The 144179-nt window shown below is 46.6% G+C and overlaps 5 protein-coding genes, 1 long non-coding RNA gene and 1 pseudogene across 8 annotated transcripts; 2 read left to right on the plus strand and 5 right to left on the minus strand.

Moving 5' to 3' along the window:
• Positions 1-5545: 5545 nt before the first annotated feature.
• On the minus strand, positions 5546-13601 carry LOC542085 (uncharacterized). Its single transcript, NM_001111719.1, has 3 exons — positions 13502-13601; positions 6548-8657; positions 5546-5822 (listed from the first exon to the last, which is right to left on the minus strand). The coding sequence occupies exon 2, from the start codon at positions 8635-8637 to the stop codon at positions 6601-6603; it is 2037 nt and encodes a 678-aa protein (NP_001105189.1). The 5' UTR covers positions 8638-8657; positions 13502-13601; the 3' UTR covers positions 5546-5822; positions 6548-6600.
• An 8895-nt stretch (positions 13602-22496) lies between these two features.
• On the plus strand, positions 22497-23603 carry LOC103635806 (uncharacterized). Of its 2 annotated transcripts, XM_020543353.1 has the most exons (4): positions 22497-22715; positions 22788-23047; positions 23126-23198; positions 23295-23603. In XM_020543353.1, exons 1-4 carry the CDS (start codon positions 22686-22688, stop codon positions 23409-23411), a joined length of 480 nt encoding a protein of 159 aa, XP_020398942.1. In that variant the 5' UTR covers positions 22497-22685; the 3' UTR covers positions 23412-23603. The 2 variants fall into 2 exon arrangements, with proteins under 2 accessions (XP_020398942.1, XP_020398941.1); XM_020543352.1 differs by having other exon boundaries at positions 22497-23047.
• Positions 23604-27842: 4239 nt separating this feature from the next.
• LOC103637231 (uncharacterized) lies at positions 27843-59570 on the minus strand (annotated as a pseudogene).
• Positions 59571-76364: 16794 nt separating this feature from the next.
• LOC103635808 (probable calcium-binding protein CML9) lies at positions 76365-77368 on the minus strand. Its single transcript, XM_008658190.4, has 2 exons — positions 77141-77368; positions 76365-77018 (listed from the first exon to the last, which is right to left on the minus strand). The coding sequence occupies exons 1-2, from the start codon at positions 77214-77216 to the stop codon at positions 76636-76638; spliced, it is 459 nt and encodes a 152-aa protein (XP_008656412.1). The 5' UTR covers positions 77217-77368; the 3' UTR covers positions 76365-76635.
• A 2125-nt stretch (positions 77369-79493) lies between these two features.
• On the minus strand, positions 79494-81866 carry LOC541661 (calmodulin). The gene is made up of 2 exons (NM_001111414.2): positions 81685-81866; positions 79494-80105 (listed from the first exon to the last, which is right to left on the minus strand). The coding sequence occupies exons 1-2, from the start codon at positions 81758-81760 to the stop codon at positions 79732-79734; spliced, it is 450 nt and encodes a 149-aa protein (NP_001104884.2). The 5' UTR covers positions 81761-81866; the 3' UTR covers positions 79494-79731.
• Positions 81867-110272: 28406 nt separating this feature from the next.
• LOC100381774 (EID1-like F-box protein 3) lies at positions 110273-111450 on the plus strand. Its single transcript, NM_001174574.1, has one exon. It carries the CDS (start codon positions 110408-110410, stop codon positions 111284-111286), a length of 879 nt encoding a protein of 292 aa, NP_001168045.1. The 5' UTR covers positions 110273-110407; the 3' UTR covers positions 111287-111450.
• A 661-nt stretch (positions 111451-112111) lies between these two features.
• Positions 112112-114429, minus strand: LOC100194189 (uncharacterized). 2 transcript variants are annotated; one of them, XR_557635.4, is made up of 3 exons: positions 113570-114429; positions 112671-112813; positions 112112-112559 (listed from the first exon to the last, which is right to left on the minus strand). It is a non-coding gene; the product is annotated as an uncharacterized lncRNA (long non-coding RNA). The 2 variants fall into 2 exon arrangements; XR_557634.4 differs by having other exon boundaries at positions 112273-112813; positions 113570-114408.
• Positions 114430-144179: the final 29750 nt, after the last annotated feature.

The raw sequence follows: 144179 nt of genomic DNA on the forward strand, positions 1-144179 counted from the left end.
TCATTCTGAATACCAAAACAAACAATCATCATTGTAAGCACATTTGGTAAATTCAGTAGTGTGGAGGCTAATGTGCTCAAGCTTGAGACATTATTACTTAATGGTCATGTGTTGTCCGAAGGACATACTTGAGGTCATCATATAGATGAACCAAAGAACCATATAAAGCCTTCAATGTCCATACCATCTTTGTAATGGACCACACTCGTTCTTTTGAAGCAATTCAAAGAACTTAACCAATTCGGATCAGATTTTAAGATAAGATGGACTTAAATCTCAATTTCGATGATACTCATCAAGTATCCATCGTATGGGAAAAATGACCAATAGAATTGTCCATAACTTTTCATTTCATCCCAATAATGGAATTACCAATTCAGTCTTACCCAGCATGGTAAGGATCATCACATGAAAAGTTATAAGAAATGCAACACATTGTATGGGAGGATGTATGTAGAATACAATCCATAAGAAATGTTTCCGAGAAACACATGCAATATCCATCACTATCACTTTGTGTTTCCATATGATAGAAATTTTATGGATATCTCTATAATTTGGTAAGATAAAATTAGGATATATCAACACATCCTTGATACTTCCATTACCAAAAGGGGACTAGATATTAACATATCATGATATCGCACGAAGCGATGGCTAAAATATTCTTTTCTCTTTCCAAAGGAATATGAGAATATTTTGTTTCCCCAGTTATAGAGTTTGTGGCTCAATTCTCCACATTGCATGTTTCTTCCTCAATTGGAAGAATCCCTGTACAAGTTTGCACAACTCAAATCAATGAGTATTCAACTCCCTTGAAGAGTTCGTTCAACTCTAATCGATGAGTTCGTTCAACTCAAATCACATGAGTGATCAACTACAATCGATGAGTTTGTTTAACTCAAATTCATATGAGTTTTTACACTCAAATCACATGAGTGTGTTCAACTCACATTGCATGAGTCGAACCTATCACAACATCAATTATGAGATTATACCAAATCTCATGCATCATTTATATAGTACTCAAAAGAAAATCATCTAACAAAGTGGTCTTCTCTTAGAAAAAAGAAGTGTTGTTACATGATTAGTCCAAATCACGATTTACACAACTAACCACTGATATCATGTCAGATGGAAGATTGAAGTACACTTCATATCTTAGCTTTCATGAGTAGTATGCATCTATTGGGATTTCATATACAAGATTAGATGCCTGGGCATACAACACTATATCACATATAGTGTAATGACAAAAGAGTTTGTAATACTCATTGTCCTTCTCTTTTTAATGTGCTTATATATTTGCTTTCAAGCAAAATATATGAATACAAAGTGTTAGGCTACAACATAATGTAGACACATACTCATAAGTCCACAAGTCTTATGATTTTCTTTGCTATTCATTTTGCGCTTGCATATCAAGCCGCAAAAGCACATAAGTTCTTTTCATAAGAACCGTAAGAGAAAGAGAGCATCTCATTTCCTCCAAAATGAAGAGGTGAATTCCCATATCATGCAAAAATGAAATGAACATATCCAATGAACATTAAGGATAATTAAGCCCATTAGGCGAGTTCATCAAACTCTATTAAATAATTATCCTCCAAATGGCTTAACCATTTTCGTTTGTTGTTGCAACTTTGCCGCAAAATATATCATATCTTTATATGTTGGAGAATTCCAGGTATCACATAAAGTGTACCAAAGATTTTTGAAAATTGGTGTACACAACGTAAATAATCTCCATGTAATGAAACAATAGAGTAGATCTCCCAGTAGTGGGCAAAACTTTTGCTGCCTGAAAGCATAGTCTCTGGGCTGATATATTCAAGGAACATACCGCAACCAATGCTTAGGACTCCACTACCCTGTGCTTGACCAAAATTTCAAAAATAAAATGGAAGTCACCATAAAGGTGAATAACCAACATCACATCTCCAACATATCTACTTGGAAGAACACATAGGTAATCATCATAACCATATGATGTAGACCTCTTACTGATGGGCAAATAACATTTTGCTGTCTAAAAGCTTGGTCTTAGGGCAAATAAATTCCAAGAACTTATTGCAGCCAAAGCCTAGATCTCCATCATGTGTTGAATAATCCCAAGTTGAATATATGCATCATATTTTGCAAGAATTCATCATTTAATTAAGTAGAACTTAATTAAAAGAACTCTTTGAGTTGCCAGCATGACCGCAACGTACAACCTGGCTTGCCTGAAGGTTCCAAACCTTCCAATTGAATAAATACTTTGAATATTAGTGAGCATTGTATAGATAATCCTCAAATTAATGAGGTAGATCTCCTAGTAGTGGGCAAGAAACTTGCTGCCTAAAAGCACGGTCTCTGGGCTGATAAGTTCATGGATGAACAAACCATAGCCCCAATGCTTAGGTCTCCACTACCCATACTCGACTAACTATCAAAGTAAAATTCAAGAACTCTTACATGTGATATGAGTTGCCTGAAGGTTCCAAACCTTCCAATCGAATAAATACTTTGAATATTAGTGAGCATTGTATAAATAATCCTCAAATTAATGAGGTAGATCTCCTAGTAGTGGGCAAGAAACTTGCTGCCTAAAAGCACGGTCTCTGGGCTGATAAGTTCATGGATGAACAAACCGCAGCCAATGCTTAGGTCTTCACTACCCATACTCGACTAACTATCAAAGTAAAATTCAAGAACTCCATATCCTGTTATTTTGGATAGCACATATAGGTAATCATCCAAAGAGATGTAGACCTCATAGAGATAGGCATTTCAAATGCTGCCTCAAGCACGGTCTCTGGGCTACTAAACTCTATAAAAGAATTTAGCGCAACCAATGTTTAGGACTCTATCTCCCTATGCTCTTAATCCAAAATAATGTAATTTTATTTTGCATGTAGACCATTCAGTTTTGACTTATTAATGTGCTATGTTTTCCATGCAAACATAAAAGAATGCAAAAACAAAAGTAAGTCGAAAATATGTGAATTATAAATGTAAGTAAAATATAATTCACTAACAAGTCTACATTTTTTATAATAAAAACAGACAAGTATGTACAATTACATATATCATAAGCAATCTAAATATTTAAATTTAGATACTCAACACTGTTGAAAAACAGTAATTTAAATGAGCACAATGTTCGTCTGATTATAATTGTAGAAAATCAGAGACAAAAAATAATAAATTTTGGAGTTCTAAATGGCCTATGTGGTCCAACCAAGCCAAGACAGCCCATTAGGGCCATCTTAGCAAAGCCATAAGGGGTGGCGGCTAGGGTTAGAAACCCTAACCGGCCACCCAAACCAACCGGCGGCCAGAGCACGGCCCCTGGCGGTGCAACCCCACGCGGACGCGGCCTCCGGCGGCTCTGAGCCAGGCGGCCATCGGCTCCGACGGCGCACGGCCTCGTGCGGCCTCCGGTGGTGCGTGGGCGGCCTGGGCGCGGCCAGCCCTAGCCACGGCATGGCGGTCGCGGCCTCAGGCGTAGATGTGGCGGCGTGCGGCCCTCGGCCTAGAAGCGGCGGCGCGGGGCACGACACCCTGGCGGCCCGGGCGCGCGGCTCCCCCGGCGGCACGAGCGCACAGGCCCTGGCGGCGCCGGCCCCGACGCGGTTGCAGCGCGGGGGTCCAGACCCGGCGGCACCTGCACCGGCGCGTGGGCGGGCACGGCAGCCCGGCCTCGTGCGGCTCCGTCCCCGACGCAGGCGCGGGTGTGGTGGCCCGGCAGCGCGGGCGCGATGGCCTCTTATCAGGTTGGGCCCCGGTGCGGGCTCAGCCTCCGGCGCGATGCCTCAGCACCGGCGTGTGTGGGCCCCGCGGTCCCGTCGAGGACGCAGACTTGGCAGCCCCATCGGCGGTGCTGGTAGCCCCAGCGTGGGGCGCGACGATCAGCCACGACACAGGATTCGGGTGTGGGTGCCCGATCCCAGCGGACTCCCGCGATCCTGGCCGCGCGCTGGTCAGGTGCCGCGGACGCGATTGACGTCTGTGCAGCGCCACGGCCACCAGCGCCTTGACTTCCAACTGCCCCGGTGCATCAATCGAGCACAAGAAATTTTAAGAAGCAGCAGAGTATCCTCCTACAAGCATGCAAGCAGACAGCAAAGCCTAGTGCGTCTACTCCTACGGAACTTACACTTTTAGTGCATCCAAAGCAGCAGAGTATCCTACTACAAGCATGCAGCGGCGTGAGGATCTCCGATTCCCTGGCCTCGTCTTGCTGTTCGTCGATGGAGAGCATGTGTCTTCCTGTTGATTCTAGAGGCCCAGCCCTCCAATTTTCTTCAACAGCGAGCGTTTCGTTTTCTCCATTCTCGCGTGAGCAGTGCTGATAACGTGCCGTAACTCAGTGAAAACAAGATTCGAGAGAATAGTGTAAATGACAGTTGTAGATCTTTATTGCAGAGATTCTGGTTTATATACATGTAGATACAGTGTCTCCTAAAGGGTGTGTCCTTTGGGAGAAAATTGTGTGTCCTTTGGAAGAAAATTGTCAGGGAAGAGATCGTCGGGGAAGAGGGTTGATCACATGACAATATATGACAATATTTTGTAACAGAATCAACCATGGCGTGAACAGACCTGGCGGGGCCCAGCTGACGGGCCGAGACATGGGCATAGGCCCACTTGCACGCTCAGTCGGCATGGGCGACCATGCCCCTCACCGATCGCGGTGGCAAGGGCCATAGCGCAGCCTTGTGTGTCCCCGTCGGATCAATAATGAACAACGCTACACACAAACCATCCAGCCGCAAACAGATCTGTAGGATTTGGAGAAAACTGTTAAGTAACCCTAGATAGCTAGATAGTGTTATGTAGACAAATACTAACTCTACTCCGTCTTAAGTCTCTATATAAAGAAATATGTACCTCTCATAATAAAAAAATGGAAAGAGGTCACAGGCACAACCCTACATATTATGCCTCATGTGTTCTATGAGTAGGTAGATTGCTAGGAAAGGGAACGGGCTTCTACAACTTCTCACGTCTCTACTGCTGATGGGAGTGAAAGGAGCGGATCTGATGATCCATGGTAACGTAGTTCTCAACACGTTATTAGCACGCTATAGGTATCAGATCTATACTTAGCAGAAAATGTGGTTTTAAAAAACAGCGAACAGGCGATAGGGTGTAGAGGACCAGGAGACGAGCCGACCAGGCTAGTCGGCGGGTCCGGGACTCGTGTACGTAGTTACGCTCGCGCCCAAGTGCTGGGACCGCGGTTCTAAGGAGTAACATCTCTACCCGACCTATCCACCCCGTAAAGTCTACACTGCAAAACAATGTTCACATGTACACACACGGCTGCTAGAGAGAGATGGCCTTATGGTGTGCCAGCCACATTGCATCTCACCTGTACCTCTCGCAGCAAATTCCCTTGGCCGGCGCCCACAAGAAAACCTGGTTCCAAATTGCATCAACTGCATCCTTTGGTCCCTACCTGAGCACTCAGCATACACCTGAACATTGCTGAACATAAGGGCAAGGGAGGACGAAAATTCGAGTCGAAAGCAACATGATCCTTAACCAGGATAATTTACAAGACCATATCCTAACAACCAGGCGTCCAACGCAAGCGGGGCTGATAACAAGTCTACAAAAGCCGGTGCAATTGGTGGACAAGTTTAGCGGAAGCAATGCAGCAATCCACGCCCACATAAACATCCGAGGAAATGGTGGGAAAGCGACCACCATGCAGTTCAGAGCAACAGAAATTCTACAGCTCGCTCGACAACTTACTGTCTTCACAGTACACATGGCAAATGACATCATCTGTCATATTATCCGGAGACTAAATTTGGTTTCATAGAAAGGATCTGTAAAAGAAATAACAGCGCAACACGAGTAAGAGGTCAGACAAATTTCACCCTCCAACGAATTATACAAGTTAAAACTTAAACATGGTAGCGTAATGCTGGGCAAAGAACAGGCAACATGCGCAGCATTTTCCACTCTAGAGTTTAAGCAACCCTAAACCAACTTATTCGATATAAATATAAAAGAAAATTGGTGAAGGTAAATGCATGATTCTGTGCTAAATGGCTTCATTTTATGAATGACAACTGTAATGAGTCAGAAAACTAGGAATTTACGGTGTACCATGCAGGGTGCCTTTGTTTCAGAAACTAAATGTGCCACATGGAAACTTGTTCTTCTCAGCTTACTCAACATCAGACCTACAGAAATATTCTAACGTACTCCCTCCATCCCAAGTAAATCAAAAGGGTTAAGATACTAGAAAATAATTATAAAAAAATCATGTTTTTTTTGTTTCTTCTAACATGCTTTGAGTTTCATGCTGATTTTTTTCATAAAAAAGAAAGAGGTGCTACAAGCCTACAACACTCCATAAACTACAAAATCATATGTTTATTTCTAAACATTTCCATGTCTAGTTGGTGTCTAGACTGAAGACAGCCAGATTGCATGATTATACCATATATAAAGGCAGGTTGCAATTCATATGTTGCCCATTTCGTCCATAAAAAGGATGAAACACGTCGGTGGTGAAAGAAATAAACCCATTGAGAAAAGAACCTACCTAGCAGAAAGTGGTTTGCATGATTAACCACCAAGAGCACGTCTCTCAACCCATCAAAATAATCCCCTGCAGTTTTGTGATCCACACACGCAGTTCTTCGTTCTACGAGAACCTGAACCACTAGATTCAGCTCCAGCAACACCATAGTCATAAGTCAGTTCTGTCATGGGTGGAATATGCTTCAGTGCAAAGAACATTATATGCGGGTGTCCATCATCTCCGTGATCATATTGAACTGGTTGCCAAAAGACATTGGGTGAGCAACTGTGGTTCATGAAACGGGAGACATTTCCCATGTTTTTTGCACTTATCTTGACAGGCAGTGGTTCAAATTCATCAGGCGATACATATGTGCTTACTTCACCTATCAGTTCAGGTCCATAATTCCATTTTAATGTCTTCTCGCCAGGGCATACAGTTTGAAAAATGTAATCATCTTCACTATCATTCAAATTAAATTTGAGCTCATCAATAACCTCACCGGCATACTCACATATAAATGAACCAGCACGAATAGGTTCCCAGCAGCGAAGACCCCAGCCTCGATTTGTGGTCCTGAAGACCTCGAAATGTAGCCTGGACCCTTTTTGGGTCACTCTGTTCCTGCAATTTGTAGAACAGTTGCAAGATTCACCACATTCGTAGACTATTGGTTTGCGGCATGACAACAATCCTGATGAACTGAAGGGTAAATCGCCTCCATTATGTTGTCCACAAGCACAACTGGCGTCGCCAGGCAAGCAAACGCTCTGGCATCCACAGCCCTGCAACTTTTTCATAGAACTGAGAGGCCTCAAGTATTTGACCTGATTAGTATAAGTGAAATGTACAGGTCCTTTCTCATGGTCTACCTCATTGACGAGACAAACAGGCAAAATTTCAGCCTTAGATGACAGATCAGCTAGTAGGACCCTGCCTCTGGTAGCAGGATTATCTATCCATCTCTGAGTCATCTTCCATAATGCAGCTCCATCACGCTGTCCAGGTTCCCGCAGCAGCTTGTACTTGAAGCAATTGACACCGTACTTTGTTCTCTCCTTCCAGGACTCGTGAATCTTGTAGAGACCATCATATATGTAAATTTTCCCAGTTAGGCAAAATGGATCCTTGAAGCCGCGTACAACCCTTATCTCATTCTTCCTATGCAAACTCCTCTCAAGAGCTAGGTTACCCCTCTCAAGCTTCTGATCATGCCTCTCCTCAGTATTCCTATTATTTCCACCTTGACCACTGTACACGAGCACATCTGTGTCATCATCCTCATTCTCATAACCTCCTGCAGAGACAATACATATGGCTACAGAATCCTCATCTTTTCCAAATTTAGTAGTCATGTAATCAATGCCTCCCATACTAGGTGCATGCAACCCAATGACACACAGCTCCATCCTAAAATAGAAAATATCTCCTATTTCAACTCCAGGTACAGTTCCTACCCTCTTGCCTGAATTCGCCCTGATGTTACTGGCCATCATGATGGCACCAGCCTTCAGGTCTGCACGTCTGCTAGCATCCTGTGTTTCATCCATCTGCAGATGTCTTCGCCTGAGGGCCTCAAAAGTCATGTGAACTGATTCCACAAACTCCCTGGGATCGGATGTAGAAGACAGAAAGACAAGCTCTTTGCCAGCAACAAAATTCTTGTATGTAGGCTTAGGGCGCTTTAACTTACCATTTGATCCATCACGACCAGAACCAGGAGGACGGCCTCTCCTAGCCTTCCGTTCAGATGCCAAACCTTGGTTGCCCGAGTAAGGCTCATCATCATCATCATCAAGTGATATGCTTGATCTTGTCTTGTATGCAGAGATAGGAGTGGCATCAATGGCACCATTACCACTGGTGCCCGTATAAGAAACACCGTTTGTAGTGGCGCTGAAAGTAGTGAACGATCCAAAGGCAGGAAGGTTCCCTGCACCAAACCCAATTGGAAATTGACCAACCGGAGTGACACAAACCAATGGTGGTGTACTTGACTGATTAACATTGACTCCCATGGGGGCAGGGAACATTGGAGCTAAAGACCTTAATGGATTGGCATCTAGAAGCACCTGATTAGGATCAGGTATGAAATTTGAGGCCCTGTACATCTTAAATGTATAGAAAATTTCTGCCAAAGAAAGTAAAATCTTAGTGGACATAAGACAAACGAAAATTCTTAGTGAGTAAGCACAGACTCAAATTTGGGTAAATCCTCAAGAGCGTTGCTGTAAGCAAAATTAATCCTTGAGCTGCATCCCAAGGAAAAAATAAATGTGTGCTGCAGTAATCAGCACATGATAAGCCCTATTTTACAGTCCGGTATACTTTTGTAAACCTACTGCTTTGCATAGTTTCTCAGTGCATGATGTGTTGGCAAAGTACTTCTAAACCAAAGATTCACCAAACAAAGAACTCGAAAATTCCAATATAATTGTTGGATTCTTTTTAGCCCCTTACTCCAGTAGTTGTTTTCTACCATAAGTTGTTTTCTACAACACATGAGAATCAGAAGATACAACAAGTTAGTGCAATCGAGAAAACTTGGCACCCATACAACAAAGAGACCCTGCTACTACAGAAGATCGTCCGAAAGGCAGATTTTCGTACTAATTTCCAACGTAGAGGATCAAGAGGAACGCCACTTGGATGTGAAGCACTAGTTGTGAGAGCAAGATTAGGATGCTCTCGCAACTTGGCACTACTCAGTGCATGCACCAATGGACAAGAACCATTAGGTTTTTCTCACAACTCTGACGCGCTATTTCCAATCAGAGGTCTCACCAAAGCTATCCTTGGTAAAGCACGCATCATTGACACTCTATTGAGCAAAGGCATTTTGCTCTAGTGAAGAAGAATGTCAGGTCCAAAAGGATTTATATAGACAATCAATCATGCATGGGGGCTGAAAGCAATAATGGAGACAAATCAGATCCATCAAAAAATAGGAAAAGGCAGAGTCGCGGGTACAAGGTACATATTGCATGGAAAAACAATAATGGAAGGCATATCAGAGAGAGAATCAGATGACAGATTTCATATCAACAAAGTAATGAGACAGACACATCCGATACAACAATAAAAGTCCAAAAAACATTGATAAGTGTTGCAGAACATCAACACTAACCTCGACGACAATGCATCAAGGTTCGTCGAAGAGGTTAATCGAAGGAGGGCAATGTGTCATCTTTGGAGAAGAGCGCACAAGAGAGTGAGCAAGACTCCGATTAGATGTGGGATTGGAAGAGCTTCCGGAGGCTTAAGACAAATATACCACCTCCGACGGCCTACCAAGATATATTCTAGTCCCACTAATGATCACCTAACCTCCAATACTGGAACAACCCGAATAACGGATAGATGAACAAGAGTGACCGACTGAACAGGCATATTCACCCATTAGAAGGATTCTCCTAGCTACAGCTGATAACTATTCGACTTTGGGTTGAACCCTATCAGAAGAATTCTTCTAGCTACAATGCTACTGCAACTACTTCAACTGAGCCTAGGGGCTCAAGCCTCTCGGATATTATAATATTCATTATGGGAACACTAAAGTGTGTGCCAACAACGAGTTGACTATACAACTGGTATATGTTTCAAAAAACTCGACCGGGGAGGAAAAGACCGTCCTCCCGGTATTATATTAAGAAGAGACCAAAACATGGTCCCAGCCAAGAAAATTCCTGAACCCTGGCCCCCATCACTAGCGGGTCATCACCGCCCACTCTGCACCTGCCCAGCCGGAGGGTGGCGCGCAGGACGTAACCCGGGAGCGGGCGGGGCACAACAGGGGGGGGGCTTAACCAATCCCGAAATCAACCCCCGAGGAGGATCGAACTCGGGGCCTGGAGGTGCTACTCGGAAGCCTTAACCATTACACTAGAGGCCCTTTTCGCACCGGTAGATGTTTCAAACCATCAAAGTACATTTATAGCCAGGAACCGCCACAAGCAAACAACAACATCAATCTTGTGACAAGCCGATACATTTATTCGTCGGCAACCTTTTCAAAGTTGCATTTATGAGACGACAACACCTTTTTTATTTTGGACAGATACAAGGACAAAACTTGGTGCTCCCCTGACCTCGCAAAACAACAAAGTACCTCAATGATGAATGGTACTTCAGAATCAGAACAATAAATGGGAAACATTTCATCCGGTACAGATACACTTCCACAAACAACATATATATCTTACAACTCGTCAATGACATGCAACACTATAATCCACTTGGACTACGTTCCCTAAGGACTAAAAGGACATATACACAATCTCGGAGATGATTTTTTTCCAAAATACACCTCCAAGCTTGGGGCTACAAGGGGTAACACCTAAACGGTTTTTTTTTCTTTTTAGATTCTGTAGAAGATCTTTGATCTAATTGCTACTCAATACAACTCGAAGTTCAAGGGGTACACCATATGGTGTGCATCTAGTGATGTGCCCCATATTTTTCAACTTGGCTCCCCTTCAAGATGATTCTACAAATCCTCATGAAGCTCAAGGGTTTCTAGAAAGTATGTACCACAGGATCCCGTGAGTATAGGAAATAACACATCTAGTTGGTGGACCAATTAGCGTGTTGAAGGGGATACAGTACAAGACGGTGTATTCTATGCAACAGAAGGATGAAGTTCTAACCGGTTACGATTTCCGGTATGATTAGTACTCAAATTGTAAGTTGGTTAGGTCTATAGCTCATAACCGACTCATAACTCTAGCCAATGCATATACAAAGGGAGATAGAGATCTTCCATAGAGGCAACGGGAATTGATTTTATCGCATAGAACTAGAGTCGATTGCATCTATAGATAGAGTACCAGACCGGAGTTGAACACATCCAACTGAACACACTCTAATCAAGCATACAAACTCATATATACATATCATAGCATCAACCACCCCATCCAGGACGTAGGGTACAACGATTTGGTTGTCTAAAACTATCTAAATCATGTGTCATTTGTCCTATACCCCATCACAACTCTTCATTTCCATCCTCTATGAACTAAACCCACCACATGAACCATCCTATGGTGTACTGTGTAGTACTAAACACCAACACCATTGATTATCACAAACTCTATGTAACACAAAATTATTAGCCATTATGAACACATAACCCACAAACATGCCAAAAGCATACACATACAAGCAAACCCCGTGCCCTTGTGGCCTTGCGTTATTCAACGTGAATAGTCTTGAATCCTACCATCCACACCAACCAAACCATCCAAACCAACAAGTGGGAGCGGCAAGAAGTTTTGAAATATAGAATCATTAGTGAATTCAATGTTGTTATGGATTATGCTCTTGTGAAAGGGCATCTATGAGTTTGTTAGGTGGTCTGAGTAGCACTCCTCAGGTCCTGAATTTGATTCTCCGTGAGAGCGAATTCAGGTTGTGGTTAAAAAAAATCCCCTTGTATGTCCCATGTCAAAGCACAGGTCTAAGGCCCGGCCCCGGTCGCGGTCGTTCTCATATGGCTACGATGTAGATGTGTATGGGTGGGATAGGGGTTCGAGGGTTTTCTCGACCTGTGTGAGGTCTTCTTCTTGATATAATGCCCGGAGGCTGTCTTACCACACCCCACTCCCCCACCCCCGCAGATCAAGTTTTGGATTGCGCTCTTGCACTGGTAGACCTGTTCATGGTTTCGTTCCAAACTGTTCAACTGCCAAACCAACCTGTACCAAACTGCAATACAGGATTCAAATGGGTTGGATTAACCGGTCTGGAAAACCATTGAACCCATCAACATCACACGCTGCACCAAGGGCACGCTAGTGCTGGCTATGGACACGCCAACCAAATTGCTCGTATGCCACCCATCCATCGGCCACATGACACCACTCATCAACAACACCATGTGGCACAACCTCACCGCCTTCTAGATCAGTGTCCTTCTGGGCACTACAGTACCGTGGGCTCGACATCTTTGGCATCAATGAGAAGGCCAACAGCACCATGATCTTCAATGCATTGCTCTACCGCCACATCTTCTGGTCAAGCACTGACAGTGTGCAGCATGTGGGCTGCAACAACAATTACAGAGGCAGCGGCAGACAGGAAGAGCATGACATGGCGCTTGAAGATGGATCACGCGTTCCTAGACAGAGAATGGTACCGCAAGGGAGTGAATCAACAAAGGGCAGTCAATAGCTCCATGAAAAAGATCGAGGATTTTGCAATCAGTGGTGATGGCGGCAGCACTAGCATTATTGGACTACCTGATCATAGATATGGCCCACATGCATTTGCTCCTAGTTCAGCCCAATGAATAATTTTCTGATGGTTGAACCAGTCTAACCCACCAAAAAACAAACCATGAAACTGTGAGTTCAGTAGGTTGGGCTGGTCTCAATAGCAACAGCTCTGGAAGCAGTGGGTGAACAGGACTACACACTGGAACCAGGGTGTCGATGACGATAAAGTCAAAGAAGTTAGCAGGTGATCAACTGGGAAATTGGAAATGAGTTCATTGAGTGGGGAATAAAATAGGGTGTACTGGAAGAAAAGTTTACTCAATGAAATGGTCATTTGTATGGTTTCACTGCAATGTTTCCATTATAGTCCAAATGAGACGTGATTTTCAACGAGAGCCATGAGGTTATGAAATTTGAAGGGCAGAAGGTTGGATGAAGATGTAAATCATGGGTTTACAATTTCAAGGTAGAGATCAAACAGATGCCAGATTCTCGCTGGCGTGGTTCCACCTGGGATTCTAGCTCAGGAGCAGTTATGATGACCCAAAAAAAAACCAAGTGGACTGGCCATAGCCACTTAGCCAGGACGGACCCAGTAAAGAACACACACCTAATTGTGTTTGCAAAAATGTGATCAAAAAAAGTTGCATGCATAAAACATGTATACACTTGTAACAGGATCGGATCAGATCCGAATACAAATAGCTAGGGTTTGGGGGCTCGGTTTCGCACAGCGAGAGCGGAAGGGAAGGGGTGCGCCTACCTGGTGGTGGGTGCTCGTCTCCAGCGAAGGTCCGGAAGATGGAGACCTGCGCACGTAGGTCGGCGGCAGCGGCCGCCGCCCAGTCGTCGTCACTACAGAGCGCAGGCACGCACAAGAGAACAGAGAGAGAATGCAGGGGGGGAATGGGTTGCAGAGAGTGAAGAAAAAAGCTGGGCCGCAGGGTCCGGTCAAGACTCGAGACTAGCAAATCTGTCCGTCCATTACATGTAACCTAATATATCTAGAAAATCATATTTCATATGAATATAAATTATTGTAGCTTATTATATAAACAATGGTCATAGATAGCGGATATAGGGGGTGCAGGATATTAGAGCATCTCCAACAACCTCCAACAAGAAATAATCTATAAAAATGATCTATAATTTAAAAATAAGGATATTTTATAGAATTTAGGGCACTAATAAAACACCCCGCTTCAACAGTAAAGCTTCAATCTAGCAGCCCACTACGGTATAGTATATTTGAGGCACTTGAGAGGGTGCCCTATAGTTTTTTGACAAAATTTTATAAAATGAGACACTGTTGGAGTGTTTTTTCTGTATAGAGCCTCATATTTTAATTTGAGACACTAGTTTGAGGCATTGTTGGAGATGTTCTTATCGAAAATAAAAAAACAGAGGAAAATAATTTGAGAAGTAAAAAGATTTAAAAATATTTTGCTCTTTAACGTTACTAGTAAAAGTGTACGTGCACGCACGTGGTAAAATAATATTATACGTCGCATAGATATTGTTCATTGACCACTTTAGTTATTTGCCATGGTTTTTTTTAATTAACCTTGTTAAAAATTAAGGAAAACAAGAGTCAGGAAAAAAGGAGATTTAATAGTCACATTAGTAAATGCATGTGCATGAAGAAATGGGTATTGATGCACCTTTATAAATCACAAGATTACTCATAAGCCAGGCCACACAAAGAATTATCCTTTGATCCAATGCAAAAAAAAACTAAGCATACAAGATATGGAAATTCACCGGTTGGAAACAACAAATCAATAATAGGCCTTACCTATAGATGTCCAAACAGCATGGGCCACCCGTTTGGCCCGTGGCACGGCACGAATTTAGCCCGGTCGAAACACGGCTCGGCACGGTCGGTTACGGGCCCGGGCCGGCACGGCCCGTTTAGCGGGTCAGGTATGGGCAAATACGGCGGCCCGCGTGCTTTAGCCCGGCCCGGCACGATAAATGGGTCGGCCCGACGCCGGCCCGCATATTTGAACACAATATAAATGCATGAGAACAGCCCGGTCAAACATAATATAAATGCATTGATAAATACATACATTTAATTCTCTCATAATATGTAAATACTAAATACGCGACCAAACATATATAAAATGGATACATAAATATTGATACACTTAATTCTAAGCAGAATAAATGCACACATAAATACAGACGCAGGCTGAGTGATCATTTCATATTTGTATTAATATGATATTATCTTGTGAATTGATAAATGAATTTTGTTGTCTTAATATATATAAATAATATGTTATTATATATGATTAATTCTGTTAAATGTATGTATTTATATACTGCTACTGTTGGTTCGGGCCAGTGGCCGGCCCGGTACGTTGAGGCCCATCGGGCCAACGGGCCGGCCCGACACGATTTTTCCCTGTGCGTGCCAGGTTTGGGCATGTCTCTAGGCACGTGGGCCAGCCTGGCCCGGCCCTATTCGTACTGGGCCGAAACGGGTTTGAGCCAGGTCCATGTCGGGTGGCCCGTTTGGACATCTATAGCCTTACCCCATTATCGATTCACAAGGGACACTAAATTTAAAAGGGAGCAGACATATATTTCCGAGATTGGAAGGTCAAAGTGTTATTTGATAATGACCCGGTAGAATCACAATTAACCCCTATCTATACTATATCTAAAGCACCAGTTTCAACGGTCGTCGTGCGTCATTTTTTTACAAAAAAAACCCTATTCTTATTCCATCCAACCTGTCGCACGTATGTGTCACCATTTTACAAAAAAAACCCTCCATCCCTGCAGACCCACGTTCCCGCAGCCACCGACCTCGCAACATCCGCCGACTCCGCGCGCAGCTCCATCCCTGCAGACCCACGTTCCCGCATCCGCCGACCTCACAAGACCCACCGATCCCGCAGCATCCGCCGATCCACCGATCCGCTGACCCCGCGGCCGCCATCCCCGTTCTCGCAGCCACCGACCTCACAACATCCGCCGACTCCACGCGCAGCCGCCATCCCGCCGACTCCGCGCGCTATTCCCGTAACATCCGTCGAATCCGCCGATCCCCGCTGACCCCGCAGCCGCAGCCGCCATCCCCGCCGACTCCGCGCGCTGTTCCCGGAAACCATCGCGAACCCGCGCGTGCCGTCCCCGGAACCATCCCCGAACCCAGCCATCCGGGTCTGAGATGCAACCCTTGTGCCGCCGGACTCCCAACAACCTCCGTGCATGCCGCTGGTCACCCCAACCCAACCGCCCCCGGATCTGCCCCTCTCCTATATCAATGGTTTCATCCCCACCCATCCTCTTCCAATTTGGCTGCTGGCTGCTCGCGGCGATTCCCTGCGGCTTTGCGACGGAACTGCTCGAGATAAAGTCCAAAGAGTCGTCCCTCCACGTGCTGCTTCTTGCTGGGAACCCAGGTCCGTGTGTTACATGTTCTTCCATGCATGTGTATAGATTATTCTAGCATGATTTGTATGGAATCAAGAATATAAAACTGCTGTTGCTTGTTGTTATCTGGAAGGAAGACTTCAATATATAGAATAACTCAAACATGGCCTCTGAACTCATCTTACAAGACTACATGCTGATTTTGAACAAAGGTGGACAGGCTGCAAACATGTAAATATGTGCAATCGGCCCCTCACAGGATGACAACATAGAATCCATACATCTATATTACATGACAACAGAACTTTCAAATTAAAGAATATCTAATTTTACCTATCACCAGTTGGTAGGTAAAAAATTATCCAACATACTACTACCAAGAAATAACAACTAAGCTGGTAGCTTTGCTTGAAAAACACACTAATAGGTGATTTAGTATTGCAGTTATTCACAACTTTCAGCAAGCCTTGACAGGAAGGTGCAGGTTAGCATTTTGCACCACATATATGTGAGAATATTGTCTAAAAATCTAAAATATTATACAGAGTTTGGTATTGATACAAGCCAGAACCATTAACAGGTTAAAACACAAGCGGGGAAATAAAGTGAAGGGTTCTCCAATTCAGAGTAAAGGAATAGTTAAAGTGGAAAACTGAAAAACAAAAACATTGTCATACCTCCAGATCAGCAGCATTTTCTTGAGCAAGTTCAAGTGACTATGGGTCAATATCAATACCAAGAACATGTCTGTGAATCACAACCATAGCAATTCACATTATTAATGGATGATAAGGAAACTAGCCACCAAACTGGTGATACCCATTAATTTATGGTTACATATATCAATGAGCATTTAAAATTATTACACACTATCTAAAATCATTTTATGACATGGAATTCTACTCTTTATTTTAGCTTCACCTGCAAGACATGTGTACAATTACTATGTTTGTTACCTTTTTTGTTTCCTAAAACTCATTTGGAGCTTTTTCTGTTCTTTATATAAATTTATAATAGGGGTCAGCCCCTCCTGATTCCCTCAAAAAAATACTAACAAAAAAGAATAGACACAATCTACCAGGACAATTGCAGAGGAAGCCACTTTTTGTTAGATCAATCAGCAAACAAACTGTGCAAAATTACAAACATAAGCACTAAACAGGAAGTTTTTTTGTTTTCAAATATTGAAGTAGACATTACTCAATAGAGGGATTGTCACAGGAAAGAACATGGTTACCTAAAACTACCAAGTTAAACATACTCACTCAGCATCCAGTAAAGCACTCGCCACAGCCAGAGTGCCACAGCCATAGCCGAAGTCAGCTACCACTTTGCCGGTTATGTCATTGAAACTATTCTCTGCCTTGTATCAATACCAAACTCTGTATAATATTTTAGATTTTTAGACAATATTCTCACATATATGTGGTGCAAAATGCTAACCTGCACCTTCCTGTCAAGGCTTGCTGAAAGTTGTGAATAACTGCAACACTAAATCACCTATTAGTGTGTCAATATCAATACCAAGAACATGTCTGTGAATCACAACCATAGCAATTCACATTATTAATGGATGATAAGGAAACTAGCCACCAAACTGGTGATACCCATTAATTTATGGTTACATATATCAATGAGCATTTAAAAGTATTACACACTATCTAAAATCATTTTATGACATGGAATTCTACTCTTTATTTTAGCTTCACCTGCAAGACATGTGTACAATTACTATGTTTGTTACCTTTTTTGTTTCCTAAAACTCATTTGGAGCTTTTTCTGTTCTTTATATAAATTTATAATAGGGGTCAGCCCCTCCTGATTCCCTCAAAAAAATACTAACAAAAAAGAATAGACACAATCTACCAGGACAATTGCAGAGGAAGCCACTTTTTGTTAGATCAATCAGCAAACAAACTGTGCAAAATTACAAACATAAGCACTAAACAGTAAGTTTTTTGTTTTCAAATATTGAAGTAGACATTACGCAATAGAGGGATTGTCACATGAAAGAACATGGTTACCTAAAACTACCAAGTTAAACATACTCACTCAGCATCCAGTAAAGCGCTCGCCACAGCCAGAGTGCCACAGCCACAGCCGAAGTCAGCTACCACTTTGCCGGTTATGTCATTGAAACTATTCTCTGCCTGATTATTTATCAAATCAACATGAATACGATAAAGCTAAGTGAATAGCAAATTGTAATAGTAGAGTTTTAATATCTGATTGCCACTTGCACCAGACCGACACCACCATCAAGATGGAATAATCTACTCAAACTGGCTATCCACTCAAAGCTTCTGTATACACTTTTACGAGACTAACAGCCAGGCAAAACATGACCATGTTGAATTATAGGTTGAAACAGGCCAATAAGAATTGGAATATTCCCAACCCAAGTTTAGGCTTCAATGGGAGTCTCAAAATGTTCCATTGATGAACCTTTCAAGCCACGGTGAAAATTATAGGTGCTCTATTTTGCCAAAACTGAGATCAAAAGGGACAAATACATGCATAGACAAGGTCACAAGGTTCATTTTTTTCTATGCGACAGGGCACTGAAGCAGTTAATTTCTTGGAACAAAACCACCCAACTCCAGCGGTTATACTACTGTTTAATCAGCTAGAATCAAAGCTGCATTTTGCGGCACCCAATTCCATAGCCCCACTACTCACGAGAAAGCCCGGCGCCGCTTCCCAAGACTATCCCAACAAAAGAAAGATACTCATACATAGGCATAGCATCCTGAAACAAAGCGGGAAAGGAAGTATCCAGGGATAATATCATAACAGGGATGGGCAACAAGGGTACCATTCTTTTAACAAGCAGGGGAGCTATGTATTATTATATTAGAACAAAGAGGTTTACAACCCTTAAAAACATCACACGCACTGACACCATTGCAAAAGTATTTTTCTGAATATTTGTAACACGTGGACCATGAAATTGTACTTGTTAGGAACATTCAGAAGATGGAAGTATTTTCTGTGACAAACTTCTGGAGTTTTTGCTCTAATTATTCTATAATGACATAAAGAAAACCACATGAAACATCAATAAAATATGAAGATATTCAAGACAGGAAACTGAAATATATGCATCAGCTGTTTTTTTTAAAAAAATATACAGCAACTGTGGGAAATCAGGAAACAAAGGCATTGAATGCCCAAAATTGGTCACGAAATTTCACCATCAAGACTACAAACTCTGGGCAAAGCCTATTCAATACTAAACGCTGCATGCTAAATTTGAGACAGGCCCAAACGAAAAGATTATTTAACAGCCAGTGTTAAAGTAGTATATGATAAAAAACAGTAACTAAACCAATGTTTAGCTAAAACCATGCAGTATCTAAAATGTGATCCGCACTAAACATACTATCATAGGCCAAGCATCAGTTTTAAAAAGCTCGCTTTTAGAGACTTCAATGATGTAATATCTCAGCAAGCTGATTGGACTGCATTTCGACAATGTACGACGAGTTATATTTGTTGATATTGGAAGCGCTGAAACTACTGATAGCTGATACTCCCTCCGTTTGTTTTTATTTGTTGTTATTGACCCATAATGTGCTTACTTTGTCTGATGTGATTTAATTATTGGCAGAAGGTATATTCTTAGATGTTAGATGTGCACAGTGTTTCCCTGGAAATTTGCCGTAATTCTGAATTGTTGCATTCCCTACTGGTCTATCATGGCACGAACTGAATAAACGATGCCTTATGGTTTGAAAATATGTAAATTAATCATGTAAATATGATATTAATTTAAAGGACCAACCAAACATAAATACTGAAGCAAAAGAGTGTTATACTATACTATTATAATTGATCACTAGGAAAGTTCACTCTGTGATGTACTTATTTACTAAATGCTTCATTAGAAGGTCAACCTTTGAGTATATGAAACTGTTCTTTTTAAAAGCTTGCACCGTGATCCTGGTGTGGAGATTCGATTGGTTTTGGACATCGTCGACGAGATCAACCTCATTGACACCTTCTTCTGATATCTCGGTGGCAACGCACGGTACGTCGAGGTCAAATGTAATTATTATTCTATACTTTAAAATTCTTTGGTGTATTTTGCTTTTTTGTGTGCCTACAAAATGTTGTTTTCTGTCTACTTATCTATATTTTTGTTGACTTATCATGCTTCAATCCCTCCTTTTGTTTGATTTACTCTTGTTTAATTTACTAAAGCATTTGGAGCTGCATTTTTTAGAACAACATTTTGTGTTTCGATCACTGAGGACAATCATCCTCTATTGTTATATATTATTGCATGTGGTTTATTGATCCATCATAGTTAAATATATTTGACTAGACTGTTTTGCTAATAAAGATTTAGCATGCCTTGTTATATTGAATTGGAATAAACATTTATATATGCAACAGATTAAGTAATATATAATAATGCCAAACTGATGTGTGGTGGGGGTATTGATTGGGGTATAAAGTTTATACGCATGCGACCGGTATATAGAGGTCGATGCTTTTTTAGATAAAATGGTAGATAGAAGGCTGCTTTTCTGTACGGAACCCCTGCATCCGTACAGAATCCTCTCTCACCCCCTTCTCTTCATCCTTCTATTCTGGATCTACCAATCATGATAAAGCTATTTATTCAAATGAGTAATACAATGAACTGAATGCCTCTTTTACTAAACTGAATTAAAAATGCAAGTTTATCTAACATATTTTCCATAAAAAAGGTTTCGATGGAACCGACTGTACTGAACCGTGAAAGAAATGCAGCGGACCGCCAAAAAAGGATGCCTATGTAAGTTATATACGAATAGTTACACAGAATGAAACCTATCAAAGTTGTGACGATTATTCATTTGCGTGTTTAATATAGTTTTAGGTTGTTCGACGACTATCGCGATGAAGATTATTATGTGCTACCACGGAAGTTCAGTATTGTCGCTCGAGTAGAAGTTAAATTCCCCATTGAACCACGTTATCGTGACAGAAAACATTTCATTTTGTCTGACATCAATGTAAGTTAACATTCACATAAGTTCCATTTCAAAATTTCAAAAAAATTATATAATCTCCATACCACTGCCTTTTTCTGCTGGAATAATATTAGGGAGCCAAGATCGAGGCAATGACAAGTTCGTACGAGACAGTCAAGCACTTCAACAATTTGCTACATGAAAAGCATGTTTTCAAGATGCACAATGTAGATTTCAGTATTAGTATGGGTGCACATCAGTTTCGACATATAAGTGGTCCAATGGAATTATATCTCACCAGACAAACTGTCGTGGAGCCGTACACAGTTCCATTTCAAATGCCGCCATTCCCAAAACATATATTCTTGAGTCTTGCAGATATTGCCGAACTACCAAATAGGACTTTAGTTGGTAAGAACGTGAAAATCTTCTGGGTAGCTTACGATACCTTCTACACAAAAAAGTAGTAATCCATTTTTCGTCGTGCTTTTGTAGACATTATGGCTATTGTAGTCCACTTAGATATAATTCATCGCACAATGTGGGGTCCATTCAGGAAGATTGTTGTCATGGATGCCAGGTATATCACGTTAATTATCGATAATATGTAAAACATGAAATATTCAAAATAGTACTAATTTATTACTCTCAACATCGATATCCTAGGTGGTCTCTACATGCCATTAAAGTTTGGGGTGACTTGCTAAACAAAAATGCACTTCGCTGGGTGTTGGCTAAGGAGAATTGTAGCATAATAATTGGGACTATGTTTCGACGATTTAGAAGGCAAGGTAATAACAATTTATGTACCAACCGTCTTTCAAACACATCTGTCATTATTTTCTTCTTACAATGATTGTAACGAATATTTAAATATGTAATTCTAGAGTGCCTCGAGTCATCTGATTATACAACAATACACTTCAATCCTTTCAATCACAATAACCATCACTTTGAACGTAAGTATTTCAAAAATTACCTGCATTGAAATTGTTGTTCACATCATATAGTGGATTACATATATAGATGTAATCAAATGTAGCATTCATTGCAGCAATTCAGAAAGCTTTGATGGCGTGGAATGATCAACAAACACACAAGAACTGATGAGTGCATTATGCACATACATCATGGAGATAGACGACGCCGAATATTTGGAGTAAGTTAATGTTTTTTATAGATATGATAAATATTCAACATCTATGATCTTTCTTTAACTCTGAAAACAAATATTTATTTAATAGGAAACATTGGATTCAGAGCACCAAGCCTTATCCAATTTCTTTAAGTCTTCAACAGCTTAAAAATATATTTGATGTAAATAAACCGATGGATAAGGATTGCTTCAACATAGCTGTTCGGATGATCGCATGTAGTGATGCCTTGTTCTTGTTGGAAAACAAATACCACTACATGGATCTACAGTTCTGTGTATATTGATTAGTGATTAAACTGTTTTCATATAAATATGATCATTATATTACTATATTTTACTAACATGGCAATAAACAGTCCATAACTAATTATGGTCAAGACCCTCGCCTTCGTGCAAAGCTAGATACCAATGTATTGGCGAATTTATTTGAATGTTGGCCTGACATGGAGTATACTATTTCAGATTGCAGCCAAGTAAGCTATTACTCCTTTATATTTTTTGTAATCTTTAATTTTGTTCTCTTAAGATGTTTGTTTAACTTGCAGATTCTATTGCCCTTTTGTTTCTTGGGTCACTTCAGTTTATATGTATTTAACATGAACACCAGAAGCATCTATATAATGGACTCCATGCCTCTACCATCATGGTTTAAGGGTAACGATCCAAGCATGCATTATATTCACAAAATACATAATATTGCCAATAATATGAATGTTGCCATGGAATTGGCTAATCCTACATGGAAGGACGATATTTATAAGTGGCGTCGTATAGTACCATCATGGGTTCCAAAAACATTAAACTGGTAATTTCTTATACCTTGAAGACAACTAAATAATTTTGGCTATATATACACGTAAGAACGAGTTATTTTAATTTGTAGGGATTTATCAGGCTTTCTTGTTATCAACTTTATGCACTCGTGGAATGGTAAAAGGTTACCCTGCATTTCCACTGTGAGTAACTGTGTAGTTCTAATTCTTGGTCAATATCATTTTTTTATAACTAATTGTCTTTATTGAATTTAATGTTGTCTTATATCGAATGTACAGACTTCAAGTGTACTGAGGACCAAATTCTTGGTAGAGTTGATGAAGTACCAGGAGAATGAATGTAATGACAATATTCCAGAAGAAATACAAAAGATTATTAAGCGCATCAGTGTTTAGTTGGCTTTAGATATACGTGATTTTATTTGTAAATACTCGAGTTTCTGATAAAAACAAAGGTTTAGAATTTTTGCTCACTTGTTATTCCTGTCCTTTTAGTATGAATTTTAATGTATATTCACGTTTGATTGTAAATTGATTTGTATATTTTATAAGATTGTGGTCCATAATATGTTACTTGTTTTTATGTAATCATTGTGCATGAATAATTTGTGTGCCGTCGCAACGCACGGGCACTTGACTAGTAACTATATATATACCAGGCACACAACAAATCTTCTCAATGTATATGGACATGAGTGTATAGCAACCATACTATTTTTAATAAATAGTGAAATCCATCTGATGATATTTAAAAAACACCTAATTTTCTAATAAGGGTAAACACCTCTCACTACTGTCATTTCTAAAGATTTACCAGCACAAATTTAGAACTAAATTTACCAATACCTGTAATCCATACATGTCATTGCCCCAGCAAAACAACAGATATACTCATGTCCACTATTCTTTAGCACATTATTGAAACCACACGTGAACCCTATTCTCAGTTTCTCACACGTCCCAGCATTAGCCTGAGCTGGTTTTGGCTTCAGCAATGGTTGGCATTGGTGGCACAGATCCTTCAGTATCAGTGGCTAGCTGGCTTCTGCATCTGTGCCACAGGTGATGCCTTAGCAAAAGTGCTAAACTTGTGTTTGCACCATAGTTACTGCCTCGAAAACATAGGATGGATGCGGTAAAACTGCATATGCAGATGCATCGCCATCAACAGTGCCTACACCTAAGACTGTCTACAACGGTTACCCCTAAATTTTTCTCCCTATATCACTTTTTTGCGTCACATCATCAACATTTCGTCCCCTACTTTTTTATCTCCCGCAGCGGTTCTCCCTATATTCTCCCCCTATACCCCACTACAACTATAAAATATCATTTCCTATACCTACTTTTCATTTACTATCAATTTTTCTCTATCTAATAAATACTCACGTGTTGACAAAACCATGCAAGAGGAGCAGTTGGCGTTACCCTACATCTGGCGGGTCACTGTGCCTCGCGCTTGTACTGTAGCAGTTGTAGCGGTGAGCGCTGCAGCATGTAGCGTTGCTCTGCACACGCTAAACGAAGGGGAGAGGGCGTGCGGCGGGATGCGCTGCGCATAGCCTAACGGGGAGACCTCGTCAATAGCTGCGGCAGCGACTGCCTTCTTCGTACGGTTGGCCTTGACCTCCTTTCGCCTTTTAAACTTCGAGGCCTTGACCAACCTAGGGTGGAATGGATGGGCTGCCGCATCGGCAGGGATCGCCATGGCCTTGACGAGCCGAGAGGGTAGGCGGCGAGGTTCTCTAGGGTGAGCACGAGGGAAACTATGAAGGCCATGTTCGTTTGATTCTAAAACCATAAGGATTAAGGTGGATTAGAAGAGATTAAAGAGGATTTTAACTTGTAGGGGATTTAACCCCCCTCAATCCCTATGGATCAGTACAAAGCGAACATAGTAGAACTTGGCATGCTGCCGCATGATGTCTACGGTGACTGGGAGTTCAAGGCCTGCGAGTTCGTCCGGCCGGTCGGGTCGACGCGAAGGGAGGTGGCAGGTGAGGAAGGCGTCCACATCGACGTGCCTGGTGGCACGCTCGCGCTCCATGTCAAGGAGGTTGGGCGCGTTAGAGGGACTGGAGGATGAAAGGGAAATGTGTCATTGGACCATTTCTAAGTATTTTGGTGATCTAGTGCCAACACAAATGATTTAAGTGTGAAACTATGCCAAATGGTGGAAGAAGTGCAAAGTCAACACAAAGGTATGATTCTAGACTTAGTACATTGGTTTGTGTACTAACATATTTGTCTAAGTGTTAGAATCAAGGAAAATACAATTGAAAATGACTTGGCTCGAGCAGCCAAGACTTTGCTCAGTCTGGATGCACCGGACTATCCGGTGGTGCACCGGACAGTGTCCGGTGCGCCAGGCTGGCGTCTGATCAAATGGCTGCTCTCGGGTCTCGACGGCGGCGTACGGCTATAAATCACGGGACTGTCCGGTGGTGCACCGGACAGTGTCCGGTGAGTCGGCTGCGGTGAAGTCGCCGCTCTCGGGAACCAAGTCAACAGCGTACGGCTATAATTCATCGGACTGTCCGGTGAGGCACCGGACTGTCCGGTGAGTCAACGGTCGGGCACGCCAACGGTCGGCCGCGCAATCTGCGCGTGACGCGTGGCCGAGCCAACGGTCGGATGGGGGCACCGGACTGTCCGATGCGCCAACGGCTCCAAGTCTCCAACGGTCGGCTGCGCCAGAATAGGAAAGAAATCCGCACCGGACAGTGTCCGGTGGTACACCGGACTGTCCGGTGCGCCAGTCGACAGAAGGCAAGAATTGCCTTCCTGGATTGCTCTCAACGGCTCCTAGCTGCCTTGGGCTTTAAAAGGGACCCCTAGGCGCATGGAGGAGAAAACTAAGCACACTTTGAGCATCCTTGATCATTCACACTCCATCTTTGTGCACTTGTTTGACATTCTTAGTGGTTCGAGCTCCATTCTAGTGAGAACTTTGTGATATTCATTTGAGCTCGAGTTTTGGCCGTGTGTGTGCGTATTTGCTGTGGATTTGTGTGTGTTGCTTCCCTCCCTTACTCTAGTGCTTTCACTTTGATTCTCATTGTAAGGACGAGAGACTCCAAGTTGTGGAGATTCCTCGCAAACGGGAAAGAGTAAAGAAAAGAAGAACACCGTGGTATTCAAGTTGATCATTGGATCACTTGAGAGGAGTTGAGTGCAACTCTCGTCCATTGGGACGCCACAACGTGGAGTAGGCAAGTGTTGTACTTGGCCGAACCACGGGATAAATCCTCATGTCTCTTGTGCTTGTTCTTACTGTGTCTATTGTGCTTCACAAGAGCTCTCCTTAACCACTTGATTTTATTGTGCTAACTCCTAATCAAGTTTTGTGGCTTTAAGTTTCAAGTTTTTACAGGATCACCTATTCACCCCCCCTCTAGGTGCTCTCAGAGGAGCGGCGTCCGACTCGGGGCGACGTGAAGGCTAGACATGGCCAAATGGCCCGCCCAGCCCGGCCCGGCCCAGGCCTGGTGAAGCCCAACCCGTTTTGGTCCCAGCCCGCCAGGCACGGTTAGAAAATCGGGCCGGGTCGTCTAAGCCCACGAGCTCGATTTTCTGTCCGAGCCCGGCCCGCAGCGGGCCTTTAGCAGAAAAAAGCGGGCTAAGCGGGCCGGTAAGCACGTTTTAGTGCAAAAAAGCGGGCTTAACGGGCTTAGAGGTAAAAAACGGGTCGTGCCGGGCTAACCCACCATACCTAGTTTCCTGTCCGAGCTCGGTCCGCTTATTCGTGTCGGACCGGCCCGGGCCCGCATAGAACTCGGTCGTGCCGGGCTCGGACCAGACCAAAACAGCAGGCTTCATGCCGGGCTCGCGGGCCTCGTGCTTATTGGCCATCTATAGTGAAGGCAGAGGAGGTGGCGAAGCCCTGGGAAGGCGGGGAACAAGGAGGAGCGGCGACGTCGTTGGGTAGTCGAGGAGGAGGGCCTGAGGGATGGGGTTTCTGCGTTCCTGCAAGTATCTATGAGTATGACCATACGATTTCAATAGAGATCTGAATCTAACGGTTGCCACACACAAAAGAAAACAATAGAGATCTATGTTTGGTTGCATGCCTAATGTGCCACACTGCCACGACTAAGGTTAGCACCTTTGCCACATCTGTGGTGTGCCTTAGACGCCTAAGATTAGACCTTTGTTTGGTTTATCTCCACGTCTAAGGTTAGGCACACCTATAAATGTGTGGCAGTTGTTTGGATTACTACCACACCTAAGGTTAGGCACACCATTAAATGTGTGGCTACTATTTGGTTTATCGCTTAACTCAATTTGTGCCACGCTTTTTTAATAGAACTGACAATTCATAAACAGTGTGAGACGTTCTCCTTGTGGGTGCAGGTCATGCCAGAAAGTGGCCAGAGGTGTTGTTGTGTTACATGAGCAATCACATGAGCACTATACTATCACAACCATAAGCACTATGCTATCACATGTACTCTGTTAGAAAGGCAGCGAAAAGAGTACCAGTCATAGAAGCACCGAGCTTATGAAACAACACACAAAATTTAGGCTAACAGCACACAAAATTTAAAAACTGTCTCCAAAGGGTCTCATTTTTCACTAGAAGCATTATAGAAAAATCTGACACTACTAGAACATTTGCAATGCAGAATTGGAGCAAAAATTATTACAGTCCAATGCCTTCCTTGCTTTGCAGAGATTCCATAATTGTAAAAGGTACTGGTGCTATGCACTATGCTCATTGGTACCCTCAAAGTTAAAAATCAACAAAAAGAGCAATGTAATAGCAGACACAACCACCAACCATATCCATCAGTTGCCACCCATCAACCTAGAAGAAATGCAAAAAATCAACTATCACACCATTCATCTCCTACATGGATCATCCTGCTACAATTGCAAAATTATCTCAAATTATTATAAGCATAAACAATAGAGCTATAATGATAGAAAGTACAACAAAAAATTACCTAGTCGATTCACAGGTCCAAATCACTCAGATGCTTTAGTACCCACGACTCAAATGTTATGTCTGATGCAGCAGATAAGAAACCACGCATACCCTTTTGATCTTTGTGTGCTAGATACGTTCCTACCATTAACTTTTGATCAGTAGTAATTGTCATATTCTCAAGCCTTTGCCACAATATTGCATCAGGGTTAACAAAAGGCATAGGCACTGGAGGTGATGGCTTCTTGAGATCATTTCGAAGTTCTACCAAAGTAGCACTGAGTTCATCTACTATCTTTGTTGTGCGACTCTTTGGTTTCACATTCCTCTTCGCTGGTACTCCCTCTCATTGTGGGCGCTTCAGTCCAGAGCTTGATGAGCTATGATCAACACTTTGAGATGGATGATGATTGGGAGATGGTAAAGTGTCAGAATCATCACCTAGATCATGCACATGCTGAGGATAGTTGGAGAAGTCACTGCACACATCAATGAAGTCACCGTCATCTCCAGGATGAGTTTCATTCATGCAAGTTGTAGCTTCCATGGCTAGAGAGCCATCAGCACTGTTGTTAATAAACAACTCTTGCATTTCATTGAAAAACTTAATAGGCTTAGAAAGGAGCCTCCTTGCCCTATCCTGCATACAGAAACATAGAGCATAAATAGAAGATTTTAGGTACATGTAGGAACAAATACATATGATAAACAGAGAAAGCACCTAGAATGCATAGTGTTGGGGCGAAGGTGAACATGCCACCCTTCGCTCAACGACATCTACTTCGCGCGTTGCACGGATGAAGACCGCATCCACAGGACCCACCGGATAGACCAAGGACGCTGTCCATACGGAGGCCTGTTCGGCCCCCTTTGCTCCAGCGAGACAAAACGAAGGCCCCGCGAAGACCACGGATCTACTCCCGCCTCAGAGCAGGGAGAGGCCCATGTAGCAGGGCCCCGTGTCTAGACGCCTGTAGGATCTAGGACACCGGCTAGAGGGGGGGTGAATAGACGGTTTTGACTAAAAACAACAATACTAAGTAAATTTAATCAATACAACAGGAGGAATAAATTTACTAGTGTCAATAAGTAAACAATGTATGAAAGACAACTACGGAGATTGAATACTTGAAGAACAATATGCAAATCACTAATCAATTGCGAGGCAATAAGTAAATGCGAGAAGGAATAGACACCGAAATTTATCCCGTGGTATCGATGATTTGCCGATCACCCCTAATCCACGTTGAGGTGGACTTCAAGCTCTCACTTGCTCCTCTATCAAGACACGACTTGATCTTTGAGCCAAGTGGACAAGAAATCACTCAATACCTCGATTCCACTAATGTCACCTTTGCCGCTCCGGCGAGGTAGGCGCGAACCCCTCACAATCAACACCGCGGCTTCTCCACAATCTTCTTGGAGAGCTCGACGGAGACAATCACCCGAGCCGTCTAGGAGGCGGCAACCTCCAAGAGTAACAAGCCAACGACGCTTGCTCGGTGTATCACCTAGTGCCTCAAGAATCACCAAATGATGCAAATGCACTAGAAACCCTCAATCTCTCACTAGAATGCAATCTCAAGCAAAGAGTGTGAGAGAGTGAGTTGGAGGATCACAAGTGAGCTCAATGTATGCAAGGAATGGCCAAGAGAGGTCTCACACACGAGCTACCCTTCTATTTATAGTCCCCCATCTAATACCAACCGTTATGCACAAAAGGGGGCAGTTCTGCGCACACGCGGACCGTCCGCGCCCTAGGGCCGGACGGTCCGCCGTACACCATAACGGCTATAATGACCGTTGAAACATGTCAGAGCAGACTCAAAAAGGTGGGTCCGGACAGTCCGCCCATCAAGGCCGGACCGTCCGCGACCTGGCAATTTCAAACACCCGAGCCTCGGATCAAACGGAGTTAACACACGCGGACCGTCCGGCTATAAATCCCGGACCGTCCGCGACTTGAGACAGTACTGTCCGGACTGGTCCCCCGGACCGTCCGTAGTACAAATCAATAAAAACACACAGTCCCTGTCCAAAAACGAGTTAGACACATGCGGACCGTCCGCGCCTCACAGGCGGACCGTCCGGCTATAATTCAGGGACTGACCCGAAGCCACCTTCCTCTGGTCAGGACTGCGGACGGTCCGGCCCTAAGGCCCGGACGGTCCGCAGTGCAAAAGAGCATAGAGTCAATACAAATGGTCAAACCTCGGACCCTCTGAAGGATCGCGGACGGTCCGCCCCCAAGGGCCGGACAGTCCGCGCGACCAAGACTTCTCAAGTTTCAAACACGCTTTTGAATGAACTTTTTAACTTACGAAATGAGAAGCGCTGTTAGTTCTCATGCAAATGCAACTACTTGATGCTCTATGAGGCACTAAGTTTTACACAGGTCTAAGTCATTGACCCCTCTTAATAGTACGGCTATCTAGCCTACTAATCCGGTCAGGTATCTTTTCTAAACTCCTCAAGACCGGCAAAAGTAAAACCTATATTATACCTTTGCCTTCATCTGATCCACAACCAATGCGTATGACTCTTCAACATTTCATTTCTATGTGGTCCAACCCTGCATTCTTATTACTCCAAGAATCGTTAGTCCACAAGTAGTTGTCATTAATTACCAAAACATTATCAAAGGGGCCTAGATGATTCACAATCTCCCCCTTTTTGGTAATTGATGACAACACCACATAGTATATTAAAGAGAAGTTTAGTTTCTCCAAATCTCTCTCATACCAAAGGTATATGATAGATTTTGGAGATGAGTTTCATAGGACTTATCTTGATTTGAAGTTCTGTCCAAAAGATAGATAAATCCCAATAAAAAAAAAACTCAGTATGCAAGAAGGGCTCCCCCTAAGTGTGTGCAGGATTATTTGAAGTTGAAGATATAACACACATAATATATTTGAACTTGATGGAGACTTTCCTACAATCATGGTTATCGAGGCATACAAGAGATGATTCGTAGAATGAGCGCAGTAATTATAATCACATCTCGATTAACCACACACAGAGTAATTTGAACTAAAACATAGTTCATCCCACAGAATATTACAGATAATAGTCCACAGACATACGACATAGAGTTAATAGATCAAACCAAGTTCCAAATGCATAAGACATAAACTAAAGCGGCATGAAAAAGTAAAATGCATATGCATGATCTTAATGTCCACATAGAACCACCAACTCCCCCTGAAGGAGACGCCTGACAACTTCTCATCACTTCTTCTCTCCCCCTTTGGCATCAATTGCCACAAAGGAGAGGCCTTACTGATCACTCGGCGGAGGATGCATGTTGTAATAATGAGTGCTGAAGGTATCAAACAGGGAGGAGAACTGGCCAAAGTCCTGCTGGAGCTGCTGCTGCCTCTGACTTATATCATGCAGGTTGTCAGTTGTAGAAAGATTGTCAAACTGACTGGAGAGAGCACCCATGTTATCTTGAAAACTTTGTTGCATATTATTCAGCCTTGACATGATGGGATCAGTGACATTAGTGTGAATTTGATCACGAAAGTCAGAAAATTCAGAGTTGAGCGCATCCCAGTTGCTGTCAAAGCGAGACTGCATGTCATCAAGGCGGTGATCCACATGTGACATCAGGCCATCAAAGCGAGCATCAATATGAGTCTCCAGCCCTTGCTGCATATTGTGAAAATAAGGATCAAAGTATCCTGGAGCAGGCTCCCAATAGTGCTGAGGCTGAGGAGGAGGTGGAGGAGGAGGCATCTGCTGTTCCTCAACATTAGGAGCTGCTCCACCCGCATAGCCAGGGTCTTCCTCATCATCTGGGAATGGAGTGAGTGGCCTGGTGAGGAACCCTATCTCATTCTTAAAAGGCCTGAATGGAGTGTGAACAATCTCACATGGGCCCTCAAATCTTGTCTTGGATTTTATGAGAGCCATAATGTAGGGAGCATAAGCCAAGTTTTGATTCTTGTCCATCTTTAAATCATTAAGTTGCCTCATCATGAAAAGAACAATGTTCATGACTTCACCATTCATGATGTGCTGGATTATGTTTCAGAACTTATCTCGAATTTTGCTCTTATCACCACTCTTGGGAAGAATGGTGACTCTGGCAATCTTGTTGATGACAGCAGGATGATGTCTGAGTCCTGCTGTTTCTCCAAACCTCCTGGGTATACCGAGCCTGGCTGGCTCATAAAACTGCACAAAATCCTCAAAATTATCTTCAGTATAAAGATCCACCCCAGCAGAAATGGTGCCATAGTTCAGACTGTTGGCAGCGGCAAAGTCAGCAAAAGAAGCAGAATACCGCTTGAAGCCAGTCATCCATGTGATAGATTCTTCTGCAATATCAATCTCTGAGGTAGCCAAGAATTGCTTAACTGCCATTTCATTGAAATCAGTGCGCTGCCCCATAAACTGATATAACCCACATGTTTCAAATTTGGGAATGAGACCCTCCATGACTGATTGACTGAGCAAGAAGGACCAATCAATCACCTGATGCTTATGAAAGTTGGTATCCACCAGGGTGCCCCAAAAGACATCAAACTGCAGCTGAGTGTGGAAAAACTGAATATTTGTATCTGATGGCAGAGCATACTGGTTCACAGTCCGTCTGGAACAGTACTCAGCCATAGAAAATCGCCGCTTGGGATAAGTCCATCCTTGGATATCAATGGGATAATCTGGATGAACATGAAGAAAATCTTCAGCATCCATGGATTCAGTGCCCCCAGCTGAGGATTGGGCCTCTGAATCAGTGGTCGGTGTATAATCATCATCATTGCCACGAGGGCGCTTTGATTTAAAGCGACCTGCAAGTTTCTTGCGGAGACCACCAAAACCACTGCAACAAGGTGACAGACATCTAGAGATAAATAATTGATATCAATCGCCACTTATAAAAAGGAATGGAATGGTAAGACTCTGCCAGGGTCCGGACGGTCCGCGCTAGGGGGCCGGACGGTCCGCGCTAGGGGGCCGGACGGTCCGCGCCAGAGGCCCGGACGGTCCGCGTCCACCAGGCGGACGGTCCGCGACCGACCAGGGGCGACTCCAAGAACCCTAGCCGCCACAGGTGTTCAATTTGATGTTTTTGAAGATAATACCCAGCCAAATAAGTTGAAAATTTTGCATAGCATGGATATTGAGAAGAACTAACAATCCCACCAATCAGATTTTGAAACCCACTGCTCAATTTCAGATCAGAGAAGAAACCCAAATAATCTCAAAGTTGATGAAATTTGATTAAATCCACAAGATTTGAAGATACCGTGATGAAGACATGTTGAGGGAATGTTGCTGCAAGCTGACGGACTGTCCGCACGCAACTTCACTTCACGGTCCGCGCACACTCGACACAAGAGAGTATATTGCGAGTGGAGAGCAAAAGAGAACAACCGAATGGGCACAACTGGCAAGTCTGCGGGCTCTGTCCCTTTTTCTGCCCTGTCGCGGACGGTCCGCGCGGGGGCGGCGGACGGTCCGCGCCCTGATGATCTCAGACGGTCTGCGAGGCTGCTCGGACTGTCCATTTCCTGATGCTGCGGACGGTCCGCGGTCCATGGGCGGACGGTCCGCGGCCTGATACTCATTTTTCCAATTTCTGTCCACTTTCTGATTTTGAATTCCGAATCCGAATTGGTGCTCATATATGGACATTTTGACCAATCCAAAAGTTGGTATGCATGCATATACTTATGATGTAATTGAGAAATGCAAGATTTTTGAATTAAACTATTTAGAGCAATTAGAAATGAAAAATACACAAATAATACCAAATAAATAGCATAAAAAGCATACTCAGACCCAAGATGCAAGGCGACACATGTGTGATCAACTTCAAGTCACATTAGAGATATCGATCACATTCATTTCACTTCTTAGAGAACAAAATCTTGTTTCATCCAAAGGTTTTGTAAAAATGTCTGCTAATTGATCATCGGTGCCAATGGAATAAATAGAGATATCTTCCTTGCCAACATGATCTCTTAAGAAGTGATGCCGTATATCAATATGCTTGGTTCTTGAGTGTTGGACCGGATTGGTAGCCAATTTCACCGCACTCTCATTATCACACATGAGAGGCACATTTTTGAAAATAATTCCATAGTCCAATAAGGTTTGTTTCATCCATAATAGTTGAGCACAACAATTTCCGGCCGATATATATTCCGCCTCGGCGGTAGATAGAGCAACCGAATTTTGTTTCTTAGAAGACCATGAAACAAGAGATCTACCAAGAAATTGACAACAACCGGAGGTGCTTTTTCTATCAACTTTGCACCCCGCATAGTCCGAATCCGAATATCCAATTAATTCAAATTGAGCACCTTTGGGATACCATAGACCAATATTGGGAGTATACTTCAAATATCTTAGAATTCTTTTAGCGGCCTTCAAGTGAATCTCTCTAGGAGAAGCTTGAAATCGAGCACACATGCATACACTAAACATAACATCGGGCCTAGATGCGGTAATATAAAGCAAACTACCAATTATTGAACGATAAAGTTTTTGATCAACTATAGTACCTCCTTCATCTAAGTCTAGATGACCATTTGTTGCCATTGGAGTCTTGATAGGCTTAGCATTTTCTAAACCAAACTTCTTGAGCATGTCCCTCAAATATTTTGATTGACTTATAAAAATTCCATCTTTTAATTGTTTGATTTGAAGCCCAAGAAAGAAGCTCAATTCTCCTATCATAGACATTTCAAATTCCTTTGACATCATTTTTCCGAACTCCTCACAAAATAATTCATTAGTAGATCCAAAAATAATATCATCAACGTAGATTTGACAAACAAATAAATCTTTGCCAATTCTTTTAGTGAATAGGGTAGTGTCAACCTTCCCAATTTTGAAGTCTTTGGAAAGCAAGAAATCCCTAAGCCTTTCATACCAAGCGCGTGGAGCTTGCTTAAGCCCATAGAGAGCTTTAGAAAGCTTGAACACATGGTTAGGTCTTTTGGGGTCCTCAAAACCGGGAGGTTGTTCAACATACACTAGTTCACTAATCTTACCATTTAGAAAGGCACTCTTTACATCCATTTGGTAGAGCTTGATATTGTGTGCACAAGCATAAGCAAGTAGAATCCGGATTGCTTCTAATCTTGCTACGGGAGCAAATGTCTCCCCAAAATCCAATCCTTCAATTTGAGTATATCCTTGTGCAACTAATCTTGCCTTGTTTCTTACTACCACACCATCTTCATTGTGCTTGTTGCGAAACACCCATTTTGTACCAATAACATTGTGGTTCTTTGGTCTCTCAACAAGCTCCCAAACTTCATTTCGAGCGAAGTTATTTAATTCTTCATGCATTGCATTCACCCAATCAACATCAAGTAGAGCTTCATCTACACGGTTAGGTTCCATACAAGATACAAAAGAGAAATGTTCACAAAATGAAGCTATGCGAGAGCGAGTTTGAACACCCTTACTAATATCACCCACAATTTGATCAACCGGGTGATCCTTCACAATGGAATGATGAATTCTTGATACCGTTTGATAGTTGCTTGTTGAAGCATTAGGAGGAACCGTAGGTCTTGAAGTACCTTGATCATGAGTATCCAAGGTTTCATCGAGTTGTTGGCTTTGGTGATCTTCCTCATTTATAGTTGAGGATGAAGGAATAGCAACTACACTATCTTCATCATCATCTTCCTTAGGTTTTATTTCACCAATGGCCATTGTTTTCATTGCATTTATCAATTGAGTTCCCCCAACATCATCGAGATTATCACTCTCATCTTGAGACCCATTTGTTTCATCAAATTCAACATCATATGCTTCCTCAATAATACCATGAGATTTGTTGAAGACTCTATAAGCCTTACTATTTGATGAATATCCAAGAAGAAAACCCTCATCACATTTCTTCTCAAATTTAGAAAGCCGGCTTCCCTTTCTCAAAATGTAACATTTGCAACCAAATACCCTAAAATATGAGATATTTGGCTTTCTACCAATGAGCAATTCATATGGAGTTTTCTTCAAGAGTTTGTGACAATATAGTCTATTTGATGAATGACAAGCGGTATTTATTGCCTCGGCCCAATAAGAATCCGATATATTATATTCCGCTAACATAGACCTTGCCATATCAATAAGAGTTCTATTCTTTCTCTCAACAATACCGTTTTGTTCCGGGGTATATTTGGAAGAGAATTCATGTTTGATACCCTTGTCATCACAATATTGATCAATCCTTGCATTTTTGAATTCCGACCCATTATCACTTCTAACCTTTTTGATGTCGAAATCAAATTGATTTTGAGCCAATATAGCAAATGACTTGAATGTTTCAAACACATTGGATTTGTCTCGTAGAAAATAAACCCAAGTAAATCTTGAATAGTCATCCACAATCACAAGACAATAAGAATTACCACCAATACTTACAAAAGATGTGGGCCCAAATAAATCCATGTGAAGTAATTCCAAAGGTCGATGAGTGGACATTTGACTTTTATTTGGATGAGTATTTGCCACTTGCTTACCGGCTTGACAAGAGCTACACAATTTGTTCTTTTCAAACTTCACATCTTTCAAGCCTCGAACTAAGTCATGCTTGGTTAACCGATTGAGTTGCTTCATCCCAACATGACCAAGTCTTCTATGCCATAACCAACCTAGTGAAGCTTTTGAAAATAAGCAAGTTGTGAGCTTTGCCTCATTAGATGAGAAATCAACAAGATAAAGATTTTCATGTCTAAAACCTTTAAATTTAAGATTGCTACCATCAACACTAGAGATAATAACATCTTCAACCGTGAAATTGCAACAAAATCCTAAATCACATAATTGAGCTACGGAAAGTAAATTAAAATTCAAAGACTCAACCAATAGCACATTTGATATAGAATGATCATTTGAAATAGCAATTTTACCCAAACCTTTAACCTTTCCTTTACGATTATCTCCAAATGTGATACTATCATAATTTGAGCAATCTTCATCACTCATTTGGGTAAACATCTTCATATCCCCGGTCATGTGTTGAGTACATCCACTATCCAACACCCAATGATTCCCTCCCGCCTTGTAGTTTACCTACAAAAGGAAATCAATCTCTTTTAGGTACCCAAACTTGCTTGGGTCCTTGGATGTTAGTGACCAAGGTCTTTGGCACCCAAATAGCTTTCTTTTTGTTTCCAACAATTGAAGTACCAACAAATTTAGCATGAACACCTTTTGCATTATGAGAAAGAACATAACAATGCTCAAAACAAGTGGAGGATACATGTTTGAACTTGGGACAATTTTTCTTAACATGTCCCTTTTTGTGACACTTGTGACACACTTTGTCACATTCTTTCACAAACAATGTCTTTTGCTTTACAAAAGCATTCTTTCCTTTCTTGGGAACATATCCAAGACCTTCACGGTTAAGAGAGCATCGTTGACTTCCCAATATGAAATCCAAATTCTTCTTACCACCATATGCCTTTTCTAGGTCATGAGTTAGAGTACTTATTCTATCCACTAACACTTCATTCTCAACAATAATTTTTGATTCATCAAGAGCAATATTATCATTGAGAGAAATTTTGCATTTATCACAAATAGAGTTAGTAGGTAGTGGTTCACTTGTAAGACTATCAAGTAAGTCACAAGTGACTCCAACATCCTTAGTGACCACCTCAACTTCATGCACAATAGATGATTTTTGAGCATCCGCAAGCTTCTCACAATTTTCTTTGAGGTCATTGTGAGAGGTCTTGAGCTCCTCAAAAGACACTTGGAGGTTTTTATACAATTCCTTCAAGGCCTTAAATTTTTCTTTTTCTTTGTGCATGTAGTCATCGGCCTCACCTAACATTCTAACAAGATCATCATATGAATAGCCATCATCATCAACATCATCGATATCATCATCATCATTTATATCATTTAAATCGGTGATGATTTTTACCTTAGCATCTCCCTTTGCCATGAGACAATGGGGGGATGAGAAGAGTGAGGGAGCTTCCTTGATGGCAATTCCGGCATTAAGCTTGGATGAGGTGTCATCATCATCATCATCCGAGCTATCATCCGAGTCCCATTCAACTAAGTAGGCTTTGCCATCTTTCTTCTTGTTATAGTATTTCTTTTTCTTCTTGTCACTTTCATCTTTGCCCTTCTTCTTCTTGCTTGGACAATTCATGGCAATGTGACCGGGTTCCCCACACTCAAAACATTTTCTATCATTGAAAGCATTTCTTCTAGATGTTTGACCTCTTCTAGGTTGACCTCTTTTCATCTTCATGAATTTATTGAATTTCCTTACAAATAAAGCCATGTCACCATCACTCTCGCTTTCATTTTCTTCATCATTGCTATCTTCCTTTTCAATTGCCTTTGAGGCCTTGGCTTTGAGAGCAATAGATTCATTTTTCACCTTCTTTGCCAAACTTAAAGCATCGGCTTGTGACTTCTTAAATATATCTTGAGTGAGAATTTCTCCCAATACTTCGGTTGGAGAGGTTGTAGATAGATCACTCCTTACTAGCATTGTCACAATAGTCTCATATTTCTCCGGAAGTGATCTAAGGAACTTGTGTGTGAAATCCACATCCGGTACATTAAAACCAAGTCCTTTGAGTTCATTTACAATCTCATTCAATCGATTGAACATATCGGATACACTCTCATCTTCTTTCATAATAAATTGCTCAAACTTCCCTTTGCACACATATAGTTTGGCACTCTTCACAATTGTAGTTCCTTCATGAATTTCCATTAGTTTTACCCAAATCTCATGAGCGGTTGTGAGATTCTTGATACGATTGAACTCATTTATATCAAGAGCATCATAAAAGACATTCATGGCTTGATCATTTGTGAGGATATTCTCATTATCACTAACGGATGGTTCATCTTCCTTCAATACAACGAATCCATCTCTAACAATTGGCCAAATTTTTCCACCCATTGCTCTAAGATGCATTGACATTCTTATTTTCCAATAATCATAATTGTTTCCATCAAAGTGCGGTGGCTTCCCAATGTGCACATTGTTGTTACTAGCCATTTTGTCCCACTCCGGGATGATTAGATCCACAAACAATGGAGTCCTCGGCTCTGATACCACTTGTAGGATCTAGGACACCGGCTAGAGGGGGGGTGAATAGACGGTTTTGACTAAAAACAACAATACTAAGTAAATTTAATCAATACAACAGGAGGAATAAATTTACTAGTGTCAATAAGTAAACAATGTATGAAAGACAACTACGGAGATTGAATACTTGAAGAACAATATGCAAATCACTAATCAATTGCGAGGCAATAAGTAAATGCGAGAAGGAATAGACACCGAAATTTATCCCGTGGTATCGGTGATTTGCCGATCACCCCTAATCCACGTTGAGGTGGACTTCAAGCTCTCACTTGCTCCTCTATCAAGACACGACTTGATCTTTGAGCCAAGTGGACAAGAAATCACTCAATACCTCGATTCCACTAATGTCACCTTTGCCGCTCCGGCGAGGTAGGCGCGAACCCCTCACAATCAACACCGCGGCTTCTCCACAATCTTCTTGGAGAGCTCGACGGAGACAATCACCCGAGCCGTCTAGGAGGCGGCAACCTCCAAGAGTAACAAGCCAACGACGCTTGCTCGGTGTATCACCTAGTGCCTCAAGAATCACCAAATGATGCAAATGCACTAGAAACCCTCAATCTCTCACTAGAATGCAATCTCAAGCAAAGAGTGTGAGAGAGTGAGTTGGAGGATCACAAGTGAGCTCAATGTATGCAAGGAATGGCCAAGAGAGGTCTCACACACGAGCTACCCTTCTATTTATAGTCCCCCATCTAATACCAACCGTTATGCACAAAAGGGGGCAGTTCTGCGCACACGCGGACCGTCCGCGCCCTAGGGCCGGACGGTCCGCCGTACACCATAACGGCTATAATGACCGTTGAAACATGTCAGAGCAGACTCAAAAAGGTGGGTCCGGACAGTCCGCCCATCAAGGCCGGACCGTCCGCGACCTGGCAATTTCAAACACCCGAGCCTCGGATCAAACGGAGTTAACACACGCGGACCGTCCGGCTATAAATCCCGGACCGTCCGCGACTTGAGACAGTACTGTCCGGACTGGTCCCCCGGACCGTCCGTAGTACAAATCAATAAAAACACACAGTCCCTGTCCAAAAACGAGTTAGACACATGCGGACCGTCCGCGCCTCACAGGCGGACCGTCCGGCTATAATTCAGGGACTGACCCGAAGCCACCTTCCTCTGGTCAGGACTGCGGACGGTCCGGCCCTAAGGCCCGGACGGTCCGCAGTGCAAAAGAGCATAGAGTCAATACAAATGGTCAAACCTCGGACCCTCTGAAGGATCGCGGACGGTCCGCCCCCAAGGGCCGGACAGTCCGCGCGACCAAGACTTCTCAAGTTTCAAACACGCTTTTGAATGAACTTTTTAACTTACGAAATGAGAAGCGTTGTTAGTCCTCATGCAAATGCAACTACTTGATGCTCTATGAGGCACTAAGTTTTACACAGGTCTAAGTCATTGACCCCTCTTAATAGTACGGCTATCTAGCCTACTAATCCGGTCAGGTATCTTTTCTAAACTCCTCAAGACCGGCAAAAGTAAAACCTATATTATACCTTTGCCTTCATCTGATCCACAACCAATGCGTATGACTCTTCAACATTTCATTTCTATGTGGTCCAACCCTGCATTCTTATTACTCCAAGAATCGTTAGTCCACAAGTAGTTGTCATTAATTACCAAAACATTATCAAAGGGGCCTAGATGATTCACAACGCCGCGTGAGCAGTGTGGGTTGGGTCGTGTCTGTAATAAAGTACGTCATAATGACTCGCTATAACCTCCCCTAGTGGGAATATTCTAGGGATATACTAGGTAATCGAGGGTCTATATGTCCTTGACCGGGTCGGGCAGTCCCTCGAGTACCTATAAATACCCCCGTACTATGCCAAAGCGCAAGAGAGAAAATATTGTGGCTTCAACACCCCGTGCTAGCATTACAAATCCCTTCCCATGTTTTCCGTTGGATCTACCTATCCTGAAAGGCAGGTACCAACACATAGCAAATTGAAAGTCGCCTAGAGGGGGGGGGGGTGAATAGGCGGAATCTGAAAATTATAAACTTAAGCACAACTACAAGCCGGGGTTAGCGTTAGAAATATAAACGAGTCCGAAAGAGAGGGCGAAAAACAAATCACAAGCAAATAAGAATGGATGACACGGTGATTTGTTTTACCGAGGTTCGGTTCTTGCAAACCTACTCCCCGTTGAGGTGGTCACAAAGACCGGGTCTCTTTCAACCCTTTCCCTCTCTCAAACGGTCACTTAGACCGAGTGAGCTTCTCTTATCAATCAAATGGGACACTAAGTCCACTACAAGGACCACCACACAATTAGTGTCTCTTGTTTTGATTACAAGTGTTATGGAAACAAGAATGAGCAAGAAGAAAAGCAATCCAAGCGCAAGAGCTCAAAAGAACACAAAAGTCTCTCTCTCTCTCTCTAGTCACTAATTTGTTTGGAGTGATTCCGGACTTGGGAGAGGATTTGATCTCTTTGTGTGTGTCTTGTATTGAATGCTATAGCTCTTGTATGAGGTTTGAAGGCTGAAAACTTGGATGCATTGAAGTGTGGTGGTTGGGGGTATTTATAGCCCCAACCACCAAAAGAACCGTTGGTGAGGGCTTCTGTCGAATGGCGCACCGGACAGTCCGGTGTGCCAGCCACGTCACCAGGTCGTTGGGTTCCGACCATTGGAGCTCTGACAATTGGGGCCACCAGACAATCCGGTGGTGCACCGGACAGGTCCTGTAGACTGTCCGGTGTGCCTTCTAGCGCCTGCTCTGACTTCTGCGCGTGCAGGCGCGCACTGTAGCGCATTTAATGCCTTCTGCAGACGACCGTTGGCGCGAAGTAACTGTTGCTCCGCTGGCACACCGGATAGTCCGGTGTTGCACCGGACAGTCCAGTGAATTATAGCGGAGCGGCCTCCCAAATTCCCGAAGCTGGCAAGTTCGAGAGAATCCTCCCTGGTGTACCGGACGCTGTCCGGTGGCACATCGGACAGTCTGGTGCACCAGACCAGGGCTGCCTTCGGTTTAACTTTGCTCCTTTTATTTGAACCCTTTCTTGGACTTTATATTGGTTTGTGTTGAACCTTTGGCACCTGTAGAACTCATAATCTAGAGCAAACTAGTTAGTCCAATACTTTGTGTTGGGCAATTCAACCACCAAAATTCATATTGGAAAATGTTTGACCCTATTTCCCTTTCAATCTCCCCCTTTTTGGTGATTGATGCCAACACAAACCAAAGCAAATATAAAAGTGCAGAATTGAACTAGTTTGCATAATGTAAGTGCAAAGGTTACTTAGAATTGAAACCAATATACTTTTTTCAATAGATGTGCATGGATGGTTTTTCTTCTTATTTAAAATTTTGGACCACATTTGCACCATGGGTTTTGTTTTTGCAAATCTTTTGGAAAATCTTTTCAAAACATTTTGCAAATAGTCAAAGGTATATGAATAAGATTGAAAGAAGCATTTTCAAGATTTGAAATTTTCTCCCCCGTTTCAAATGCTTTTCCTTTGACTTAAACAAATACTCCCCCTAGATAAAATTCTCCTCTTAGTGTTCAAGAGGGTTTTGCAAGTTTTGAAGATACTACTTTCTCCCCCTTTTGAACACAATAAGGTATCAATTTGAAAACTTTATTTTTAAATTCGATGGTGGTGCAGTCCTTTTTGCTTTGGGCTAATACTTTCTCCCCCTTTGGCATGAATCGCCAAAAACGGATACTTGAGTGAAATATAAGCCCTTTTTCAAACTTTCTCCCCCTTTGGCAAACACAAAAATATGCGTGAAGATTATACCAAAGTGGAGAGTGATGCGGAGTACCGGCAAATTCGATGGAGTTGAGTGGAAGCGCCTTCTTTGCCGAATACTCCATTTCCCATTCAATATCTTATGACTAAGCATAATAATACACTTGAAGACACATTAGTCATAGACATAAAAGAGATGTGATCAAAGGTATATAAATGAGCTATGTGTGCAAAGAATCAATCAAAATTCCTAGAATCAAGAATATTTAGCTCATTCCTAAGTTTGGTAAAGGTTTTCTCATCTAAAGGTTTGGTAAAGATATCGACCAATTGACCTTTGGTGTTTATATAGGCTATCTTGATATCCCCTTTTTGTTGGTGATCTCTCAGAAAGTGATACCGAATGGCTATGTGCTTAGTGCGGCTGTGTTCAACGAGATTATCTGCCATGCGGATTGCACTCTCATTATCACATAGGAGAGGGACTTTGCTAAATTTGTAGCCATAGTCCCTAAGGGTTTGCCTCATCCAAAGCAATTGCGCGCAATAATGGCCTGTGGCAATGTACTCGGCTTCGGCGGTAGAAAGAGCGACTGAGTTTTGTTTCTTTGAAGCCCAAGACACTAGGGATCTCTCCAGAAACTGACAAGTCCCTGATGTGCTCTTCCTATCAATCTTACACCCTACCCAATCGGCATCGGAATATCCTAATAAATCAAATGAGGATCCCTTGGGGTACCAAAGACCAAGGTGTTGAGAGCACCTAGAGGGGGGGGGGGGTGAATAGGTGATCCTGTAAAACTTCAAAACTTAAGCCACAAAAACTTGTTAAGTGTTAGCACAATTATGGCCAAGTGGCTAGAGAGGAGTCAAAACACAATAACCACAAGAAATCAATCACAGAGATGACACGGTGGTTATCCCGTGGTTCGGCCAAGTACAAAACTTGCCTACTCCACGTTGTGGCGTCCCAACGGACGAGAGTTGCACTCAACTCCTCTCAAGTGATCCAATGATCAACTTGAATACCACGGTGTTCTTGCTTTTCTTTTCTCAATCCCGTTTGCAAGGAATCTCCACAACTTGGAGCCTCTCGCCCTTACAAAAGATGTTCACAGAGAATCACAGAGCAAGGGAGGGATTAGCAACTCACACACGACACAAAGATCACAGCCAATACGCACACACAAGACCCAGACTTGAGCTCAAGAGACTAGCACACTAGAACGGAGCTCAAATCACTAGAATGTCGAACAAGTGCGCGAGATTGATGTGTGAGTGATCAAGAGTGCTCAAGGAATGCTTGGTTATCTCCTCCATGCGCCTAGGGGTCCCTTTTATAGCCCCAAGGCAGCTAGGAGCCGTTGAGAGCACATCTAGAAGGCTATCCTTGCCTTCTGTCGTCGGGCGCACCGGACAGTCCGGTGCACACCGGACAGTGTCCGGTGCCCGATTTCTTTCCTTAACAGGCGCAGCCGACCGTTGCCGACCACTGCAGATCTGGCGCACCGGACAGTCCGGTGCACACCGGACAATCCGGTGCTTCCTTCCGACCGTTGGCTCGGCCACGTGTCGCGCGGCGATCGTGCGGCCGACCGTTGGCCTGGCCGACCGTTGGCTCACCGGACAGTCCGGTGCACACCGGACAGTCCGGTGAATTTTAGCCGAAGTCGCCGGAGAAAAACCCGAGAGCGGCCTCTTCGGCCGAGGCAGCCTGGTGCACCGGACACTGTCCGGTGCACCACCGGACACTGTCCGGTGCACCACCGGACAGTCTGGTGCCCCAGACCGAAACAGCCCCTTGGCTGCACACAGCCAAGTCTTCTCTTCTCTTCTTCTTTCTGTTTCTAACACTTAGACAAATATATTAGTACACAAAACCAATGTACTAAGACTTAGAAACATACCTTTGTTGAAGATTTGCACTTTGTTCATCCATGGGCATTGATTTACATTTAAGCACTTGTGTTGACACTCAATCACCAAAATACTTAGAAATGGTCCAAGGGCACATTTCCCTTTCAATCTCCCCCTTTTTGGTGATTTATGCCAACACAACATAAAGCAAGTGGAACAAGTGCAAAACTACTTCAAATAAAAACTTAACTTTGAGTTTTATTCAATTTTGGCATATATGGATCATTCTTTGCCACCACTTGGTTTGTTTTTGCAAATCAAACTCAAATCTCTATCTCTAAGTCAAACACACATGTTGAAGCATGAAGAGAGTCATTCCAAAAGAGATTGATCAAGGATTTCAAAAACTCCCCCTATTTCCCATAATCAATACTTCTCCCCACAAGAAGCCAACTTTTGACAAGAGAGACAATAAAAGCTTTTGACACAACAAAAACTCTATTCTACTATTTTCAAAAATCTCTCAAGTGGTAGCTGATCCATTTATCGCTTTTGCCTTTATTTTCTCCCCCTTTGGCATCAAGCACCAAAACGGGATCAATCTTGGCCTTCTAACCCCATTGCCTCACCAAAGTCTTCAATTAAGAGCAAATGGCAATAAGATTTCATGAGATGAACTTGGAATTAGTTACCCTCTCATCGGAGTGCAGTGGAAGTCTTTCATGGTCCAAGTCCACCTTTTCCCTTTCAATCCTCCTTCGAGACTAAATTACCAAACTCAAGCACATGGTTAGTCTCAAAGGGTCAAGTTGTAACACATCTCCCCCTAAACATGTGCATTACTTTGCAACGGACTTGTGAGGTCCAGGGAGTGTTTGTACAACTTGAGCACCATAATAAGCAACAAAATGCAGAATGAACATGATCAAGGGCATAAACACATGTATGCTACAATTCAATCCAAGTTCCGCGAATCTAAGACATTTAGCTCACTACGCAGCCTGCAAAAGGTCTTCTCATCTAGAGGCTTGGTAAAGATATCGGCTAGCTGGTTCTCGGTGCTAACATGAAACACTTCGATATCTCCCTTTTGCTGGTGGTCTCTCAAAAAGTGATGCCGGATGTCTATGTGCTTTGTGCGGCTGTGCTCAACAGGATTCTCCGCCATGCGGATAGCACTCTCATTGTCACATAGGAGTGGGACTTTGCTCAGATTGTAGCCAAAGTCCCGGAGGGTTTGCCTCATCCAAAGTAGTTGCGCGCAACACTGACCTGCGGCAACGTACTCGGCCTCAGCGGTGGATAGGGCAACGGATGTTTGTTTCTTAGAGTTCCATGACACCAGGGACCTTCCTAAGAATTGGCACGTCCCCGATGTACTCTTCCTATCGACCTTACATCCAGCATAGTCGGAGTCTGAGTATCCAACTAAGTCAAAGGTAGACCCCTTTGGATACCAGAGCCCGAAGCAAGGCGTAGCAACCAAATATCTAAGAATTCGCTTCACCGCCACTAAGTGACATTCCTTAGGATCGGATTGAAATCTAGCACACATGCATACACTAAGCATAATATCCGGTCTACTAGCACATAAATAAAGTAAAGATCCTATCATTGACCGGTATGCTTTTTGATCAACGGACTTACCTCCTTTGTTGAGGTCGGTGTGTCCGTCGGTTCCCATCGGCGTCTTTGCGGGCTTGGCGTCCTTCATTCCAAACCGCTTTAGCAGATCTTGCGTGTACTTCGTTTGGGAGATGAAGGTGCCGTCCTTGAGTTGCTTCACTTGGAACCCAAGGAAGTAGTTCAACTCGCCCATCATTGACATCTCGAATTTCTGCGTCATTACCCTGCTAAACTCTTCACAAGACTTTTGGTTAGTAGAACCAAATATTATGTCATCGACATAAATTTGGCACACAAACAAATCACCACCACATGTCTTTGTAAAAAGAGTTGGATCGGCCTTCCCAACCTTGAAAGCATTAGCAAGTAAGAAATCTCTAAGGCATTCATACCATGCTCTTGGGGCTTGCTTAAGTCCATAGAGCGCCTTAGAGAGCTTACACACGTGGTCGGGGTACCGTTCATCCTCGAAGCCAGGGGGTTGCTCCACGTACACCTCCTCCTTGATTGGCCCGTTGAGGAAAGCGCTCTTCACATCCATTTGGTACAACCTGAAAGAATGGTGAGCGGCATATGCTAGCAAGATACGAATGGACTCTAGCCTAGCCACAGGAGCGAAAGTCTCCTCAAAGTCCAAACCTGCGACTTGGGCATAACCTTTTGCCACAAGTCGAGCCTTGTTCCTCGTCACCACCCCGTGCTCGTCCTGTTTGTTGCGGAACACCCACTTGGTTCCCACAACATTTTGCTTCGGACGAGGCACCAGCGTCCAAACTTCATTGCGCTTGAAGTTGTTGAGCTCCTCTTGCATGGCCAAAACCCAATCCGGATCTAGCAAGGCCTCCTCTACCCTGAAAGGCTCAATAGAAGAGACAAAGGAGTAATGCTCACAAAAATTAACTAGTCGAGATCGAGTAGTTACTCCCTTGCTAATGTCACCCAGAATTTGATCGACGGGATGATCCCTTTGAATCATCGCTCGAACTTGGGTTGGAGGTGCCGGTTGCGCTTCTTCCTCCATCATTTGATCACCTTGTGCTCCCCCTTGATCACATGCCTCCTTTTGATGAACCTGTTCATCATCTTGAGTCGAGGGATGCACCATAGATGAGGAAGAAGGTTGATCTCGTTCATCTTGTTCCTGTGGCCGTACTTCTCCAATTGCCATGGTCCGTATAGCGGCCGTCGGAACATCTTCTTCATCTACATCATCACAATCAACAACTTGCTCTCTTGGAGAGCCATTAGTCTCATCAAATACAACGTCGCTAGAGACTTCAACCAAACCCGATGATTTGTTGAAGACTCTATACGCCTTTGTATTTGAGTCATAACCTAATAAAAACCCTTCTACAGCTTTGGGAGCAAACTTAGAATTTCTACCCTTCTTCACTAGAATGTAGCATTTACTCCCAAATACACGAAAGTACGATACATTGGGTTTGTTACCGGTTAGTAGCTCATACGACGTCTTCTTGAGGAGGCGATGAAGGTAGACCCTGTTGATGGCGTGGCAAGCAGTGTTAACGGCTTCCGTCCAAAAGCACTCGGGGGTCTTGAACTCTCCTAGCATCGTCCTCGCCATGTCGATGAGCGTCCTGTTCTTCCTCTCTACCACACCATTTTGCTGTGGTGTGTAGGGAGCGGAGAACTCGTGCTTGATCCCTTCATCTTCAAGGAACTCCTCCACTTGAAGGTTCTTGAACTCGGACCCGTTGTCACTCCTTATCTTCTTCACCTTGAGCTCAAACTCATTTTGAGCTCTCCTGAGAAAGCGCTTGAGGGTCCCTTGGGTTTCAGACTTATCCTGCAAAAAGAACACCCAAGTGAAGCGGGAAAAATCATCTACAATAACTAGACCATACTTACTCCCTCCTATGCTCAGATAGGCGACAGGTCCGAAGAGGTCCATATGCAGCAGCTCCAGGGGTCTTGAAGTGGTCATCACGTTCTTGCTGTGATGTGCTCCTCCCACTTGTTTACCTGCTTGACAAGCTGCACAAGGTCTATCTTTTTCGAAATGCACGTTAGTCAAACCTATCACGTGTTCTCCCTTTAGAAGCTTGTGAAGGTTCTTCATCCCCACATGTGCTAAGCGGCGATGCCACAGCCAGCCCATGCAAGTCTTAGCCATTAAGCATGCATCTAGACCGGCCTCTTCTTTTGCAAAATCAACTAAATAAAGTTTGCCGTCTAATACACCCTTAAAAGCTAGTGAACCATCACTTCTTCTAAAAACAGACACATCTACATTTGTAAACAGACAGTTATATCCCATATTGCACAATTGACTAACAGATAGTAAATTATATCCTAGTGACTCTACTAAAAACACATTAGAGATAGAGTGCTCATTAGAAATTGCAATTTTACCTAACCCTTTTACCTTGCCTTGATTCCCATCACCGAATACAATTGAATCTTGGGAATCCTTATTTTTGACGTAGGAGGTGAACATCTTCTTCTCCCCCGTCATATGGTTTGTGCATCCGCTGTCGATAATCCAGCTTGAACCCCCGGATGCATAAACCTGCAAGGCAAATTTAGGCTTGGGTCTTAGGTACCCAACTCATGTTGGGTCCTACAAGGTTAGCACAAATATCTTTAGGGACCCAAATGCAAGTTTTGTCTCCCTTGCATTTTGCCCCTAACTTCCTAGCAATTACTTTTCTACCCTTTCTACAAATTGCAAATGAAGTATTCAAAGCACAATAAATTGTAGAAGGTTCATTCACTACTTTCCTAGGAGCATGAATAACATTCTTTCTAGACACATGATGAATAGCATTTCTCCTAGACATATTTCTACCATGCATATAGGAAGAACTAGAAGCAAACATGGCATGAGAGTCAAAATCATCAAAAGCATTATAACTCCTATAAGCATTTCTAGTTTGTCTCCTATCATAATACATAAAGGCATGGTTCTTTTGCACATTACTAGCCATAGGGGCCTTCCCTTTCTCCTTGGCGGGAATGGGAGCCTTATGGCTTGTTAAGTTCTTAGCTTCTCTCTTGAAGCCAAGTCCATCCTTAATTGAGGGGTGTCTACCAATTGTGTAGGCATCCCTTGCAAATTTTAGCTTATCGAAATCATTCTTGCTAGTCTTAAGTTGAGCATTAAGACTAGCCAGTTCATCATTAAGCTTGGAAATTGAAACTAGGTGTTCACTACAAGCATCAATGTCAAAATCTTTACACCTAGTACAAATTTCAACATGTTCTACACAAGAATTGGATTTATTTGCTACTTCTAATTTAGCATTTAAATCATTGTTGACACCTTTCAAAGTAGAAATGGTTTCATGACAAGTAGATAGTTCAAAAGAAAGCATTTCATTTCTTTTAACTTCTAAAGCATAGGATTTTTGTGCCTCAACAAATTTATCATGCTCTTCATACAACAAATCCTCTTGCTTTTCTAAAAGTATATTCTTTTCATTCAAGGCATCAATTAATTCATTAATTTTGTCTATCTTAGATCTATCTAAGCCCTTGAACAAACATGAATAATCTACTTCATCCTCATCACTAGATTCGTCCTCACTTGAAGAAGCATAGGTAGAGTTGCGAGTACATACCTTCTTCTCCCTTGCCATAAGGCATGTGTGACGCTCGTTGGGGAAGAGGGTTGATTTGTTGAAGGCGGTGGCGGCGAGTCCTTCATTGTCGGAGTCGGACGAGGAGCAATCCGAGTCCCACTCCTTGCCTAGATGCGCCTCGCCCTTTGCCTTCTTGTAATGCTTCTTCTTTTCCCTCTTGTTTCCCTTTTCCTGGTCACTATCATTATCGGGACAGTTAGCAATAAAATGACCAAGCTTACCGCATTTGAAGCATGATCGCTTCCCCTTGGTCTTAGTCTTGCTCGGCTGTCCATTGCGACCCTTTAGCACCGTCTTGAATCTCTTGATAATGAGGGCCATTTCTTCTTCATTAAGTCCGGCCGCCTCAATTTGCGCCACCTTGCTGGGTAGCGCCTCCTTGTTCCCTGTGGCTTTGAGAGCGAAAGGTTGCGGCTCGTTGATCGGTCCATTTAAGGCGTCGTCCACATACCTTGCCTCCTTGATCATCATTCGCCCGCTGACGAATTTTCCTAGGACTTCTTCGGGCGACATTTTGGTGTACCTGGGATTCTCACGAATATTATTCACCAAATGAGGATCAAGAACGGTAAAGGACCTGAGCATTAGTCGGACGACGTCGTGGTCCGTCCATCGCGTGCTTCCGTAGCTCCTTATTTTGTTGATAAGGGTCTTGAGCCGGTTGTATGTCTGAGTTGGCTCCTCGCCCCTTATCATCGCGAACCGTCCAAGCTCGCCCTCCACCAACTCCATTTTGGTGAGCAAGGTAGCGTCATTTCCCTCATGAGAGATCTTGAGGGTATCCCAGATTTGCTTGGCGTTATCCAAGCCACTCACTTTATTATATTCATCCCTGCACAATGAGGCTAGAAGAACAGTAGTAGCTTGTGCATTCTTATGGATTTGCTCATTAATGAATATGGGACTATCCGAACTATTAAAGTGCATTCCACTATCTACAATCTCCCATATGCTAGGATGGAGAGAGAATAGGTGACTACGCATTTTGTGGCTCCAAAATCCGTAGTCCTCCCCATCAAAGTGTGGGGGCTTGCCGAGTGGAATGGAAAGCAAATGTGAATTTGAACTTTGCGGAATACGAGAGTAGTCAAAAGAAAAGTTATAATTAACCGGTTTCCTTTGTTTGTCGTGGTCGTCGTCCTTTTGGGAAGAAGAGGACTCATCGCTGTCGTAGTAGACGATCTCCTTGATGCGTCTTGTCTTCTTCTTCTTCCCATCTCTTCGCTTGTGGCCCGAGCCCGAGTCATTGGACTTGTCATCCCTTGGCTCGTTGACGAAGGACTCCTTCTCCTTGTCGTTGATCACAATTCCCTTCCCCTTAGGATCCATCTCTTCGGGCGGTTAGTCCCTTTCTTGAAGAGAACGCCTCTGATACCAATTGAGAGCACCTAGAGGGGGGGGGGGTGAATAGGTGATCCTGTAAAACTTCAAAACTTAAGCCACAAAAACTTGTTAAGTGTTAGCACAATTATGGCCAAGTGGCTAGAGAGGAGTCAAAACACAATAACCACAAGAAATCAATCACAGAGATGACACGGTGGTTATCCCGTGGTTCGGCCAAGTACAAAACTTGCCTACTCCACGTTGTGGCGTCCCAACGGACGAGAGTTGCACTCAACTCCTCTCAAGTGATCCAATGATCAACTTGAATACCACGGTGTTCTTGCTTTTCTTTTCTCAATCCCGTTTGCAAGGAATCTCCACAACTTGGAGCCTCTCGCCCTTACAAAAGATGTTCACAGAGAATCACAGAGCAAGGGAGGGATTAGCAACTCACACACGACACAAAGATCACAGCCAATACGCACACACAAGACCCAGACTTGAGCTCAAGAGACTAGCACACTAGAACGGAGCTCAAATCACTAGAATGTCGAACAAGTGCGCGAGATTGATGTGTGAGTGATCAAGAGTGCTCAAGGAATGCTTGGTTATCTCCTCCATGCGCCTAGGGGTCCCTTTTATAGCCCCAAGGCAGCTAGGAGCCGTTGAGAGCACATCTGGAAGGCTATCCTTGCCTTCTGTCGTCGGGCGCACCGGACAGTCCGGTGCACACCGGACAGTGTCCGGTGCCCGATTTCTTTCCTTAACAGGCGCAGCCGACCGTTGCCGACCACTGCAGATCTGGCGCACCGGACAGTCCGGTGCACACCGGACAGTCCGGTGCTTCCTTCCGACCGTTGGCTCGGCCACGTGTCGCGCGGCGATCGTGCGGCCGACCGTTGGCCTGGCCGACCGTTGGCTCACCGGACAGTCCGGTGCACACCGGACAGTCCGGTGAATTTTAGCCGAAGTCGCCGGAGAAAAACCCGAGAGCGGCCTCTTCGGCCGAGGCAGCCTGGTGCACCGGACACTGTCCGGTGCACCACCGGACACTGTCCGGTGCACCACCGGACAGTCCGGTGCCCCAGACCGAAACAGCCCCTTGGCTGCACACAGCCAAGTCTTCTCTTCTCTTCTTCTTTCTGTTTCTAACACTTAGACAAATATATTAGTACACAAAACCAATGTACTAAGACTTAGAAACATACCTTTGTTGAAGATTTGCACTTTGTTCATCCATGGGCATTGATTTACATTTAAGCACTTGTGTTGACACTCAATCACCAAAATACTTAGAAATGGTCCAAGGGCACATTTCCCTTTCAGGTGTGTAAACTAAATATCTCATGATTCGCTTCACGACCCTAAGGTGAACTTCCTTAGGGTCGGCTTGGAACCTTGCACATATGCATACAGAAAGCATAATATCCGGTCGAGATGCACATAAATAGAGTAAGGATCCTATCATCGACCGGTATACCTTTTGATCTACGGATTTACCTCCCGTGTCGAGGTCGAGATGCCCATTGGTTCCCATGGGTGTCTTGATGGGCTTGAATATCTTGAATGTACTTTGTTTGGCTGATGAAGGTGCCCTCTTGGAGTTGCTTGACTTGGAATCCTAGAAAATACTTCAACTCCCCCATCATAGACATCTCGAATTTTTGAATCATGATCCTACTAAACTCTTCACATATAGATTTGTTAGTAGACCCAAATATGATATCGTCAACATAAATTTGGCATACAAACAAATCATTTGCAATAGTTTTAGTGAATAAAGTAGGATCGACCTTTCCGAGTTTGAAGCCATTAGTGATAAGAAAATCTCTTAGGCATTCATACCATGCTCTTGGGGCTTGCTTGAGCCCATAAAGCGCCTTAGAGAGTTTATAGACATGGTTAGGATACTCACTATCTTCAAAGCTGGGAGGTTGCTCAACATAGACCTCTTCCTTGATTGGTCCATTGAGGAAGACACTCTTCACGTCCATTTGATAAAGCTTAAAGCCATGGTAAGTAGCATAGGCAAGTAATATACGAATTGACTCGAGCCTAGCTATGGGTGCATAGGTTTCACCAAAATCCAAACCTTCGACTTGTGAATACCCTTTGGCCACAAGTCATGCCTTGTTCCTTGTCAGCACACCATGCTCATCTTGTTTGTTGCGGAAGACCCACTTGGTTCCTACAACATTTTGGTTAGGACGTGGAACCAAATGTCGTACCTCATTCCTTGTGAAGTTGTTGAGCTCCTCTTGCATCGCCAACACCCAATTCGAATCTTGAAGTGCTTCCTCTACCCTGTGTGGCTCAATAGAGGAAACAAAAGAGTAGTGTTCACAAAAATGAGCAACACGAGATCGAGTAGTTACCCCCTTATGAATATCTCCTAGGATGGTGTTAACGGGGTGATCTCGTTGGATTGCTTGGTGGACTCTTGGGTGTGGCGGCCTTTGATCTTGTTCATCTTCCTTGTCTTGATCATGGGCATCTCCCCCTTGATCATAGCCCTCCTCTTGAGATGGCTCATTTTCTTGATCTTCTCCTTCATCATCCTGGGCCTCATCCTCATCTTGAGTTGGTGGAGATGCTTGCATGGAGGAAGATGGTTGATCTTGTGCTTGAATGGGCTCTTCGGATTCCTTAGGACACACATCCCCAATGGACATGTTCCTTAGCGCGACGCATGGAGCCTCTTCATCATCTAATTCATCAAGATCAACTTGCTCTACTTGAGAGCCGTTAGTCTCATCAAACACAATGTCACAAGAAACTTCAACTAGTCCAGTGGACTTGTTAAAGACTCTATATGCCCTTGTGTTTGAATCATAACCAAGTAAAAAGCCTTCTACAGACTTAGGAGCAAATTTTGACTTTCTACCTCTTTTAACAAGAATAAAGCATTTGCTACCAAAGACTCTAAAATATGAAACATTGGGCTTTTTACTAGCGAGGAGTTCGTATGATGTCTTCTTGAGGATTCGGTGTAGATATAACCGGTTGATGGCGTAGCAAGCGGTGTTGACCGCCTCGGCCCAAAACCGATCCAAAGTCTTGTACTCATCAAGCATGGTCCTTGCCATGTCCAAAAGAGTTCTATTTTTCCTCTCCACTACACCATTTTGTTGTGGCGTGTAGGGAGAAGAAAACTCATGCTTGATGCCCTCCTCCTCAAGAAAGCCTTCTATTTGTGAGTTCTTGAACTCCGTCCTATTATCGCTTCTTATTTTCTTGATTCTTAAGCCGAACTCATTTTGAGCCCATCTTAAGAATCCCTTCAAAGTCTCTTGGGTTTGAGATTTTTCCTGTAAAATGAATACCCAAGTTAAGCGAGAATAATCATCCACAATAACTAGACAGTACTTACTCCCGCCGATGCTTATGTAAGCTATCGGGCCGAATAAATCCATGTGGAGTAACTCCAGTGGCTGTCAGTCGTCATGATGTTCTTATGTGGATGATGAACACCAACTTGCTTCCCTGCTTGGCATGCGCTACAAATCCTGTCTTTCTCAAAATGAACATTTGGTTAGTCCCAAAATGTGCTCTCCCTTTAGAAGCTTGTGAAGATTCTTCATCCCAACATGGGCTAGTCGGCGATGCCAGAGCCAACCCATGTTAGTCTTAGCAATTAATCAAGTATCGAGTTCAGCTCTATTGAAATCAACTAAGTATAGCTGACCCTCTAATACTCCCTTAAAAGCTACTGAATCATCACTTCTTCTAAAGACAATAACACCTGTATCCGTAAAAAGACAGTTGTAACCCATTTTGCATAATTGAGAAACAGAAAGCAAGTTGTAATCTAAAGAATCTACAAGAAAAACATTGGAAATGGAGTGGTCAGGTGATATAGCAATTTTACCCAATCCTTTGACCAAACCTTGATTTCCATCCCTGAATGTGATAGCTCGTTGGGGATCTTGGTTTTTCTCATAGGAGGAGAACATTATTTTCTCCCCAATCATATGGTTTGTGCACCCGCTGTCGATGATCCAACTTGAGCCCCCGGATGCATAAACCTACAAATCAAATTTAGTTCTTGATTTTAGGTACCCAAATAGTTTTGGGTCCTTTGACATTAGATACAAGAACTTTGGGTACCCAAACACAAGTCTTTGATCCCTTGTGTTTGCCCCCAACATATTTGGCAACTACCTTGCCTAATTTGTTAGTTAGCACATAAGAAGCATCAAAAGTTTTGAATGAAACATTATGATCACTTGATGCAGCAGGAGTTTTCTTCTTAGGCAATTTAGCATGAGTGGATTGCCTAGAACTAGATGTCTCACTCTTATACATAAAAGCATGATGAGATCCATAGTGAGACTTCCTAGAATGAATTCTCCTAATTTTGTGTTCGGGATAGCCGGCAGGGTACAAAATGTAACCCTCGTTATCCTGAACCATGGGAGCTTTGCCCTTAACAAAGTTAGATAATCTTTTAGGAGGGGCATTAAGCTTGACATTGTCTCCCTGTTGGAAGCCAATGCCATCCTTAATGCTAGGGCGTCTCCCACTATAGAGCATACTTCTAGCAAATTTAAATTTCTCATTTTCCAAGTCATGCTCATTGATTTTAGCAGTTAATGTAGCTATATGATCATTTTGTTGTTTAATTAAAGTAAGGTGATCATGAATAGCATCTACATTAACATCTCTACATCTAGTGTATATAGAAACATGATCAACGGTAGATGTAGAAGGTTTGCAATCACTTAATTCAACAATCTTAGCATGTAAAATGACATTCTCATCTCTAAGATTGGAAATGGAAACATTGCAAACATCCAAGTCTTTAGCCTTAGCAATTAATTTTTCATTCTCATTCCTAAGGCTAGCAAGAGAGGCATTCAATTTATCAATCATAGCAATTAATCTAGCATTATCATTTTTAAGATTGACAATTGAATCATCACAAGTGTTTGACTTCTCAACCTTAGCATTCTCAATTCTAAGGTTGGAAATAGTGTCATGGCAACTACTTAGCTCACTAGTTAATTTTTTATTTTTCTCTACCTCCTGCGCATAAGCATTTTTTGTCATAACATGCTTTTTATTTTCTTTGATAAGGAAGTCCTCTTGGCTATCCAAGAGTTCATCCTTCTCATGAATGGCACTAATCAATTCATTTAATTTCTCTTTTTGTTGCATGTTAAGATTGGCAAAAAGAGTAAGCAAGTTATCCTCCTCATCACTAGAATTATCCTCATCACTAGAGGTTGCATATTTAGTGGAGGATTTTGATTTTACCTTCTTCTTCTTGCCGTCCTTCGCCATAAGACACTTGTGACCGACGTTGGGGAAGAGGAGCCCTTTGTTGACGGCGATGTTGGCGGCGTCCTCGTCGGAGGAGGAGTCGGTGGAGCTCTCGTCGGAGTCCCACTCCCGGCAAACATGGGCATCGCCGCCCTTCTTCTTGTAGTACCTCTTCTTTTCTCTCCTCTTTCCCTTCTTGTCGTCGCCCCTGTCACTATCACTAGATAATGGACATTTAGCAATGAAATGACCGGGCTAACCACTTTTGTAGCAAACCTTCTTGGAACGGGGCTTGTAATCTTTCCCCTTCCTTTGCTTGAGGATTTGGCGGAAGCTCTTGATGATGAGCGCCATCTCCTCATTGTCGAGCTTGGAGGCGTCGATGGGGACTCTATTCGGTGTAGAGTCTTCTTTCCTCTCCTTCGTTGCCTTGAATGCAACGGGTTGTGCTTTGGGTACGGAGGAGGAGGCGCCTTGCTCGATGATCTTCTTGGAGCCTTTGATCATTAATTCAAAGCTCACAAATTTGCCTATCACTTCCTCGGGAGACATTAGTTTATATCTTGGATCACCACGAATTAATTGAACTTGAGTGGGGTTAAGAAATACGAGTGATCTAAGAATAACCTTGACCATTTCATGGTCATCCCACTTGGTGCTCCCGAGGTTGCGCACTTGATTCACCAAGGTTTTTAGCCGGTTGTACATGGCTTGCGGGTCTTCTCCTTGGTTGAGCATGAAGCGACCGAGCTCCCCCTCGATCGTTTCCCTCTTGGTGATCTTCGTCACCTTGTCTCCTTCGTGCGCCGTTTTGAGTACGTCCCAAATCTCCTTAGCGCTCTTCAATCCTTGCACCTTGTTATACTCCTCTCGACTTAGAGAGGCGAGGAGTATTGTGGTGGCTTGTGAGTTGAAGTGCCGGATTTGGGCAACTTCGTCTGAATCATAGTCCTCATCCCCTATGGATGGTACCTGTACACCAAACTCAACAACATCCCAAATACTAGTGTGGAGTGAGGTTAGGTGATGCCTCATTTTATCACTCCACATGTTATAATCTTCACCATAAAAAACCAGTGGTTTGCCTAATGGGACGGAAAGTAATGGAGTACGTTTAGAAATGCGAGGGTAGTGTAGGGGGATCTTACTAAACTTCTTGCACTCATGGCGCTTAGAAGTTACGGACGACGCGTCAGAGCCGGAGGTGGATGGCGACGAAGAATCGATCTCGTAGTAGACCACTTTCTTCATCTTTTTCTTTTTGTCGCCACTCCGATGCGACTTGTTGTGGGAATGTGATTCTCCCTTTCCTTTGGAGCCGGACTCCCTTGATGGAACCTTCCCGAGGCTTGTAGCGGGCTTCTCGTCGGTCACCATCTCCTTCTTGGCGTGATCTCCCAACATCACTTCGAGCGGTTAGGCTCTAATGAAGCACTGAGCTCTGATACCAATTGAAAGTCGCCTAGAGGGGGAGGTGAATAGGCGGAATCTGAAAATTATAAACTTAAGCACAAATACAAGCTGGGGTTAGCGTTAGAAATATAAACGAGTCCGAAAGAGAGGGCGAAAAACAAATCACAAGCAAATAAGAATGGATGACATGGTGATTTGTTTTACCGAGGTTCGGTTCTTGCAAACCTACTCCCCGTTGAGGTGGTCACAAAGACCGGGTCTCTATCAACCCTTTCCCTCTCTCAAACGGTCACTTAGACCGAGTGAGCTTCTCTTATCAATCAAATGGGACACTAAGTCCACTACAAGGACCACCACACAATTGGCGTCTCTTGTTTTGATTGCAAGTGTTATGGAAACAAGAATGAGGAAGAAGAAAAGCAATCCAAGCGTAAGAGCTCAAAAGAACACAAAAGTCTCTCTCTCTAGTCACTAATTTGTTTGGAGTGATTCCGGACTTGGGAGAGGATTTGATCTCTTTGTGTGTGTCTTGTATTGAATGCTATAGCTCTTGTATGAGGTTTGAAGACTGAAAACTTAGATGCATTGAAGTGTGGTGGTTGGGGGGGGTATTTATAGCCCCAACCACCAAAAGAACCATTGGTGAGGGCTTCTGTCGAATGGCGCACCGCGCACCGGACACTGTCCGGTGCGCCAGCCACGTCACCAGGCCATTGGGTTCCAACCGTTGGAGCTCTGACAATTGGGGCCATCGGACAGTCCAGTGGTGCATCGGACAGGTCCTGTAGACTGCCCGGTGCGCCTTCTGGCGCCTGCTCTAACTTCTGCGCGCGCAGGCGCGCACTGTAGCGCATTTAATGCCTTCTACAGACGACCGTTGGCACGAAGTAGCCGTTGCTCCGCTGGCACACCAGACAGTCCGGTGTTGCACCAGACAGTCCGGTGAATTATAGCGGAGCGGCCTCCCAAATTCCCGAAGCTGGCAAGTTCGAGAGAATCCTCCCTGGTGCATCGGACACTGTCCGGTGGCACACTGGACAGTCCGGTGTGCCAGACCAGGGCTGCCTTTGGTTTAACTTTGCTCCTTTTATTTGAACCTTTTCTTGGACTTTATATTGGTTTGAGTTGAACCTTTGGCACCTATAGAACTCATAATCTAGAGCAAACTAGTTAGTCTAATACTTTGTGTTGGGCAATTCAACCACCAAAATTCATATTGGAAAAGGTTTGACCCTATTTCCCTTTCACAAATACTATCTAACATGTATGATTTGAAGCATCTGAAGGAAATGCGCGTTCCATAAAGAAACTAGAAATTAGAAAAATGCCTTAGCATGATAACAAGTAGAATGTGGACCATATTCTTATGCTATACAGTAAAATTTATATATAATTGCATTGAAGAGTTTATTACCTTTAGGTTAGCTTTCTCTAATTCAGATACGACTACCATAGACCTTGTTGTGTCAAAAGTGATACCACTCTTGCTTAAGGCTGCAGCAACAAACTTCCAATTCTCTTTATAATGCCTCTAATGTCTTTCAACTTGAGTAGCAGTGACCCCCATATTGAATTGTCTGTTCAATGCCTCAGCACACTTGAAGTAGTGTTGTTTTTTAATCTTAAAACCAACATGTTGTTCTTTTATGAAGTCAGTAAACCAACCAAGCATAAACTTGCTTTGATTTACATCCCACACAATGGTCCTCTCAATCTTCTCTTTTCCTTTACTCATCAATAAATTTCAGCAATAAAGGCACAAACAAAACACCATGAATATAACATAAATAGGGTCTGAGTACAGCAACATAATACCATAAAATAGATTCTCATTACAGCCACATAAAACCATAAAATAGGTTCTCATTATAGCCACATAAAAAGATCAATTTCCATCCCAATCGTCCCACATTTGTTGCGCTAGCTGATCACGCATAGTGGCCCAAAGTTTATTATCTCTGTTCATATTAGCATGGGTACGACTGCTTCTTGGAAGACTTCCAAACCATGCCTCATCTTCATAAACATAAATACCAATCCCATCCTCTATTATGAAGTTGTGCAAAGCACAACAAGCCAAAACTATCTTCACTTGAGTTTTGAGAGGGAAGAACGATTGGCTTGTGAGTATCTTAAATCTATTTTTGAGTGTACCAAATGCTCGTTCTATCGTTGTCCTAAGAGAAGAGTGTCGAAGGTTGAACAGTTCTTCTGGATTCTCTAGCTGCCTAGTACCTTGAAACTCCTTAAGATTGTACCAAACACCCCTATATGGAGGTAATATGCCAGGTCGTGCTGCATAACCCGCGTCTGCTAGAAAGAAATGACCTACAATTGGATTTAACTAAAATTAGCTAGTCATTTTACAAGCCAAAAAAGGTAAGTCGTGTGTCTTGTCTACTACCTTCGGGAATTTTTAAGCCTGAGGGACGTGACAATGCATCTTGGAGCACAAATGAGTCATGAGCTGATCCTTCCCATCCAGTCAACACATATGTAAACCTAAGATCAAAATCCACGATAGCTAACACATTCTGTGTTGGGTAGTGTTTTCAACCTCTAAACCTATCCTGCATATAAATGGGGACCCATGATGGTACATGTGTGCCATCGAGTGCTCCTACACATCTCTATCAAATAGAAAAATGGGTATTTGTAAGTACCTACTATAAGGATCAATTCCATTTATATATGTGTGTGTGAGATATGTTACCTCAAAGTAAGGGTGAAATCTTCCCGGGCTACTAGATATCTTTGGATGTGTCTCTATGGTTCTCATAGCAATGAGGTCACATGACATGACACATAGAGCATCTAAAACAAGGTTGAAGTACCTGCTAACTGTTTCTCCGGACCGTAGGAATTCAAACCCAACTGACCTATTTGTCCATCTATGACCAACAAACTTTAAGAACATAGCAACCTGTTCTTCAATAGAGACATTGATGGTATCCTCTAACAGCCTACGAGACCTTAAATGGCTACATAACCTATGGAAAACAAATTTGCGCATGCGCAACTCACTAATACAATTGGCTTTTGTCCCATTATACAACCGGTTGAGCCGCCTCTCTCGTTCCAAATCTCATTGTAACAAAGGACCATATTTGATACTCTTCTTATGTAATCTAGCCAGTTTATACCACAAAAAAACCACACAAATGTTAGTGCAAATGAGCACCCTTCTTCTTCGGAGGTACTGGTTGTAACTATTGCAATATTGAAGATACATCTCCTCCACACCCATCTAGACAAATTAAAAACTAATTACAATCTTTAGAATCTTGGAAAATGCAAGTTTCAGAGAGTAGAATTTCAGTTACCTTTAGAATCAGTTACTCAGTTCGCAGAATCAAAATAGGTGCACTCCTAATCCTGTACAAGCAGAAAATAGAATCATGAGATGCTACAACAAGCAAAGTCGTTCTAGCTCATCCAATGTTGTATATACCTTTGAAATCAGATTGCTATGCTTTAAATAGATGTGAACCTGCCTTTCTTGCAACAGGTCTGAGAATCAAAATAGAAAAAATAGTGAGCCTTTCTTGTGATGTGAGAACCAATCTGAGAACAAACCCACCATTAACAAGGACACAATTCTTTGTAGACTAGAAAAACTAAGGAAACGCGTACCCTATTTATCAGTACTGCATTATTTTTCAGAGTTCCTTGCACTTGTCCCAATCAGAGTTGAGCCTATCCTGTTTGGTTAAGCTGTAGTTATGGAGAAAAAGCTGCCGGAAACCACATGTCAGCTATTTATCATATGTTTCTAAATAAACAGGGTGTGCTTGATTCTACTTTTAAAATCTTGTGCTTCGAAAAAATAGCTAAACATCTTAACTTCGTATGCATCGACCCACCCCCGCGGGGGCTCTAGCAACCCTACCCACCTCCGTCTACCATGCTGCCCATCCTCCCCTCCCCCACCACTTCCAGCCCCTCGCACTGCAACTAACGGCAACAGCCTACTCGGACCAATAGCAACATTGTATACTAGCAGCTCGGTGTCCAGACCTGTGAAGGGAGCGACGTTGAAAGGGAAATAGGATCAAACCTTTTCCTATAAATGATTTTAGTGGTTGAAATGCTCAACACAAATATTGGACTAACTAGTTTGCTTTAGATTATATGTTCTACAAGTGCATAAAAGTTCAACACAAACCAATAAAAAATAAAAGACAGGGTTCAATTTCAAAGGAGCAACAATCTTGAGAGTGCTCTGGTCTGGCACACCGAACTGTCCGGTGTGCCATTGGACTAGGGATGGCAATGGATGTGATTTATCCGCGTACCCGCGAATAAAAAACCCGTTGGGCACGGTTTTGGGTACGAGCCTGTACCCGTGGATACGGATACGAGTAGCATTTGATATCCATGGATATTTTTAAAATAGGTACGAAAAATCAGTATCCATACCCGAATATCCGAATATCCATTAAAGTAACATGACATGTGGGGTCATTGGAGTTTGGAACCACTTCACAGACCACAACCAGCCTAAGTCCCGTTGCGGCCTGCCCATCTCCTGACTGTCTAGCCTCTCCAAATCCCCAATCGTGTTTTTATCATATTTAAATTTGCTGGACAAATATGTTATCATATTTGAATTTGCTGGATTTAAATATGTTGTATGTGTAGTGGGCAAACGAATATATCCGTGGATATCCATTACCCGCGGGTAACGAATGTGGATACTATTTTTTATCCGTAGCGGGTAATGGGTACGAGTTCGGATATCGGATATAAGTCGCGGATATGGATGTCCAGAGACACTATCCGTTAATAGTTTATCCGTTTCCATCCCTACACCGAACAGTGTCCGGTGCACCAGAACCGTACAAGTCCCAACTCGCCACTCTCGGGTTTTTCCAGCGTCGCTCCGCTATAATTCACCGGACCGTCCGGTGTGCCACCGGACTGTCCGGTGCACCAGCGGAACAACGGCTCCTTCACGGAATGGTCAACTGCATAGTGCCCCTGACAGCGCTACAGTTTGCGGCAGAAGTCAGAGCAGAGGTCAGAGGCGCACCAGACAGTAAACAGTGCCTGTCCGGTGTGACACCAGACTGTCCGGTGCGACACCGGACTGTCCGGTGCCACTAGAAGTCAGCGCTCCAACGGTCGACTGCGTCAAAACCCTAACGGTTGGGTGACGTGGCTGGCACACCGGACAGTGTCCGGTGCGCCCATCGATAGCAGCCTGCCCCAACGGTTGTTTTAGTGGGTGAGGGCTATAAATACCCCTCAACCACCACCACTCCAACCATCCAAGCATTCAACACTCCTCATTCAATACAAGAGCAAAGTGCAACACTCCAAGACACAAATCAAAGCCACCAATCCAATCAAAGTCCTCAATTCAATTCTAATGCTTTAGGACTTGTGAGATGATCGTTCTTGTGTTTCTTTGTTGCTCTTGTTGCTTGGTTGGCTTTCTTCTTTCTCTCATTCTTACTCTCAGAGCCTTGTAAGCGAAGTAAGAGACACCAATCCTGTGGTGGTCCTTGTGGGGTCTAAGTGACCCGAGAAATCAAGGAATGAAGCTCACTCGGTCTAGGTGACCGTTTGAGAGAGGGAAAGGGTTGAAAGAGACTCGGTCTTTGTGACCACCTCAACGGGGACTAGGTTCTTTAGAACCGAACCTCGGTAAAACAAATCACCGTGTCATCCGCTTTATTTCTTGGTTGATTTGTTTTCACCTTCTCTCCCAGACTTAATATTCGCTCTAACGCTAACCCTGACTTATAGTGTGTGCTTAAGTTTGTAATTTTTAGAATCCGCCTATTCACCCCCTCTAGGCGACTTTCAATTGGTATCAGAGCCCGGTACTTCATTAGAGTCTAACCACTCGAAGTGATGTCGGGAGATCACGCCAAGAGGGAGATTGTGACCGGTGACAAGCCCGCAAGCCTAGGGAAGGCTCCATCAAGGGAGTCCGACAACAAGGTGAAGGAAGGATCCCCTTAGCTTCACATATCAAGTCGCATCGGAGTGGCGACAAGAAGAAAAAGATGAAGAAGGTGGTCTACTATGAGACCGATTCATCATCACCTTCTACATCCGGCTCCGACGTGCCGTCCATCACTTCTAAGCGCCATGAGCACAAGAAGTATATTAAGATGCCACTTCGTTATCCCCGCATTTCTAAATGCGCTCCCTTACTTTCCATTCCCTTAGGCAAACCACCAGTTTTTATGGTGAAGATTATTGTATGTGGAGTGATAAAATGAGGCATCATCTAACCTCACTCCACGCAAGCATTTGGGACATTGTTGAGTTTGGAGCGTAGGTACCATCGGTGGGGGACGAAGGCTATGAATCGGACGAGGTCGCCCAAATCAAGCACTTTAACTCCCAAGCAACTACTATACTCCTCGCCTCCTTGTGTCGAGAGGAGTATAATAAAGTGCAAGGGTTGAAGAGTGCCAAGGAGATTTGGGACGTGCTCAAGACCGCACACGAAGGAGATGAGGTGACCAAGATCACCAAGCGGGAGACGATCAAGGGGGAGCTCGGTCGATTTGTCCTCAACCAAGGAGAGGAGCCACAAGCGATGTACAACCGGCTCAAGACCTTGGTGAATCAAGTGTGCAACCTTGGGAGCACTAAATGGGATGACCATGAAATGGTCAAGGTTATTCTAAGATCACTTGTTTTTCACAATCCTACGCCAGTTCAATTAATACGTGGTGATCCTAGATATAAGCTAATGTCTCCCGAGGAAGTGATAGGAAAATTTGTGAGCTTTGAGTTGATGATCAAAGGCTCCAAACAAATCGTCAACTTGGAGCAAGGTGGCACCTCTACACCCGAGGTGCAACTCGTTGCATTCAAAGCGACGGAGGAGAAGAAAGAGGAGTCTACATCGAGTAGGCTCCCCATCAACGCCTCCAAGCTTGACAATGAGGAGATGGCGCTCATCATCAAGAGCTTCCGCCAAATCCTCAAGCAAAGGAGGGGGAAGGACTACAAACCCCGCTCCAAGAGGGTGTGCTACAAGTGTGGTAAGCCTGGTCATTTTATCGCTAAATGTCCTATGTCTAGTGATAGTGACAGGGGTGCCGACAAGAAGGGAAAGAGGAAGGAAAAGAAGAAGTACTACAAGAAGAAGGGCGGCGATGCCCACGTGTGTCAGGAATGGGACTCCGAAGAGAGCTCCACCGACTCCTCCTCCGACGAGGATGTCGCCAACATCACCGTAAACAAGGGCCTTCTCTTCCCCAACATCGGCCACAAGTGCTTCATGGCAAAAGACGGCAAAAAGAAGAAGTTAAAATCTAGAGCCACCACTAAATATATAACATCTAGTGATGAGGGTAGCTCTAGTGATGATGAAGATGATCTCCTTACTCTTTTTGCCAACCTTAACATGCAACAAAAGGAAAAAATGAATGAACTAATAGGAGCTATTAATGAGAAGGATGAACTTTTGGATAGCTAAGAGGAATTCCTTATTAAGGAAAACAAAAGGCATGTTAAAGTAAAAAATGCTTATCCTCAGGAAGTAGAGAAAAATGAAAACTTGACTAAAGAGCTTAGCATTTGCCATGACACTGTTTCCAACCTTAGAACTGAGAATGCTAGTTTAATTGCTAAGGTTGAAAAATTAAATGTTTATAATGATTCAACTGTCAATCTTAAAAATAAAAATGCTAGTTTAATTGCTAAGATTGATAGATTGACTGAATCAATTTCTAGCCTCAAAACTGAAAATGCTAGATTAATTTCTAAGGCTAAAGATTTGGATGTTTGCAATGATGCTATTTCCAGTCTTAGAAATGAGAATGCTGTTTTACATGCTAAGATTGATGAATCAAATACTTGCAAACCCTCTACATCTACTATTGATCATGTTTTTATTTGCACTAGATGTAGATATGTTAATGTTGATGCTATTCATGATCACCTTGCTTTGATTAAACAACAAAATGATCGCATAGCTACATTAATTGCTAAAAATAATGAGCATGAGATTGAAAATGAAAATTTTAAATTTGCTAGAAGTATGCTCTATAATGGGAGACACCCTAACATTAAGGATAACATTGGTTTCCAACAGGGAACCAATGTCAAGCTTAATGCCCCTAGGAGATTGTCCAACTTTGTTAAGGGCAAGGCTCCCATGGTTCAGGATAATGAGGGCTATATTTTATATCCTGCAAATTATCCCGAACATAAAATTAGGAGAATTCATGCTAGGAAACCTCATAATGTTTCTCACCATGCTTTTATGTATAAAAATGAGGCTTCCAGCTCTAGGCATTCTACACATATTAAAATGTCTAAAAAGAAAACTCCTACTGCATCAAATGAGCCTATTATTTCATTTAAGACTTTTGATGCTTCTTATATTTTAACTAACAAATCAAGCAAAATAGTTGCCAAATATGTTGGGGCCAAACACAAGGGTTCAAAGACTTGTGTTTGGATACCCAAGTTGCTTGTTTCTAACGTGAAAGGACCCAAGAATGTTTGGGTACCTAAGAACAAGGCCTAAATTGTTTTGCAGGTTTATGCATTCGAGGGCTCAAGTTGGATTATTGATAGCGGATGCACAAACCACATGACAGGGGAAAAAAGGATGTTCTCCTCCTACGAAAAAAACAAAGATCCCCAAAGAGCTATCACATTCGGGGATGGAAATCAAGGTTTGGTCAAAGGACTTGGTAAAATTGCTATATCACCTGACCATTCTATTTCCAATGTTTTTCTTGTAGATTCTTTAGATTACAATTTGCTTTCTGTATCTCAATTATGCAAAATGGGTTACAACTGTCTTTTTAGTAATATAGGTGTTACTGTCTTTAGAGGAAGTGATGATTCAGTAGCATTTAAGGGAGTGTTAGAGGGTCAGCTATACTTAGTTGATTTTAATAGAGCTGAACTTGACACTTGCTTAGTTGCTAAGACTAATGTGGGTTGGCTCTGGCATCACCGACTAGCCCATGTTGGGATGAAGAATCTTCACAAGCTTCTAAAGGGAAAACACATTTTGAGACTAATAAATGTTCATTTTGAGAAAGACAAGGTTTGTAGCGCATGTCAAGCAGGAAAGCAAGTTAGCGCCCATCATCCACACAAGAACATCATGACAACGGACAGGCCACTGGAGCTACTCCACATGGATCTATTCGGTTCGATAGCTTACATAAGCATCGGCGGGAGTAAGTACTGTCTAGTTATTGTGGATGATTATTCTCGCTTCACTTGGGTGTTCTTTTTGCAGGAAAAATCACAAACCCAAGATACCTTAAAATATTCTTGAGACAGGCTCAAAATGAGTTTGGATTGAGAATCAAAAAGATAAGAAGCGATAATGGGACGGAGTTCAAGAACTCTCAAATTGAAGGCTTTCTTGAGGAAGAGGGCATCAAGCATGAGTTCTCTTCTCCCTACACACCTCAACAAAATGGTGTAGTGGAGAGAAAGAACAGAACTCTATTGGACATGGCAAGGACCATGTTTGATGAGTACAAGACACCGGACTGGTTTTGGGCCAAGGCGATTAACACCGCCTGCTACTCCATCAATCGGTTATATCTTCACCGAATCCTCAAGAAGACCTCATACGAACTCCTCACCAGTAAAAAGCCCAATGTTTCATATTTTAGAGTCTTTGGTAGCAAATGCTTTATTCTTGTTAAAAGAGGTAGAAAATCTAAATTTGCTCCTAAGACTGTAGAAGGCTTTTTACTTAGCTATGACTCAAACACAAGGGCATATAGAGTCTTCAACAAATCCACTGGATTAGTTGATGTTTCTTGTGACATTATGTTTGATGAGACTAATGGCTCCTAAGTGGAGCAAGTTGATCTTGATGAACTAGATGATGAAGAGGCTCCGTGCGTCGCACTAAGGAACATGTCCATTGGGAATGTGTGTCCTAAGGAATCCGAAGAGCTTCCACAAGCACAAGATCAACCATCATCTTCCAACCAAGCATCTCCACCAACTCAAGATGAGGAACAGGCTCAAGGTGATGAAGAAGAAGATCAAGAGGATGAGCCACCTCAAGAAGAGGCCGATGATCAAGGGGGAGATGAAGATAATCAAGACAAGGAAGATGAACAAGAAATTCAGGGTCAAAGACCGCCACACCCAAGAGTCCACCAGGCGATTTAAAGAGATCACCCTATCAACTCCATTCTTGGTGATATTCATAAGGGGGTAACTACTCGATCTCGAGTCGCACATTTCTGTGAGCATTACTCTTTTGTTTCCTCTATTGAGCCTTACAAGATTGAAGATGCATTAAGAGATTCGGATTGGGTGATGGCTATACAAGAGGAGCTCAACAACTTCACGAGGAATGAGGTATGGCATTTAGTTCCACGTCCTAATCAAAATGTTGTAGGTACCAAATGGGTATTCCGCAACAAGCAAGATGAGCATGGTGTGGTGATAAGAAACAAAGCCCGACTTGTGGCCAAAGAATATTCACAAGTCAAAGGTTTGGATTTCGATGAAACTTATGCACACGTAGCTAGGCTTGAGTTAATTTGCATATTACTTGCTTATGCTACTTACCATGGCTTCAAGCTTTATCAAATGGACGTGAAGAGTGCCTTCCTCAATGGACCCATCAAGGAAGAGGTCTATGTTGAACAACCTCCTGGCTTTAAAGACAGTGAGTACCCTAACCATGTCTATAAACTCTCAAAGGCGCTTTATGGGCTCAAGCAAGCCCCAAGAGCATGGTATGAATGACGGCGAGATTTCCTTATCACTAATGGCTTCAAAGTCGGTAAAGCCGATCCTACTCTCTTTACTAAAACTGTTGCAAATGATTTGTTTGTATACCAAATTTATGTTGACGATATTATATTTGGGTCTACTAACAAATCTACTTGTAAAGAGTTTAGTAGGATAATGGTTCAAAAATTTGAGATGTCTATGACGGGGGAGTTGAGATACTTCTTAGGATTTCAAATCAAGCAACTCCAGGATGGCACCTTCATCAGCCAAACAAAGTACATTCAAGACATTCTTAAGAAATTTGGAATGAAGGATGCCAAGTCCATCAAGACACCCATGGGAACTAATGGGCATCTCGACCTCGACACAGGAGGTAAATCCGTAGATCAAAAGGTATACCGGTCGATGATAGGATCTTTACTCTATTTATGTGCATCTCGACCGGATATTATGCTTTCCTTATGCATGTGTGCAAGGTTCCAAGCCGGTCCTAAGGAAGTTCACCTTAGGGTCGTGAAGAGAATCATGAGATATTTAGTTTACACTCCTAAGTTTGGGCTTTGGTACCCTCGGGGATCCACCTTTGATTTAATAGGTTATTCTGATGCTGATTGGGCAGGGTGTAAAATTGATAGGAAGAGCACATCAGGGACTTGTCAGTTTCTGGGGAGATCTCTGGTGTCTTGGGCTTCAAAGAAACAAAACTTCGTAGCTCTTTCTATCGCTGAAGCCGAGTATATTGCCGCAGGTCATTGTTGTGTGCAATTACTTTGGATGAGGCAAACCCTCAGGTACTATGGCTACAAATTGAGCAAAGTCCCTCTCCTATGTGATAATGAGAGTGCTATCTGCATGGCGGAGAATCCCGTTGAACATAGCCGCACTAAGCATATAGACATTCGGTATCACTTTTTGAGGGATCACCAACAAAGGGGGATATCGAAATAGCTTACATTAATACCAAAGATCAATTAGCCGATATCTTTACCAAGCCATTAGACGAGAAAACCTTTAGCAAACTTAGGAATGAGCTAAATATTCTTGATTCTCGGAATTTTGATTGAAACATTACACAGATAGCTCATTTACATACCTTTGATCATATCTCTTTCATTTGGTACGACTAATGTGTTTTCAAGTATATTTCTATACTAAGTCGTAGATTGAAAGGGAAATGGAGTCTTCGGCGAAGACAAGGCTTCCACTCCACTCTAACGGTATCATTTACCTTCGCCGTCACTCTGCATCACTCTCAAATTGCTATAATCTTTCACTCATATTTACTTGTACCAATGGGGGAGAAAATAAAGAGGGCTCTCAAATGTCTCCGTTTTTGGCGATTAATGCCAAAGGAGGAGAAAATATTAGCCCAAAGCAAAAGGACCGCACCACCACCAATTTCAAAATTTTCAAGAATTTTTCAAATTGGTATCTAAATGTATTTGATCTTGTTCAATTGATATTTATAAAAATCGGTAAAACCCTCTTGAACACTAAGAGGAGAATTTCATTCAGGGGGAGTTTTGTTTAGTCAAAGGAAAAGCGTTTGAAATAGGGGGAGAAAATTTCAAATCTTGAAAGTGCTTCTTACAATCTTATTCATATACCTTTGACTATTTGCAAAAGACTTTGAAAAAAGAATTTACAAAAAGATTTGCAAAAAAACAAAACAAGTGGTGCATATGTGGTCCAAAATGTTAAAATAAAAGAAAGCAAACCATGCATATCTAGTAAAATTATAAATTGGTTTAATTCTAAGTAACCTATGCACTTACATTATGCAAAATAGTTCAATTCTGCACTTATATATTTGCTTTGGTTTGTGTTGGCATCAATCACCAAAAGGGGGAGATTGAAAGGAAAATAGGGTCAAACCTTTTCCTATAAATGATTTTGGTGGTTGAAATGCACAACACAAATATTGGACTAACTAGTTTGCTCTAGATTATATGATCTACAGGTGCATAAAAGTTCAACGCAAAACAATAAAAGATAAAAGACAGGGTTCAATTTCAAAGGAGCAACAATCTTGAGAGTCCTCTAGTCTGGCGCACCAGACTGTCCCGTGTGCCACCGTTCAGTGTCCGGTGCACCAGGACCGTACAAGTCCTAACTCGCCACTCTCGGGTTTTTCCAGAGCCGCTCCGCTATAGTTCACCGGACTGTCCGATGCACCAGCGGAACAACGGCTCCTTCGTGGAACGGTCGACTGCACAGTGCCCCTGACAGCGCTACAGTTCGCGGCAGAAGTCAAAGCAGAGGTCAGAGGCGCACCGGACAGTAAAAAGACAGTGCTCGGTGGCGCACTAGATGCGCCCATCGACAGCAACCTGCCCCAACGGTTGTTTTAGTGGGTGAGTGTTATAAATACCCCTCAACCACCACCACTCCAACCATCTAAGCATTCAACACTCCTCATTCAATACAAGAGCAAAGTGCAACACTCCAAGACACAAATCAAAGCCACCGATCCAATCAAATCTCCAATTCAATTCTAGTGCTTTAGGACTTGTGAGAGGATCGTTCTTGTGTTTCTTTGTTGCTCTTGTTGCTTGGTTGGAGTTCTTCTTTCTCTCATTCTTACTCTCAGAGCCTTATAAGCGAAGAAAGAGACACCAATCGTGTGGTGGTCCTTGCGGGGTCTAAGTGACCTGAGAAATCAAGGAAGGAAGCTCACTCGGTCTAGGTGACCGTTTGAGAGAGGGAAAGAGTTGAAATAGACCCGGCCTTTGTGACCACCTCAACGGGGACTAGGTTCTTTAGAACCAAACCTCGGTAAAACAAATCACCATGTCATCCGCTTTATTTCTTGGTTGATTTGTTTTTACCCTCTCTCTCCCGGACTAAATATTCGCTCTAATGCTAACCCCGGCTTATAGTGTGTGCTTAAGTTTGTAATTTTCAGATTCCGCCTATTCACCCCACTCTAGGTGACTTTCAGACGTCCCCAGCAGCTCGGCGTCCAAATCTTATGAAGGAAGCAATGTCCCCAGTAGCTTGGCGTTCGTCGCCCAGGTCGGCCTTGCCAAGCTGGGCACGCACATGCCCACGAGGCAAGCGCTGCGGGGCGGGAGGAAGGAGGTGAACCACTGGGGAGCAAAGTGAAAAGCAGAAAGGGGAAGAACCTCACCGTGCTTGGAGGAGACGAGAGCAGATCCTTGTACCGCCAGGATGCAAGCAAGTGATGTGAGAGGAGAAGTGGGAGCGATACGGTGTTGCGGCAGCCAAAACGAGCACCCCAGATGCGGTGTAAAAATGTACGGCGAGTGTCCTGAATCACGCCAGACTTTTTGTGGCTGCCTAATATTAGGCATGAACCAAACACTTACCTACGAAAATGGGGCATGCCTAACCTTAGTCTATGGCATCTGGGACAGTGAACCAAACACACCCTGGTTCTTTTATAGATAGATAGATATATATAGGTAGAAATATAAATATAATGTGTTTGTGTATTATAGTGTCTCTAGCGGGGTTGGTTATACGGTCTGAGTAGCACTACTCAAATTCTGAGTTTAATTTTCCATGGAAGCAAATTTTATCACATAGACCGTCTAAACAAACTTTCGATGTAAGTGTGCAAACGAACCTCCTGAACCTTTTTGTCATGATGTAATTGTAGGTTTCATTTAACACTAAAACCTTTGCACCAGCGGTTCGTGTAGTTTTATTAAAAAACACTTGTCAAACTACAATGTACATTATCAAAAGGTTCACGATGCTCGTTTGCATGATTACACCATTGCATCTCAAAAGTAGACTACAAATTATCATTCGTGAATCACGAGCGCATATGATGGTGTGATGCCCGAAGCTCCTCGCGCTCACATTTCTCATCAACAATACAATCACCAGCGACACCGACTGCATTAGCACGCTCGCCTGTGCCAGATGGAGTGGGCTCCCCTACCATTAGCTCTCGGAGCCATGCTCTGCCTCACCATTCAAAAGCTCGACGATTCATTGACGCCGCTCGTTTCGCCCTGTTGGATGGACCACCGACAAGGCATTTGATTGTGATTCAAATCCAGGGGCACTAAGACTGAAGACGGTGATGCTTCCAGCTGTTCTCCGGTTCGAACATGCACAATGCTCGGATTTGCGCAAGTGGCTTTGGAGGTTGGGGTGCACCATTGACAAACTTGTCAGAACGGAGGAGCTCCGTCGTGAACAGGTAAGATCCAAAAATTCCAAATATATTTCCAAAAAGAAATTGCCTTGTGAAAGAGCTCGTTCGTGCTATAATAATTGAGATACAAAGATTGAAGCTATGGAAGGGCACACTACCCAAACCTAAAATCTCCCCTCCCAAAATGCTAGGAGATGTGGTTATCAAGGACAATCGATCAGACATACCCATCTGCACCAAAGATGTTGAAGCAGATCCTACCTGCAACATCAATCGGTGAGGAGTCACAAAGCCCGGTTTAAATTCAATTGAGCAACATTGGGCATCAGGAGCCATGGTCGGAGCTTGCTACCATGGTGACTGCAACGTGCTCAACAGAAACACAAAAAATTGCGTCGAACACGTCACAATCATTTGACGGGCAAAAATGCGTCGAACACGTCGCAGTCATTTGACGGGCACCCAGAAATCATGGCTCCAAAGGTTCAGATTTCAAAAGGTGGCCCACCAAAGTCATAGGATTTTTCGAGAGTTTGCTTGATTACAACAATCGACGAACTAGCTCCTTCTCGCTACACTCAAGCTTGCCTATTCTATGGGCCAAAGTTGATGCCCCTCCAGTAACACCAATCCGTACCACACAACCAGGTGACTCGACCCACTTATCATTGCTAGGATACAACCTCTCCACCAAACCGACATGATCCGCATTGAATGATAGTCATCTAGAGGGGGTGAATATACGACACCTAAAATTTAAATACTTAAAACAAAACTAAATTTCAAATTAGTGGTTAAAGTGAGAGTAAATATGATCAGTGCCGGCCCTAGCGGGGGTCGAGCAGTGCCCCCGACCAGGACCCCCAGATTAATAGGGCCTCACTTTAGTTAATAAATAACAGTATATATATACAACCATATAGCGTATATTTTATATATATGTCTATTAGCTCTACAAAACTTTTAAAGACCTAATTACAAGTCAACAACATGTCAACAACACGTCAACAAGAATTAGACATAACCCATTAATCTTGATTTCTATATTCTAGTAGTAGTACTTCTTAGTCTCAGGCCCATCTGCCTAGGCTCTCAGTCGCAAACAGACAGGCGGTCGTGCCCTCTCCTCTCGGTAGCCAACACACGACATTGGGTACGACAGCGCTTTTGTCTTTTTCTACATAGCGAACACGAAACTAACATGACATAATCGATTGATCTCACAACGTATTACATCTATTTGATCATTGTTCGAGGTAACCTTCTTTTGAGTCATCTGGACACATATATACCCCATTTTTCTACGAGATGTTATGTTACATTTTAGTTACTTTGTATTTAATATGAACAACATTTTCAAATATATATAAATATTTATTAACAATATATATATGCACTATAATTATGTGTAATAATTAATATTATCAAGGGCCTCCATTATAAGTCTTGTCCTGGGCCTCTAAAATATCAGAACCGGCACTGAATATGATCAGCGTAAGGGGGAAAAGTTCTTCTTACGAAGTGTGGTCACATGATTGTGGAATTAACTTTAGGAGCAACACTCGGGATTTGAATCAAAAACCAATAAGAGAACTTAGAGGGGAGAGGGAAGAACAAATCGCAAGCGAAATCAAACACACACAAAGAGAGACACCATGATTTTGATTTACTGGAGTTTGGTTCCAAAGAACCTATGTCTCTGTTGAGGTGTCGCAAAGGACGAAGTCTCTTTTACCCTCTCAAATGATTCCAACGATCAAGCTTGAGCCCTCTAGAACTTCTAAGATGGCGAAAGAGCCTCTAGCCTAGCGATTAAGGACTTCCGAGTAGCACCTCCAAGTCTTGGGTTCGATTCCTATCGGGAGCGATTTTTCAGGCTTGGTTAAAAAATCCCCTCGCTGTGCCCCATCCGCTCTCGGGGTGCGATGTCCTGTGCGCCACCCTCCGGTTGGGCCGTTGCAGAGTAGACAGTTGACGTCGGCCCGTTAGTGATGGGGGGCAGGGTTCGGGGATTTTCTCGCCCGGGACCATTGTTTCGGTCTCTTCTTATATGGAATGGAATACCGGGAAGGCGGTCTTTCCCTTCCCGGCCGAGTTTTTTTTAGAACTTCTAAGATGAGAGATAGTCTCCGCAAGGCAATCCATAAACTCGGAGCCTCTTGCTAGCATTTACAAAGATGAAACATCGAGCACAAGATCGTAGCAACACAACACACTTACACAAAGACGCTGTAAAGAACCACTCTAGAATGGCTATCTCTTGCACAATTTTCACTAAATAACACTTGAGAGGCTATTTGATCTCTATGATATGTTTCTCTAGCTTATAAGAGTTGAATCACATCTCTTGTGTACTGTTGAGGCCGATTAGGGGGGGGTTATAGCCCAACCCCTCAATTAGTCGTTGGTAAGAAAAAACCCAAACTCTGCATTTTCCTTAGGTGCACCAGACCTTCTGTCACCTTGCGTAATCAACAAAAAGTTATCATGTCAAGTGGCATCGGATCCGATGTACCACCGGACTCCACAATGTCAGCTAGTCGTTGGAGTATGAACTAGTGAAAGGGAAATGTGTTATACGTTATTTCTAACTTGTTTTGGTGATTGATGATCAACACGGCCCGAGTACTAACTATTTTGCTAAGCGTGTACTTGCATTTTCATAAGCGCTAGATAATGAAATCCAACTCAACTTATTGCACAAATAGAAGCTAAATAGGGCAAAACTTGGATGAGGTGAGCTATGACTAGTTTACAAGTTTGGATAAGGTCTAACTATCCTTTGGAGCATTTTTAGCACTCTAGAGGTTCTGTAATCAGAGAATTTGGGAAAGATGTATTTGGAGTCAAGTTTGAACCTAGAACATATTTATGAGTTGGAAATAGGGAAAATGTGAGAATTTATGACTTAGACCAGTTAAATGTACTCTAATTAAGTTTGTCTAAGTCATATGAAGGTTCTCAAAGTGAGTCAAATTTATTGGAAGAATCTATGAAGAAAAGTACCAAGTTTCAGTTGTTCTGGGACGTACCAGACCAGTTCGGTAGCACGTAGGACCTTCTTTCCGGTGATGTATGCAGGAGGCTCGTGCGGCATGGTACATTGAACCAATCCGATCGTGCACCAGACCGAAATTCTAAAGAGCCCTATAGGAACACAGTTAAGGTCTAACACATCGGTGACATATCTGACCTCTTTTCTTGAGAGGAGCGAAAAGGCGTTACGGGCATGGGCCTCAACCTCACATCCAAACCGCCCCTACTACGCCTTGAAGCTGCACACGGAGGTGGACACAGAGGTGGAGACGGCAACCGTTGTGGTCACCATAGAGACGAGCGCGGCAACGTGCTCCTTCCCTCGGCGCTCTCGTCACAAGAGGTGGTCGCGCCACTGCTGGATGGGGCACTGGATAGGAGGCGGTGGTGAGACGATATTTGGTTTGAGGTCAAAGTAGGATAAGACATTGGCGACACCGTCCGTTCGATTTTTTGGACCACATCGTTGCCAAAAATTACTTCGACATCTACCTACCTTCGCGTGACTATCAACAAAAAATCATAAAAAATGTGGTCATTTCTTCTATCTCTCCTTGTACGCGAGGTGGCGTGTGGCGTGCTGCCCGTCCAGCCCAGCAGAAAAGTGACAGTCTCTCCTGCTGCCGCCTTCGCATCGGAACAAGACGCCGGCGCCGGTGCTTTGGGTGACGATGAGTCTACGGCGAACGGAGTTGGTCTCGAAAGCTGCGATCGCAGACATCTTACACGCTCAACACAAGCGAAACCAGAATACAGAACTGGTGATGTCAACTTCAAGAATTCGGTAGCCACTAGCTACTGGATCTGATGCCGTGATAATAATTAAGCGGCGGTGCTAGGACTAGGACGCGCACATGATCAAAGAGCAGATCGAGTTGACATCCTCCTCCCCCACTCGTGGCCGGCCGTGGCCACCGGCGGGCGAAGGATCACCGGATCACTTCTTGTCCCTGAGCAGTACTTTGACGTAGTGTTTGTACTCGACGCGGCCCTCGCCGCGCGGGTCGGCCTCGCGGAGCATCGCGTCGGCCTCCTCCTCCGTGAGCCGGTCGCCGTGGCTCACCATCACCTGCCGCAGCTGCTCCGCGGGGATGGACCCGCTGCAGGCGTCGTCGAACACGTCGAAGCACTCGGCGAGGCGCGCCTCCGACTGCCTGGCGCCCATCTTGCGCGCCGCCACGGCCAGGAACGCCGCGAGGTCGATGTCGCCGGCGCCCGCGGCGACGCCCGCGTCCTCCAGGAAGCGCCGCGCCTCCGCCTCGTCCACGTTCTGGCCCAGGGAGCGCAGCGCCGTCACGAGCTCACCCGTGGCGATGCGACCTGCAAGCCCACCGGCCGGGAGCAACAGAGAAGCACGCACGCACATATGAGTTGAGTGAGGCTCGGAGCTAGGTGCGCGCGCGGTGGCCGGTGGATAGGAGTTCGATGGGATGGCGACTTGCCGTCCTCGTCGGCGTCGAACAGGTCGAAGATTTCCTTGCACTCGTCCACCTGCTCCGGCGTCAGCTTCTCCGCCATGTTGCTCACCCGAGCCAACCTCAGCCGCTTCCTCTTGCTATGGATGCTCTCGATGAACGAAGTGCAGAGCTTTCTTTTATTCTGATTCGATTTCGCCAGGTCAAAAGGGTAAACAGCAAATTCCGATCTGGCAGGCCACTGGCTACCTTTTCCTTGTCCTTGGTCATCAGAAAACAACGAGACAATGACCTATAACATGGGTGCAGCGCACTTAGGCCCTGTTCGGTTGTTCCGGATTGGAGCCCCGGATAAATTACTAGCCGGATTACTTCTCTAATTTATATAGATTTTGATGAGCTGAATTGAATCCTGGTTCATTCCGGTACAACCGAACAGGCCCTTAATCAATTTAGTGTCGTCGCCCAGTTTTGTTAAAAGAGACGTCTCGTCCACCTCTTGAGCGATCCAATCTGGGTGCAAAGACAGGCCATGCCGCCATGATCCTCACCTAACCATCGCAATTAGCAATGATCAAACCAGATCCAACAGCTGGCATTGTAGTATTAAAAGAAATACACCATAACTACATAAGCCCGGACGGAGCCAAAAAAAAATTTAGAAAGAGTTGAACTAAACCGTTATATCAACTACTGATAACAAATATAATAGTCTAAAGTATCGATGAACGATAAAAATAATAAAATCCATAATGAGAAATTTAGTATGCAATTTTAGGCAAGGCTTTAGGTTAGCTCTATGGAGTCTGGAGGGATAGGAAGGCTCGAGCCCCACCCGCATCTCTGCTGTACGATTGCATTTGTCTCTGGTTGAATATATGCACAAGTCGCCACCTTTTTCCCTAGGATCATGGATTTACAAAACGACGTCGGTGTTTCTCTTGTTGCACATGTGATACTAGCATATCGGCATTGTGATATTTCATCCCCGCACATATAGATACCATGGAGACGATGTCGATGCTGTTGCATTGTTGATCATTAACGAATTTGAGGAGCACCGTTGAATGTACTGATGCTTCTAGTATACGAGGACATTCGACTACTTCCACTATATCGACATATTTTTCTTTTAACGTGTTTTGCGTTTAGTGGTAACGAGCTATGATCGTGCTATCTTGATTGAACATGGTATATAGTCTAGTGCTTCTTTTCTTCAGTTGCATTAGAGCTAGGTCATGCCTAGGTTGATTTGGATGGTTTGCATATAGATGATATACCTTGTAGATTAGATCTAGTTTTGTTTTGGTTATAGCACAGATTGGAACAGATGATATACCTCGTAGATTGGCATATAGATGTGTTGCTGCTACTGGTACGTAAAAACGTTTGAATATTTCTACTATATCGATGTGTTCTTATTTCGTTGTGTTGCACCTCTAATGGTTACAATGTATAAATTTCTACTCGTATGTTATCTTGGTTAAAAGCAATAGATATGCATATGCTAGTACATAGTGCCCGTGTTTTCCTACATAACACAAGTGGGAAACGACGATAGTAGTAGTAGGGGTGTTTGTTTGGGATTATAATCTACACATGTTATATAGTCTAGCTAATTTTAAACTAACACTTAATTTAAGATAAGTTAAATTATACAATCTGGACATATTATTATCATAAACAAACATGCCCTTGGTCTATTTGCAGTAGGACACAGGAGCTGCATCAAAAGCTTAACGCTGCTTGTTCTCCCCTGTCATATGCGAAGGCCAACTTGGTTCAACAGCCTGGCAGGCACCATACCTACTTGGCGTTTTTTCCTGCTTATGCTGAGAATTAGCATATTCGTTCATGAATAATTGCCTGGCAGGCACCATTCCCCTGTCATATTCGTTCATGAATAATTAGCATGCACGTGCAAGGATGGTAAACTCAAAGATCACAGCAATGCTGAGAATCTGCTGCAATGGGGCCACCATACGGCCATACCTAATTGCCTTTTTCCCCTACCCATGATCCGTCCATGAATAAAATTAGCGTGCACGTGCAAGGATAAGAAACTGGAAGATCACAGCAATGCTGAGGACTCGTTCTCGATTGCATCATTATTAACTCCGATCCCGGTCAGTAAGGGGCTCGTCAGCCACGAATGCCCAGTTTGCATCGTAGGCATGTTGTCGTGATTTCAATTTGGCAAATCATTCCATGCCGCGCAGCGCCCGCTGCAGCTCCCGAGCTTTCTTTGGATTCCCAGAATCCACACACACCAGATGTCACATAACAAGGCGGTACAAGCCAGCAGAAGCATAACACAACAATGCAATGCAACGTACACGAGATACAAGACTCGCACAAAAGATCCAAAACCCCCTGAAAATATGAGCTTACAACAAATCCTAAAAGCTCCAGCAGGAGCAATAATGCAAGATAACATCACAATCAAAAGAGACCAGGTATCTGATGTCGAGTTCCCATGACTACACCACCTAAACCGACCACTACTAGACATTACCTCCTGCATGATACTGATGTGTACTCAAAAGGGACATGGCAAAGTACAGCTTGTGTGCCTGATATTTCACTTCAATTCATTCATAGATAACGGGGATCGCTCCTCACTTGGCCATCATGACCTTGACGAACTCCTCGTAGTTGATCTGGCCGTCGCCGTCAACATCGGCCTCACGGATCATCTCGTCGACCTCCTCGTCAGTCAGCTTCTCGCCGAGGTTGGTCATGACATGGCGGAGCTCAGCAGCCGAGATGAAACCATTCTGGTCCTTGTCGAAGACGCGAAAGGCCTCCTTAAGCTCCTCCTCGGAGTCGGTGTCCTTCATCTTCCTTGCCATCAGGTTCAGGAACTCTGGGAAGTCAATGGTCCCATTGCCATCAGCATCAACCTCGTTGATCATGTCCTGCAGCTCTGCTTCAGTGGGGTTCTGGCCAAGGGAGCGCATCACAGTTCCAAGCTCCTTGGTAGTGATGCAGCCTGCAGCGGGTGAATAGATCAAACCTAAATTAGTATTGGAAGAACATACAATCTTCTCATCAAGGGGTACACATCAATATCACTGTTTCATTTCAAAGAAATACCAAATACAGTAACTTATCTGTGCTATAATATACACATTTTGAAGACTTCTTTATATAAATAACTACCATCGCAACAATACAGCACAGGTCATAATGTGGCAGTCATCTTCAGAAGCCTAAGGGACATTTCAGTTTGCCAATCACTTGCATGCTCCTATTAAATTGCAGTAGCAGAAAAAAAAATGGTAAACAGGCATTGCTCCAAAGAGAAGTCAACTAAACAAGCACAATGTTGCACTGCAACAGAAGGATGAAAGTTATGTCAAACAAGTAACATGAGGAAATAGTAAAGTGCCAGTCACTTTCACAAGATACCAATGTTGTTGGTCATCCACTGTCAAATACAAGGATTGACTTTATGGATCTATATCACATAATATCATGAACACTTGGGAAAATAATATAACAATCCACCTAACAGTGTAACATGAAGAGATCAATGCAGTTCACAGCTTTAATATACTCAAATCAGTTTCCTGATATTTTAATGAAGCGCCATGCTTAACAACTATTAATATGTAATCCAAAATGAGAATTATAATGTATACTCGCTATGGCACAAATCATTCACTAGTTCAGCTTGTCTCTAAACATGCTAGCAAGTAATCATTCAACAGAACAGAAAAGAACTTTCAGAGATTAGCCGACATGGGGAGTGGCTAATAATGAGCGCTCCACAATCATGTCTAGGACAACAAGCATTTTATGACCAACTGGAAGACTATCATAGACCAAATTATACATTGATGAAGCACTACTGTTAAAGAAAACTTACTGAAAAAAATCTAAAACAAATAATGACTACTGCTTAACATACTACTACTAGTAGACAACAAGATTAACAACTTAATTTCAAGGCATAGCTCAACTGTTGAATCCACACCCTTATTTCAAAATCAAACGGACTCAGCTATCGCCTATCTAGCTCTACCATCAATACATTCCCTAATACATCTATTGGCACTAGATATGTAGAATTGTAGATTACACAACCATGCTGATAAGCTGACTCACAGAGTTCGACAAACAGACCATGCTAAATTCACTTTCCATTCTCTGGAATGTTTCACGAGACATTTGAATTCCAGTCCTACTTAGGCGAGGCAACAAATTCCCGATCCCCAAATCGTTCTCCCGTCGTGAGTACCGCACTCCATAAACAGATCCACGACACCCCAAAAAACCATCATTTTGCTGCTCTCCCGCCCTAGAGCAAGCTCTTGCATAACAAAGAGATGGTAGCTGTAAATGAATACATAATCAGGAGCCACCGAATGTCCTAATCGACTCAGAGATCATCAAACGGTAAGCACCACAGCACGCGGCCGGCCGGATCTAGAGCCCTACCAGCAACGCCTCCTACAGAAATCCTACCATTCGGGCCGGATCGGACGGGCCGGGAGCTGGATCCCGATCCGGCCGCGAGAGATCGAGGCGCCTAGCAGAGAGTAAAAGGGAGGGGGCCAGATGGGTACCGTCGCCATCCTTATCGAAGAGGCTGAAGGCCTCCTTGAACTCCGCGATCTGCTCGTCCGTGAGCTGGTCCGCCATGGAAGATGGCTGCGGCGAGGGCACGCGATGGGGAAGAAGGGGAAACGATGGATGCTCGTGCTCGCGTCACTTTGTTGATTGGTCTGACCGGACGGAGAACCAGGTGGCTGGTCGTGCGGTCCGTGGGCCGGATTTATAGGCAGCGGTGTGGCGACTGGCGAGGACGCGACCGCGAGGGGAGGATTCCAAGTTGCAATTGCGGTTTTTCTCCGCCCTTTTTCTCCCTATCTATTTCGTTTTTTCCTTTCCTTTTCCTTTCCTTTTTCCATTTCGTTTTCTCTTTACTTTAGCAATAGGTAATCCAGAATTCCCTATTCCATTTTACGATCAGATATTATCGGACTAGCGACAGTTCGATTTGTGTTTGGACATGCAACGTGATGTGATCAGTGGCGGATCCAACATCGATTTAAGAGGGGCTACTAAGTTAATGCTATAAAAAAATTAAACCAAACAAAAAAATATAATTGATGTTTAATATGACACAAGAAGTAAGATATAATTTAAACATTCAAGAAATATGTAGCCCAAAAATAAGTCGATACGAATTCGTCGAATTCTAGAAATACAATAATCAATACATACCGTTCATGAGTTGATGTTACGAGGTAAATTTATCTTTGAGTTCTTAAGTCTTGAAAATACTTCAAAATCTTTTCATCTTGAATATCTACAAACATATCCCGCTCAATATAGCATAGCATGATGTTATTAATCCATTCATCATGCATTTTATTTCTTCTTTCAGTCTTGATAATGTTCATAGCAGAGAAGGCCCTCTCAACAGTTGCAGTTGCCACTCGCAAGATTAATTCAAGCTCAACAAGACGATACACTAAACTGAAACATATGTGTCTATCTGTTTTAACCATCTTTGTAGCAAGGTGTCCAATATCATTACAATATCTAAATCCATCATCATTTCTAACCTCATCAATGATAAGATAAGTTGGTCCATAAGGCATGCACGTTCATAATCGCTAAAATCAGCACCATAAATCTTCGGTAGCTCAATTAACTTCTCTAAATCAAAGTTGGCAAAAGAATCCCTTGGATCAAGGCATACAGTATGTCACACCCGGTTTTAGAAGGCAAACCGAATGCGAACCATGTACGTGCCAGGATCAGTTATTCACGTACACAGCAGTTACATAATATGGACATCATCACACAGTGCTCAAAATAGTATTAATAAGGGAAATAGTCGATTACATCATACGTCTGAGACGTCCATATAGTTCTTACAATAAATCAAAGTGCGGAAGAGAAACGTAGATAACACGGCCTTCACAGGCAGCCGACTGGGGGTTGCCGCTAACCCACACCTAGAACTCGTCGTAATCTTGGAACTCCTGGAAGTCTCCTTCCACAGCTTCATCTTCTCCTGAGCAGTGGTTGCAATGCTGACAACCTGGGGGGGGGTTTGGTGTGTAGAGCAAGGGTGAGTACACATCAACATACTCAGCAAGCATCCTGTTTGGCTGTAGTGGACTAGCTTTATGTGGGGATAAGTCAAGCAGTTGCTTTTAGTTGGTCAGGTTATTATTTACTAGTAGAAAGCCAAGTTTTAGCATTAACCCAAGTTATTAGCCCGATGTACCCTTTCCAAACGGAAAGAATACCACTTACCAGCACCATAATCGTAACCAGAACCATCAATCTCATTGCCACCTGTACCACAATGTCTCTGATCAAGTACCACTAATCACTGGAGCTCCCTTGGCCGCTCATAACCGCGAGCACGGCTGATATATCAGTTTCATAACACTCTGCAGAGGTTGTGCACTTTACCCACAAGCCGTGATTCCCTCTCTGGCCCGGGCTTGCAAGACCCTTATTCACTCCCGAGGTGAATGGCCAAGGATTCACTACGAAGCCTTTACAAAGATTCCCCGGGGCTGTAGCCACCCGTTAGGTTTCCTAAATGCACCGCACTCCTCCCCAAGGGACAAATCAACCTTGGCAGAGCGAGCCGCATACACCGAGCCCCATTGACGGCACGACGGCTAAGTGAACTACACCCCGGATCCTCTAATTATTCAGCTAAGGGCACCCCATTCCACCCTCATGGTTGCACTGTTTTCCCGGGCGGTCATCCATAGAACAGGTCCTTACGGAGAGGCACTCGAGAAACCGCTCGAGCCCCCTTGAATACCACAAGTACAACATCATAATAAGAGAAGGGAAAACAGCGTATCATAGATAATCACATCATGTTCATTGATTAGAGTTGAGCAATAGCATCAGACTAAGTAGTAATAATCCGACCCAAATAGGTAAACAAGGACATGGATAACAAAAGCTAGTCAATCCTTAGGTATAAATGTGTAATGCGGGAGGGTGAATTAAATAATGAATAGGACATAGATAGGTCAAGGGACACTTGCCTCCACCAAACGACTGCTGCTCAGGGGCTTCTCCTGCGAATTCCTCGGGCTCTTCGACCGGATCGTTCTCTATGCGAGCGCAAACACACATACATACATCCACATATTTAATACAAAAGAACAGTACACCATATAAGATAACAAATAAAGCGAATATGCATCAAGTATGACGTTCGATAACGCATTTGTTATGGTTAGAAAGAAACGGGAAAGGTCTCGCAGGGGGTTAAATCTTATGCACTAATGACACAATTGGTTTTTAACAAAATAATTCTGTTATATATATTTATATATACTAATGGAAACCTAATCACTTTTAGTTGATCAACATTGCACAGGGTAAACAATTAACTACGTGAATCAATAACATAACGGAATTTTAAATTAAACTTCCTATTTTCCCATAGCATGAACAGTGATTAGCCTACTTAAAATACAGTAATTATGATCACAGAAAGTAAATAAAATTAAATAAAAAAAATAAAAAAAACAGAAGGGGGGGGGGGGGCGGTTGAACCGGCCCTAGGGCGGTTGAACCGGCCCTAGGCGGGGCGCGGGCGCGGGCGGGGCTGGCCGGGCGGCTGAGCCGCTGAGCCGGCCGGTTGAACCGGCGGCCAGGCGGGCGCGCGGGGGGGGTCGGGCTGGGGAGGGCGGGCGGCGCAGGGGGCGGCCGAGCCGGCCGAGCAGGGGGCGGGGCGGCCGAGCCGCAGGGCGCGCAGGGGCGCGGGGCAGGGCGCGGGGCAGGGCGCGGGGCGGCCGAGCGGCCGAGCCGGCGGGGTGGGGCGGGCGGCCGAACCGGCCATGGGGCCGAGCGGCGAGGGGAAGGGGAGGGAGGAGAGGGGAGAGAGGGAGAGAGGGAGGAGGGGGGGGCTTACCGGCGTCGGGGATCGACGGCGAGGGGCGGCCGGCGGCAGGGGGCGGCGCGGCAAACAGGGGGCGGCGGCGGCTACCTAGGGCAGGGGGCGGGTAGGGGGTAGGGGCGGCGGCTTAGGTGGGGAGGGAGAAAATGAGGGGGGGAGAGGGAGAGGGTTAGGGAATAAGGGAAAGAGGGGGGGGGCGGCTGGGCCTTCCAGGCCCAAGAGGGGGGGGCGCGCAGGGGCCTGGGCCGGCCGGGGTCGGCCCACGGCGCGGGAGAGAGAGAAAAAGAGGAGAGAAAAAGAGAGGGAGAAAAAAGAAAGAAAAGATCTTCTCCACATTTTCGAAATCCGATCTTTCTACATGAATGCAATTGCGCTTTCAAAGCAATCAAAAGAAATGCAAGGTTCGGCATGGTGCATCAAACAACATAAAGTACTTAGGGTTTTCTTACACGGGAAATCCAAACCGAATCCCGCTAGAACTTTGGAAAAGGTCAAGGTTTAGCGAGGGGAAAAAGAAAAAGAAAAGGTAACGCCCGAATTTTGGCGAGTAAAGAAAAGAAAAAATTCAACTGCAAAATTCGGGGCGTTACAAACCTATCCCCCTTAAAAGAATCTCGCCCTCGAGATTCAGGGTTGGCTAGCAAAGAGCTCTGGGTACTTGGCCATCAGATCATCTTCACGCTCCCAGGTTGCTTCTTCCTCAGAGTGGTGATTCCATCTGACTTTGCACATTCTGACGGTCTTCCTTCGGGTGACTCTATCTGCAACCTCAAGGATCTGAGCTGGCTTCTCAACATAGGTCAAGTCCTCCTGGACCTCCAGACCTTCCACTGGCAACTGCTCTTCTGGCACACGCAAGCACTTCTTCAACTGAGACACATGAAAGACATTATGCACAGCAGACAAATTCTCTGGCAAACTGAGCTGATAAGCCACTTCTCCTCGTCTTGCAAGAATCTGATACGGACCAATGTAGCGGGGTGCTAGCTTGCCTTTCACTCCGAATCTTCTGACTCCTCTGATCGGTGACACTTTCAGATAAACAAAGTCTCCGACTTCGAAACTCAGCTCTCTTCTTCTTGTGTCCGCATAGCTTCGCTGCCTCGATTGCGCTATCTTCAGATTCTCTCGGACCATCTTGATGTTCTCTTCGGCTTCAAGCAGAATATCTGGCCCAAACACCTGCTTCTCTCCAGGCTGATCCCATTGCAACGGAGTTCTGCAACTCCTTCCATACAGCGCTTGAAACGGTGACATCTTCAAACTGGCCTGATAACTGTTGTTATAGGAAAACTCTGCATAAGGCAATCGCTTGTCCCATCCGGACTGATCTTGCAACGCACAGGCTCTCAACATATCTTCAAGGATTTGATTGGTTCTTTCAGTCTGACCATCTGTCTGCGGGTGATAAGCTGAACTGAAATTCAGATGCGTGCCCAAGGCTTCATGCAACTGCTGCCAGAAATGAGAGGTGAACTGCGTTCCTCTGTCTGACACTATCTTCTTTGGCACACCATGAAGACAAACGATCCGAGACATATACAATTCTGCCAATACTGCACTGTTGTAGTTGGTCTTGACAGGTATGAAGTGGGCTGACTTGGTCAAACGGTCCACTACTACCCAAATGGAATCGTAGCCGGCTCGAGTGCGAGGCAATCCGACTATGAAATCCATACCAATTTCATCCCATTTCCACTGAGGGATCTGCAACGGTTGCAACAATCCAGCTGGCCTCTGGTGTTCTGCCTTAATTCTTCGACAACTATCGCACATAGCCACATGCTCTGCGATTTCTCTTTTCATTCCGTACCACCAGAATTTCTTCTTCAGATCCTGGTACATCTTCTCACTGCCAGGGTGAATCGAATAAGCTGTCTCATGAGCTTCCTTAAGAATCAACTCCCGAATAGACTGGACATTGGGAACACACAAGCGGTCTTTGAACCATACCACACCTCCAGCATCTTCTCGAAAATCTTTGCCTCTGCCATCTAGAATCAATCGCCGAATCTCACTGATCTTCTCATCATTTTTCTGCGCTTCTTTGATTTCGCGCTCCAAGGTAGGTTCCAATTCAACTGTGACTCCTCGCGAATTGTTCAGAAATCCGAGACTCAACCTGTCAAACTCCTTGGCCAACTCATAAGGCATCGGGCGAGCGACCATCAGATTGACTTGACTCTTTCTGCTCAAAGCATCTGCCACTACGTTCGCTTTGCCTGGATGGTAATGAATCTCCAACTCATAGTCTTTGATCAATTCTAACCATCTTCGTTGCCTCATGTTCAACTCTGACTGAGTGAATATGTACTTCAGACTCTTATGGTCTGTGTAAACATCGCATTTCTGTCCATACAGATAGTGCCTCCATGTCTTCAGTGCGTGAACCACTGCTGCCAACTCTAGATCATGGATTGGGTAATTCTTCTCATGAACCTTCAGCTGTCGGGACGAGTAAGCCACAACTCTTCCCTCTTGCATCAACACACATCCCAAACCTGTGTAACAAGCATCGCAATACACCGAGAAGGGCTTGTGCACATCAGGCAAGACTAGGACAGGCGCTGTAGTCAACTTCTCTTTCAGCGCTTCAAAGGCCTCTTGGCATTTCTGGGTCCACTTGAACTCAACCTTGTTGCCTAGCAACGCTGTCATTGGCTTCGCAATCTTCGAAAACCCTTCAATGAATCGCCGATAATATCCGGCCATTCCAATGAAGCTCTTGATTCCTCGAGCATCCGTTGGCGCTTTCCAGTTCAGAATATCTGCCACTTTCTTCGGATCCACAGCCAATCCTTCTTTGTTGATTATGTGACCCAAGAACAGGACTTCACTGATCCAGAACTCACACTTGCTCAACTTTGCATACAACTGGTGCTCTCGCAATCTCTGCAATACCTTCCTCAAATGATCTGCATGCTCTTCTTCGCTATGAGAGTAAACTAGAATATCATCAATGAATACTACCACAAACTTATCAAGGTAATCCATGAATACACTGTTCATCAAGTTCATAAAGAATGCTGGCGCATTGGTCAAACCAAAAGACATCACTGTGAACTCATATAAACCATACTTGGTAATGAATGCCGTCTTCGGAATGTCCGAAGGTCGGATCCTGAGCTGATGATAACCTGACCTCAGATCGATCTTGGAGAACACACTGGCTCCTCTCAACTGGTCGAACAGATCTTCTATTCTGGGCAAAGGATACTTGTTCTTGATCGTGACCTCATTCAAAGCTCTATAATCGATGCACATCCTCTTAGTGCCATCTTTCTTCTCCACAAACAAGACAGGGGCGGCCCAAGGCGAAGTGCTTGGCCGGATGTAACCTTTCTCTGACAGCTCATCAATCTGCTTCTTAAGCTCAACCAACTCTGGTCCAGATATTCTGTAAGCTCTCTTAGAGATGGGGGCGGTTCCAGGAAGAAGCTCTATAGCAAACTCAACCTTCCGCTCTGGTGGCATACCCGGTAAATCCTTTGGAAACACATCTGGGAATTCAGACACAACCTTAATACTCTCAATTGGGTCTGCTTCACTGCTATCGACAGCCATCTGATAACAACTTCCTTTCTTTGGCTCAGGCGGGACTAACTCGGTCACCACTTCCTCTCCTAGTGGGGACACCAACTTGATTGTCCTTTTATCACAACTGATAACTGCCTGATACTTATCTAGCCAATTCATCCCTAGGATGACATCTATTCCCTGAGTACCCATTACTATAAGGTTGGCGGGAAACGCTATCCCCCTTATTTCCACACTTATATTCAAACAAATGCTATCAGCTCGAACTCTACCACCGGCTGAGTCAATTTGAATGGGGGTTAACATGGTAGTAGTTGGAAGATTATGTGCTTCTACCCATGATGCAGTAATGAAAGAATGTGTTGCTCCAGTATCAAATAACACTTCTGCAATATGGGAGTCGACTGGGAACATACCTACTATCATGTCGGGGGTCTCCTGAACTGCTTCAGCCTCCAAGTGATTCAATCTTCCATGATTATAGCGCGGCTGAGAGCGGTTGCCTGCTCCAGGCTGAGGCACATTCTGCTTTGCTGGGGCATTGGGGCCTGACTGCTGCTGGGCTGCCTTCTTCGGACATTGCATCACCCGATGGCCTTGCTCTCCACAGTGGAAACATGCCCTGTTTCCAACCTGAGCTGGTGCTGCCTGACTGTTCTGCTGATTTGCTGGGGCAGGAAGACGAGGTGTTTGCTGATTCTGCTTTTGAAACTGACCTCCTGACTGATTGCTCTGACGGTTCTGGTACTGATGCTGAGGATACTGCCTTTGGAACTGCTGATACTGCTGACGCTGCTGATGCTGCTGAGATGGACGCTGGTTCTGCCTGAACTGCTGAGGTTGATTGCCTGAGAAACGAGGACGGCTGCTGCTTCCAGGCTGGGGTCCACTGATCTTGCGCTTACGATCTTCCATCTCCTTGCGCTTCCTTTCTGTCATGATTGCTCTGTCAATCAGGTGCTGGAATGTCGGGAAGGTGTGATTCATCAGCTGATACTGCAGAGGGTCAACCAAGCCTCTCAGGAAACGGTACTGTCGCTTGGCGTCGGTGTTGACATCTTCAGGAGCATAGCGAGACAATTGCAGAAACCTGTCTCGATACTCACTGACAGACGATGACCCTTGCTTGAGGGCCAGGAACTCCTCCTTCTTCACTGTCATCAGACCTGCAGGCACATGGTACTGACGAAAGCTACCTCGGAATTCTTCCCAGGTAATGGTGTCGGGGTTGGCATGGGTGGCGAGGTAAGACTCCCACCATGACTGGGCTGCTCCTCTCAACAGACGGGGACCATACAAGACTTTCTCCCGGTCATCGCACTGAGCGGTATGCAACTCCCGCTCCACAGTGCGCAGCCAATCTTCAGCATCCATGGGGTCAGAAGAGTGAGCGAACGTTGGTGGATGACCTCTCATGAATTCAGCACGCTTGTCTCTAGGCATCTGAGGCATCTGAGGCTGGGGTGGTGCTTGCTGCTGTTGCTGCTGCTGCTGCTGCTGAATGGCGGCCAGAGTCTGACCGATGGCTTGAACTGCCTGAGTCTGCATCAGAAACATCTGCTCGATCGACATCGGGGGCGGGGGCGGCAGGTGCTGCTGCTGGGGCACCTCATCCTGCGGAGCGGCTCGCTCCTGCTGAGCACGCCTTCCTCCTCTACGCCTGTTCTCTGACATCTGCAGAACGCAACCACACATCAGAACTGATCTGGCAAAGCTTGCAGCATAAGAAAAGAGTATAGAATTCTCCAACAGCACTGAACAGATGAGCATCTTCACTGATCTCCAACACAGACCACACAGCTTCTCAGATAAAGAGGAAAGGAGAATAATGGGTTTCCCAACTATATAACTAACTTTATTGACATAGTATGTAAACCAAAATGCAGGGGATACCCACACTCTGGTGACAATCATTACAAAGATCCAAATCAAACATAGTTCATCATGACAAACATAAATGCACAGGATATAGCAAACTACCCTGTCTAACTAAAACTAACTAAGACCGAGACTAACGCTAAGACTGAAGCTTCCATGTATATATTTATTTCGTATTAATTACAAGATCCAACTCTAACGATCTATGGTTCTAGGTTTATCTTGGTCTTGCAGGCGGGATTGCCATAAGACTGGTGTCCACGCTGAGGTGAGCGGTACGGGTGCTGAGTCCCAACGGGAGCGGGGGAACCACCGTCCAGAAAACGACGTTCCGCGCGCTCAGCCCGCAGCAGGGCGATCTCAGCACGAGCCCTACTCAGCTCGTCTAATGCATGGTCCAGCTCCGTGTTTAGCACGGCGGCTAGGTTGACTGTGCTGCTCAACCTAGGATTGCCCTCACCGACGGGTGAGACAATCACGCCTCCTGTGTTGCCAGATGAACGGCGGGGGTAATACTTCAGGTCAAGACCGTCAGCTGCCCCACCGAAAACCGAGCAGTAGTGCGAAAGCGCACGCCGTGCAGCATCTTGCATGGCTGCCTCAGCTGAGTCCCGCTCAGAGATAGAATAGTGCTCTGAACAGGCCTCTGCACCCTGGAGACTGTCCTCCGGGCAGCGCACCAAGCAAGTTGCCTCCCAGCGGTCCGGGTAGACCCCGCGACTATGCTGGTAGACCACACAGCGATACTCGACGGACCAAGTATGCCGGTCAAATGCCCGACGTAGCAGGGTGTCGAGCGCATCATGGAAGTGACACCCGCGAGCAGCGTCGCGAGTGATGGGTCGAGCAACCCATCCTTCCGGCTCAGGGTTAGCAGAGAAGTCGGTGTCGTGGCTCGAGCTGTCGTCGCCTCCTCCGTCGTCTGGGTCTCCTCCAGCAGCTACTCCAGAGGCTGGGGCGCCCAGTGGTGGTGCAGGGGGCGCCTCTAGAGGAAGCACAGGGGAGCAGCTCCTCACAGACTCTATCTCCTGGTGGAGCGAGAAGGAAGAGCTCTGCTGCTCCTGTCGTCGACGTTCCTGCTCCTCACGCAGGCGATGGTGTAGTCTCTCCAAGTGGCTGGACTGTCCGGCCACAGGACGGCGAAGCGGACGCTCAGCAAGGCGGGAGGGTAAGAAGGGGATGACTGACTTTCGTGCAGTGTGTCTAAGTCGAGCCATCTACAAAAGACATCGCAAGCAAAAGGGTGAGAACAGAATTAATATGACCAGCAAGTAATGAATCATAAATAAATGAAGGATCAGAATAAAACATAATTTTCAGCAAGGTATAATATGTAGTAGAACATAGGTTTGGTCAGTAGGACCAACTTTTGAAGGGATATCAAAGTCAAGGAAGAGACAGAGGTCTATAATCCTTAGAACGGCCATTCTACTCTAGGTTAGCGGTCCTACAGTCAGCACGGCTTTGATACCACTTATGTCACACCCGGTTTTAGAAGGCAAACCGAATGCGAACCATGTACGTGCCAGGATCAGTTATTCACGTACACAGCAGTTACATAATATGGACATCATCACACAGTGCTCAAAATAGTATTAATAAGGGAAATAGTCGATTACATCATACGTCTGAGACGTCCATATAGTTCTTACAATAAATCAAAGTGCGGAAGAGAAACGTAGATAACACGGCCTTCACAGGCAGCCGACTGGGGGTTGCCGCTAACCCACACCTAGAACTCGTCGTAATCTTGGAACTCCTGGAAGTCTCCTTCCACAGCTTCATCTTCTCCTGAGCAGTGGTTGCAATGCTGACAACCTGGGGGGGGGTTTGGTGTGTAGAGCAAGGGTGAGTACACATCAACATACTCAGCAAGCATCCTGTTTGGCTGTAGTGGACTAGCTTTATGTGGGGATAAGTCAAGCAGTTGCTTTTAGTTGGTCAGGTTATTATTTACTAGTAGAAAGCCAAGTTTTAGCATTAACCCAAGTTATTAGCCCGATGTACCCTTTCCAAACGGAAAGAATACCACTTACCAGCACCATAATCGTAACCAGAACCATCAATCTCATTGCCACCTGTACCACAATGTCTCTGATCAAGTACCACTAATCACTGGAGCTCCCTTGGCCGCTCATAACCGCGAGCACGGCTGATATATCAGTTTCATAACACTCTGCAGAGGTTGTGCACTTTACCCACAAGCCGTGATTCCCTCTCTGGCCCGGGCTTGCAAGACCCTTATTCACTCCCGAGGTGAATGGCCAAGGATTCACTACGAAGCCTTTACAAAGATTCCCCGGGGCTGTAGCCACCCGTTAGGTTTCCTAAATGCACCGCACTCCTCCCCAAGGGACAAATCAACCTTGGCAGAGCGAGCCGCATACACCGAGCCCCATTGACGGCACGACGGCTAAGTGAACTACACCCCGGATCCTCTAATTATTCAGCTAAGGGCACCCCATTCCACCCTCATGGTTGCACTGTTTTCCCGGGCGGTCATCCATAGAACAGGTCCTTACGGAGAGGCACTCGAGAAACCGCTCGAGCCCCCTTGAATACCACAAGTACAACATCATAATAAGAGAAGGGAAAACAGCGTATCATAGATAATCACATCATGTTCATTGATTAGAGTTGAGCAATAGCATCAGACTAAGTAGTAATAATCCGACCCAAATAGGTAAACAAGGACATGGATAACAAAAGCTAGTCAATCCTTAGGTATAAATGTGTAATGCGGGAGGGTGAATTAAATAATGAATAGGACATAGATAGGTCAAGGGACACTTGCCTCCACCAAACGACTGCTGCTCAGGGGCTTCTCCTGCGAATTCCTCGGGCTCTTCGACCGGATCGTTCTCTATGCGAGCGCAAACACACATACATACATCCACATATTTAATACAAAAGAACAGTACACCATATAAGATAACAAATAAAGCGAATATGCATCAAGTATGACGTTCGATAACGCATTTGTTATGGTTAGAAAGAAACGGGAAAGGTCTCGCAGGGGGTTAAATCTTATGCACTAATGACACAATTGGTTTTTAACAAAATAATTCTGTTATATATATTTATATATACTAATGGAAACCTAATCACTTTTAGTTGATCAACATTGCACAGGGTAAACAATTAACTACGTGAATCAATAACATAACGGAATTTTAAATTAAACTTCCTATTTTCCCATAGCATGAACAGTGATTAGCCTACTTAAAATACAGTAATTATGATCACAGAAAGTAAATAAAATTAAATAAAAAAAATAAAAAAAACAGAAGGGGGGGGGCGGTTGAACCGGCCCTAGGGCGGTTGAACCGGCCCTAGGGCGGTTGAACCGGCCCTAGGCGGGGCGCGGGCGCGGGCGGGGCTGGCCGGGCGGCTGAGCCGCTGAGCCGGCCGGTTGAACCGGCGGCCAGGCGGGCGCGCGGGGGGGGTCGGGCTGGGGAGGGCGGGCGGCGCAGGGGGCGGCCGAGCCGGCCGAGCAGGGGGCGGGGCGGCCGAGCCGCAGGGCGCGCAGGGGCGCGGGGCAGGGCGCGGGGCAGGGCGCGGGGCGGCCGAGCGGCCGAGCCGGCGGGGTGGGGCGGGCGGCCGAACCGGCCATGGGGCCGAGCGGCGAGGGGAAGGGGAGGGAGGAGAGGGGAGAGAGGGAGAGAGGGAGGAGGGGGGGGCTTACCGGCGTCGGGGATCGACGGCGAGGGGCGGCCGGCGGCAGGGGGCGGCGCGGCAAACAGGGGGCGGCGGCGGCTACCTAGGGCAGGGGGCGGGTAGGGGGTAGGGGCGGCGGCTTAGGTGGGGAGGGAGAAAATGAGGGGGGGAGAGGGAGAGGGTTAGGGAATAAGGGAAAGAGGGGGGGGGGGGCGGCTGGGCCTTCCAGGCCCAAGAGGGGGGGGCGCGCAGGGGCCTGGGCCGGCCGGGGTCGGCCCACGGCGCGGGAGAGAGAGAAAAAGAGGAGAGAAAAAGAGAGGGAGAAAAAAGAAAGAAAAGATCTTCTCCACATTTTCGAAATCCGATCTTTCTACATGAATGCAATTGCGCTTTCAAAGCAATCAAAAGAAATGCAAGGTTCGGCATGGTGCATCAAACAACATAAAGTACTTAGGGTTTTCTTACACGGGAAATCCAAACCGAATCCCGCTAGAACTTTGGAAAAGGTCAAGGTTTAGCGAGGGGAAAAAGAAAAAGAAAAGGTAACGCCCGAATTTTGGCGAGTAAAGAAAAGAAAAAATTCAACTGCAAAATTCGGGGCGTTACACAGTACATCCAAGTAACTGAGTTGATCTTTCAGGGAAGCGGTTGTTGAACTCAACAAGAACTTGATCAATGACAACAATAAAATTTCCATTATGAAAATCATGGTAGTAACTCACAAACTTAGCTCCATGACACCTTGGGCGTGTTTGGTTCGACTTTTTTCTGAATAGCTTTTCTGAAAAGTTGGCTGTGGGGAAAAGCTGGCTGTTGGAAAAAGCTGGTGGTTAGAATTTAGGTGTTTGGTTCGCCAGCTGTGCAGAAAAGCTGTTCGTTAGAATTAGGTGTTTGGATACACAGATTCTTAAATTGCAGATTCTTGAAAGGGAAATGTGCCCTTGGGCCATTTCTAAGTATTTTGGTGATTGAGTGCCAACACAAAGTGCTTAAATGTGAATTTATGCTCATGGATGGACAAAGTGCAAATCAAGAGTAAAGGTATGTTTCTGAGCCTTAGTACATTGGTTTTGTGTACTAATATACTTGTCTAAGTGTTAGAAACAGAAAGAAGAAGAAAAGAAAAGAGGTGAAAAAGGCTTGGCTGTGTACAACCAAGACTCTGCTCAGTCTGGCACACCGGACTGTCCGGTGGTGCACCGGACAGTGTCCGGTGCGCCAGGCTGACTCGGTGTGAAGTGGCCGCTCTCGGGAATTCGCCGACTGCGTACGGCTAAAATTCACCGGACTGTCCGGTGTGCACCGGACTGTCCGGTGAGCCAACGGTCGGCCGAGCCAACGGTCGGCCGCGCGATCTGCGCGGGACACGTGGCCGAGCCAACGGTCGGAAGGGGGCACCGGACTGTCCGGTGTGCACCGGACATGTCCGGTGCGCCAACGGCTCCAAGGCCGCCAACGGTCGGCTTCGCCATTTAAGGAAGGAAATCGGGCACCGGACACTGTCCGGTGTGCACCGGACTGTCCGGTGCGCCAGACGACAGAAGGCAAGAATGGCCTTCCAGATTTGATCTCAACGGCTCCTAGCTGCCTTGGGGCTATAAAAGGGACCCCTAGGTGCATGGAGGAGAATACCAAGCAACCTTAGAGCATTCTTGATCATCCACACTCAGTCTTTGCGCATTCGTTTGTCATTCTCAGTGATTCGAGCTCCGTTCTAGTGAGAACTTTGAGATAGTCTTTTGAGCTCGATTCTTGGTCGTGTGTGTGCGCATTTTGCTGTGGATTTGTGTGTGTTGCTTCCCTCCCTTACTCCGTGCTTCTTTGTGATTTTCAAGTGTAAGGGCGAGAGACTCCAAGTTGTGGAGATTCCTCGCGAACGCGATAAGAAAAGAAAAGCATAACATTGTGGTATTCAAGTTGATCATTAGATCACTTGAGAGGAGTTGAGTGCAACTCTCGTCCGTTGGGACGCCACAACGTGGAGTAGGCAAGTTTTGTACTTGGCCGAACCACGGGATAAACCACTGTGTCTTCTCTGTGTTGAACTCCTTGTGGTTATCGTATTGTGCAAGATCTTCTCTCTAGCCAGTTGGCATTAACTGTGTTAACGCTTAATCAAAGTTTTGTGGCTTAAGTTTTTAAGTTTTACAGGATCACCTATTCACCCCCCCTCTAGGTGCTCTCAATTGGTATCAGAGCCGTTCTCTTCAAGAAAGGGACTAACCGCCTGAAGAGATGGATCCTAAAGGCAAGGGGATGGTGATCAACGACAAGGAGAAGGAGTCCTTCGTCAACAAGCCCAATGATGACAGGCCCACCGACTCAGGATCGGGCCACAAAAGAAAAGACGGGAGGAAGAAGAAGACAAGGCGCATCAAGGAAATTGTCTACTACGACAGCGACGAATCTTCCTCCTCTCAAAAGGACGACGACGACTACGATAGACGAAAGACGGTTAACTCAAACTTTTCTTTCGATTATTCGCGCATCCCGCATAGTTCAAATGCTCAATTGCTCCACATTCCACTTGGCAAGCCCCCTCACTTTGATGGAGAGGATTACGGATTTTGGAGCCACAAAATGCGTACTCGCCTGTTTTCTCTCCATCCAAGCATTTGGGAGATTGTGGAAAGTGGAATGAAATTTGATAGCTCGGATAGCCCTGTGTTTATTAATGAACAGATTCATAAAAATGCACAAGCTACTACTGTGTTGCTAGCCTCTTTGTGCAGGGACGAGTATCACAAGGTGAGCGGCTTGGACAATGCCAAGCAGATCTGGGACACCCTCAAGATCTCTCATGAGGGAAACGACGTCACCTTGCTCACCAAAATGGAGTTGGTGGAGGGCGAGCTTGGACGGTTCGCGATGATAAGGGGCGAGGAGCCGACACAAACATACAACCGGCTCAAGACCCTTATCAACAAAATAAGGAGCTACGGGAGCACGCGATGGACAGACCACGACGTCGTCCGCCTAATGCTAAGGTCATTTACCGTTCTTGATCCTCATTTGGTGAACAATATTCGTGAAAATCCCAGGTACACCAAGATGTCGCCCGAAGAAGTTCTTGGGAAATTCGTTAGCGGGCGAATGATGATCAAGGAGGCGAGGTACGTGGACGACGCCTTGAATGGTCCGATCAACGAGCCGCAACCCCTTGCTCTCAAGGCAACACGAAGCAAGGAGGCGCTACCTAGCAAGGTGGCACAGATTGAGGCGGCCGGACTTAATGATGAAGAGATGGCTCTCATCATCAAAAGATTCAAGACGGTGCTTAAAGGTTGCAAGGGACAGCCAAGCAAGACCAAAGCCAAGGGGAAGCGCTCATGCTTCAAATGCGGTAAGCTTGGTTATTTTATTGCTAACTGTCCCGACAATGATAGTGATCAGGATCAAGGGAACAAGAGGGAGAAAAAGAAGAACTATAAGAAGGCAAAGGGCGAGGCTCATCTTGGCAAGGAGTGGGATTCAGACTGCTCTTCGTCCGACTCCGACAATGAAGGACTCGCTGCCACCGCCTTCAACAAGTCATCCCTCTTCCCCAACGAGCGTCACACTTGCCTCATGGCAAGGGAGAAGAAAGTAAGCACGCATAATACTAGTACTTATGCTTCTTCAAGTGAGGATGAGTCTAGTGATGATGATGAGATAGATTACTCATGCTTATTCAAGGGATTAGATAGAACCAAGGTAGACAAAATTAATGAATTAATTGATGCCTTGAATGATAGGAATATACTTTTAGAAAAGCAAGAGGATTTGTTGTATGAAGAGCATGATAAATTTGTAGAAGCTCAGAAATCTCTTGCTCTAGAAATTAAGAGGAATGAAATGCTCTCTAGTGAATTATCTTCTTGTCATGAAACTATTGCTAAGTTAAAAAGTTTTAATGATGATTTAAATGCTAAACTAGAAGTAGCTAGTAAATCTAATTCTTGTGTAGAAATTGTTGAAACTTGTAATAGGTGTAAAGATTTTGACATTGATGCTTGTAGTGATCATTTAGTTTCAATTTCCAAATTAAATGATGAATTAGCTAGTCTTAATGCCCAACTTAAGACTAGCAAGAATGAATTTGACAAGCTAAAATTTGCAAGGGATGCCTACATGATTGGTAGACACCCCTCAATTAAGGATGGACTTGGCTACAAGAGGGAAGCCAAGAACTTGACAAGCCATAAGGCTCCCATCTCCGCCAAGGAAAAAGGGAAGGCCCCTATGGCTAGTAGTGTGCAAAAGAATCATGCCTTTATGTACCATGATAGAAGACAACCTAGAAATGCTTATAGGAGTTGTAATGCATATAATGTCTTTGATTCTCATGCCATGTTTGCTTCTAGTTCTTCTTATGTGCATGATAGAAATGTTGGTAGGAGAAATGTTATTCATAATATGCCCAGGAAAAATGTTGTTAATGTTCCTAGGAAAGTAAATGAACCTTCTACAATATATCATGCTTTAAATGCTTCTTTTGCTATTTGTAGAAAAGATAGGAAGATAGTTGCTAGAAAATTAGGGGCAAGATGCAAGGGAGACAAAACTTGCATTTGGGTCCCTAAGGATATTTGTGCTAACCTTGTAGGACCCAACATGAGTTGGGTACCTAAGACCCAAGCCTAAATTTGCCTTGCAGGTTTATGCATCCGGGGGTTCAAGTTGGATTATCGACAGCGGATGCACAAACCATATGACGGGGGAGAAGAAGATGTTCACCTCCTACGTTAAAAACAAAGAATCCCAGGATTCAATAATATTCGGTGATGGGAATCAAGGCAAGGTAAAAGGGCTAGGTAAAATTGCAATTTACAATGAGCATTCTATCTCTAATGTGTTTCTAGTGGAGAGTCTTGGATATAATTTACTATCTGTTAGTCAGTTATGTAATATGGGATATAACTGCTTATTTACAAATGTAGATGTGTCTGTCTTTAGAAGATGTGATGGTTCACTAGCTTTTAAGGGTGTACTAGACGGCAAGCTTTACTTAGTTGATTTTGCAAAAGAAGAGGTCGGTCTAGATGCATGCTTAATGGCTAAGACTTGCATGGGCTGGCTGTGGCATCGCCGCTTAGCACATGTGGGGATGAAGAACCTTCACAAGCTTCTAAAGGGAGAACACGTGATAGGTCTAACCAATGTTCATTTCGAAAAAGATAGACCTTGTGCAGCTTGTCAAGCAGGGAAACAGGTGGGAGGCTCTCATCACACCAAAAATGTGATGACAACATCAAGACCCCTGGAGCTGCTACATATGGACCTCTTCGAACCCGTCGCCTATCTGAGCATAGGAGGAAGTAAGTATGGTCTAGTTATCGTTGATGACTTTTCCCGCTTCACTTGGGTGTTCTTTTTGCAGGATAAGTCTGAAACCCAAGGGACCCTCAAGCGCTTCCTCAGGAGAGCTCAAAATGAGTTTGAGCTCAAGGTGAAGAAGATAAGGAGCGACAACGGGTCCGAATTCAAGAACCTTCAAGTGGAGGAGTTTCTTGAGGAGGAGGGGATCAAGCACGAGTTCTCCGCTCCCTACACACCTCAGCAAAATGGTGTGGTAGAGAGGAAGAACAGGACGCTCATAGATATGGCGAGGACTATGCTTGGAGAATTCAAGACCCCCGAGTGCTTTTGGTCGGAAGCCGTGAACACGGCTTGCCACGCCATCAACAGGGTCTACCTTCACCGCCTCCTCAAGAAGACGTCGTATGAGCTGCTAACCGGTAACAAACCTAATGTATCGTATTTTCGTGTTTTTGGGAGTAAATGCTACATTCTAGTGAAGAAGGGTAGGAATTCCAAATTTGCTCCCAAAGCCGTAGAAGGGTTTTTATTAGGTTATGATTCAAATACAAAGGCGTATAGGGTCTTCAACAAATCATCGGGTTTGGTTGAAGTCTCTAGCGACATTGTATTTGATGAGACTAATGGCTCTCCAAGAGAGCAAGTTGTTGATCTTGATGATGTAGATGAAGAAGACGTTCCAACGGCCGCAATACGCACCATGGCGATTGGAGATGTACGGCCTCAAGAACATTTGGAGCAAGATCAACCGTCTTCCTCAACTATGGTGCTTCCCCCAACTCAAGACGATGAACAGGTTCATCAAAAGGAGGCGTGTAATCAAGGGGGAGCACAAGATGATCACATAATGGAGGAAGAAGCGCATCCGGCACCTCCAACCCAAGTTCGAGCGGTGATTCAAAGGGATCATCCCGTCGACCAGATATTGGGTGATATTAGCAAGGGATTAACTACTCGCTCGAGATTAGTTAATTTTTGTGAGCATTACTCTTTTGTCTCTTCTATTGAGCCTTTCAGGGTAGAAGAGGCCTTGCTAGATCCGGACTGGGTGTTGGCCATGCAGGAGGAGCTCAACAATTTCAAGAGAAATGAAGTTTGGACGCTGGTGCCTCGTCCCAAGCAAAATGTTGTGGGAACCAAGTGGGTGTTCCGCAACAAACAAGACGAGCACGGGGTGGTGACAAGGAACAAGGCTAGACTTGTGGCAAAAGGTTATGCCCAAGTCGCAGGTTTGGACTTTGAGGAGACTTTTGCTCCTGTGGCTAGGCTAGAATCAATTCGTATCTTGCTAGCATATGCCGCTCACCATTCCTTCAAGCTGTTCCAAATGGATGTGAAGAGCGCTTTCCTCAACGGGCCGATCAAGGAGGAGGTGTACGTGGAGCAACCCCCTGGCTTCGAGGATGAACGGTACCCCGACCACGTGTGTAAGCTCTCTAAGGCGCTCTATGGACTTAAGCAAGCCCCAAGAGCATGGTATGAATGCCTTAGAGACTTTCTAATTGTTAATGCTTTCAAGGTTGGGAAAGCCGATCCAACTCTCTTTACTAAGACATGTGATGGTGATTTGTTTGTGTGCCAAATTTATGTCGATGACATAATATTTGGTTCTACTAACCAAAAGTCTTGTGAAGAGTTTAGCAGGGTGATGACGCAGAAATTCGAGATGTCAATGATGGGCGAGTTGAACTACTTCCTTGGGTTCCAAGTGAAGCAACTCAAGGACGACACTTTCATCTCCCAAACGAAGTACACACAAGATTTGCTAAAGAGGTTTGGGATGAAGGACGCCAAGCCCGCAAAGACTCCGATGGGAACCGACGTACACACCGACCTCAACAAAGGAGGTAAGTCCGTTGATCAAAAAGCATACCGGTCAATGATAGGGTCTTTACTTTATTTATGTGCTAGTAGACCGGATATTATGCTTAGCGTATGCATGTGTGCTAGATTTCAATCCAATCCGAAGGAGTGTCACTTAGTGGCTGTGAAGCGAATTCTTAGATATTTAGTTGCTACGCCTTGCTTCGGGATCTGGTATCCAAAGGGGTCGAACTTTGACTTGATTGGATATTCAGATTCCGACTATGCTGGATGTAAGGTCGATAGGAAGAGTACATCGGGGACGTGCCAATTCTTAGGAAGGTCCCTGGTGTCATGGAACTCTAAGAAACAAACCTCCGTTGCCCTATCCACCGCTGAGGCCGAGTACGTTGCCGCAGGACAGTGTTGCGCGCAACTACTTTGGATGAGGCAAACCCTCAGGGACTTTGGCTATAATCTGAGCAAAGTCCCACTCCTATGTGATAATGAGAGTGCTATCCGCATGGCGGAAAATCCTGTTGAACACAGCCGCACAAAGCACATAGACATCCGGCATCACTTTTTGAGAGACCACCAGCAAAAGGGAGATATCGAAGTGTTTCATGTTAGCACCGAGAACCAGCTAGCCGATATCTTCACTAAGCCTTTAGATGAAAAGACCTTTTGCACGCTGCGTAGTGAGCTAAATGTCCTAGATTCGCGGAACTTGGATTGAATTGTAGCATACATGTGTTTATGCCTTTGATCATGTTCATTCTGCATTTTGTTGCTTATTGTGGTGCTCAAGTTGTACAAACACTCCCTGGACCTCACAAGTCCTTTTTGCAAGTGATGCACATATTTAGGGGGAGCTGTGCTACAACTTGACCCTTTGAGACTAACCATGTACTTGAGTTTGGTTGTTTTAGTCTCCAAGGAGAATTGAAAGGGAAACGGTGGACTTGGACCATGCGAGACTTCCACTGCACTCCGATGAAAAGAGTAACTTTTCCAAGTTCATCGTTATACTCTTATTGCCTATTTGCTCTTAGTTGAAGATTTTGGTGAGGCAATGGGGTTAACGGGCCAAGATTGATCCCGTTTTGGTGCTTGATGCCAAAGGGGGAGAAAATAAAGGCCAAAGTGATAAATGGATCAGCTACCACTTGAGAGATTTTGAAAACAGTAGAATAGAGCTTTTGGTTTGTCAAATCTCTTTTGTTGTCTCTCGTGTCAAAAGTTGGCTTCTTATGGGGAGAAATGTTGATTATGGGAAAAGGGGGAGTTTTTGAAATCTTAAATCAAATACTCTTGGAATGACTCTCTTTATGCCTTAACATGTGTGTTTGACTTAGAGATAGAAATTTGAGGTTGATTTGCAAAAACAAACCAAGTGGTGGCAAAGGATGATCCATATATGCCAAAATTGAATCAAAATAAATTTGAGTTTTATTTGAAGTGATATTGCACTTGTTCTAGTTGCTTTATGTTGTGTTGGCATAAATCACCAAAAAGGGGGAGATTGAAAGGGAAATGTGCCCTTGGGCCATTTCTAAGTATTTTGGTGATTGAGTGCCAACACAAAGTGCTTAAATGTGAATTTATGCTCATGGATGGACAAAGTGCAAATCAAGAGTAAATGTATGTTTCTGAGCCTTAGTACATTGGTTTTGTGTACTAATATACTTGTCTAAGTGTTAGAAACAGAAAGAAGAAGAAAAGAAAAGAGGTGAAAAAGGCTTGGCTGTGTACAGCCAAGACTCTGCTCAGTCTGGCACACCGGACTGTCCGGTGGTGCACCGGACAGTGTCCGGTGCGCCAGGCTGACTCGGTGTGAAGTGGCCGCTCTCGGGAATTCGCCGACGGCGTACGACTAAAATTCACCGGACTGTCCGGTGTGCACCGGACTGTCCGGTGAGCCAACGGTCGGCCGAGCCAACGGTCGGAAGGGGGCACCGGACTGTCCAGTGTGCACCGGACATGTCCGGTGCGCCAACGGCTCCAAGGCCGCCAACGGTCGGCTTCGCCATTTAAGGAAGGAAATTGGGCACCAGACACTGTCCGGTGTGCACCGGACTGTCCGGTGCGCCAGACGACAGAAGGCAAGAATGGCCTTCCAGATTTGATCTCAACGGCTCCTAGCTGCCTTGGGGCTATAAAAGGGACCCCTAGGCGCATGGAGGAGAATACCAAGCAACCTTAGAGCATTCTTGATCATCCACACTCAGTCTTTGCGCATTCGTTTGTCATTCTCAATGATTCGAGCTCCGTTCTAGTGAGAACTTTGAGATAGTCTTTTGAGCTCGATTCTTGGCCGTGTGTGTGCGCATTTTGCTGTGGATTTGTGTGTGTTGCTTCCCTCCCTTACTCCGTGCTTCTTTGTGAACTTCAAGTGTAAGGGCGAGAGACTCCAAGTTGTGGAGATTCCTCGCGAACGCGATAAGAAAAGAAAAGCATAACACTGTGGTATTCAAGTTGATCATTGGATCACTTGAGAGGAGTTGAGTGCAACTCTCGTCCGTTGGGACGCCACAACGTGGAGTAGGCAAGTTTTGTACTTGGCCGAACCACGGGATAAACCACTGTGTCTTCTCTGTGTTGAACTCCTTGTGGTTATCGTATTGTGCAAGATCTTCTCTCTAGCCACTTGGCATTAACTGTGCTAACGCTTAATCAAAGTTTTGTGGCTTAAGTTTTTAAGTTTTACAGGATCACCTATTCACCCCCCCTCTAGGTGCTCTCAATTCTGTTTGAATAAACTATACACAATGACACAGAAGCAACAAAAGGTCATTACATATAATTAGTGGAGTTCATTACAACATAACTACCGTTACATTTATATATTTAACTACGTCAGTAAAGCATTAGCAATTGCATCTCGAAATACACTCATGTTTAACTCATTACATATAATTATCTTGCATTAGCTTTGTTGTACTCCTCCATAATTGAACCGATAAGTATCCTGTCAGGATACTCTTTCTTCAACTGCTTGAACTCATTCAACATGGTCTCCAGAGGCTTGTCACTGATGAGTTCAATGTTCTGCCAGCCAATGATGCGCCCCATGGCAGCCCCATTTGGTTCTGCCCGAAGCTTTGCATAACGAGGAGTAACGTTGATAACTTTTTCAGCATCCAATGACACCTAAACATCATGGCAATGCAACAGTAATTAGCCACAATGTTAAGGGGGGCAAAATAACCTACTGAGGTTGAAGTGATGACTGTTAGGGTGTCCTCCACGTTATCAGGAGCTACGACAAAAGGATGGAGGGAAGAGTGATCAGGAGTTAGGGACAAAAGGATGGAGGGCACCTTCTACTCAGGATGTCAACCAATTGACTAATCTTGCCAATAATGTAGAAAATGGTCAAACAGAAAAAAGAACTTAACCACTAGGACAAGTGATCAACTTTAGTAGTACAGTGCGGTCAAAATGAACAAATATCTCCACTGTAGCCAATCCTCTTATGACATGCAGAGATCAGTTGCTTAACCAGTCGGGTTGGGCATCTGCAGCCCGTTCACGCGCACGGAGAGGTCCGGCTCACCGGCGGAGGCCGTGGCGCGGACGTACATCGCGCGCTGCCGCCCGGGAAGCAGCCGGCGTCGCTGCAGCGGCGAGGCGGCCGTCGAAGCGTGAAGCGTCAGCGATTCCATGGTGCGGTGGTCCTTGTTTTTTTGCGACGGCCGACGGGCTCCTCTGTTTTGGTAAGAATCTGAGGGAGTATCATGGATGAGGAGATCGCGGCGGTGTTCGCCCGTACCTGCGAAGCCGCCGGTGTGGGGAGGAGAGGGAGCGACGGTGGCGCGATGGATGCGCGAGAACCCTAGCGACGGAACCGAAGCGTTCGCAAGAAGCCAACTAATGGCCGCTTCTCGGGCATCGTAGGCGGCTCGCTTCTATTCGAAGCGCTGCGAGGAAAAGCCGCCCGAAAAGCTGGTCGTTTGGTTACAGCTTCAGCTTCTGGCGGCCAGAAGCCGTCCAGAAGCTGAACCAAACAGGGGCCTTGATATACCTCTAGTTGGTATTGTGTCATCCATATTTGGGTCTGTGTTCATTTTGGTACAAAAAACTATTCACTTCCTCAAATAAGGGATTCCAACCATTTTCCCTCATATCATTAATATTCCTTAGCACATATCCAATCAATCCTAGTGTGTGAACAATATTTTGATTCTTTCTTTGCAAACATTGTGATAAATTTTGAGTCCTCCGCGATACTCTTATCATAAAATGTAATATGAATACAAACTCAAAAGTTTCCATTCTTTCTATCAAACCCGATGCTTATGTTTTCTTTTCCTCGTCACTTGCATCTTCACTAATATTCTCTAGCACCTCTAACATAGATGACCACATCAAAAGAATACGAACCAATGTTTGTGCCCCACCTAGTATCTACTGGCCTTGCAAGACTAGTTTCTTGGTTTTTTCCTCTCCTAGGAAATATAGCACCACTTTCTAATTCTTCCATAATTTTATCATGATGTCTCTGAAGAAGTTGATCTTTTCTTTTGCAAGATGCACTAACAGTAGTGACAATCAATGAGGTCGCTTGTACTGGGCCGTGACCGGGGCTACAGCCCAGACAGCCCCCAACACAGATCCGCCTCTAGATGCGGTGACAATTGTCGTCTCAATTTGACCCATGTACTAAATGATAGTTTTAATCCTTAATTTTTAATTTTTAAACTACTACCTCTTTAGTTCAATTTTAAACTAAACTATGACAAATAAATAAAAAAATCAAAGAGAGCACTTTGGTTCGTGAACTATCAAATTGGCTATTTCAAGCTCAACCTTTTCGTTTGGTTTCATCAATGCTCTTCATTATACGTGGAAGTCTATTTTGTCATGTCCCATACTTAGCACCATTGCGAGCGAAGGTAGACAATCATCGCATCAAGCATCCATTCACGACCGTTGTAACTTGTAATAGCATTTCCAAGAGAATAGCTAAGAGGGTGTTTAAATGTATTAAAGCTAATAGTTAGTTAGCTAAAAAATATATAATTAGCTAACTAACAAATAGTTAGCTAATTAGTAGCTAATTTACTAAAAATAGCTAATAGTTAAACTATTAGCTAGGATGTTTGGATATCTCTAACTAATTTTAGCCATTAACTATTATCTCTAGTGCATTCAAACACTTCCCTAAATGGCTCGCCAAGCTAAATTTTAGCTATTCAACAAAAAATAACTCTTCAACAGACTAGCTATCTGACTCGTCAAACTATCCGACTCTCCAAATTGACTCCCTCAATAGCTAAATTTGGCTAGCCACCTGACTAGTCAAACTAATAGATAATTTGTTGAAATGAAGATGCTACATATAGAGTATAATTTTTATGAAAAGACAAATAGAGAGTCAAAAATAAAGATCCTCTTCGGAATACTCTAAGGTTATGTTTAGGGCTTGTTCAATTTTCTCTTAATCAATGTAGATTTGGTGGGTTGAGTGGGTTTAAAATTCCAAACAAGTCAAAATCTGTTATAGTTTTTTTTAATCTCATCTAAACTATATGAGATAGAAATAAGCGAACAAGGTCTTAGCGATGTCATCTATATCTCTTCTTCTATAGACTTTTCTAAAATATTATTCTATCTATATCTTATTTATCTTTAACAATGTTCAGTACCACACGATCACGAAAATGCACGATCGAACATGTGAACACACATTTTCCTCTTTTGTTCATTTTTATTTTTAATTTGACTTGGTTATGAGTTCAGCTTCAAATGTACAAACCAATTGTACAATAAAAAGACTGACTCCATTAAATTAAATCACGATATACAGATACACAACAGTAGAAGGTATAGGAAGAAGAAAATAAAGTGTTCTTCATAATAAACACAGCCCATTAAACATGCCGAAGTAAAAACCGAGTCGTCCACTTGACTAGTTGACTGCCTACCCTGTCCCTGCTAGCGTGAATTCTCATCGCTGCCCTCGGCCGCCGCTTCCTCGCCGCCGCCGCCGGCAACCGTTCCGTGATCCCCCGGCTCATCCGTCGCCGAAGCATCCAGGCGACGCCTAGTGGCCTTCATCAGGTGGAAGGCCACAAGCTCCGCGGCGGCGGGGTCGAAGGACCCGAACTTGGGCGTGGTTTGCGCACTGGAGAAGTTCCGCGCGTGGAACGAGAAGGACGAGTCCACTCCGTCGCAGCCGCCCACGGACTCGTCCTCCTCCCTGCTCGCCGCAGCGGCAGCCGCGGCCGCGGCCGCGACCTCCGACGCTCGGGGCACGCTGTCGAGCACCGCGATGCGCGCGCGGGCGCGCCGACGCTTCGGCTCCGGCCGCTCCACTCCCTCACGCCCCTTGTCGGCCCGGTCCGCTGGCACGCGCTTCCCAGGCGTCGCAGGAGCCTCCGCCTCCGCGGTCGGCGGCGGGGGAGATGGCGCCTCCGCGGCCTTCGTGGCCATTTGCGAGCGCAACGAGCCGGCTGTGGGACGTGGATTTCCGGTAGCCGGTGGACGGCGTGATGAGCGAGGAGGAACCGGGGACGGGGATTCCGATCTGCGCGCCTCGGCGTCGCTCCCTCGCTTGCGTGGGTGGCGAGTGGGTGGGGGGGGCCGGTCAGATGGGCGACACACTCACATGGCCTCTCGATCAGGCCGAGGGCCGGCTGGTGGCGTCATGCGCACAACTGCACAAGCGAGCACGTCCGCCCGCCCCTGACGCGCCGTGCGCTTGCCTTGCCTACCTCAGTCAGCCGGCGGGCGCCGTCAAAATCTTAACGCGAGACGGCGATAGGAAACACAAGAGGCGTTGCCTGCCTGCAGCTGCGATGCGAGTCCAACTCTGAAAGTCTGCAGCGCAGCGCAGTGGCCGCTGGCCCTTCGATTTGACACGATTCAGATGCGAGATTGGCTTCCACTACCAGTCCACTTTTGCTAGCAGTGTTCCACTTGACAGGTCACAGGATGACGACGAACAGGGACGTGCAGGAGGAAGGAAGGCACAGGGTCAGCCGCCGAACGTGTTATTTCCTTGTCTGCCTGACGACGACTGAGGCACAGTAGGGCAGCCAGCTATTGTTTCTTTCTCTGCAAGGCCAGGCTTCATTTGGGCTACGTCGGTGTGTTTGTTATTTTCCTTTGCAGTCTCGTTTGGATCATTGGAATTGAATTACAATCTAATAATAGTAATTTAGACATTATATTAATTAAGATAATTCAGTTTTATGTAAAATATATTTGTATACTATTTTTAGCAAAATGTCGGAGATATTTATGTGCTACATTTTTACTATAGAGGAGTGAGACGAAGAGTGCCATGTAAGTTACAGAGTAGAAACAAATTCTACTAATGCATAAAACCATTTCGTATCCTCCACCCCATAAATTTGAGATAGACATATATATCAACTTTGGGAAATGGTGGAATATCAAATTCCAAACTAAATAAGTTAATTTATTGAGTGAATTCTAATTTCTCTAAAATAAAGGGATCCAAACGGCTGTTAGAAGAATAGCTAGGCTTGATTTGGGCCGAATCCTTTAGAATTGCCAGGCTTGATTTGGGCTGAACCGGTCATCTGAGCAAGCGTATGTGGACCAGGCATCCATCCTCGATTTTGAACGCCCGAGACCAAGATACAGTTACATCAGACAGGGCGGCTGTATCCAAATAGGTCTGCTCACTAGTGCCGTGAGTCCGTGACAGACCCACACCATTGCTCTCGCAAGCCGCTTGACGCTTGTAGTTCACGTTTACTACTACTACTACTTTCTTGCAGGAATTCGGTTCCTCTGTCCCGGACAGGAGCGTCCCCTGACACTGACAGCGACGACCTTTGATCTCGTGGGGATTCCCTCTGCATTCCAACGTCGTAAGCTGCACCAACCAATCATTTGCGAGCGCAAAATCCTTGTTGCCAAGTCCAACAACACTAGGATAGTAAAACCTCTGAAAAAGTCTCAAAACACAGAAAGGCGAACGGAGACACCACCACATGAAAACAGTAGAATGGTGAGCCAGTGCGGTTAACTGTCTACGCATGCGCCGGCGCCGCAGACCGCGTCACGTTTCGACAGCAACGCGTGTCCCACGTCCAATAGCTGGGCGGCACCTACCCAGGAGATATTTTCGATCGCCGGACCCCACGCGCCCCGCCGGCGCCACACGTGTCGACGCGCCAGGGCGCCCTGACGCTGCGGTCGTCTGTCCCGGTACCGGTCCGGGCGGCCACCCCGCGGGAAGCACAGAACTACAGAAGCAACCCGAAGCCGGTTCGAAAGATGTTGCCGGCTTGCCGCCGGTAATAATTGGGCGCCGGGTGCGTGCGCCCGCGGCCCCCGCGAACCCGAGGGTGAGCGCCGGACACGCGTCCTCCACCGAGGGCCGCGAAGGCACGTGGCCGGCGGGGCGAGCGCGGGTGCCGGGACGCGTGTCCGGTATACTTCCGCCGTCGCCCGTCGGCACGTCCGGTTTTAGCGTGGCGTGGCGTGTCAGCGCGTTGAAATCGTCCGGCGAGTGCGTGAGGCTGGTGGTGCGATGACGCGACAGTGAACGTGAACCATGGCCGGCGGATAAAGCACGGTCTGGGTGATTTGCAGTGTCCTGTGCCGTTCGCACGCAACGCAAACGCAGGCATGGTTGGTTCACGTTCGCTGTCGCTGCGCCGACCAGGGCAGCAGGAACAGGACACAGTAGTACGGCTAGGCTGGTTCGGGATCGCGACGCCGCGAGACTGTTCCAGAAGCTTTTAGGCTGTTTGGATCAATGGTGCACCACCGCAACCAAACAAACACCCTTTGTTTTTTCCGCTTGCGTTTCGTCTCGTCCAGGGAACAACAGCACGGGGGGCAGTCGGCCAACGCCCACCGTCAGTGCTCAGCGCGGCGCTCGCACAGGGAGGGATTAGCGCGTAATAGTCGAGATATTTAGAGGGGTGGAGTGCGTTCGATGCCTGGGAGGGATTGGTCCCCTTGTCGCGCGTCCATAAAGACACAAACACGACGCGAATCGGGTCCGTGTCCGTGTCCGTGTCCGCGCACAGCGCACTGCACCTGACCGCCGGCAGCGGACGGGCGTATATAACCGGCTACGGCCTGTGAAAATTGCGGCACGCCGATATTGGACACCGAATGAGCGAGCTGCGAGCACCAGTTTAGGCAAGTGAGCAGCTCGCCAGTTGTCGGTCGCGGCCTCCTGCGCTCAGCGCTTCGCTCGCGGTGCCGGTGCGTGAGGTGAGGTTGATGGGCGCGGAGGGATGAGCGAGAGCGCCTTGACCATAAGGCGGCTGAGCGGGCCGTCGAACGGCGGCGGCAATGCGGGAGCTAGCTCTTGCGCGGTCGGCACCTGGGGAGGAGGAGGCGGCGGCGGCGGCAATGCGGCGCGCATCCGGGGCGTCAACGTGGGGCTCATGGACGAGAAGGTGCTGCAGCTCGTGTTCCTGGCGCTCAACTGGGACCCGCAGTCGCTGTGCGCGGTGGCGCGGGTGAGCCGGCGCCTGCGCGCCGTGGCGGAGCGGGTGCTGTGGCGGGAGCTCTGCGTCTCGCGGGCGCCGCGGATGGTGGCGGCGCTGACGGGAGGCCCCGCGGGCTCGGCGCCGGCGGCCGGGCGCGTCGGCGGCGGGTGGCCGGCGCTGGCGAAGCTGCTGCTCTTCTGCTGCGGCGCCGCGGGCGCGGGCGTGACGGGCCACTTCGCCCCGGTCTCCCGCTTCTCCAAGACGTCCGGGCGGAGCTTCCTGCCGCGCCGCTGCGCGGGGGACCTGCTGTACGTGTCGGACCCCTGCGAGCACGCCGTGGCGGGCGCCGACGACGTCGGCGTCTACCGCGGCGTGTTCCGCGGCTTCATGCGGTCCCGGACGCGGGCGTGGCTGGTGGGCCACCGCGCCGCGCTGGACCCCCGCGCGCGATGCCCCTACTGCGGCGCGCGCGTCTGGAGCATGGCCGCCGCGGGTCTCGCCCCGCGCAGCGCGTCCCGCAGGCTCGGCGCCTACGAGGGCCGGCTCGAGTACTTCGTCTGCGTCAGCGGCCACCTCCACGGCAGCTGCTGGCTCGCGCGCCTCTCCGACAGCGAGGGCACCGGACCCGACGCCGACGACACGTCCGCCGGCGCCAGCGACGAGGACGACGCCGACCTGTGACGCCGATCGACGGGAGGGACGTGTACAGAGTATTAGATAGCGTCAACTTGCCATTTCTCCACCTTGTTGTCTTTGATTCATCTTGTAAAGTTGTAAATTGTAATGCGGTAGTTCTAGCGTTCTGCACTTGCCCTGTTGGCTATTGCTGCATTGCATTTCACTGCAACCCACTTCGTGCTTGAGCACTAGCCACCGTGGTCTGCTCGGTGCCTCGGTATTTCACATGGGCCACGGCCTTTCCTTATTACTAGATCAGGCGGCGCCCATTCAGGCGCCCTATCCAGCACGAGGAAAGCACCATCAAGCACCAGGAAAAAATAGGAGTGAGGTGTCACTTAGAAACTTCTTCAGAAAGAATCAGAATCCTAGCATCCTCAGAAATTTCTATATATGTGTAAAGAAGGGACATGTTTAAGGTCATTACCCTCCACTCGATAACACAAAATGGTACTGCTTGAACTGATTACTTAGTCCTCAATTCAGGATCACAAAGTGGAATTTTGTTGGCGTTGCTAAGGCATCAACATTTAGGATCATTTTTAACACTCATTACTGTAAGTGACATGGAAGATATACTTCTCCAAAGAATTTTTTTCAAAATATTTCTATGTAATGCAAATTTTAATCCTCAGCTATTATTGTGCATAAACCAGACAGAATCTTGTGATAATTTGGTACTGGGACAAATGTTAAATAAATATTGTATACAAGTAACAATATACAGTACAACGATGTGAAAAAACATGCATGTACATGAAAACAAACGGTAATCTTTTTATTATTATCATTGTGAAAAAAATGAATGATACGATGTTTTCTTCAAAACTATATCCTAAACAGTCTCATCTCTGTAGTTTATAGACATCTGGTGGCTATATAGACTTTCTTGAATATATTTATCTATTCCCAAGCTAGATAACTGAACAACCGCTACAGATTCTCTTGGAAGCAAATTAGTAGTTTAGTACGCTTGACCAAAAAAAAGGTTGGACAGTACAAGCCAACTATGTTTTTTAAAATTAAAATTAAGAGTGAAAGCAACCAGACCACAAACATGATTGGCGATGTTCAAAAATTAACATGTCCTAGTGCAGGACATTCAAAACCAACCCAGCTTTGATAACTGCAAGTCTACAATAGAAGAACATGACCATGCAACGATCAATGTCCCGAAACAGCACCAACAGGAAAGGCTTACTTTGAATCAAATTTTCAATATCCTCCAAGATAGAAAGAAGGTGACGGCTAAAGCATCATATACCTCATCATCGACCTTCAAGTTTAACATCGAATTTTATCAGTATGCCAATCATTCAATAGTATAAACATTAATAATGTTCAAAGCTGAGAAGATCAATAAGAGTGCTATAATTGCTAGTAATACTTGCGATCTCATCTTCCGTGAAAATTTCGATTTTTTGACTCATTGAACCCATGGGTGAGATCTGCAATCATAAGCTAGTTTTCTTCGTATTGTGCTCCAGGCCAGTGATTTGGGTCCCATGTTCAAGATCTAAAGTTGATAGCCTGATAGAAAAAAATCGGTGTCGTTACTTTCAAGACGAGGTAAATGTTGATTCATCTAACTTCCATCTGTCATGTGCAGAGGGTACTGTATTTGCTATTAGTTTCCTACAAGACCTGAACATTTCAGTTAGCATAGCGCACAACGTAATGAAAAATATTTGCCCTTTTGTTTAAGGAGACATGAACGAAATTCGACCTATCACCTATGTGCTTCTGTAGAATCCTATAACATTTTGTTGAGAATTTAAGGAATTCAACGAGGCCAATTCATGGGTTTATCCAACACTTGTCACCCCAGCTGCAATGTACTACTATCTTTCATCTTCGTTTTGTTTAAGAACACCAGCAATCCAAAAGGGTTATCTAGTTAGTTTTCAGTAGGAATTCGAATCGCAGGTTTTGCTCAGCTGAGCCGATTGGATGCTCCGAAGGAAAATCTCTGGTATTCCTACAAAATAAAATGGAGCCACCTAATGGATGCAAATATGTAATTCATAGGCAACCTGGGAACTCAAACTTCATAGGCAAGTTGGCGACTTTCAGTTTCCTCCTAGTTCTAAATCTCAAGAAATTACCCCCAACATCCCAGGTACGTCTCAACAACTCTACTCGAGCATTACGTATCACACCACTCTGCACAAAGATTGACGGTTGGGGCAAAACAAAACAAAAAAAGCTCTAAAATTATCTCGACGAAATGGTTTCCTGCGTCTCGGAGAAGAAGACAGACAGAGAGATTCAGATAGGGAAACGTACCCTGCGACGGAGACCACCCGGCCCGACTCCGACTGGCTGGCCGGTCGGGCAGCCGGGGCCTCGCCGGCCGGTGGGCACCCTGCTGATTCCACCACGAAACTTCGCCGGCTTATTGTACCTATGTAAATAGAGAAAACTATAAATATCAACAAGAATTTAGTACTAACCCTCCAATGGCATTCATATCTGATTTCGGCCCTGTCGCTTCCTCGTCGTGGACTCCCTTTGGTCGCGCCCTCGGGGATAGGCGGGTGCCAGGAGCGCCTGCTGCCCCGACCGAACCAGCTGGCACCGCACGACCACCGAGATGCTGAGCAGGATCGAGATACAAAGGTTATCACCCTGGTGGCGATGAGCACAGATCTGAGGAGGCTTCGTCGATCATGGCCGCCTGCACAGCCGACGCCATCTGCGGGCCCGTATTCCAGCGCCCCTCCCCTTGGGAGCAGGCGACTGGCAGAGAAGTATTGGCCAGAGAGGAGGAGGCATTGTCCACCTCGCAGAAGGGCTCCTGATCATAGATGCAGATCGACGCCTCCGCGCTGCGAGCGATGAGCGCGACCGTGAACACCATGAGGAAACGGCGACCCATGCGAGGGAGCCTGCCCTGGAGGCGTGAGATCTAGCACGCCGGACCACCACCTAGCAGTGACCGCGACCGTGAACACCATGAGGTGGCGCCGGCGGCCATCCATGGGACGGAGGCGGAGCCGTCCTCTCGCTTGCGCGTGCAGTGGGTGGGCCGTGAGTCGAAGAGGGGAAGGGGGCGGATGTCAACACGAACGGTTCTGCTGAATCAAACGAAAAGCTTGGGTCCGGCCAGCTCACACGCGTCGGCACGCGTGCGGTCAGGAGCCCGCGAAGTGCGGGGAGGCGTCGAAACCGGGTCACGTTTTAAGACTTTAGATTATTGAAACCGGACAGAAACACGCTCAACACTCAACAGGGCATCCACTCTCGTCGTTGGATCATAGATGAGCGACTCACGGTGAACTCCCTTCGGCTGTGAAACCACATCTACTACGCGCTCGCTCAGTCGCTCCTAGAAACATTCCTATGCGTCGCGTCCCGTCCATCCCTCTGCCCCCAAATCCGGCTTGACCAAAACCCTCCAGTTCCTCACGCCTCTGTCGATGAGTTTATTGGATCTGCAGTATTCCAACAACGGGCTTCGAAAAATGTTATCCCCAACATTGCAATTGGACTTTTGTTATTATAACAGCCTTTTCCTTTGATATTTTAGTATCCTACACTGACTTAACCGTTGTCCACGTTCATCAACGACCAATCACCCGCAGTCCTCCCTTGTTCAACTGAAAGACCCCGTTTCGCAAGACGCTCGTCACATGCTCCAGATTCCCACAGCAATGGCAATCGCGCTTTCCAAATCCCCCGTCAAATCCCACCCTAGGTCGCCCACCACAGCGCATCCACCACCGAACCCCGGCTCCAACGCCCTATCGGCCGGTGGAGGGACGGCGCCTCCGCCGCCGTTGTCGGCCGCCGCCGGTGTCACGCCGTCGAAGAACATCGCGATGGTGGAGCTCAAGTCGCGCGTGCTCGCAGCGCTCGCCAAGCTCTTGGACCGCGACACTCACCACATCGCCTAGCTCTACGCCTTTGACTCTTAGCTTCGTCCTCGGCGTAGCTCCTGCACAGCTCCACCGTGTCGTGCCTCCCCGCCGCGTCTTCGCGTCTCCTCCCAGCGTACCCGCTCTACCTGATCGTCATCTCTACCCGCAGCGGCGAGCGCGAACGCTTTGTCGTTCCCCGGCAGCAACAAGCCAACAACTGTGGAACGACGATGTCCCACAGGAACCGCTGCTTCGCCACCGGTGACCAGAACATAGCGTCGAGCTCGCCCCCTCTTCTTCCATCGCCGCCGCGAACCGTGACAACATGTGCTGCTCGTCGCAGCAGCCGCCGTCACCGACGCCGCGTGACCACCGTGATAATAGGTGCTGCTCATCGCAGCAGCCGTCGTCGCTGACGCCGTGTGACCACTCCTCTGATTCCATGCTCGCCGTGACGTGCTCGTCGACGATGTGGATGGCCTCGCGGAGCCGCCTCTCGCTTCCAATGTCAGCGAGCCACATCGCATTCCAGACGACGGTGGTCAGGTGGAGCATGCGCGCGAAGGAGATCTCGGCGCGACGACGAACGCCTCGAAGAACATGCCGCGGCCGAGACCGAGCGTGCCGTCCACCGCGCACTAGCAGCTGGGGAGATGGAGGTGCCATATGATCTGCTCTGATCTGGAGTTGAGGATGGGGAGGCGGCGCACGGGCCCGGCGCGAGTACGTCGGTGCTGTCGTGGTCGGTGCGGCGAGAGAGGAGTCCGTTAGTTTAGTGAGCTTATCGCTTGCCATTACAGTGTTAAATGGTTAAATTCAATCAGAACACTAGAAGTCTAAAGGTGTGGCTGTTATAATACTAGAAATAAAATTACTTTGTTGGGGATAACAATTTTGTGAAGCCTAGTTATGGGAATACCTTCGTTCCAAAAAAGTCTCTGTTGATTGACCCAACTTGCCGCCGACGCATCCATCACAGAAGGCGGGAGCAGGGTCGAGTAGAAGGCGAGGACGGGGTGACGCTCGAAGCTACTTGCGACGACGGACACACTGATGCAGTCGCGACCGCTTCGGGTGAAGCAACGACGTTGGAGACCTGTCTGCGGAGCAGTGTCAGAGTCAGAGTGGAGAAAGACCGCAACGTCCGATGCACAGCGGAGGTGGCGTCTGTGATGGAGGACAGCGCTGAGGTGAGGCGCATGACGCGGCGGCGGCGCGCCACCACGCCCAGAAGTCCGCACTGGGCTCCAGCACATACGGATGACATGAAGACGACATCGACGACGAGCTCGGCAAACGGCAGTGACAGTTGCGCGCCTTCCCTCACCCGCTTTGAGCTCCGGGAGGATCCTTCCTTCTAGAAAGACAACAATAAGCAGGTAGAGTTCTGCCTCGATGCGAGTTGTCTCCTCGCTCCGGTCCACCCCTTTCCACCTAGCCATCGTTTTCCTCTCCTAGCGAGAGTGCTATAGTCCAAGCTACTCTGTGCGAAAGCCAGCACATGAACCCTAACTTGAGCTATCTAGATATTTGAATTCAAATCTTATCCAGATACAGGCGCTGTGGCTGGGTCGACCTAGACTGGGGCACCAAAGGTTGGGCCTCTCCACCACCATCCCTCCATATTCAAATGACGCACCTCTGATCTGTCACCGCCCAAGGAGCGAACGAGGAAGGACTGACCTCAGCATTCTATCCGGCAGCTGGTAGCAAGGAGCACCAGCCCCCCTCCCAATGTGCCCCCTGATTGTCGTTCAAAATAAAAGATTTTTTCGTTCAAATCTCATCTCAGATATAGAATTATATTTCTAAATAAACAACTTAACAAGGAGAGTACGTTGTAATTGTTACATTGTATTTGCATATTAGATCTTGATTGATGTTTTAATAAGCTCTATCATGGTGAGAACACCTAATGTTGTTTAGTCTAATGAACTTCTATTTCTCCTAAATATCACCATTTCCTGGTGTAGAAGATGGTGATATAGCCGAAGATGGAGTAGGAGCAGAAGCTCAAGAAGGTACTGATCCCACTCACTCTCTAGTTCTCGGTCGCCCTCTCGGTCTCCAAGGTAATAATCATTGTTAGTTTAACTAGACACCAGAATCCTTAAATTGAAAATCCACACTACTCTTTTAGATAGCAGCAGACTAAATAATGATACTTTAGGTACTGAACCAAGCCAAGACACTGAAAAATATGCAGGCACCAACTAACCACATGCCTTCCGATGTTGCCTTGCCATGCCTTAGTTAATTTATTTTTAACTTTTCATTCCCGTGGTTTGTGTGCTCATGATAAGACTTTGTTTTTTGTTTTCTTAGTCCTATTATTGGGAGTGTGTACTCAATGAGTTACATATTAAGTAAACTGCAACTCAATTTGGTCTACGTGAAGAACATTGCTTTTTTGTCTCCTTGACTTCCAGAAGGTTTATTCTTTGTTTCTTATGATGCCATGGCTAATCACTTTAAAGTAAGCATAACATGTTTTGGTTAGAACCTATTTGGTGGATCTTCTAAGGTAAATTTAGTTGCTTTGCAAAAACAATTTAAGTTCTATACTGATTTTGCGAGTGATCCTTTGAGGTGAACTAGAGGGCTAAAAGTTAAGAAAGTAGCATCTCTCGACTTACTGTTCACTGGATATACTATACACAGTTGCTGCATATATAAGAATTGTAGAGAAACATATTTATTTTGATAATCGCTTCTTTCAAAATTCATCCTAGATTATCGAAGAGAACCATATTCTTAGTGTACCGAAGAGCTCTTCAGCAAGCTCTACCGAACATACTCAAAAAGAACCTTAATCTTTTGACAAGTTGATACTGGAGTCTGAGTTTGAACCAAGCCCATTTTGATACAAGCTGAAAGCAACTTGTTTTTCTTTGAAGTAGGCTGATAGTGACTTGTCATTTGTGTCATTCATGATTTGGTTTTGGACATATTCAAAAGAAACATTTACGACAGGCACGATGGAGGAGAGGGGGAGGTAGCAGCTGCCGCGGGCTTTAGAAAGACTGCCATGAGGACAGTGAGAGACTTCACCTTCTTATTCCTCTGTTGGTCCTTTTCTGAGCAGAAGTAACAGAATGATTTGATTCTTCTATTCGTGTGAGGTGCCCAAGCGATTCAAGTTCTAGATTGAGACGCAATGATGCCTCGTTGGTTGCGTCCGGAAGGTGGAGAATGCCATGGCGTTCATTGGGCATCAGGAGTTTTAGCGGTACAGCCTTACTAATAGTTCATCTCCTCTTTTTTCCTCTCCATCTCTCTATATAGAATTCCAGAAATCAGTATAAAGCTTTTTATTTGTGACATAAGAATTGAAACTTTGGTGGACGTCTGGAGGATGCTAATAGTGGGATTGTCATGGTGGTTGGAAAAATGGATCCAACAGAAATTTGTCAGTGACTGAAGAGGAAGACAAAGAAACATATCAAAGTTGTGTACCCTGATACTCCAATTGAGGATCACAAACATGTAATTTCTGTACCCTAATATAGTAGAGTGAATGGCAACACGATACCAATTTTCTAGATAAATGTCTTTCAATATGAATACATTGATATCTATTTAACAATAGCGTGCAAAATATGCGGGATAGAAGGGAAATGCTTTCACACAAATCAAAGCACATTATCAGAAGCATAGGGCGTTAGGCTGCCAAAGCATGTCGAAATCAGACTAATTTGCATGGCAAACATCTAAGGAATAAATCTCAAGACAGACATAATTACTTATGCATGAACATGGAGGTATCTACAAAAAAACAAGAGTAACGACTGTTATCTACCTTGGTTAAACAACTCGGTATGAACACCCAATGTTGTGGTCAAAATTGTTGCTGCTACTTTCATCATTCATAGCCCATTATTCTGTATAGAGATCTCATCTCTTTTCATTTCAAAAAATTTCAATTGATAAAAACGCTGAATTTAACAATTGCGCCCTTTCATTCTATATGACGATCTCAAGTTCATTCGACACATCATTTATTGTTGGGTGGTCAACAACAGACCCTTCCACACATTCCATAGCCAAATGTTTAAATCTCCTTAAGCCAATTAATTTACCTGAATCCTAGATTCCTGGATGCATTAGTCCCTTCAAGTTATAATATTCTTGATCATAGTGATCTATTATTGTTCTCATCTAAATGTTAATCCTTGAGCCAATGATAATCTCAAGACGATTATTTAAATCTAAATTCACACCTCTTTCTTAGAATTGGAATCGAAAATCGATGATGCCACTTATTTCATAAGTATCTTTGTTTCCTAAGATTATATTGTCACCTGCTACACATAAAAATAATTATATGCATTGCTTTAGTTATTCATGCTTCAGTTATTTTTTTATATATTTTCATACGATCCTATGTACTGTTCTAGGCTTTGTCTAGCAATGTAACTTACAGATTGTAACCTACATTGTCATATTTCAAGTCCAGTTATGTCTCTTCTCCATCTAACGGTAGTCTAAAAACCAAATTTTAAATCGCGCAGTGCGTGCGACATCCACCAGTAATCTTTAAGCCGGCAGTGCCGCAGTGGTCTACTGGACATGTTTGTGTCATTGTGTGGTTGCGTAAACAAACAACGCCACTCTTCCGTCCGACCGTTGGACACTGTGCGGCCGTACAGGCGCGCGGTTATTTTCCCGGTGGTTCTTCGGCCGTTTCAAGCGACGTGGCACGCTTAGACTATCTCCAGCAACGTACTCTAAATTTCATTCTCTAAAAGAATATTTTCTGTCATTTACATTACCCTCTAAAAGATTTGGTCCTCTATATTTTCTTCATCTCCAGCAGTGTCGGGTACCGTAATTAGGGGTACCCCCAACACTCCTAAACACGGCTGGTAAACGTCCTCAGCACAAACTGCAAAGACTGATAGGCACGGTTCAGGTCAAGACCTCGTCTACCAAGGGACGCAATCTCGCCTCGCCCGAGCCCGGCCTCGGGCGGGAGCAGTAGTCCCGAACGAATTCACGCCTCGCCCGAGGGCCTCCTCAGGCGGTGGGCGCACCCTCGGCTTGCCCGAAGCCCAACTCGGGCAGGCTTCGTCGAGAAGCAACCTTGGCCAAATCGCCTCACCAATCGACCGTATCGCATGCACATTTAATGCGGGGATCGTCTGACACCTTATCCTGACACGCGTGCCTCAGTCGGCAAGGTCGAAGTGACCGCAGTCACTTCGCCCTTTCACTGACCGACCTGACAGGAAAAAAGCGTCGCTCGCCCCGCTCCGACTGCTGTGCCACCCACCGGGGTGAGACTAACGACAGCCGAGTTCAGCCTCGGGCGCAACAGGAAGCTTCGCCTTGCCCGACCTTAGGCCTCGGCCTCGGAAGGAGGTCTCCGCCTCGCCCAACCCCAGGGCTCGGCCTTAGCATCGGCCTCGGGAGGAATCGCGTCCTCGCCCGACCCCGGCCTCGGCCTCAGGAGAAGTCTCCGCCTCGCCCGACCTTGGGCTCGGACCGACCGCGCCACAGGGGATACATCATTACCCTACCCTAGCTAGCTAAGGCTACGAGGGAACAAGACCGGTGTCCCATCTGGCTCGCTCCGGTAACAGGTAATGATGGTTCCCCGCGTGCGTCCATGACGTCGGTGGTTCTCAGCCCCCTACGGAAGCAAGGAGACGTCAGCAGGATCCCAGCAGCATCAACAGCTATGCTTCTACAGGGCTCAGGCACTTCTCCGACAGCCACGTTATCACGTACATAGGGCTCAAGCACTTCTCCGACAGCCACGTTGGCATGTACACATGGCTCAGGCACTCCTCAGCTAGACACGTTAGCGCATAGCTACACCCCCCATTGTACACCTAGACCCTATCCTTGCATCTATAAAAGGGAGGTCCAGGGCCTTCCTGCGGAGGGAGGTCGCGTGGAGGGACGAGCAAATGAACAGGCTCTCTCTCTCTCGCGACGCTTGTAACCCCTACTACAAGCACCTCTGGTGCAAGATAATACAGGCCGCATTTCCCCTTGTGTTCCATCTTGCGCCAACCCATCTGGGCAGGGGCACGCATCGATAAATTCACTGGTCGGCTCGGTTGAGGGTCCCCCGGGTCCAAAACGCCGAGAGTTGGCGCGCCAGGTAGGGGCATGCTGCGTGTTAACGAACACCTCCCCGTTGAGTTCCAGATGGGTAGTCTTCAACAACCTCTTCAGCCCGGGACGCTGCTCCGCTTCAGGAGTCTCGAGTTCATGTCCCTCGACGACAGCTACGACATGGTACTCCTCCCCCCGCAGCGTGACAGCATCAACGACGGTCGTCAGCTCGCCCGGCGGAGGCGAACTCGACGACGTCTTCCCCCCGTGGCAGAAGAGCAGCATCCGGGTTTGCCCCGCCACCCTCCTCGCCGAGGAGGAGGAGACAGGGCAACCGTGGCCACGCAGGAGGCGACACCTCGTCCGCTGTCGGTCCAGAGCGAGTCGAAGACGCTGGCACCCCAGCGGGGGACATGTCGGGTGTTGTCCTCGTACCTGAGACAACGACGGATGTCGTTTCCCCGCGACATGCTAACCCCGAGCGGACTGATGACGCCAGCACTCTCGCGAAGGACTTGCTGGGTGTTAATCTCGTACCTGAGATGACGGTGCATTCTGTCCCCGACACGACTTCACCACCGTCCATCGATCAAAAGGTACCGTCCGTTTTCCACCCCGTGCCTTTTAGATTCAGCTTCGATCCACCAAGCGACCCCGCTTCGGTGAGTGCTTTCATAAAGGCATATCCTAACCTTTCGGGGTACCATATGTGGTCATCTTGGGACCGACTGACGACCGTCTCAACCTACGGGCCCCCGGGTTCCGAGGAAGAGGACGACCCCGACTCCGATTAGGATTTCTCTGGGCTCCGTGATCCTAGTGCCATGCGAGACTTCATGACCGCATGTGACTACTGCCTCTCCGATTGCTGTGATGATGGCCATATCCTTGACGACGAGGGTTGTGGCCCAAGTCGTGAATGTTTCCACGTCGATCTAGGGGGTCACGACGAAGGCAACCACCTCGGTATGCCGGAGGATGACGATCCCCCTGGGCCTGCTGCGGGGGACAGATATCCCCCGGGTCCACTAGAAGGATGAAAGACCTCATGGAAGGGCCAAGGGCCCAATGAATCGTAAGGCCATTCCTTCGTGGGCCTGGGAAGGGACAATCAGTAAAGCAGGTCGACGTAAGGTCGGATTAGTGCAAGCCCGGACGGTCCACAGCGTTGAGCAAGCGACCACAACAAGGATCCGATTTTCCCGCGCTGGAGCCCCATGCAGCGGAACCAGGCGAGGATAGGTCGGCAAAATCATAGGAAGATAGACTCAAACAGTTCACTATCTTTTAGGTGCACATAGTTATCATATCCACGTGTATTGCCCCACGGTCGAATATATAAGGCCTAGGGGGCACCCCTTCAAAAGGATCGATCCCATTACCCAGCCACCCACCTCAACTCTCCACGTTCTCGCTTGAGAAAACTACCTTGTAACCCATTACTCAACACATACTCACCAGGACGTAGGGTGTTACGAATCTCTAAGCGGCCCGAACCTGTAAACACTGTCCATTGTTCCTCGTGCACCTGGCACGAACCATTTTGCTACAGTCGGCGACACCGTCCTACTCCTAAAACACCTTGAGGGGCAACCCCGGGTGTGCGGTCGGACCCAAAACACCGACAGCTGGCGCGCCAGGTAGGGGGTGTGTCGACGATCCAAGCTAGCTCAATGGCCGTCACCTTCCACAGCAAGATCACCCTCCGTCCTGGATCCGTATTCTGCTTCGGAACAATCTCATCCATAGCAGATGAAGAGGGAAGTCTACATCGCATCGCCGATTTGCCAAAGAAGAAGTCCACTCCAACACGCTCCGAGAATATCAGGGTGAGGGAGGAAAAAGCGCGACCTCCAGCGCTACGAAAAAAGATCGCCCTCAACAAGCCAGGGGCCGAGAGCCCGCTGACCCGGAGAACTCCACTGTCTACTTCCTCGACGAAAGAATGGACACAGATCGCAAGGAAGAAAGAAGCCGGGAGAAAGCAAGCTGTTCTTTCCCTTCCTCCACCCTCAAAGGAGAACGGAAAAAAGATCGTCACAACCACCGTACCATTCTACCCCGACGTCCTCTTCACCGGGAGAGTGGAGTCGCCCCCCGTCTCCGACGATGAGCCGACCGCGCCCGGGGAAGAACCACCTCAGCGGGAATCCCGCCAACGGAGAAACCGGCGCCGAAACATTCGGCGACACCACGAGGCCGGAGAACGGGATCCGGAGCAACCTGTCTCGCGGGACGAGGTCTCGGAGATAGGAGAAACTCCGGAGGAACGCGTCTTCAGAGAACGAAGGAACTCCTGACGACGTGACCGCCGCCGGGCTCAGGAACAAGCCGAGCAAGATGCAAGGCAACACCGGGAGAATCCATTCTTCGGGCGCAGCCTGAATCTCGACTTCGCCCGAGCCATGAACACGCCGAGTGAAGTTGGGGGAGTACTAGCTCGGATAGCTGATGGACTCCCTCGGACTCCCGACGCCGAGGGCTATCGACGACTGTTCACTCAGGCAGCTAACCATCTTCTACCGCTCGCCCACCCGCCGAACGATCTACGACACGCTATCAACAGCCACCGGGACGCGCGAAGCTCCATCAACGCTTCGCGTGAACGACAGCATGAGAATGAGATCTGCCGCTGGGAGGAGTACGACAGGGATCATGGCATCCTAGCTCAGAGCCAGGCCACCAGAACTGAGTCAGCAACGGCCTCAACTGGCGGTACTACCCGGGGACGGTCGAGGAACCACAACAACTACTCCCCTCCCCGGGACAGACATCATCCCCGATGACAGGAGGACACGTGTGGGGTGTCCGCTCTTACTCCACGCCTTAGGGCCATCCAATGGCCTCCTAACTTCAAGGTATCCAATGTCGATAAATATGAACCTAAGCAGGATTTGGGGGGCTGGCTAGCCGTCTACACCACCGCTGCTCGGGCCGCCGGGGCGTCCGAGGACGTAATGACCGCGTACTTACCCATTGTCCTCGGGCAAGACGCGCTGCAATGGCTGCGACATCTACCCCGACACTCCATCGACGACTGGGGCGATTTCAGTCGATGCTTCACCGCCAATTTTCAGTCCCTCTCCGATAAACCGGCGCAACCATGGGACCTCAAATCTATCAAGCGCCGGGGGGACGAAACTCTCCGGTCATACCTCAAAAGGTTCCAGACCATGAGAAATCGTATCCCCGAGGTCACGGAAGCGGCCGTGATCGAGGACTTCTATAGAGGATCCAATGACTCGGCTTTCGTCTGAGCCATATTACAGAAGGCGCCGACCACCTCTGAGGAGCTGTTCCGGGAAGCCGACCTCTACATCACCGTCGACGAGCGAGCCCAAAAGCTCATCGGAGGAGCAAAGCCCGCACCGGCAGCACCACGACGCGACGCGAACCAGCAACCCGACAAACGCTGGGAGAAGAGACCTCGCGAAGAAGTGCACGCCGCCGGACCACCAACCTCTCGCGCCTGGGGAGGACCTCGCGGAGGCGAGCGCACGCTGGACGACATCCTCGACGCCCAGTGTCCATACCACAAGGACATGCGCCATACTCTTCGGAACTGCCAGGACTTCAAACACTCCGTCGGGCACGACCGACCCTTCCAACCTCTACCTCCTCCACCAAGGGGAGGGCCAGAAGAACCACGACAACCCCAGCAGCAGGAGGAGGGAGGAGGAGGAGCGTTCTCGCGCGTTGACAGGGAGGTCAACGTCATCTTCGGCGGACACGGATCACAAGAGAATAGAAGGCAACAAAAGCTCAACGATCGCCAGATATTGGTGGCAACCACCGGTCCTCCCGCCCCATATCGGTGGTCGAAGCACCCGATCACCTTCACTCGGGCGGATCAATGGCTCAACTTCGACCACCCTGGCAAATACCCGCTCCTTGTCGATCCGGTGATCCGAGAGAGCAGGGTGAAGAAGGTGTTAGTGGATGGGGGGAGCAGCATCAACGTCACCTTCCCCCGGACACTCCAAGGCTTGGGAGTTCACCTCAAAGAGCTCCACGAGTCCGACACTCCTTTCTTCGGCATCGTGCCGACTAAAGGAGAATACCCGCTGGGCCACATCTACATGCCCGTCACCTTCGGAACTCCGGATAACTACAGAACCAAGTTCCTAAGGTTCGAAGTGGCGAACTTCGACTGCGGGTACAACACCATCATCTGGAGGCCGGGATTGGCAAAATTCATGGCCATTCCGCATTACACGTACATGATACTGAAGATGCCAGGACCACAAGGAATCATAACTGTACCGTTGACTTCCAAGGCGCCACAGAGTGTTTCCGAGTGGCCATCCAAGCGGCCCTCACCACCAAACCACCGGCGACTTCTTCGGCGCAGGCGAACTCTAAGCCTGAGGAAGACTTTACAGTGCCGGTGAACGAAGCCCAAGCCGCGACCTCTATGCGGCCGACTGAAGAAACTAAAAGGATCAACCTGGGGTTCGCTGATGAACGCAAGACTGCCATCATCAGCTCCAGCCTGGACGACAAATAGGAAGGCGCGCTCGTCCAGTTTCTGCAAGATAACCGAGACATATTCGCATGGCAACCTGCGGATATGCCGGGAGTCCCAAGAGAACTGGCCGAGCACAAACTGAAGGTCTATCCCCAGGCAAGGCCGATCCGGCAAAAACTACAACGTTTCACGCCCGACAAGAGAGAGGCCATTCGCGCCGAGCTAGCTCGCTTGGTCGCGGCTGGATTCATTAGAGAGGTGTTACACCCCGAGTGGTTAGCCAACCCTGTTCTTGTACTCAAAAAGAATAAAGTGGATTGGCGCATGTGCGTCGACTATACTGATCTCAACAAACATTGTCCAAAGGATCCCTTCGGGCTCCCGAGGATAGACCAGGTGGTGGACTCCACCGCTGGATGTTCTGTGCTGTCTTTCCTGGATTGCTATTCCGGATACCATCAGATTAGTTTGGCAAAGGAAGACAAAAAAACAGCGTTCATCACTCCGTTTGGTGCTTTCTGTTATACCTCCATGCCGTTTGGCCTCAAAAACGCTGGAGCGACTTATCAGAGAGCCATTCAAACATGCTTAGCCGATCACTGGGGCAAGCGTGTGGAAGCCTATGTAGATGATGTGGTAATCAAAACGGAGAACTCGGAAAACTTCATTAAGGATTTGCAGCTGGTTTTCAACAGTCTACGGCGGTACCGATGGAAGCTTAATCCCGAAAAATGTGTTTTCGGGGTACCAGCAGGAAAGTTACTCGGATTTATTGTCAGCCACCGGGGAATTGAGGCTAATCCTGATAAGATCGAAGCTATCATGAAAATGGAAGCACCCCGATCACAGAAGAAGGTTCAGCGGCTTACTGGATGTATGGCAGCTCTGAGCAGATTCATATCCAGGTTGGGAGAAAAAGGTTTACCATTTTACAAGCTACTCAAGAAAGTGGATAAGTTTCAGTGGACTTCGGAAGCACAGGAAGCTCTAGATGCACTGAAGAAATTCTTGACGACACCACCAGTACTGAAGCCGCCTCGACGAGCCACGTCAACTCAACCAGCTGAAGATCTGCTGCTATATATCTCTTGCACGACTCACGTGGTAAGCACCATGTTGGTAGTCGAGCGAGCAGAAGAAGGACATGCCTACCCAGTGCAACATCCCGTTTACTTCATCAGTGAAGTTCTGGGTCCCTCGAAGAAAAAGTATCCTCAAGTTCAGAAGCTATTATATGCAGTACTTCTAACTGCCCGCAAGCTACGTCACTACTTTGATGACCACAAAGTCATAGTAGTTACTGGTTTTCCAATAGGGGATATTCTTCACAACAAGGAAGCCATTGGCCGAATAGCCAAGTGGGCCTGTGAGCTGGGATCTCATGACATCGAATTTCGACCTCGCACTGCCATCAAAACTCAAGCATTGGTTGACTTCGTATCAGAGTGGACCGAACAGCAAGTACCAGATAACCCAGAGACTGCAGAAGTATGGCGAATGTATTTTGATGGCTCGCTGAAGCTGTAGGGAGCAGGAGCAGGAATTCTCTTCACCACACCTGGAGGCGAGCACCTCAAGTATGCCCTCCAGTTGCTGTTTCCAGCCTCCAACAATGCAGCCGAGTATGAAGCTCTGATCCATGGATTGAACATCGCCATATCATTGGGCATCAAGAGACTGATGGTGTACGTAGACTCTCTGTTAGTCATAAGTCAGATAAACAAAGAATGGGATTGTTCAAGCGATTCAATGGGAAAGTACTGTACTGCCGTCCGAAAACTGGAAGATAAATTTGAGGGTCTGGAATTTCATCATATAGAAAGAGATCGGAACACGGCAGCCGATGTATTGTCCAAGCTAGGATCCAGTCGAACTCAGGTCCCACCTGGAGTCTTTGTGCAAGAAATACTATAGCCGAGCATCTCAATAGATCAAGCAGAAGAGTGTAATATCGTGAATCAACCAAAGTCAGACTCTGATGACTGGAGAAGGCCAATCATCAGGTACATAAAGAATGAGGAGGAGCCAGATGACAAAAATGCAGCCGAGCGTATCGCCAGACAGTCGGCTCACTACACACTCATTGGGGAGACATTATACAGAAGGGGTGCATCAGGCGTCCTCATGAAGTGCATTCTCTCATCTACTGGGAAGCGACTTCTAGATGAGGTCCATGCCGGGCAATGTGGAATACACGCAGCATCCAAGACACTAGTCGGGAAGGTCTTCAGGTCAGGATTCTATTGGCCAACAGCGAAGAATGACGCAGCCGAGTTAGTTCAGAGGTGCGAAGCTTGCTAGTACTTGTCGAAGCAACAACATCTATCGGCACAGCAACTGCAGACCATACCAGTGACTTGGCCCTTCGCATGCGGGGGACTCGATATGATTGGACCCTTCAAGAAAGCTCAAGGAGGATACACTCACGTACTGGTAGCAATCGACAAATTCACCAAATGGATAGAGTTCAAACCCATTGCTTCTTTAACCTCGGCTAAGGTCGTCGAATTCATACAAGACATAATATTCAGATTTGGGATACCAAACAGCATCATAACTGACCTAGGATCCAACTTCACAAGTTCAGAATTCTTCGATTTCTGCGAGCAAAAAAGCATTCAGATCAAGTATGCTTCTGTAGCACACCCAAGAGCCAACAGGCAGGTTGAGCGGGCCAACGGGATGATACTGGAGGCACTCAGGAAAAAGGTCTTCAATAAGAATGAAAAGTTCGCAGGAAAATGGATAAGGGAATTGCCCTACGTCGTTTGGAGCCTAAGAACCCAACCTAGCCAAGCTCTGCATGGAAACACTCCTTTCTTCATGGTCTATGGGTCGGAGGCAGTGTTACCCGCCGATCTCAAGTTCGGGGCGCCAAGGTTGATCTTCGAAAGCATAGCAGAAGCCGAAGCTACTAGGATGGAGGACATCGATATACTCGAGGAAGAACGGCTGAATGCAGTAATCCAATCAGCACGGTACCAGCAGACTCTAAGGCGCTATCACGACAAGGCCGTGCGACAGCGATCCTTCTCAGTAGGAGATCTCGTCCTCCGCCGAATTCTAACGGGGGAGGGACGACACAAGTTATCGCCCTTATGGGAAGGACCCTTCATAGTAGCAGAAGTCACTCGGCCAGGATCATATCGTCTCACTCAGATGGACGGTACAGAAATTGGGAACTCCTGGAATATAGAACACCTCAGAAAGTTTTATCCCTAGCTGTATTTCAAAAGCTATCGGGACAACGATGTACTCTGTAAAATGGGATATATGTCATCAATAAAAAAGGCTTCAAAGATACTCAGTTTGATCATGATTGACTTGCACTCTTACTTAACTCGGGGTGACCACTATACCCTGCTAACGGAGCAATCGGCTTAAGTCGGCAACGACTTAAGGCGGTGCAACATGCTCACGCTTACTTAACTCGGGGTGACCACTATACCCTGCTAACGGAGCAATCGGCTTAAGTCGGCAACGACTTAAGGCGGTGCAACATGCTCACGCTTACTTAACTCGGGGTGACCACTATACCCTGCTAACGGAGCAATCGGCTTAAGTCGGCAACGACTTAAGGCGGTGCAACATGCTCACGCTTACTTAACTCGGGGTGACCACTATACCCTGCTAACGGAGCAATCGGCTTAAGTCGGCAACGACTTAAGGCGGTGCAACATGCTCACGCTTACTTAACTCGGGGTGACCACTATACCCTGCTAACGGAGCAATCGGCTTAAGTCGGCAACGACTTAAGGCGGTGCAACATGCTCACGCTTACTTAACTCGGGGCAACCACTATACCCTACTAACGGAGCAATCGGCTTAAGTTGGCAACAACTTAAGGCGATTCGACGTGCTTACAATTACTCATATAGGGATGACTTCTATATCCCGTAAATAAGTTTCAAAACCATCACACAGCATTTTACTACTGCAAATTTATGTACTGTTGAATTCTGAAACAATAGGAGAATAACAATATCATTCAAGTGCTAAACTGGTGTCCTCTAACAAATGTCTGACCATGCTAACCGCACGCTCAAAGCACGCAAAATATTTCTCTATTTCGCGATATCTTTCTCAGGGGCAACCGACGAGGAAGGGCGACTTGAGGAATCAGGAGCAGCATTCACGTCAGCCCTTATATCTTCAGGAACAACCACACCAGGTCTCCTCATCAAGATTCGCCTCGCCCGAATGTCCTTATCCATGGCTCTGTCGCGCTGGGCTCTCAGAGTAATGGAAGTTTCTTCAGCAACCTTGGTAGCCAACTGAGCGGCTTCTAGCTCCTGGGCGATGGATTTCTTGGAAACACAGAGTTCTTTGATAGTAGCATCCTTTGCCGATATCAATTGCTTGAGCCGGATCACTTCATCCGCGGATTCCTGCAGCTTATAGTGATGGTTGTCTAACTCCTCCATGGTGAAGCGATGACTCCTCTCCAGGATGGTCAGCGAGTTGCTAGAGTCGTGATACAGTCTGTCAAGATTGTCGCGAGAAGCAGCAAGGATACGTTTTTCTTCCTGCAAACAAAATTCAACTCCTTCAAACATCAAGCAAGCAATAGGAACACAGTAATGCAAGGCACAGTTCCATAAGTCACCTTTTCGGAATCAAGCTGAGTGCGAAGGGAAGAGCTCAGTGCATTGACGTCATCTAGGGCAGAAGAGACCTGAGCTAGTTCAGTCTAGCTTTGAGAATACTTTTCTTCAAAATCAGAGCACCGCTGGACCAGTTCAGCCTGATCTCGAGAATGTCTTTCTTCAAGAGTGGAAATCTATCGAGTCATATCTAGCAGGAGACAATCAAACAGAAGGGGTCAGAATATAAGGCAGTCCAATAATGAAGACAAAGAGAAGCAAAAAAGCACTAACCAGCATTGGTCGCCTCCAAGTCAGAGACACGACGTTGAAGTAACACTGGATTCCAACGTGCAAGAGACAAAGCTCCTTCTGGAACAGAAGCACCTTGTAACCTCAGCTGGCTAGCCATCTCGTCCACCAAAGCCTGATAAGGAGAACAGATGAGTGTAATGATAGCAATTCATGCGGGGTAAAAATCAAGCTAAAATATATCACAAGTACCTAGAGGTTGGAAAAGAACGAAGGGACTCCCAAATCATGAGAGATCAATTGATGACCAGGCGTAAGGTCGCCACCCGAAACAGCTTGCAACGAACCAGCAGGGACCAATTCAGTGCCGTCAACAGAGCCCAAAACTTGGTCAACGGGGACGCTGCCCTCTAAAGCGACTCCCTGGTCCAAAGCTTGGGCTACCACCATGCAGCCGGAGTGCGGAGGCGATCCCGCATGAACGTCCATGGAGGTACAAGAGGAAGACCCCACTCGGACACCCTCGGGGGCTGGGTCACGGTTCGCGCTGCCCACTTGAGCCGAATCATCTCCGGTAATACCCTCGGGGCTGGGCAGTGGCTTGCGCTTCCCACCCGAGCCGAGTCATCCCCGGCAACATCCTCGGGGGCTGGGCAAGTGTCAACATCGTCCTTGAGAACCAAGTTCTCCGCAATAGCCACCTCTAAGGCTGATGGACCCTCAGTTACTTCCATGGGACCAGGACGATCCAAGTCAGTCTCCTGACCCTCGAGACCGCGCTCTAAGGTCGATGAGGCACGGGATGACCTCAATCCAGCGTCGAGCACATCAGCACAAACCTCCATCGCACCATCATCTGCCGGCTCGGATAACAGATCCTCTAGAACCATATCCTCAAGAGTCTGATCAAAATTCGCCAGGGTCAATTCTTGCAGACCAATGAGAGCAGACAAAGCAGGAGAAGAAACTCCACTACTTTCACCACTGGCGACATACTGTCGACTGTTCTTTCTAGTCAGAGGGACCTCATCTTCTTCCTCCCCATCGTCTTCACCAGCAGCACAGGCAACACCCCCATTGGGATCAGCAGCAGATGGAGCACACCCAGTGGGGTCGGCGTCAGTAAATTCAGGCACAGGCACTTCTTCAGCAGCAGGAACCGAAGTACCAACGTCCCGATCCAAACTAGATACTCGCCGGAGGCGTCTCTTTTTCTTTTTCTGCTCATCAGCAGGAGGATCAAGTTGATTGACTCGGCAAGGACGTCTCGGGCGAACACTGGCAGGTTTCTGAATATCCAAGGTTATATCAGTTTCTGGGGGAGGTGCCACCACCAACGTCCCAACAGGAGCAGCATCAGAAGAGTCCTCAGCCAGCAAATCAAGCATAGCACTTATTTCTGCGTCACTAGGATCCAGAGGCACCTCAAAATGGACCTGTCGTTCATCATCAGGAATTCCCTCGAGTGAAGCAACCAAGACGCTAATTTCTTCAGCAGAGGGTCGCACTCTAAGGCCCAAACTGCCATCAGTGACAGGTGGATTCGACACAAAAAGAGTGAAGGCCTTGGGAGGAGGCAGGTTCCAGGCTGAATATGCCACTAGGGCACCAACATTTGATACCTTACCTCTAAGAATCATCTCAAGTCGGTTCACCAAGTATACAGAGGGAATTCTTCTGTTGGTGACCCGAGTTGAGTCAGCTAGGCCTCGGTACAGGTAAGCCGGGTATGCCCTGTCTTTCAACGGCTGAATATTCTTGAAGACAAAATCAGCAACCACAACCTTAGCAGTTAGACCCCTCTCCTTCAGCAGTCCAACTTCAGCTAGCAAAGCCCCTGCCTCAGCCACCTCCTGATCAGTGGGGGATTCAGTCCAACTCGGAGTACGAACATCCGGCTGTCTTCCCGACCGTGAAGGGAGAGAATTGCCATGGTTCTCAACAATAAACCATTCCAAGCGCCATCCTTTGATACTGTCTTTGAGAGGAATTTCCAGATACTCAGTCTTCCTCCCACGACGCATCTCCAAACTAGCACCCTCAACCAACTGATGCTGCCCCCCGGCCATCCCAAGGCGACAGTGATACAAGTACTTCCACAACCCAAAATGTGGCAGCATGCCAAGAAAAGCTTCGCATACATGAATGAAAATGGAAATTTGCAGGATAGAATTGGGATTCAAATGGGTCAGGTTAAGATGATAGAAATCAAGGAGGCCGCGGAAAAAGGGAGAAATAGGAAGACCGAGACCGCGGAGAAGAAAAGGAACGTAAATTACGGACTCATGGGTATCCTCTGTCGGGACAGTGACCCCATGACAAATCCGCCAAGAACACAGCTCCCTCGGGGGAAGGACCCTGATGGACACGAGGTGGAGAAGGTCGGGCTCGGAGACAACAGACATGTGATTACCTGCGAAAGGCAACTGACTGTTGGGGTCGATTGGAGGAATCACCGCGGCGGATGAACTCGAGGCTTTCCGCTTGGGCGCCATCTCAATTCTACTGGCGGACGGAGCAAGAGCCGAATTGCAGAGAGGATTTGGAGGCAGGAAAGCAAGAACTAGGGCACGGAAAGCATAGGCGGCTAAAAGCGCAGTACTTATGGATATTCCCGAGCCAGATACCGTTTCAAAAAGCGCCCAGTCAGCACCCGGCAGTTACCTCCAAAACACCAGTGTGCCACGTTGTCACTCGGCAGTTACCTCTAAAACGCCGACGTCGTCTTCAGTCGCTCGACAGTTATCTCTAAAACTCCGACGCCGTCTTCAAGTCGCTCGACAGTTATCTCTAAAACTCCGACGTCATCCTCAAGTCACTCGGCCGTTACCTCTAAAATGCCGACGTCGTGTTCAGTCGCTCGGCAGTTACCTCTAAAGCTCCGACGTCATGTTCAATCACTCGGTAGTTATCTCTAAAACTCCGACATAATCCTCAAGTCACTCGGCGTTACCTCTAAAACACCGACGTCGTGTTCAGTCGCTCGGCAGTTACCTCTGACACGCCGATGTCATCCTTGGTCGCTCGGCAGTTATCTCTAAAACTCCAACGTCGTCTTCAAGTCACTCGGCAGCTACCTCTAAAAGCATCAATATGATGCCCGAGTTATTTTACTTACTATTCCAAGGAAATCAACTTCACAAATAAGGAGGGCGGAGGAATGATTCAAGAACTCTAAGTTATGCTACAACCAGAGAGCATCATGAGCAATGAATATCACAGCAGAAGTTAACTGACTACGAAGCAGAACAATTGGCACAGAGAAGGCAATATCATTCTTCATTAAGGGGAAGTAACATTACTTACAAATCAACTCATTATGAGTTGATACTTCCCTATTACTACTACTACTACTACACTACACTATACTACTCTACACTACTAAACACTACTACATTATTCTAACTATACTATACTAACATCTAAGGACCAACGACATCTAGCCACTGGCCCTGTTGCTGCCTCTGCCGCTGCCGCCCCTGTTGCTGCCCCTGCTGCTGCCGCCGTCGCCATCCTTGCTGCCGTCGCTGCCGCCCCTGCTGCTGCCGCCGTCGCCATCCTTGCTGCCGCTGCTGCCGCCCCTGCCGCTGCCGTCACCGTCACCGTCACCGTCACCGCCGCCACCGCCTTCGTCGTCGTCGTCGTCCTCGCCATCGCCGCCGCCGTCCTCGGACGAGTCCTCCTCATCCGAGGAGTACTCCGACTCATCCGAGCCCTCGAGCCCGGAGCGCTCGACGGCCCGGATGTAAGTCCAGACCTCCGCCGCAAGTCCCTGGGAGTCGTCTGAATCATCAGACGACTCACGCAGAGGAATGGGAGCCGGGGACCCCTCGGATTCAGAGGAGAACTCTTCCTCTGAGTACTCCGAGTCACCGAAGTCCTCGGATGGAGGAGTCGGCTCACGCTTGCGCTTGTTGTTCTTGCCCATGGTGGAAGCGCGAGAAGGAGAAGAAAGCAAGCAGTGGAGAACAACAAGAGATATGAAAAAACCGAAGAGGCAAAGGCACTATTTATAGAAGAAGAAGGCAACCGCTCACCTCCAATCACGGTCACTGAACAGTCTGAGGCATTTAATACACACTTCAACTCGTCTGAAGACACGTCAGGCGGCTGATGCCGTTTCACGCAACGCAACACCCATTGGGACTCCAGTCAACAGCATGGACGATATGATTACGCCCGCCGTCGCATCACATTACTACTCAGAAGCAGCCGACTAAAACACTCAGCGTACCAAGCCGTCCCTTGTCCACACCTATTGGGGGGGGACGCCCAGGAATTATCAGTATATTTTTCAAAACTGTCACATCTGTGCAGGGCATGCAATGAATACCTCAAGACAAAAATGAGATATCAGTAAGGATCAGAGGAAAGCCAAATATAACCGGGGAAGTACAAAATCTGACCGACAGAAGCGACGTGAAGACTAGCCAGGGAACGTCCATCAAATGTCCAATCAGTCGCAGAGCAAATAAATTACACCACCTAGCAAGATATGGGTGGATTGTGAACTCGGCTGCAAAAGACAAAATACATGCTGACCTCTGAAGCATAATATTGATGACATAATGCTGACCTCTAAAGCATAATGCGGATGGCATCATGCCGACTTCTACAGGCAGAAAGGATAATCTTCAACAAAAAGACACAAAAGGAAGACCTTCGAATGGATTATCCTCAGAAATCCACTTGAAGGTCGGGGGCTACACCCATTGGGTGCACCTTCGGTGCACCCCATGGATCACCATTTCAAGCCAAGATAGTGCCGACTTCTAAGGCATGGGACAAGATCAAAGACAAGGCTGGCTCTCAGCCAAAGAACAAGAGTAAAATAAAGATAATTTCTGATGAAGACCTTCGAGCAGATTATTTTCCAAAATCTACTCGAAGCTCGGGGGCTACACCCATTGGGTGCACCTCCGGTGCACCCAATGAAATCCAGGGTCCCACAAGAAGAAATGCCGACCTCTAAGGCACAAACATGAAGCAAGGCTCCAGTCTACGAATGATCTAAGTAGAAGGAGACAGTAAAAAATCATTTTTACTGGACTGCTTGGAAAGCATCTCTTATCATAAATAAAGACTGCAAACTGGACCTAGGATCTTTAGGTTGATTACCTCAAAATCAACCCAAAGATCGGGGCTTGTGGGGGACAGATATCCCCCGGGTCCACTAGAAGGATGAAAGACCTCACGAAAGGGCCAAGGGCCCAATGAATCGTAAGGTCATTCCTTCGTGGGCCTAGGAAGGGACAATCAGTAAAGCAGGTCGACGTAAGGCCGGATTGGTGCAAGCCCGGACGGTCCACAATGTTGAGCAAGCGACCACAACAAGGATCCGATTTTCCCGCGCTGGAGCCCCATGCAGCGGAACCAGGCGAGGATAGGTCGGCAGAATCATAGGAAGATAGACTCAAACAGTTCACTATCTTTTAGGTGCACATAGTTATCATATCCACGTGTATTGCCCCACGGTCGAATATATAAGGCCTAGGGGGCACCCCTTCAAAAGGATTGATCCCATTACCCAGCCACCCACCTCAACTCTCCACGTTCTCGCTTGAGAAAGCTACCTTGTAACCCATTACTCAACACATACTCACCAGGACGTAGGGTGTTACACATCTCTAAGCGGCCCGAACCTGTAAACACTGTCCATTGTTCCTCGTGCACCTGGCACGAACCATTTTGCTACAGTCGGCGACACCGTCCTACTCCTAAAACACCTTGAGGGGCAACCTCGGGTGTGCGGTCGGACCCAAAACACCGACACCTGCTTCTCGCGTTGACATCCCGCGGGAGCTAGCTGTGGTCCCAGTCCCTGCGGGGGGTCAGGACACACAGCTCGAGCAAATCCGCGAGATGCAGGCCAAGCTCGACGAGGAAGCAGGGCAACTTGTGCAGCTCCGACAAAACATCAAGCAGGAGTGGGCAGGCCGAGCACTCGCCGGAGAAGCGCGTCATCGGGCCCGAGACGTCCAACGCCGTATCATTGACGATGCCAGGGCAAGGCTGCCCCCGGCCTCCAGCGGGGTCGGCCAGAATCTAGCTGCAGCAGCAATGCTACTTCGAGCAATGCCGGAGCCATCCACCACCGAGGGGCGGCGTATCCATGGAGAACTCAAGAATCTCCTGGAGGATGCCGCGGTCCGACGGGCCGAAAGCTCTGCCTCCCGAAGGCAAGGGTGCCCCCCGGAGCATCGCGCAACGACTTCCCGACTCATGCAGGAGGCCTCGGTCCACACTGGGCGCACGCGGGACAGGACGCCTGCAGCCCCGGATCGCCTCGACAACGAGCAACACCATCGCGACCGTCGAGCCCGCCTCGACAAGAGGGTGCGCTGAAGCTACCACCCCAGGCGCGGAGGACGCTACGACAGTGAGGAGGATCGGAGCCCCTCGCCAAACCACCAGGTCCGCGAGCCTTCAGTCGGGCCATACGACGGGTGTCGTTCCCGGCTCGGTTCCGAGCCCCGGCTACCATCACCAAGTACTCGGGGGAGACGAGGCCGGAGTTGTGGCTTGTGGACTACCGGCTAGCATGCCAGCTGGGAGGGACGAACGACGACAACCTCATCATCCGCAACCTCCCTCTCTTCCTCTCCGACGCCGCCCGGGCCTGGCTGGAGCATCTGCCTCCTGCGCAGATCTCCAACTGGGACGACCTGGTCAAGGCTTTTGCGGGAAACTTCCAAGGTACGTACGTGTGCCCTGGGAACTCCTGGGATCTCCGAAGCTGCCGCCAGCAGCCAGGGGAATCCCTGCGAGAATACATTCGGCGGTTTTCGAAGCAGCGCACCGAGCTGCCCAACATCACCGACTCGGATGTCATTGGGGCGTTCCTCGCTGGCACCACTTGCCGCGACCTGGTGAGCAAACTGGGGCGCAAGACTCCCACCAAGGCGAGCAAATTGATGGACATCGCCACCAAGTTTGCCTCTGGTCAGGAGGCGGTCGAAGCCATCTTCCGGATGGACAAGCAGCCTCAGGGACGGCAGCAGGAAGACATCCCCGAGGCGTCCGCCCAGCGGGGCACGAAGAAGAAGGCCAAGAAGAAGGCGCAAGCAAAGCGCGACGCCGCTGACGCAGATCTTGTCGCTGCTGCCGAGCACAGGAACCCTCGGAAGCCTACCGGAGGGGCCAACCTGTTCGACAAGATGCTCAAGGAGTCGTGCCCCTATCACCAGGGTCACGTCAAGCACACCCTTGAGGAATGCGTCATGCTCCGGCGCCACTTCCATAAAGTCGGGTCCCCGGCGGGAGATGGCAAAGGCCAAGACAACAACAAGAAGGAGGGCGACAAGGCAGAGGAGTTCCCCGAGGTCCACGGCTTCTTCATGATCTACGGTGGGCAAGTGGCGAACGCCTCGGCTCGGCACCGCAAGCAGGAGCGCCGAGAGGTCTGCTCGGTGAAGGTGGCGGCGCTAGTCTACCTAGACTGGTCCGACAAGCCCATCACCTTCGACCAAGGCGACCACCCCGACTGCGCGCCGAGCCTAAGAAGGTACCCGCTCGTTGTCGAACCCGTCATCGGCAATGCCAGGCTCACCAAGGTCCTCATGGACGGAGGCAGCAGCCTCAACATCATCTATGCCGAGACCCTCGGGCTCTTGGGGATCGATCTGTCCATGATCCGGGCCAGTGTGGCGCCCTTTCACGGGATCATCCCCAGGAAGCGCGTCCTGCCCCTTGGACAACTCGATTTGCCCGTCTGCTTCGGAACTCCCTCCAACTTCCGAAAGGAAACCTTCACGTTCGAGGTGGTCGGGTTCCGAGGGACCTACCACGCGATGTTGGGAAGGCCGTGCTACGCCAAGTTCATGGCCGTCCCCAACTACACATACCTCAAGCTCAAGATGCCAGGCCCCAACGGGGTCATCACCGTCGGATCCACGTACCGACACGCGTATGAATGCGACGTGGAGTGCGTGGAGTATGCTGAGGCCCTTGACGAGTCCGAGGCCCTCATCGCCGACCTAGAGTGCCTCTCCAAGGAGGTGCCTGATGCGAAGCGCCACGCCAGCAACTTCGAACCGGCTGAAGCGGTTAAGTCCGTCCCTCTCGACCCCAGCAACGACGCCGACAAGAAAGTCCGGATCAGCTCCGAGCTCGACCCCAAATAGGAAGCAGTGCTCGTCGACTTTCTCCGCGCAAACGCCGAAATTTTTGTGTGGAGTCCCTTGGACATGCCCGGTATACCGAGGGATGTCGCCGAGCACTCACTGGATATCCGAGCTGGAGCCCGACCCGTGAAGCAGCACCTGCGTCGCTTTGATGAAGAGAAGTGCAGGGCCATAGGCGAGGAGGTCCACAAGCTGATGGCTGCAGGGTTCATCAAAGAGGTATTCCATCCCGAATGGTTAGCTAACCCTGTGCTTGTGAAAAAGAAAGGTGGGAAATGGAGGATGTGCGTCGACTACACCGGGTTGAATAAAGCATGTTCGAAGGTTCCCTACCCTCTACCTCGCATCGATCAAATTGTGGACTCCACTGCTGGGTGCGAAACCCTGTCATTCCTCGACGCCTATTCAGGTTATCGCCAAATCAAGATGAAAGAGTCCGACCAGCTCACGACTTCTTTCATCACACCTTTTGGCATGTATTGTTATACTACTATGCCATTTGGCTTGAGGAATGCAGGTGCAACATACCAAAGGTGCATGAACCACGTGTTCGGAGAGCACATCGGCCGAACGGTCGAGGCTTACGTCGATGACATCGTTGTCAAGACGAGGAAAGCCTCCGACCTCCTCTCTGACCTTGAGACGACGTTCAAGTGTCTGAGAGCGAAAGGCTTGAAACTCAATCCGGAGAAGTGTGTCTTCGGAGTTCCCCGAGGCATGCTCCTGGGGTTCATCGTCTCCGAGCGGGGCATCGAGGCCAACCCAGAGAAAATCACGGCCATCACCGACATGGGGCCTATCAAAGATTTGAAAGGAGTACAGAGGGTCATGGGATGCCTTGCGGCTCTGAGCTGCTTCATCTCGCGCCTCAGCGAGAGAGGATTGCCCTTGTACCACCTCTTAAGGAAGGCCGAGCGCTTCACTTGGACCCCCGAGGGCGAGGAAGCCCTCGAAAACTTAAAGGCACTCCATACCAACGCGCCCATCTTGGAGCCCCCCGCTGCGGGAGAAGCCCTCTTGATCTACGTAGCCGCAACCACTCAGGTGGTCAGCGCCACGATCATAGTCGAGAGATGAGAAGAAGGGCATGCACTGCTCGTCCAGAGGTCGGTCTACTTCATCAGCGAAGTGCTATCCGAGACCAAGATCCGCTACCTGCAAATTTAGAAGCTACTGTACGCGGTAATTCTGATGCGGCGAAAGTTGCGACACTACTTCGAGTCTCATTCGGTGACTGTGGTTTCATCCTTCCCCCTGGGGGAGATCATCCAGTGCCGAGAGGCCTCAGGTAGGATAGCAAAGTGGGCAGTGGAGCTCATGGGCGAAACACTCTCATTCGCCCCTCGGAAGGCCATAAAATCCCAAGTCTTGGCAGACTTCGTGGCTGAATGGGTCGACACCCAATTGCCAACAGCTCCGATCCAAGCCGAACTTTGGACCATGTACTTCGATGGGTCGCTGATGAAAACAGGAGCAGGTGCTGGCCTGCTCTTCATCTCACCCCTCGGGAAACATGTGCGCTACGTGCTGCGCCTCCATTTTCCGGCGTCAAACAACGTGGCCGAGTATGAGGCGTTGGTTAACGGGCTGCGCATCGTCGTTGAGCTAGGGGTTCGACGCCTCGACGCTCGTGGCGACTCGCAGCTTGTCATTGACCAAGTCATGAAGAACTCCCACAGCCACGACCCGAAGATGGAGGCCTACTGCGACGAAGTTTGGCGCCTGGAAGACAAGTTTTACGGGCTGGAGCTCAACCATATCGCTCGATGGTACAACGAGACTGCGGATGAGCCGGCGAAAATAGCCTCAGGGCGGACAACGGTTCCCCCGAACGTCTTCTCCAGAGACATACATCAACCCTCCGTCAAGATCGACGACACGCCCGAGCCCGAGGAAGCCTCGGCCCAGCCCGAGGTACCCTCGGCCGTCGAGGGTCAGGCCCTGCGCGTCGAGGGAGAGCGGAATGGGGTCACGCCAAACCCGAACTGGCAGGCCCCGTGCCTGGAATATCTCCTCCGAGGAGAGCTGCCCCTCGACAAGGCCGAAGCTCGGCGACTGGCGCGGCGCGCCAAGTCGTTCGTCTTACTGGGTGATGAAAAGGAGCTCTACCACCGCAGCCCCTCAGGCATTCTCCAACGATGCATATCCGTCGCCGAAGGACAAGAGCTGTTGCAAGAGATACACACGGGGGCTTGCGGTCACCATGCAGCACCTCGAGCCCTTGTGGGGAACGCCTTCCAACAAGATTTCTACTCGCCGATCGCGGTGGCCGACGCCACTAGGATTGTACGCTCCTGCCAAGGGTGTCAATTCTACGCAAGACAGACGCACCTACCCGCTCAGGCCCTGCAGACAATACCCATCACCTGGTCGTTTGCCGTGTGGGGTCTGGACCTCGTCGGTCCCTTGCAGAAGGCACCCGGGGGCTTCTCGCACCTGCTGGTCGCCATCGACAAATTCTGCAAGTGTATCGAGGTTCGACCCCTAACCAGCATCAGGTCCGAGCAGGCGGTGGCGTTCTTCACAAACATCATCCATCGCTTTGGGGTCCCAAACTCCATCATCACCGACAATGGCACACTGTTCACTGGGAAGAAGTTCCTGGACTTCTGCGAGGACCACCACATCCGTGTGGACTGGGCCGCCGTAGCTCACCCCATGACGAATGGGCAGGTGGAGCGTGCCAACGGTATGATTTTGCAGGGACTTAAACCGAGGATCTACAATGACCTCAACAAGTTTGGCAAGCGTTGGATGAAAGAGCTACCCTCGGTGGTCTAGAGTCTGAGGACGACGCCAAGCCGAGCCACAGGTTTCTCGCCGTTCTTTCTACTCTATGGGGCCGAGGCCGTCCTACCCACGGACTTAGAATACGGTTCCCCGAGGACAAAGGCGTACGACGACCGAAGCAACCAGAACAGCCGAGAGGATTCACTGGACCAGCTCGAAGAGGCTCGGGACGTGGCCTTACTACACTCGGCGCGGTATCAGCAGTCTCTGCGACGCTACCACGCCCGAATGGTTCAGTCCCGAGGCTTCCAGGTGGGAGACCTGGTACTTCAGCTACGGCAAGACGCCCGAGGACGCCACAAGCTCACTCCTCCCTGGGAAGGGCCGTTCATCATCGCCAAGATTTTGAAGCCCGGGACATACAAGCTGGCCAACGATCAAGGCGAGGTCTACAGCAACACTTGGAACATCCAACAACTACGTCGCTTCTACCCTTAAATTGTTTCAAGTCGTTCATGTACCTCGTTTTCTCTACATACACAAATAAAGTCTAACTATCAAGGAAGGATCAGCCTTGCCTCGGCAAAGCCCGACCCTCCCTCGGGGGCTAGAAGGGGGGAACCCTAAACCCTAAACCCTGCGTCAAAATTTTCCTCGGGAAAGTTTTCTACCAAAGGAAAAGTTTTCTACCAAAACGACTTTCGACTGTATCGATAACGGAACCCTAAAAACGAGCGAGAGAACACGTAAGCGGCAAGGCCGACCGAGCCGAGGGACTCCTACGCCTACGAGATATGGATACCTCACTCATCACCTTCCGTGAAAAGTAACTCATGCTCGGATAAGCGATCCTGCTACCGAACAAGTCCTAACGCTCGGGTAGAAAACGACTTTCGTGCCTTCTCGACTATATCGATAACAGAATCCTGCAAACGAGTAAGAGTGCACGTAAGCGGCAAGGCCGACCGAGCCGAGGGACTCCTATGCCTCCAGGATACGGATACCTCACTCATCACCTTCCGCGAAAAGTAACTCTCGCTCAGATAAGCGATTCTGCTACCGACGAACAAGTCCTGATACTCGGAACAAGAGGAAAGGAAACACAGCTTTATAGCACAACAATAAGATGTTTAGGCCTCAGCGGCCACAAAAAACATACGCATACTTCAGACAAACTGTTCCTGCAGGTTCAGACATAGGCAGAGGGAGCAGCAGCACCCTCGGCGACGTTTCCACCCTCGGTGGAACCTGGCCCAGCCTCAGACGGCGACACGGGCGGAAGGATCTCCACCTCGAAGGAAGACGCCAGCACCGCGCTTGGGCCCTCACAGCCAGGGTCTCCGCCAGGGTCCCGGCCCGAGCGGACACCTCGGCTGGCCGCTCCGCAGCCTCAGCCAGCTGTCCCCCGAGGACCTCAGCCCGGCTCACGGCCTCGGCAGTGTGACTCCGTGGTTGGTCCCGCTCGCGGATGACCTGGCCAAGCTCCAGTCGTCGCTGCTGCACCTCGGCCTAGGAAGCCGCCTGCTCCCGGGCCGACGAAGCCTCTTTTCGAGCCGACTCCGCCTCTGTCCACGCCGACACCGCTGCCTCCGGCTCCAGCTCATCGCAAAGCGGCCGAAGGTTCTAAAACTGAGCAAGAGAGGCCCTGAGCGGCAAGACCGACCGAGCCGAGGGACTGCTACGCCTCCGGGATACGGATACCTCACTCGTCACCTTCCGCGCAAGGCCACTCACACTCGGTTAAGTGGCTCTGCTAGCTGACAGGCAAGTCCTAGTGCTCGAAATGAGGAAGAAACACGGCTTCACGCTCAAATACCCAAATGTTCAGGCCTCAGCGGCCACAATGAACAAACACCCATACTCAGGGTATCATTACAAACGGGACTCTGGTTCCACTCCCGCGGGTATGAACAACCTCCACACTAGAGGGCCTGCGGGATAACGAACTCTAGGTGGCTCGCCGGTGGCCACTGCACCAGCAGCGCGACAGCGACCTCTGTCTCGGGCGGCTAGACAACAGCAGCGATGGCCTCAGGGCAAACACTACTGCTGAAAGGCCTTCGTTCACATCCCCTCACGGGAGACGAGAACCAGCCATTAAAGCCAAAGAGCCGGAGGCCCGGAGCGCAGGTGGCACTGACGGTCTCACCGGTGGAAGTAACCACCACTGCGGTGGGAAGCCTCTCCAGCGGCGGCCGCCGCTTAAGCACCAGCGACAGCAGCCGCCTGCGCATGGCGCGACCGTTGCTCGGGTGGAGGATGGACAGTTGCACCCTGGCCAGGCAGCAGCAGTTCACCTTCCCCCGCATGGCTGGAGGATGCCTCCTCCGCACAGCTGGAGGATGCCCCTCTCCCCCGAATGCCGGAGGAAGAAGCGGGTTGCCGGCCCACGCGGAGGCAGTTCCCAACTCGGTGCGCCCTCCTCCCAGCCCGGATGATGAACATCCTTGAAGCTGAGAGCGGGGCAGAGGCCGCAGCCCGGCTTGCTTCTCCCCACCACAAGGCTGGTGATCATCCCTACGGATGACCATTGGTGAGGGACTGCAGCCGGGCTGCATGATGAAAATCCTTGAAGCCGAGCGATGTCTGAAGAACACCAACCTCTGCGGGGTCGCGCTCCTCCAACAGCCGCAAGAAGAGGGCAACACGGGTGCTCCCCATCTGGGGGCTCGAAAGGTGGAAGGACGCGATGCATGAGGGGAGTGCGAAGGCATGGCTACTGCCTGGGGATCGACCCCACCGACGTGCTCCAGGGCCCTCCCCCTATGACACAGGGGCTGGGTCCCACACGTCATGCGGGCTGACCCAAAACGCGAA

Source organism: Zea mays, chromosome 8, assembly GCF_902167145.1.
Source record: "Zea mays cultivar B73 chromosome 8, Zm-B73-REFERENCE-NAM-5.0, whole genome shotgun sequence".
Taxonomy (NCBI): domain Eukaryota; kingdom Viridiplantae; phylum Streptophyta; class Magnoliopsida; order Poales; family Poaceae; genus Zea; species Zea mays.

Bases quoted from the DNA above. Each gene is read 5' to 3' on its own strand.
- LOC542085 (NM_001111719.1), bottom strand. From the start codon at position 8,637: ATGTACAGGGCCTCAAATTTCATACCTGATCCTAATCAGGTGCTTCTA.
- LOC103635806 (XM_020543352.1), top strand. From the start codon at position 22,686: ATGGAGTATACTATTTCAGATTGCAGCCAAGTAAGCTATTACTCCTTT. The intron at 23,048-23,125 runs GTAATTTCTTAT...TTTAATTTGTAG, and splicing joins GTTCCAAAAACATTAAACTG to GGATTTATCAGGCTTTCTTG. The intron at 23,199-23,294 runs GTGAGTAACTGT...TCGAATGTACAG, and splicing joins GGTTACCCTGCATTTCCACT to ACTTCAAGTGTACTGAGGAC.
- LOC103635808 (XM_008658190.4), bottom strand. From the start codon at position 77,216: ATGGCGGAGAAGCTGACGCCGGAGCAGGTGGACGAGTGCAAGGAAATC. The intron at 77,019-77,140 runs GCAAGTCGCCAT...GTGGGCTTGCAG, and splicing joins GTTCGACGCCGACGAGGACG to GTCGCATCGCCACGGGTGAG.
- LOC541661 (NM_001111414.2), bottom strand. From the start codon at position 81,760: ATGGCGGACCAGCTCACGGACGAGCAGATCGCGGAGTTCAAGGAGGCC. The intron at 80,106-81,684 runs GTACCCATCTGG...CACCCGCTGCAG, and splicing joins CTTCGATAAGGATGGCGACG to GCTGCATCACTACCAAGGAG.
- LOC100381774 (NM_001174574.1), top strand. From the start codon at position 110,408: ATGAGCGAGAGCGCCTTGACCATAAGGCGGCTGAGCGGGCCGTCGAAC.